Source organism: Hypanus sabinus, chromosome 17 (assembly GCF_030144855.1).
Source record: "Hypanus sabinus isolate sHypSab1 chromosome 17, sHypSab1.hap1, whole genome shotgun sequence".
Taxonomy (NCBI): Eukaryota; Metazoa; Chordata; class Chondrichthyes; order Myliobatiformes; family Dasyatidae; genus Hypanus; species Hypanus sabinus.
In genome coordinates this window covers 71,928,218-72,072,396 of record NC_082722.1, presented here as the reverse complement: position 1 = coordinate 72,072,396, position 144,179 = coordinate 71,928,218, and positions in this window count along the sequence as shown.

Below are 144,179 nucleotides of genomic sequence, written 5' to 3'. Positions count from 1 at the left end.
AATGAGCCAAGTGGCCTAATTTTCCTTGAATTCTCATGGTCTTATGGTCTAAATACTGTGCAAGATCCACAGTGAGGAATATTGGGAAATTAGAGTTCAAAGGTTCATATTTCAGAGTATGAGAGATATGCTCAAAAATCTGAGAAGAACTGGACAGAAGCAGTCCTTGGGGTTGGTGGTTCATGGTCTCAAGCTTCTCTATCTTCAAACTAATGGGAAATCAGAAAAGAGAAAATGCCGGGGTTGAAAGTGTATGTAATGTTCTCCTTGTGTGTGAAATAGGAAGTACACAATTCAGCAGTTAGCATCCCAGCTCTTGGTGATTTGTTTGGATAACACACACACATACAATTGTATAAGAGTAAAACTGTGAATGAACCAGAAGAACACCTCAAGAACTTAACACAGCAAACAGATGATGATTATGTCACACATTCATAAGAAACTAGGAAAATATGAAGCTAGGCTTAAACGTAAAATATTCAAAATTACACACAACTTGAGTATCAAAGTTTATTACAAGAATATTAACAACAGTTATTAAATTAGCAAGGCTGATCAAACACTATACCGATAATCGAGAATAAACGTTGACATAATATTAACACAAACTATTGTTCAGAGAGCATTCTCCCATATGAACGGGGTCAAGAATTACTGATGATTATTTATGATGGCACAAAAAAAGGAAAGACAACACAGGATCGTGTAAGTCTGCTGCAGTCTGACAGAAAACCCTTCACTGAAATGACATGGCTTCTCTCCTCATGTAGTCTTTTCTTCTTCTGAGCTTTTATGGCGGTTGCCATACAGCTTTATAGTGCATTACAACCACCTAAACCTCATAGGTTACAACTGATTTTAAAACTTAAAGGCAGCAGTGTGTTAGAATAAAAGCTGGCATGGTTATATATCAAAATAAAAGCCTGAACAGGGTTCATTGATAAGGTTGGTTAATAGTGTAGGGGGAAGATAGCCTGTATAGTAAAAGAGAGGTTGGCATGAGGTTGGGGCTGGGAGTAGCCTGTAATATAGTGTCTCATTGTTGGTTATACCTACACCACTAATACTTCATATGGACTATCTTGGCTTCAAAGTCCTTCAGAATTTGCCCAAGAATTACCTAAGAATTGTAAGGCTTTTCAACTTCAAACAGAAAATGCTAACAAGTATTTCTTTACAGAGTTTGAAAATAAAAATGCTATTGTTTATAGACTACAGCTACATCTTCAATAGACAATAGACAATAGGTGGAGGAGTAGGCCATTTGGCCCTTCTAGCCAGCACTGCCATTCACTGTGATCATGGCTGATCATCCACAATCAGTACCCCGTTCCTGCCTTCTCCCCATATCCCTTGACTCCGCTATCTTTAAGAGCTCTATCTAACTCTTTCTTGAAAGCATCCAAAGAATTGGCTTCCATTGCCTTCTGAGGCAGAGCTATAATTCAGTACTATAATTCAAAATAAACTCATCCCCTAACTTCTAGACATAGAACTCAACACATCCCTTTACAGCTCAGTCCATACCAGGCACAATCATCCCTACCATTGAGGACATCTTCAAGAGGTGATGCATTGAGAAGGTGGCATCCATCAATAAGGATCTTCACCATCCAGGACATGCCCCATTCTCATTACTGCCATTAGGGAGGAGGGACAGGAACCTGAAGACCCACATGTAACATTTCAGAAACAGCTTCTTCCTCCCCACGATCTGATTTTTGAATTGTCAATGAAACAACTTACATTATCTTGCCACAATTTATTTTTGTGATTTAGGGTAATATTATGCCTGCACAATACTGTTGCAGCAAAACAAGTTTTCATGCTACATAAGTCAGAAATAATAATTGCAATTCTGATCTAAACTACCGACTGACTCCACAAATTTTAATTTTTATTTCAGTTTTTCTTTATTTTCATGCTGCGTTTGCTACAAGATTGATTTGATAGAAAGAAATGCATTAGTACAGAACCTTTAAAATGTGCAGGAAATCCCAAACACTTTATGGGCACAGAAATATCTTTAAAATCACAAATAGAAAATCCGCTGGCCAATTTGCACCCAGCTGGACTCCACAACAGCAATATGATGATAAAGAGATCAGTCTATGTTCTGCTCTTGTACCGCGATGAGGCCACCTTCAGATTGGAGGAGCAACATCTTATATTCCGTCTGTCGCCTGATGACATGAAGATCGATTTCTCCTTCTGGTAAAATGATTTCCTGCCCTTCTCCTCTTCTCCTATTTCCACTCTGACCTTCTAGCTCTTCTCACCTGCCTATGGGTCCCCTCCTCCTTTCCTTTGCCTATGGTCCACTCTCCTCTCCTATCAGATTCCTTCCTCCAGTCCTTGACCTTCCCCACCCACCTGGCTTCAACTATCACCTTCCAGCTTGCCTCCTCTCCCTAACCTGACACCTTTTTATTCTGGTGTCTTTCTCCTTCCTCCTGCTGACGGGGGGGTCTCTGCCTGAAATATCGACTGTTTATTAATTTCCACAGATGCTGCCTGACCTGCTGAGCACCTCAAGCATTCTGTGTGTGTTGCAATGAAGAGATCACCTGCTCTTGTGATGTTAGCTGTGTGATAAATATCAGCTGGGACCACAGTACTGCAAGCATTTTCAGAATTCAATCAAGGCAGAAGAGCTGGTCATAGACTTTAGGATGTGCAGAGTAGTGGTGGTGGAAGGAATGCACATGCTCTTGTCTACACCAACAGTTTTGACACTAGGAAGGTAGAGAGTTTTAAGTTCCTGGATATGATCATCGCCGATAGCTTGTGCTGACATCCAAGGTGGCAACACGCTAAACTGGAGTGGCTTTTCCAGATCCAACAAATGGTGCAAATGTGTGTCTCACGTGACTTTCTTGTGATCGCAAGACCCTAGTGTTCCGTTATTCATTAGCAAGACCGAAGGTGGGTGAACTGCGTGGCCTTCGTTGTTATGCAGATCGAGCCCTCGTGCTGTGGCGTTGCCTGTTACAGCCACCCGGGGAGGAGACACCAGAGGCAATGTGGGAGAAAACAGAGGCATGACAGGGACAGCGGAATCGGTTTTGGGTTGGGGCTGGTCCCTCTCCAACGTGCTTTAATTTCTTTAATTTCTGTTCTTCAACTGTTCTTTAATTTCACCCCCTGGAAGGCAAATTGAATTGCCTGTGGCTGACCCAGCATGAGACAAGCTGATTTGCATTTGTCACCTGAACCAGCCTGTGATAAAAACATAAGATATAGAAGCAGAATTAGGCCATTTGGCCCATCGAGTCTTCTCTGCCGTTCCATCGTGGCTGATCTCGAATCCCACTCAACCCCATACACCTGACTTCTCACCACATCGTTTAATGCTCTGACCAATCAGGAAATGATCAACTTCCACCTCAAATATAACCACAGTCTTGGCCTGCTTCACAGTCTGTGGCAGAGTGTTCCACAGATTCACTACTCTCTGGCTAAAGAAATCCTCGTCACCTCTGTTCTAAAAGGTCATTCCTCAATTCAGAGGCTGTACCCTCTAGTTCTGGATACCTCCTCCATAAGAAACATCCTCTTCACATCCACCTAATCTAGTCCTTTCAACATTCAGTAGGTTTCAATGAGAACCCCGTGATTTCTTCTAAATTTCTGTCAGTACAGACCCAAAGCTGCCAAATGTTCCCCGTACATTAACTTTCATTCCTGGAATCATCCCTGTGAACCTCCTTTGGACTCTCTCCAATGAGATTTTCTGAGATATGTGGACAAAAACTGTGAACAATACTCCAAATGTGGCCTGACTAATGTCTTATAAAGACTCAGTGTTGTCTCCTTGTTCTTATATTCTATTCCCTTTGAAATAAATGCCGGCATTACACTTGCCTTCTTTACCACAGACTCAACTTGTAAGTTAACCTTCTGGGAGTTTTGCAAGAGTACTCCTAAGTCCCTCTGATGTTTGAAGTTTCTAGCCATTATATAATAGTCCACACTATTACTCCTTTTACCAAAATGCATTATCATACATTTCCCAACACTGTATTCAATCTGCCTTTTTTGCCCATTTTTCCAATTTGTCTAAGTCTTGCTGCAATCACTTTGCTTCCTCAACACTACCTACCCCTCCACAAAACTCCTGGCAGGATTCCAGTGTGCATGCTGTATCTCTGCTCTGTCCCACACTATTTTGCTGTACATTCTCCCCTGGGTGATCTATCTAAACAAATGGTTTTGTTGCTTACATCAACTTGCACTTGATTCATAAAGGACATTGGCCCTTTATTCCAACAAGATCGGGATAATTTTTTAAATGCCAACTCACAAACTGCACTAGAGGTCAAGATCAAACCTGGGTTATGCAACAATGAGGCTGCAGCTTAACCAACTCCTTCTCTCCATCCTTCTCTAAATGCTATCAATGAAAATAATTAAAGAGTCACAGGGTGTCAAAAGATTTCAGTGAGTATCTAAACAGGTTTTACCTCCTGTACATTGTTCTAATTTCCCTTCAGAGCAGGAGCTCCTGATTTTCCTTGCTTCACATCTCTCTTGATTAAGGTGAAGGCATTACTGTCTCCAGATTATACACTTGAAGAACAAGGTCCTTGAAATTTTGACGGCTAAGGTCACCTATGTGGACGTACACTGGAGGAAGCTAGTCTTTAGTGCTGAGAAAGCTTCTTGTCAGAGACCTATCAACTGCAAAGGTACAAGTTTGATGCAGCAGAGTTTCAGCCTCATCAGAAAGTTTAGAACCAAGGATCAGAGATAAACTACTTCCAATGTGTTCCTCAGGTTAGTCAGAGTGGGTAGAAACTGTAAGTTCAGATGAGGGGAAACATCAGCCGACCATTTCCCTCCACAGATGTTGCCTGACCTGCTGAGTCTCTCCAGCTGATAGCCTTTCTTGCTTCATGTTCCTCTATCTGCAGACTTACATAACGCTCAGAGCAATTCTGCACGGAAAGAGGTCCTTTGCCCCGCAGTGTTGTACGGAAATAAGTAAACAGTAATGCTTAACTAAAAAATCCCTCTGCCTTCACAATATTCCCGTCCCTCCATTCTCTGCATATTCATGTGCCTGTCTAAGAGCCTCTGAAGTGCATCCCAGAATCAGAATCAGTTTTAATATCACTGATATATGCTGTATCATCTCCACCTACTTCCCTTTTCCCCATAACCCTTAATTCCCCTACTATGCAAAAATCTATCCAACCTTGCCTTAAGTATAACTACTGAGGTAGCCTCCCTGCTTTAGTGGGCAGAGAGTTCGACAGATTCATCATTCTCTGGGAAAAACAGTTCCACCTCGTCACAAACTTAAAATCAACTCCCCCAAATCTTGAGGCTATGTCCCCTAGTTCTCATTATACTGAACAGCTAAATTAAAAAAGAAGTGCAAAAACAGTCATAGAAAAGTAGTGAGATAGTGTTCACGAGTTCAATGTCCCTTCAGAAATCAGATGGCAGAGGGGAAGAAGCTGTTCCTGAATCGCTGAGTGTGTGTCTTCAGGCTTCTGTACCTCCAACCTGATGGTAACATTGAGAAAAGGACATGTCCTGAGTGGTGGGGTTCTTTAATGATGGACACTGTCTTTTTGATGTCCTAGATACTAGAGAGGCTAATATCCATGATGGAGCTGACAAATTTTATAACTCTCTGCAGCTTATTGTGACCCTGTGAAGTAGCCCCACCCCCCCCCCTCCCTTATACCAGACAATGATGCAGACAGTTAGATTGCTCTTCACGGTTAATTTGTAAAAATTTGCAAGTGTTTTAGGTGAAATATCTGTCATTTTTCCTCCACTACCACACCTGACAGAGCATTCAAAGCATCCACTATTCCACATAAAAAAACTGCCAAAAGATATCCTTTGAACTTTCCATAAAAGCCTGCCATCTAGTATTAGATATTTCAACCCAAGGAGAAAGATACAGGCTGTCTTGTCTCCCTAATATTTTTCCACCTTTGGTCTTTCTCTGTCTATCATCTACCTGCCTCTGTCTTCCTACCCCACCCACCCTATCTGGCTCAGCCTGGCTATCATCCTTCACACCACTTCCGTTCAACATTTCCTTTATACATTTCCCCTCTCTATCTTTCATCTGGATGCAGGGTTTCTACCTGAAATGTCAACAATTATTTTCTCTCCACAGATGCTGCTCGACCCGCTAAGTTCCTTCTGCAGATTGTCCATTGCTCCTGTTTCCAGCATCTGCAGACTTTTGTGTTTTGTGTCATATTACTTCAAATTTCAAACTAAATTTAATATCAAAGTAGGGCAGTCTTTAGGGCAGCTCTGTAGTATAGTGGTTAGCACGCACTTTACAGTACCAGTGACCTGGGTACAATTTCCCTTGCTTCATATCTCTCCTGATTAAGGTGAAGGCGTTATTGTCTCTAGATTATACAGGTGCAGAATAAGGTTCTTGATAATATGATGGCTAAGGACACATATGTACACTGCTATCTGTAAGAATGTATATGTTTTCTCTGTGACTGCGTGGTTTTCCTCTAGTTGTTCCAGTTTCCAAAGATGTACTGGTTGGTAGGTTAGTTGTTCATTGTAAGTTGTCCCTAAGGCCTGAGATAATTCTGGGATTGCTGGGTGGTGTGGCTTGTAGAGCAGGAAGGGCCTTTTCTATTTCATTAGATAAATAAATGAAAACATTGACACAAAACACAATGTATAAACTAGAGGCATATGCCTTAATCTGAAGAGATATGAAGCAATGAAAATTGAACCCGGGTCACTGGTACTGTAAAGCCTGTGTTAACCACTAAGCTACCATGCTACCTAATGTGATGGCATGAGAAAGTATGATGATGTATCTGGAAAGTTTTTGGAGGAGATCTTGGCCAAGTGTGTTTGCATCCCAAATTTCACAAATCACAACAAAGTCAGAAATTGATTATAAAATGAAGCAGATCTTTTCTAAGCATGGTGGAATCCTTCCTTCCACACACGTGCTCAGAGTTAAGCCCCACAGGTTCACAACCAAGCATTCTACTGTCATCATTTATAAATGGATCTTAGATGGAGAGTTCTACAAATGAACATCTTGATCCAATTTCTGCCATTTTTCAACTCATTATCCAATTCCACTAAACTCCAAAAGCCAGCCTACTTCTCTAAAAGATCCTGCAACTATTATAAAAGAGCCACAAAGCCCTCTACAGATGATCCATTAAGAAATAATACTATCAAACAGTAAGCAATAAGCAGCAACTCCAGTGGAGAAAATCAGAAAATGCTGGCAAAGTATCTTTGACCTAAATCATTATAACATAGAACATAGATTAGTGCAGCACAAAACAGGCCCTATGGTCTATTATATTGTACCAATCATTTAACCTACTCCAAGGTTAATCAAACACTTCCTGCCATATAGCCCTCCATTTTTCTTTCATCCATGTGCTTATTAGTGAGCTTCTTAAATGGTCCTAATGTACCTCCGTCTACCATTCACCCCCAACAGCACCAACAACTCTTTGTGTTAAAAAGCTCCCTCTGTTCTTCTTCTATACTTTAAAGCTATGCACCGTTATATAATCCATTTCTGCCTTGCGAAAAAGTTTCTGGTTACCTACTCTATCTCTGCCTCTTTTCACTTTGTATTCCTCTAACAAGTCACCTTTCACCCTGCTCACCAGAAAGAAAAGCTCTGGTAGCTTTCCAGTAAATCTCCTCTGAATCCTCTGTAAAGCTTCCTATCATGAAGGTACCAGAACCAGACACAGTAAGTGTGGTCTAACTAGAGTTTTAGAGAGTTGCAGCATTAACTTGTGGCTTTTGAATTCATTCCTTGATTAATGAAGCCAACACACCATACAGCTTCTTAACTAGCCAATCAACTCATGCTACAGTTTTGTGAGCTCAATGGGTGTGAACACCAAGATCCCTGTTTCTCCACACTGCTAAGAATTCTGCCATTATCCCTTTATTCTGCCTTTAAGTTTGACCTTTCTGAGTGACTCACCTCTCACTTTTCTGGATTGTACTCTATCTGCTACTTCTCAGCCCAGCTCTGCATCCTCTCAATATTCCATTGTAATCTATGACAATCTTCTACACTATCCGCAACATCACAAAACTTTATGTCATCTGCAAATTTACTAACCCACCTTTCCACGTATTTTCAAAGTTTGAGGTTCAAAGTAAATTTATTATCAAAGTGCATATAATACTGTGCTAAAATCTCACGAAAATACATATCGCTAGGGTACCTAAGGCTTTTGCACAGTATTGTAGTAATTTTATGTATTGAATTTTCACTGTCGCAAAAACAAACGAAATTTCATGACATATGTGAGCGATAATAAACTCGATTCTGATATGGGTCTCTGTTGTGGGTTCAGAGTGGGAAAGGGGTAGGGAGAGTGGAATCATGGTTAGGAGAAGTGGAAGGGAGAGGAGAGGAAGCAGGAAACACCAGAAAGACATTCTGTAGTAATCAATAAACCAATTGTTTGGAATCAAAAGAGCTTTCCTGGTATCTCAGGCTGGATGTATCTGCATCCATGCCACCTCCTGCTCCTGATACTCCTCTGCCACCTGTCCCACACCACTCCTGTAGCACTCCACCACTCCCAGCACGCGTTGCTCCCGCCAGATTAACAAACTCACTCTCCACTCTACGTTGACAAATACAGTACTATACAAAAGTTTTATGCACCCTAGCTATTTTTTAACTGAGTTACAGCACAGAAAAGACCCTTCTGTCTTCAAGCCATGCCACCCAGCTGCCCCCAATTTAATACTAGCTTAATCACAGAACAATTTACAAAGATCAATTAACCTACCAACCAGTTGGTCTTTGGACTGTGGGAAGAAACTGGATCACCCGGAGGAAAACCATGCAGTCACGGGAAGAACATAGAAACTTACAAAACCCATGCAGTCATGAAGACAACCTTCTAACAGGAATAGCAAGAATTGAACCTGGATTACCTATGCTGTGAAGTGCTTTGCTAACCACTATGCTATGTGCCTAGGACATTCGCAGAGTATTGTAAATCTCACCATATACAACAAATTTATTTTCTTGCAGATGTATACATTAAATCCATAATAGGAATATTGATGTTAGTTGGCCTGCTGAACACTTCTAACTTTTTCTGTTTTTATATCACTATCAAATTGTCTTTAAGAAATTTCATGTCATATAAAATAGTGATACTGAACCTGATTGTGATTCTGGTTCATTATAAGTGAGCAAAGAGCTTTTGAATATTCTGAGGCCATGCCATATAGAGGCAATTGCTTTCCTCTATTCTACACTAGGCTCCTGTTATCCCTTTGTGTGAATTGACCATAATGGGGATTATTGATGGGCCGAGGAAGTAACATTGAACACACAGATCTCTCACAATCCGCTCTAAACAAGCCTCCTTAGACGGTCATTAAGCCAATGAGAATCATTACTGCAGATTGAGTACTGGAAGGAAATGAATTTAATTCTGAAAGATCACTGCATTCATGGAAATGAGCCTGATGAGCATTGCCTCTTGTTTATCTTTTCAACAATTCAGCACAGACGGTTTGTAACCATTAGTGGCATTGACCCAGGCAGCTAGAGGAGGGAAATTGAACCGTATCGTCAGTCGGCCCAGGAACAGTGCTGTCTTCAGCCCCTGAGCTGGAGGACCCCATGGATTCGAGACGATCTCAGCTTCACCCTGAGTTTATGATGGAGACCAAGAGACCCAGAGTTTAATTGGAACAAAGAAGGCAAAGAGGAGGAGGGGAGGGAGTGAGAGAGAGACTGTGAGGGAGGGAGAAAGAGAGAGAGAGAGAGAGAGAGAGAGAGAGAGGGGCAGAGAGCGAGTGGGGAAAGAGAGAGGGAGGGAGAAAGAGGAAGGGAGAGAGACAGAGAGAGAGAGGCAGAGAGAGAGGGGGAGCGAGAGAGTGAGACAGAGAGAGAGAAAGAGAAAGAGACAGAGAGAAAGAGAAGGATGTGGGAAATATGCTACAAATGAAAGCCACGTGGCTGTGGTAGTGAATTGTAAAAGATATCAGTAGACAGACTGTCTCCAGGGATGGAGACAGAGAGATTGAGAAAGGGGAGAAAGGTTTCAGTAAAAGGCCAAGTGAATTTAAGATCAGGGTGAAAGTTGGAAGCAAAATTGATGAACTCAACATGGGTGTATGAAACAACACCAATGCAGTCGTCAAGATAGTGCAGAAAGAGCTGGGGAGCACCACCAGTGAAGGCTTGGAACGTAGTCTGATCTGTGTAGCACATGAATGTCTCCAATAAATAAACCGAAGAAGTTACTAAACTAGAAAGATATCATCTGGACTTGGGGTCTTGAGTTGAAAGGAGAGATTGCGAAGTCTAGAAGCTTATACGCAGGAGCGCAAGAGATTGAAGAGACAGACGAGAGATAACGCCTGATGGCTCTGGGCCTGTACTCACTGGAGTTCAAAATAATGTGGAGGGGAGGGGATCTCATTGAAATCTATCAAATATTGAAAGGCTTTTATAGAGTAGATATGGAGAAGATGCTTCCTATAATGGGGAAATCTATAATGGGGAGTACAAGTCCAAGGAAATCCTTTTGCATTTGTACAGGGCCCTGGTATACAGGCCCTTGTACTCCTGGTACCACACCTGGAGTATTGTGTACAGTTTTGGTCTCCAGGGTTAAGGAAGGACATCCTGGCACTAGAGGAAGTGCAGCGTAGATTCACGAGGTTAATTCCTGGGATGTCCAGACTGTCTTACGCAGAAAGGTTAGAGAGACTGGGCTTGTACACGCTGGAATTAAGGAGATTGAGAGGGGATCTGATTGCAACATATAAGATTATTAAGGGATTGGACAAGATAGGGGCAGGAAATATTTTCCAGATGCTGGGAGAGTCCAGTACCAGAGGGCATGGTTTGAGAATAAGGGGTAGGTCATTTAGGACAAACTTCTTCTCCCAGAGAGTTGTGGGGGTGTGGAATGCACTGCCTCAGAAGGCAGTGGAGGCCAATTCTCTGGATGCTTTCAAGAAGGAGCTAGATAGGTATCTTATGGACAGGGGAATCAAGGGATATGGGGGCAAGGCAGGAACCGGGTATTGATAGTAGATGATCAGCCATGATCTCAGAATGGCAGTGCAGGCTCGAAGGACTGAATGGTCTACTTCTGCACCTATTGTCTGTTGTCTATTATCTAGGACCAGAGGGACAGCCTCAGAATAGAAGGATGTCCCTTCAGAACAGAGATGAGGAAGTTGTTTAGCCAAAGGGTAGTGAATCTGTGGAATCACTGGCCACAGATGACTGTGAAGGCCAAGTTATTGAGTATATTTAGCGGAGGTTGATAGATTCTTGATTAGTAAGGACATTAAAGGCTACACAGAAGAAGGCAGGAAAATAGGGTTGAGAGGGATAATAAATCAGTCATGATGTAATGGTGGAGCAGACTCGATGGACTGAATGGCCTAATTCTGCTCCTGTGTCTTATGGTCTAAAATCCTGGTGAATTTCTTTTGCACCCTTTGTGAAAAGGAACATACCTTGCTAACGATGAAGTCAGCACACAATCCAGATACAAGTAGTAATCAAGGGTCTTTCACTCTCCAAGTAAAATTTTCAGTGTAGATTGCAATGCAATTGATTTAAACTTCTCTTGCAAAGTATTAGTTTCAGGTAATGGTATTTTTGTACAATCCAGCCCTCAATTATTCACGAGAAGCCTACTGGAATGAAATTATTGAGACTAGCTGTCTGTGTAGGGTTGTGTTTAGACAGAGCCTTAAATTAATTTTCCAGTTACACACTCTTTGATGCTGTTTAATCTGCAATTGCCTGCAATTAATAAGACACCATGTTTTAAAAGCAAATCCAATCTTCATCTGCTATTTTCATTTTATTGTAAGAGCAGAAATGCTGCTTGAAGATTTTGAAAGGGCGGAACTCAATGTAGCTGTGATGGTTTATTTTCCCTGTCTAATGCCGCTGAATGGGTGGGACAGCAAGAAACTAGTTCAGTCTGTGATGTACAGTATATGACTGCCTTAGAGATGAGAGGAGGCCAGAAGCAAGGAAGACCATTACACATGCCTACCCACCAACCTCTTGAAACAGGCCAGTGTTCATTTAGATCAGAGACAATTTAGATCATTCTGTAAAATAATTTCTCCACATGCAGAGTATTGGTCAGCCTATTTATAAAGCTCCATCTCATACACAATTTGACCAATTAGCAAATTATTAAATTCTTCTCCTTCTTTGGTTGTCCATCGAAATCCGATGACAACGTCCACTCCTTTAACAGTGAGGTCTTTGATGACTATACAGTCCTATCCTGGACCCACAAGCTCTATTGCAGGTGGGACGTGTATATGTGGTAGTGGTGGTAGTGATGGCAACCATGTCTGCATTTCTCCCGGCTCTCTTCTGCTGTCTTCTGGTCGTTCTTTCCATCTCCAGAATACGAAACCCCATCCCTACACAGCTGTTGCCAAGTGACATGGTCAGCAGCAACATCCTTCAGGTCTTCAGGTCAGATCTTGCACTTCCTTAAAGCATTCTTCATCTGATCCTTATACAGACAGACAGACATACTTTATTGATCCCGATGGAAATTGGGTTTTGTTACAGCCGCATCAACCAAGAATAGTAAAGAAATATAGCAATATAAAACCATAAATAATTAAATAATAATAAGTTAATCATGCCAAATAAGTCCAGGACCAGCCTATTGACTCAGAGTGTCTGACACTCTGAGGGAGGAGTTGTTAAGTTTGATGGCCACAGTCAGGAATGATTTCCTATGACACTCAGTGTTACATCTTGGTGGAATGAGTCTCTGGCTGATTGTATTCCTGTATCTAACCTGTGCATTATGGAGCGGATGGGAGTCATTGTCCAAGATGGCATGCAACTTGGACAGCATCCTCTTTTCAGACATCATCGTCACAGAGTCCAGTTTCACCCCCACAACATCACTGGCCTTACAAATGAGTTTGTTGATTCTGTTGGTGTCTGCTACCCTCAGCCTGCTGCCCCAGCACACAACAGCAAACATGATAGCATTGGCCACGACAGACTCATAGAACATCCTCAGCATCGTCTGGCAGATGTTAAAGGACCTCAGTCTCCTCAGGAAATAGAGATGGAAATACCATTCTTGTAAACAGCCTCAGTGTTCTTTGACCAGTCCAGTTTTTGTCCATTCATATCCCCAGGTATTTGTAATCCTTCACTATGTCCACACTGACCCCTTGGATGGAAACAGGGGTCACCAGTGCCTTAGCCCTCCTCAGGTCCACCACCAGCTCCTTAGTCTTTTTCACATTAAGCTGCAGATGATTCTGCTCGCACCATGTGACAAAGTTTCCCACCGTAGCCCTGTACACAGCTTCATTTCCCTTGCTGATGCATCCAACTATGGCAGAGTCATCAGAAAACTTCTGAAGATGGCACAACTCTGTGTTCTTCAGCCCTCCAGCTGAGTGTCGACCGTGATGTAGCTGGCCGTATAACACTCTGCGGGGTAGCCGACATGGGGACATCCTTATTACGTGCCCCAGCCACTGCAGCTGACGCTGGGTGATCATTGACTCAATACTTCTACAGTTGGTCTTTACAAGTATTTCAGTGTGAGGCACCCGCTCACGCCAAGTTAAATTAGTTTATTATTGTCACATGTACTGAGGTAGAGTGATAAACTTATTTTGCATGCGAGGCAGATCGTTTCATTATATCAGGGCATGAAGGTAGTACAGGGTAAAGCAACAACAAAAACTGAAATACAGTGTTTCAGACAAAGTGCAATGTAGGCAGGTAAATGTATATAGGTAGTTGCTCTGGGTGTGACAACAGTGCCTTAAAAGAACCAGACATCTATAAAATGACAGAACGCTCAGTTTGAAATAGCCATCACATGTTCAGAGTTCAAAGGTTCAAAGTTAATTAATCATCCATGTATGTATACACACAGTGACCACTTTATTAAGTACCCCCTGTTCCTAATAAAGTGGCCACTGAGTGTATGTCCATGAAGTTTTGCTACTGCAGTCCATCCACTTCAAGGTTCGACATGTTGTGTGCTCAAGGTGATCCTCTGCACACCACTGTTGTAATGTATTGCTATTTGAGTTACTTTCACCTTGCTGACAGCTTGAACCAGTCTGGCCATTCTCCTCTGACCAGTTTCACTTACAAGGCATTTTCACCTACAGAACAGCCACCCACTGGATGTATTTGGTTTTTTGCCCCATTTTCTGTAAGCTGTAGACATTGTTGTGTTTGAAAATTCTAGGACACCAGGAAATTCTAAAACACTCAAAACTTCCCATCCGGCACCAACGATCGTTCTGCAGTCAAAGTCACTTAGGTCACAATGGAACCTCTTGACCATGTCTGCATGCTTTTATGCATTGAGTTGCTGCCACTTTATTGGTGGAACAGATATTTGCATTAATGAGCAGCTGTATCCAATAAAGTGGCCACTAAGAGCATATCACCATATACTATCCTGAGATTCATTTTCTTGCAGGCATTTAGAGCAGAACGATGACATACAATAGAATCAATGAAAAACTACACATAAAGACTGACAAACAACCAATTTGCAGAAGAAGACATGCAATACAAATACAAAAATAAGTAATAAATAAAACTGAGAACATGAGTTATGGAGTCTTTAAAAGTTAGTCCATAGGTTGTGTTTAGTGATCAGTTCAGTTTTGAGGTGAGTTAAGTTGTCTACACTGGTGCAGAAGCCTGATAGCAGAAGGGTAGTCACGAGGAAATCTGCAGATGCTGGAAATTCAAACAACACACTCAAAATGCTGGTGGAACACAGCAGGCCAGGCAGCATCTATAAGGAGAAGCACTGTCGACCTTTCGGGCCAAGACCCTTTGTCAGGGGAAGGGTAATAACTGTTCTTGAACATGGTGGTGTGGGACCTGAGGCTCCTGCACTTCCTTCCCGCAGGCAGCAGCAAGAAGTGAGCATGGCCTGGATGGTGAGGGCCCTTTATTGTGGCAATAATTATTTTTCTCAGTGGTCAGGAGAGCTTTTCCTATGAAGGGTTGGGCTGCATCCATCACTTTTTCCTACAAGAAGGAATTTTTCTTAACTACAAGGAGACCATAATGGTGAATTGAATTAAGACATTCTAAACACACCCCTACACAGAGAGCTAAGTCTCATCGATTTCAGCAGTAACTATACGAACAGGTTAGACATTTTTTTTTGTGTGGAGCAACAAAGTCTGAAGGGAGACCTGGTGGAAATTTATAGGATATGAAAGGCATAGAAAGAGTAGACAGCCTTGATCTTTTTTGTTGGGTTGAAATACCAAATACCAGAGGGCATACATTGAAGACGTATGCTGTCTAAATTAAGTTCAAAGGAGATGCACAGGGCAATATTTTTACAAAGAAAGTGGTGGATGCTTGAAATGTGGTGCCAGGGGAAGGAGTAGAGGCAAAAGAACAGTGTTTTTAAGCTGCTGTTAGGCATGTAAATGTATAGAGAATGCTGGATAGGCAGTAGAGATTAGTTAGGCATTTAATTACTCTTTTAATGCATTCAGTACATCTTTTATGGACCAAAGAAACAGAATCAGGGTTACTATGACCGACACACAGTATGTCACGCAATTTGTTGTTTCATTGAAGCAGTGCAGTGCAAAATAACTGTATGTTTCAAAAGATAAATAGTGGAAAAGAGGAATAGCAAAGTGTTCATGGCCTGATCAGAAATCTGATGAAAAAGAAGGGAAGAAGCTGTTTCTGAAATGTTCAGTGTGGGTCTTTGGGCTCCTGCACCTCCTACCTAATGGCAGCAATGAGAAGAGGGTATGAGTCGATTGGTGAGGGTCTAATGATGGTACCACCTTCTTGACGCACTGTCTTTTGAAGATGTCCTCGATGGTAGAGAGGATTGTGCGCATGATGGAGCTGGCTGAGCCTACAGCTACCTGCAGCCTCTTTTGGTCCTACACGTTGGAACCTCCATACCAGGCAGTGATGCAACCAGTCATAAAACTCACCACCATACATTTCCGTTCATCTTTGTTATCAACAAAGACAGATGTGTGTTCTCCTGACTTCCCTCTTCTGAAGTCCTCAATCAATTCCTTGGTCTTGCTGATGAGGGAGCCTGCTCCCATGCTGTACTTGTCTATGTTCTCTGTTATATTCTGAAAAGGATTAACATTGATCTCTCAGGTTCAAAATCAAAGTATAGGTGATGCTGGAAATCTAAAATAGTCCAAAGTTCAAAGTAAATTTTATTACCAGAATATATCCTGAGATTCATTTTCGTGTGGGCATACTCTGCAAATCAATAGAATGGTAACCATAACAGGATTAATGAAAGAACAACCAGAGTGTAGAGGACAATGAACAGGAACTGGCGAGCATAAATTGGGAGTAGATGATCTCAGGGAATTGCACAACAGAAATGTGGCAAATGTTCAGGGAACATCTGCATGGCATTCTGCATAGGAATGTTGTTTGTAATGTTGTTTGTAATATACATAAATGATCTGGATGATGGGGTGGTAAATTGGATTAGTAAGTATGCCGATGATACTAAGGTAGGAGGTGTTGTGGATAATGAGGTGGATTTTCAAAGCTTGCAGGGAGATTTATGCCGGTTAGAAGAATGGGCTGAACGTTGGCAGATGGAGTTTAATGCTGAGAAGTGTGAGGTTCTACATTTTGGCAGGAATAATCCAAATAGAACATACAGAGTAAATGGTAGGGCTTTGAGGAATGCAGAGGAACAGAGAGATCTAGGAATAACTGTGCATAGTTCCCTGAAAGTGGAGTCTCATGTAGATAGGGTGGTGAAGAGGGCTTTTGGAACGCTGGCCTTTATAAATCAAAGCATTGAGTACAGAAGTTGGGATGTAATGCTAAAGTTGTACAAGGCATTGGTAAGGCCAAATTTGGAATATTGTGTGCAGTTCTGGTCACCGAATTATAGGAACGATATCAATAAATTAGAGAGAGTGCAGAGAAGATTTACTAGGATGTTACCTGGGTTTCAGCAATTAAGTTACAGAGAAAGGTTGAACAAGTTAGGTCTCTATTCATTGGAGCGTAGAAGATTGAGGGGGGATTTGATCGAGGTATTTAAAATTTTGAGAGGGATAGATAGAGTTGACGTGAACAGGCTGTTTCCATTGAGAGTAGGGGAGATTCAAACTAGAGGACATGATTTGAGAGTTAGGGGGCAGAAGTTTAAGGGAAACACGAGGGGGTATTTCTTTACTCAAAGAGTGATAGCTGTGTGGAATGAGCTTCCTGTAGAAGTAGTAGAGGCCAGTTCAGTTGTGTCATTTAAGGTAAAATTGGATAGGTATATGGACAGGAAAGGAGTGGAGGGTTATGGGCTGAGTGCGGGTAGGTGGGACTAGGTGAGATTAAGGGTTCGGCATGGACTAGGAGGGCCAAGATGGCCTGTTTCCGTGCTGTGATTGTTATATGGTTATATGGTTATATGGAATGTTCAATTGAGGCAGGGAAAGGATGGTAGAGTAAAGGAACCAGTCTGTACAAAGGATGTTGAAGATCTAGTTAACAGGAAAGAAAAACAAACAAAAGGTTTAAGAAATTAGGTACTGTTAGAGTTCCAGAAAATTATAAGGTTGACAGGAAGGAGCTTAAGAATAAAGTTAGGAGAGCTAGAAGGGGCGAATAGCATTAAGGAAGACCTCCAAAACATTCTACAATTATGTGAAGAACAAGAGGATGGGCCGTGTGAGAATAGGACCAATCAGGTGCGGTAGTGGAAACACATGCATGGTGTCGGAGGAAGTAGCAGAGGTACTTAATGAATACTTTGCTTCAGTATTCACCAGGGAAGAGGACCTTTGCAATTGTAGGGTTGACTTAAAGTAGACTAAAGGGCTTGAGCATATAGACATGAGGAAAGAGAACGTGCTGGAGCTTTTGAAAAACATTAAATAAGTCACTAGGACTGGATGAGATATATCACAGTTACTGTGGGAAGCGAGAGGGTAAAGATCTGCAGACTCCTCAGGCAATGCCATGCTTTCTTAACAATTGCATTTAGATGCTCAGGTCAGGACAGGTCCTCTGAAATAGTAACACCCATGATAATAGGTAAGCTCTTTTCTTCTGTGTACAGATGCTGCCTGTTTTGTTGATAATCTCCATCATTTTCTGATTAGATTTTTCAGTTCTTTTGTACTTTGGCTAACACATCCTTTAGTCAATATCACTTTAACATGACCCAGTCTTATCCCATTACTTGCTGTGGTCTATGGCTCTGTGTGTGTTGCAGAATGTTGTCCCAAGTTTACAATACCAAGTTTATTTCAGAAGTACTTCACTGAAGAATATTATGAGGCTGTGACAATTTATAAGTACAAGATATTCCTTTAGTGATAACTTATTTCTTATAAGGATAAATTTGTTCTTTTCACACCTTGGGCAGCATCTTTTGCAATCTCCTTAGTGTTTGGCTGTTTTTTATGAGCCCGAGTTGCTAGCTCAATGATCAACCCAGTGCAGGTGAAAAGCAAGGGGACATCTGCATTCAAACCTGGGACAATTTACCTCAAAGTCAAGTGCTGATGCCACTACACCACCAGCCAATAAGGATCAATGAATGTAATTGATTAAATCAGAGTGACACAGCCCTTCAAGCCTTTCTGTTATTCAGTGGGATCAAGGATTCTCTTCAGTTCCATTTCCTTGTCTGTTTCCGTAATCCTCGAGACTCGAAGTTTCTCAAGCAGATTGCTTGTTGCTCCATTTGCAGCATCTGCAGCTTCTAGTGTTGCTCCCATTCTGTCTTGGTCTTGGCTATTTTCAGTGATCTATCTACACAGCTCTTGATAGTCAAAGATTTCCAAAGATGTGAGAAGAAATTATTCCTAAGAGCACAGGAGAGTGAGACAAGTTTTGATAGAGGTGTTGTTATGATCCAGCAACAATGAATATATAATTGAGACAGGTTTTTTTATAACAAATAAAACATTTATAAAATACTGCTGGAAAAAAAACCCAAAAGTAAACAAATGACTAACTTAAATGGAAGTCAGCTGCGATACGGCAGCCCGAACAGTTCTTAAAGCGAAAAATGCGAACGCAGTTCTTTAAAGTAGTATTGCAAAAAGTCCAAAATGATTTACACAGTCAGTTAGGGGAGTCTTTCCTTGAAATAATAAAATCCTCTTTCGTGACGTTACTGCTGATCCCAGCCGAAGTATGGTTTGTCGAGGGATTTACAATTGAAGGAAGTAAAATGTCTTAAAGGCACTGACCTTTCCTTGGTGAAACTCTGCATCCAACTTTTTCTGCTCTTTTGGCAAAGCAGGAGTTATCTCAGACTAATTCCATGTACAAAGGTTAAATAAAGGTTGAACCTGCTTTACAGCCGACAACATCAAAATTCCTCCAGCTTCCTGATCTTCGATAAATCTTCACTCTCCGACTGTACTGAACTGGCAGTATTGTAGCAAAACTGCCGGCAATAACCTTTGAGACTTAAGGCAGAAAGTAAAACTCCACTTTAAAAGAAAACTGCATCATAACATCGAATACACAGCAAAACTGAGTCACTGGTGAATTCAACCATGAACTGCCCTGCGTCACAGGGAGGGTTTCTCCTTTTATACCCTGTTGAAAACAACTATCGCATGACCTCTCACTGGCAGGAAAATTACGTCACTCCACCATCACAAGACCATTACATAATGCCCAGCATAGCCCCAATTACGTCATGGTCACGTGACAGGCAGAAGATACCCATAGGTATGTAACAGTGTCCAAAATTATGAGGGGTATATATAGGGAAGATGATAGTAGGCTTTTCTCACTGAGGCTGGGTGAGACTAGAGCTAGTAGTCATAGGTTAAGGGATAACATTGAAATATTTAAGGAGAACATGAGGGGGAACTTCTTCACTCAGAGAATGAGGAGAGGGTGGAATGAGCTGCCAGCGGAAATGATTGATGCAGGTTCTATTTCAACATTTAGGAGAAATTTTGATAGGTAAATGATGGGAGGTGTATGGAAGCCAATGGTCTGGGCGCAGGTCAATGGGACTAGGCAGATTAATAGTTTGCCATGGACTAGATGGATCATAGGGCCTGTTTCTGTCGGAGTGCTCCAGGACTCTATGAATCTAAGAAATTCCTCTCATCTAACAAGGACCCCCAATTCTATTGCTCAGATAATCATGGACTCCGTTTACATTTCTTGTTGCCGTGGTAAAGCAGCCAGCATAATCAAAGGCTCCTCCTGTCCTGGACATGCACTCTTCTTCCCCATTCCCATCCATTGGGCAGAAGATTCAACAGCCTGAAGCATGTGCTGCCAGGGTCAAGGACAGCTTCCAATTCACTGCTATCAGGCTTGTGAACAAACCTCTTGTACAATAAGATGAACTCTTTCCCTCACAAGCTGCCTCATTCTGGCCTTGTACATTGACCAGCTACACTGCACTTTCTCTGTTAACTGTAAATCTACATATATTCTGCATTTTATTGTCACTTTTCCCTGATTCTACCTTGATCTACTGATGTGATGAAATGATCTGTATAGATGGCAAGCGAAGCAAAGTTTTTTTGCATGTGACAATGATAAACCAATTTACCAATTATGTTTCCCTTAAAGGAAGCATCATCATTGTAACCACCTTGACAATACTACAAACCTTGCTTATGTATTTTATTTATTTAAGGATAGCTTCTTGATTAGTTAGGGCATGAAAGGTTATGGGGAGAAGAGAGGAGAATGGTGTTGAAAGAGAAATGAATCAGCCATGATGAAATAGCAGAGCATAACCGATGGGCCAAATGGTCTTAATCAGCTCCTTTGTTTTATGGTCTAAGGATACAGCATGGTAACAAACTCTTCTGACCCAATAAGCCCACATTGTCCAATTGCACCCATGTGAGCAATTAACCTACTAATTAACCTAACCATTTCCTTCCATCCTTGAAATGTGGAGAAAATTGGAGCATATGGAAGAAATTCATGAGGTCTTGGGAGAATGTGCAAATTGAACCCGGGTTGCTGGTGCTGTAATAACATTACACCAGCCAGTACGCTAACATGCCACCCAATGCCTTATAAAGAACACAGGACATTGCAGCCCAGTGCGGCCCTTTGGCCCACAATGTTGTGCTTTTAACCCACTGTAAGACCAATCTAATCCTTCCCTCCTACATAGCGCCCATTTTTCTATCATATTGTATTTAATATTTGCCTTCATAAAATCTCCTCTCATACCTCAAAAATTCCAAGAGTAAAGGCTCAACCTCCATTAAACTTTTAAATATACACTCAGTGAACTCTTTATTAGGTACATCTGTACGTTCATTCATTCATTCTGTGCCATATCGCATGACGTGGGCAATCATGGTCTTTCCACACCCATGATTGTTCTTGGCAAAATTTTATACAGAAATGGTTTGCCATTGCCTTCTTCTGGGCAGTGACTTTACAAGACAGGTGACCCCCCCCCCCCCCAGCCATTATCAATATTCTTCAGAGATTGTCTGCCTGGCATCAGTGGTCGCATAACCAGGACCTGTGATATGCACCAGCTGCTCATACAACCATCCACCGCCTGCACCCATGGCTTCACATGACCCATATCAGGGGGGCCAAGCATGTACTACACTTTGCCCAAGGGTGACCTGCAGGCTAGCGGAGGGAAGGAGTGCCTTACAACTTGTTCAGTATCTGCACCCTGCCACCACTACACCTGTATATCTGCTCATATTCCAAATATCTAATCAGCCAATCATGTGGCAATAACTCAGTGCATAAAAGCAAGCAGACATAGTCAAGAGGTTCAGTTGTTGCTCAGACCAAATATCAGAATGAGCATAGAATGATTGTTGGTGCCAGGTGGGGTTGTTTGAGTATATCAGAAACTGCTGATCTCCTGGATTTTCATACATAAGTCTTTAGATTTTACAGTAAATGGTGCAAGAAACAAAACAAATCCAGTATGTTGCAGATCTGTGGGTAAAAATCCCTTGTTAATGAGAGAGACCAGAAGAAAATAGTCAGGCTGGTTCAAGCTGACAGGAAGGTGTGTGTTAGTCTCCGTTAGTCTCGTGAGACCATGGATTTGCACCTTGAAAAGTTTCCAATGCTGCAAGTCTCCCCTCTCCACGCCACCGATGTTGTCTAAGGGAAGGGCATTAGGACCCATACAGCTTGGCACTGGTGTCGTCACAGAGCAATGTGTGATTAAGTGCCTTGCTCAAGGACATACACGCAGCCTCAGCCAAGGCTCGAACTAGTGACCTTCAGATCACTAGACGAATGCCTTAACCACTTGGCCATGTGCTAACACCATAGGAAGGTGATAGTAATTCAAATAACTGTGTATTACAGCAGTAGTGTGCAGAAGAGCATCTCTGAATGTACAACACATCAAACCTTTAAGTAGATAGACTACAGCAGCAGAAAACCATGAACATACACTGAATGGTTAATTTATTAGGTACCGGAGATTCCTAATAAACTGCCCGCTGAATGTAAGATCTGTGAAAATCACACAGTCGAGGGCAGACTAGGTTTCTGTCCAAATATGGTGAAGGCTCTGAAGTGTGAGGAGAACACAGTGATTTTCTGGCTGAGGTGTCAGACAGTTCCAAATGAGCAATGGTTAAAACCCAAACTTCTGCTGACAGGCAAGCTCTCATTGTGGTTATTAGCTGCTTTGAGACTGCCCAGATTAAATCCATACTGAAATGCTTGAGTCCCCGTTTTTAAGTTGAAAGGTTACCACCCTCATTTCAGTTGAACTACTTTGTCCTGAATCTTTTCAACCACTGATGAAATGGAGAAATCAATTCTCTATGCACAGAATTTGACTGCATTAGGAAGGGGCCTGGGCATGTATCATAAAACGCTCTTAACATGAAGTAGTAAACCTTTTTTATTATTCACTTACAAAAGGTGAAGTAGCCATTGAGTACATAATGTGATTTGGCAGGAGATTATTCTGTGACTCTGAAGTTAGATTCCGCACAGAAGTGTGCTGCAGGTTCAGGCTGTTAAACATGACCCATTTGACAGGTGTGCAATTGGAATTTCACTCTGCCTGCTCTAATTAAAAGATGTCATACATTGCATTCTGCCTGATCATTTACAGTGAATGGAAAAAAGATTGTTTTTTTGTTAACTCATGAGAGTTACACTCCTAAATTCTCTGTTCCAGGGACTGATTGCATTGACCCATCCTTGATTCCCAACAGAGAAGCTGCCTCAATCAATCAAATGCAAGGGGCACTCACATCACGATACTCAGAATGCCTGCAGGTAATAACGATGGCTGTCTTTTCTGAGGACAAAGCAGGAGGAGGGTAATCTGTATGACTTGCCACCTCCATCGCTCAGTGCTTCAGGATCATAACAGTCAACTTCTAATTGCACTAATGACCTGGCTTCGGCCTCTCCCACGTCAATCATCAGAAGATTAGAATCAGGAGATGGCATAAATTTTAGAGCATAAGATGCGGGTGTTGGGGAACAGAAACCTCTTCATGCAGTGAGTGACATTGATCTGAAATCATTGCTGTTGGAAATGGAACTGAGAGGACAGAATTGGAAAGAAATTACTGGAACAAAGGATGCTATCCAGCCCATTTAGAACGAAGTACTGTACATCAAACAGTATAGCACAGTACAGGTTCTTCAGAATACAATGTTTTGCCATCATTTATAAACTTACTCCATGATAAATCTAACCCATCCCTCCATTTCTCTCCATAAAAGATGCTGCCTGTCCTCTCTGCCTATGCCTTTCATAATATTGTACACTTCAGTTAAATTACCTCTCATTCTCCAGCATTCAAAAGAGAAAAGCCCTAGTTCGCTCAACTTTTATTCGTAAGACATGTTCTCTATATTTCATTTGGAATTTGAGAATATTTGGTTTGTCAACGAAATCACTCAAAAACTTCTACAAATGTACTGTGAAAAGCAATCCGACGGGAAGTATCAGCACCTGGTTTGGGGGTGGGGTAGAGGGCTACTGTACAAGATCATAACAGACAGACAGACAGACAGACGGACATACTTTATTGATCCCGAGGGAAATTGGGTTTCGTTACATTCGCACCAACCAAGAATAGTGTAGAAATATAGCAATATAAAACCATAAATAATTAAATAATAATAGGTAAATTATGCCAAGTGGAAATGTCCAGGATCAGCCTATTGGCTCAGGGTGTCTGACACTCCGAGGGAGGAGTTGTAAAGTTTGATGTCCACAGGCAGGAATGACTTCCTATGACGCTCAGTGTTGCATCTTGGTGGAATGAGTCTCTGGCTGAATGTGCTCCCGTGCCTAACCAGTACATTATGGAGTGGATGGGAGACATTGTCAAGATGGCATGCAACTTGGACAGCATCCTCTTTTCAGACACCACCGTCAGAGAGTTGCAGAAACTAATAAAACTAGTCAGCTCCATCGTGAGTACCAGCCTCCATAGCATCCAAGACATGTTTAAGGAGCAGTGTCTTAGGAAGGCAGCGTTCATCATTAAGGATCACCCTCCCCACCCACAAAATGTTCTTTTCTCATTGTTACCATCAGGAGGGAGGTACAGAAGCCTGAAGGCACACACTCAGTGATTCAGAAGCAGCTTTTTCCCCTCTGCCATCCGATTTCTAAATGGACATTGAACCCATTAGCACTAGCTCACTACTTTTTCTATTTTTTTTTTTGCACAATTTATTTTAACTTAACCATTTAATCAACATAATTATACTTAATGTACTTCTTTTTTTTCTCTATATTTGTTTATCATGTATTTCCTTGTACTGCTGCCATAAAGTTTTCAAACTTCCTGACATATGCCGGTGTTATTAAACCTGATTCTGATTCTAATCCAGGCAGCATCCTGCTAAATCTCCTTTGCATCCTCCCTAATGCTTCCAAATCCTTCTTATAGTGAGCTGACCAGAACCAAACACAGTAGTCTAAATGCCAGCAGAGCCACACCACCTGGCCCAAACCTCATCTCCTTTTTTCCCAAGTAATCTTGCAACATATTCTCTTTTTACTCCCATAAAGTCCAGGACTGCTCATCCCATTACAGGAAGGACAAGGGGGCTTTGAAAAGGGTGCAGAAGAGTTTCACCAAGATGTTGCCTGGATAGTGTCAACTAACCAACCAAGCTGTCTTTGAGAGGTGGAAGTTTCTTGACAGAGACCTCACATGGTCCAAAGTTAAAAAAAAAGTTAAAAGTAGATTTATTATCAAAGTATGTACATGTCACCATATATAACCCTGAGATTCATCATCTTGTGTGCATTCATAGTAAATATAAGAAACACAATAGAACCAATGAAATACCACACCCAACAGGCCAAAGGATGTACAAAAGACAACAAACCATGCAAATACAAAAGGAAAGAGAGAAAAAGAAACAAAAATAAATAGATAGATAGATAGATAGATAAGCCATAATTATTGAGGATATTGGGTGAAGAGTCCTTGAAAGTGAGTTCATAGATTGAGGGAACACTTCAGTGAAGGGGTGAGTGAAATGTAGTGCAGTTAACCACTCTGGTTCAGGAACCTGATGGTTGAGCTATAATTACTGTTTCTGAACCCAGTGGTGTGCATCCTGAGGCTCATATATCTCTTTCATGATGGCACCAGGAAAAAAAGAGCATGGCCTGGGTGATGGGGGTCCTTGATGATGGATGCTGCTTTCCTGCACCAGTGCTCCATGCAGATGTACTCATTGTTGGGCAGAGCTTTACCCATGATGGAATGGGCCATATCCATACATTTTGTAGACTTTTCTGTACAAGGGCATTGGTGTTTCCATAACAGGTTAGAAGAAGGCCATGCATATTCAGCCCTAAAAGGTTAGGACAGTCCCTGTAAATGTGATGTACTGCTGTGCCACCCAAGTGACTGTTAGTTACCTAAAATGCAGAATATCATGACCTATATCCCTCATCGTATCTCAACTCAACCATAACCTAACCCAGTCACATAAATATGTTGGCCATGAAGGAATTAAAGTATAGAAGGAAACATCAAACTCAAATGGATCAAGATCAATGGATGTATTCAAACCAGGTGTTTGTTCTTGCCATGTGTTTGAAGGAATGGAGACTGACATTTTGTGAAGCTCTTTTGTAACCTCAGTTTTGTAAACAGTTTGATGAACTGATTCTTGCTGTGGAAGAACTTAATCAGAGCAGTTGAACATGGACACAGAGAGATTCTGCTATTGATCTGCTAAACCTGAGATCATTCTCAGATAAGTGTTTCTTGTGTACAGTGGAAGATTTGCAAAAGTTATCTCGTTATCTCAGCCCAGTAACTGTGTGACCCAGTTTAACTGGTTCGAGCTGGAGTCAAATAAAAAAAAGAAGTTACCACCGGCACAAAGTTTGTAGATCTTGGCTACATCAAATGGAAATATGACACAGGTCAGTCAGATGACTCTGAGCCAACGAGATTGAAATGTAACATTTGAACTGATGTCGAAAGAATATAAGAATAAAGGGCTTCCAATGCAAAGGGATGAGAACTCTGTAGATTATCTATTGCAACAATGAAACTCCATGCCAGAGGTTGAGAGAAGAAGAATCAATTGTCCAGCCAACAGGAGATCCCCTATAATGGTATTATATATTGGTGAAGTGGTCAGAGTGTGTACTGATACAGAGGGAACAGTAGAATTCATGTTTTATGTTATTGACCTGGGGTCGACAAAGTTATGTTGTTTGTGCAGAGACAATAAAGTACAAATTTTGATTAATTAGAAGTTGCATAGTGAATTACCTAAACTAGGTTAGTTGATGATTGGTCGGTGAAAACATAACACATGGAGGTGTAAACACAGTCAGATTGATTAGACATCAAAGCCCATACTTATCACAATAGTTATGCCCCAAAATCAGTCCAAACCAAAGTAGAGTCAAGCACAGTCTGATTTTATGAACTCTAAACCATATATGTAAATTATTAACAGAGATGTAACCTAGTCAACATAAAAGATATCCTGCTGTTAATTCAATGATTCCTGTAATTCAACCATTGGGAATCTGCATCAAAGATTGACTGAACATTGATAGATGAACACAGCGATGGGTCTGTACATTTTTCATGATCTTGCCACAGCATTTCATAATCGCTTTGGCTCATGACAGTCACTAGCTGTTCACAGGCGTTGGTAATTGAGCGTTTGGGAATTTGCATTTTCTGGAACCATGCCATCCTCACTACTGTTGGTCATGAATGTCAATGAACTGAGAGGTGGAGCTTGTATGTTCAAGGGTATTATAAAGCGCACGTCTTAACTTTGATAGATGTTTGTTGAGAAGGAGCGGAGAAGCTTGCAAATTCCTTAAAAACTGCTCATAATTATTTCAGCAAGGTCAGATTCCTTGACAGATAGCACATTAATATCTATTATGAATATTTATAATAATTTTATTCCTTGGGGTTATAGAGATATGAGAATGAATCCCAGATTACCAGTTGTTGGATGGCTGTTTCGCTTACAGCAGGAACCATGCCACGTGTTTCAATTGTGTCTCTTTAACACCTCCCCTTGTCACTACCCACCATTCCTTTACCCCAATGCCTCCTCCAAAGGCTGAAGCCTGAGGTGCTCCCTGGAGCCTCAATTAGTGGCCACTTCTTAGCTGTGGCTTGGGAACTGAATCAGGAGAGACCAGTTCAGCAGCTGAGTCCATAAGACAAGAAGACATAATAGTAATAATAGGCATCTGTTAGTCTCGAGAGAACATGGATTGGCACCTTGGAAAGTTTCCAGGGCGCAGGCCTGGGCAGGATTGTATGGGAGACCAGCAGCTGCCCATGCTGCAAGTCTCCCCTCTCCACGCTACCAATGTTGTCCAAGGGAAGGGCAAAGGCCCATACAGCTTGGCACTAGTGTCGTCGCAGAGCAATGCATGGTTAAGTGCCTTGCTAAAGGATACAACACGCTGCCTTAGCTGAGGCTCGAACTAGCGACCTTCAGATCATTAGACCAGTGCCTTAACAACTTGGCCATGTGCTAACATAGAAGCAGAAATAGGCCATTCATATCATTGAGTTACTCCAGCATTTATCTGTGACAACCCAATTTTCCTACTTTCTCCTCATAACTTTCGACACCTTTACAAAATAAGAACCTATCAACCTCTGTTTTAAGTATATCCACCTACCTTGGCCTTTACAGCTGCATGTAACAATGATTCACCACCCTCTGATTGAAGAAATTCCTCCTCATCTCCGTTTTCAAGAGATGTCCTTGTCCTTGCCCGTACCTTATAACACAATTAATCGGTAATTTACTCTCCTCTATGGACTTTGTTTACGCTTCTCACTGTTTCAGCAAAACACCCAGCATTATCAAAGACCCCACCTGCCCCAGACATTGTCTATTCTCTTCTCTTCCATTGGGCAGAAGATGCAAAAGCTTGAAAGTACGTATGAACGGGGTCAAGATGAACTTGCAGTCTCACTCATCATGATTTTGAACTTTATTATTTATCTGCACTGCACATTTACGGTAGCTTTAACACCTTATTCTGCATTGTTATTGTTTTAACTTTTTCTCTCTCAATGCACCGTGTAGTAAGTTAATCTATGGAAATGAGGGAATGTCCTGCAAATCATTCCAGAATAGGCGTGGATCCGATTCCGCCTCTAACCATGATTGAAATTGTTCCTTTGCTCTTGAGATATCCCTCCACAGGTCATAACTGGCCTTCTTCTATAATCACCAGACTTGAATGCCACAGGTCAAGCACTCAGCAGCCTATGAATCTCCTGAACCTCCAACTTTGGCATTAGTCTCTCTTTGGGGACCTTGCTGTTGCTGGCATGGTGGGCGGTGAGAATGCTGAAGCTTTATGCTAGAATAAGTGGGGGCGAGGGGAGAGGGGAGGGTTGATATTGCTTGTGCATGGGGGTCAGGTGGCTTTGGGATTCTTAAGTTTTTCTTTCTGTCATTTAGCCCTGTATTCAGGGATTCATCTCCAAACCTGGATGAGTATGCTGCAGTTGTTACTGACTTCATCAAAACCTGTGTGGATGAGAGTGTATCCACAAAGACTTATTGTACATTCCCAAACCAAAAACTGTGCATGAACCAGGAGTTACGTCATCTGCTGAAGGCTAGATCTGTGGCATTCAGGTCTGTCGATCCAGGCCTGTACCAAAAAACCAGGTAAGATTTGTGGAGGGCTATTTCAAGGGTGAAGAGATAATTTCGAACAAGGTGGAGGTGACATCAGATGCACGGCAACTTTGTCAGGATCTGCAAGACATTATTTCCGATAAAGAAAAACTCAATAGCATGAATGGCAGCAATGCTTCACTACCAGGTGAACTCAATCCTTTCTAAACCCACGCTGAAAGGGAGAACACAACTACAGCTGTGAAGGTCTCTGCTGCACCTGATGAACCTATGATCTCCGTCTCAGAGGTCAACGTTAGGCTGTCTTTAAACAGAGTGAACCCTCTCAAGGCGGATGGTCCCGATGGAGTACCTGGTCAGGCTCTGAAAACCTGTGCCAACCAACTCGTGGGAGTATTTGAGGACATTTTCAACCTTTCACTGCCACGGTTGGAAGTTCCCAGTCGCTACAAAAAGGCAACAATTATACCAGTGCCTAAGAAGAATACTGTGGGCTGCCTTAATGACCATCGCCCGGTAGCACTCTACATCTACAGTGATGAAATGCTTTGAGAGGTTGGTCATGACTAGACTGAATTCCTGCCTCAGCAAGGACCTGGACCCATTGCAAGTCACCTATCGCCACAATAGGTCAATGGCAGATGCAATCTCAATGGCTTCCCATACAGTTTTAGACCACCTGAACAACACAAACACCTACATCAGGATGCTGTTCATTCAGCATTTATTAGCATCATTCCCACAATCCCGATCAAGAAGTTGCAGAAGCTGGGTCTGTATACCTCCCTCTGCAATTGGATCCTCAACGTCCTAATTGTAAGACCACAATCTGTGCAGATTGGTAAATGGTATCTCCTCCTTGCTGACGATCAGCACTGGCGCTCCTCAAAGATGTGTGCTTAGCCCACTGCTCTACACTCTATATACACATGACCAGGTGGCTAGGCATAGCTCAGATACCATCTATAAATTTGCTGATGATAGAACCATTGTTTGTAGAATCTCAAGTGGTGACGAGAGGGTGGACAGGAGTGAGATTTGCGAACTAGTGGAGTGGTGCCACAACAACAACCTGGTACTCAACATCAGTAAGACGAAAGAGCTGATTGTGGACTTCAGAAAGGGTAAGGTGAAGGAACACATACCAATCCTCATAGAGGGATCAGAAGTGGAGAGAGTGAACAGCTTCAAGTTTCTGGGTGTCAAGATTTCTGAGGATCTAATCTGGTCCCAACTTATCGATGTAGTTGTAAAGAAGGCAAGACACCAGCTATACTTCATTAGGAGTTTGAAGAGATTTGTCATGTCAACAAATATACTCAAAAACTTCTATAGACGCAGCATGGACAGTATTCTAAAAGGCTACATCACAGTCTGGTATGGAGGGGCTACTGCACAAGACCAAAAGAAGCTGCAGATGGTTGTAAATCTAGAAAGCTTAATCTTAGGTACTAGCCTAAGTGCCTAAGTACTAGTACCCAGGCCATCTTTAGGGAGCAGTGTCTCAGAAAGGCAGCGTCCATTAATAAGGACCTCCACCACCCATGGTGTGCCCTTTTCTCACTGTTACCATCAGGTAGGAGGTACAGAAGACTGAAGGCACACACTTAGTGATTCAGGAGCAGCTTCTTCCCCTCTGCCATCTGATTCCTAAATGGACATTGAATCTTTGGACAATATCTCACATTTTCTAATATACAGTATTTCTGTTTTTGCATGTTTTTTAAAACCTATTCAATACACGTAATTGACTTATTGTTTATTTATTTATTTTTTCTCTCTGCTGGATAATGTATTGCATTGAACTGCTGCTGCTAAGTTAACAAATTTCACATCACATGCCGGTGATAATAAACTTGGTTCTGATTCTGATTCTTTGGGGTTTTACTTATATTTTGAAGGTGTCTGCAGAGAATAAGAATTTCAGGTTATATACTCCCTGATTTGAGCCATTACAAAGTACTGCTGCCATATAACAACAAATTATTACGACATATGCCAGTGATATTAAACCTGATCCTGATTCTGTATGAACAGTACACAAGACAAGCTTTCCAGTGCCTCTCAGTACATGTCACAATAATAAACCAAAACCAATAACTGCACGAGAGCATGTCTCATCCATGAATCATTTCAGGTGCTCCCCTACAACCACCCAGCCTGCCCCCAGTGCCATGGTTGTCAAGGAAAGTGTTGGGAAAGGATTCAGAAATGAAGTAAGTTTCCCATGAATGACTGACCTTACCTGCCATCCTCTCTTGATTAAGCCTGCCCAAAGCCATACAGATTTTAAGTAAGGTATGTGTAATTGGTTTATTATTGTGACTCATTCCAAAGTACAGTGTGAAACCTGTTTTTTCATACCACCCATATAGATCATCCCAGAACATAACACAGTTTTCAAAAAATCTGTTTCGAATCCAATCTCACCATCTTTCTTGGCAATTCTGGGCATGGAGGGGATTGGGGGATTGGACATGGGGGTTGGTGGGTAGACCTGAAATGATCTGTTGAGATGAGACAGTTACTCTCTCATGCACAGTTATTTGGTTTTAAGAATGGTTTATTATTGTCACTCGCCTCAGTACTGTACCGGCTCCATGTCAGTGAACTCCCTTTCAGGGACTCTGTGATTTATGTCCTGGGTACTACTTGTTCACTTGTTTTATTGTTCACACAATTTCTTCTTTTTTTCGCACAGTAGATGCTTGGCAGTCTTTAGTGAGGTTTTTAGTGGATTCTCTTCGGTTTCTTTGCTTGTAAGAAGATGAATCTCATTGTATATGGTATACATACTTTAATAATAAACTTACTTTGAACTTTGTGCATTTCCCCTCATAGGTGCCTCCTGATCCACTGAGTTCCTCTAACATAAGACCATAAGATATAAGAGCAGAAATTGGCCATTTGCTCCGTCAGATCTTTCAGGCTCCATCCCCTGCCTTCTCCCCATAACCCTTCATACCCGGACCAATAAAGAATCAATCAAACTCTGCCTTAAATGAGTTGACCTCCACAGCCACCTGTGGCAATGTATTCCACTGATTCAGCATTCTCTGGCTAAAGAAATTCCTCCTTATCTCCATTCTGAATGGATGTCCCTCTACTCTGAGGCTGTGTTCTCTGGTCCTAGAGTCCCCTACCATTGGAAATATCTACTCTGTCAAGGCCTTTCAGCATTTGATAGGTTTCAATGAGATCCCCCTCATTCTTCGGAATTCTAGTGAATTCAGGCCCAGAGCCATCGATTTGTCCTCCTATGGTAACCCTTTCATTCATGGAATCATTCTCATGAACTTTCTCTGAACCCTCTCCAATGTCAGCACATTCTTTCTTTGATAAAAGGCCTAGTATTCCAGCCTCTGCAGGCTCTGCTGTCTCCATTATCCCGGATGATGTTAGAGCAACAGTTAAACAGAATTAGAGATCATTCCATCATAGTCCTGACCTGTAAGAACTGATTTGAGCAATAATTGAGTATTCATGCATTAATACAGTGATGGATACTGATTCAATAATAACTTTGAGAAGGGTATTGGATAAGTGCTTGAGATAGTGAAAAATGGCTGCTGGTAAGGGACAGCAAGGCGAAGAATGTTCAAAGTGAAAGAGGCTGGAGATGCAAGTGAAGTCAGGGTTCAAAATAATTTTCTGAAAATTGCAGCTATTGATGGGTCTGCAAGGACTTCGATAAATTCAAACCCATTTTGCTGCATTGAAGGAAGGGGAACATACTTGAATGAAATCCTGATGATTTGTCTTGGCCCAAAACATTTATTGTTTATTCCCCTACATAGATGCTGCCTGACTTGCTGAATTCCTCCAGCACTTCGTGTGTATTGCTCAAGATTTCCAGCATCGGCAGAATCTCTTGTGTTTTTGAATAAGTGTATCAGCATTTGACTGTGCTGTTTAAAATTAAGATCCAATGAAAGGTAAAAATCTGTCACACAAGATTCATCTTCACGTGCTCAAGATCAAAAGGCAGAAACTATTGACCAAAGTAACTTCATTTCTCACAACAGGCCAGAAAAATAAATAAATTGTACTTTTGGAATAGAACAAATAGGAGTGTCCTATCAGGGTGAGAAGCAAGAAAATCCCAGACAGGTATTATTACAGGAAAACAGCCATGAACTTACAAAATGATGATAGTCTCTCACAAACCACTGGATCTCTAAACACACCCATTATATGTCAGGGGAACAACACAAAGAAACAGAGGACTCCAGAATGTCAACTCTCATTTTGACGCAACACCTCTGACTGAAATTTTTTTTCTAATATGCTTTGAAACGTTATGAGCAGCAGTTGCCTCAACAGTCATTCAACAAAGAGTACAACATGACATGTCAAAGCCACAACACATTTGAAGTATATGTAACCAAGTGACCATCAAATCTTATTCAGTATCGTTAAAAGTGTACTTAGGCATTCATCCGGATAATGCTAGAATAGTTGTCTGTGCCCTTAAGTGAAGATGATGACATCATTACGCATGCGTGGGATAGCAGGGAGACCATTTTGCTTTCTGTTGCCGAAGCTGGTAGGGCGTTGGAATCAAGATCCCCCAGAGGTACTGGGCTGGGTGAGGAAAGGTGAGCATTAATTTACAATATCCATGTAAATTCGTTTATGCTTATTGGCAACTCAAGAATATCGGTAATTTGACATCTTTTACATGTGGATGCTTTAGATTTTCACGAGTAAAGTACTCGATGCTGGATAGTGTGGCTTACAAAGTTCCTTACTAGCCAAGTAGGGCAGTCTTCCTGTAATTTAACTACCAGGCAATATCTTGTAAAATTTGTCCCAAAATGTACCTTTTGTCTAACTTTATTGTATAATGACTGATTGTGCATGTAACCATGTAACGTGAATGTTTAGTCTCTGTTCGGGGGTTCAGCATGTGTGCACTAAAAAGTAGTAGACTTCTTAGATGAGATGTATTTGCTTACAGTTTTCGCTGCTATGTATAAGGTACAGGATTGGGGGGATGCTAATGTTGTTTGTATTGTGTTTCTTCAGAATTGCCATGACCGTATGAGTACTGTATTAGTTTTGTGCAATTTTCTTTGTATTTTTATTCTGCATACGCAATTGGTCGAGACACAGGTGTGTGGATTGAAGGTTAAATGGAAATTGTAACAGCAGAACCTGACTGTAAAGTCATTCGTTTTGTGTTAAGACCCTCCTCTGGCACTTAAACATCTAAAACAAATAAAGGAATTAAAACCCAAAAAGGTAGTTGTTGTCCTGAGTGTGTACTTTTCCCTGGGCTACAACATATAGACCAGTTTATTTATTTATCATTTTATAGTGGTATAGCACGCAGAAGCATACATTTCCACCTAAAAGTACCCTTGCTCCAACTTCTGAATCTGCTTCCGAGCTCCCTTGAGAATCTTACAGCACTGAAAGAGACTATATTTTTAAGAAATAGCATTACCATCTCTGAATCAAAAGAATATGGATTCATGAGTAAACTCTTTTCGGGCTTCCAGATGGGTATAGGTATCGATTATAACTGAAGTTTCGATGACAAACTCTGCCATCAGGGATCCCTGATGAAGATGACATAGTTTTTCATCGAAATGTTGTTTATAATCGATACCTGAGGAGGGGTGTCGGGCTGACATGATGACTGCTTATTCTCTTCCATAGATGTTACCTGACCTGTAGAGTTCCTTCAACATTTTATGTGTGTTGCTGAGGAATGAATTCTAGTTCTTCTTTCTGTAACCCCATCTTTTTGTAGTCCTTGTCATTCCTGCCAATCCCCAAACTGTGATGACATGTTCTACCAAATGACAATGCCATGTTATTCAGGTACTATTACTGGGACGAAGTAACTCACACAAATGGTCGTAAAAGCTTCTGGCGACAGAGATCCTAAACATTCACAATCAATCCTGTGAGGGCTGATCCTCAGAGTATATGAACATCTCAACTTGTAAACATGTTGGATATGCTGAGTGACGTAATGTGCTTGGCTAATGTAGGCCCTTAGCAGGTGGCCACCTGCTCTGGTCTAACAGCCTGTATTCTGGAACACTGACTGCAAAGCTGAGCCTCCAATGTCAAATTGATTGCAATTTATGTTAAGAAATAGAGACTAATTCTTATTTACAATGAAATGCTGAACAAAGAATATTTGTTAAAAGTTTAACTTTATCACTAACATCTCTGACCCTTTGGAAAAGTCATGCAGCTCTGCTATACAGCTGAGATTAGCAATAAGCCTCTCAGGCTCCGGAAAATGACTATCCATCATAAGTCCTGCATTTGTGAAGCAGATTAATTGACCATTAGCAAATATGTCAAATTTTAGAAAATGCTATGTACAATCAAACGTGCTTTGATTAACACTACCAAGGGCAGAAGGAAGTAGAGGAATAACAGAAAAAATATTACACAACAGTCAGATAAAAGTTCTAAGATATATTTTCAACAACAAAAACAGAACTCAACACACCATGTGAGCATATGCAGTTCTGTTAGCTAATACACACCACTAAACTTAAATGAAAGCACAACACAGAAAAAAATGAAGAAATTATCACAGTAGAGTAAAAGTTAACCAATGGAAGAGCATGACCCTCCATGGAATACATCCACATGATCTGAGCAGACTAGATGTCGACAAGGAAGCATTGAACGCCCGGCTTAGAGTTGAAGACCGCTTCCCAGAAACAGAGTGGTTCCTTGTGGCAATTCAGGTCCATGAGGTTAACACAAAAATTATCCAAAAAAAAATAAAAGACCAACAGGTTCAAGACAATAAATGCAGAAAATGCCAAGAGAAACCAGAAACAATCCAACTCATTACAGGATCCTGCAGCTGTTCAGTCTAATTACTTATAAAGGTTATGTGGATTTTCTGGTGTAGTCTGTTTTGTCATGTGCTTTTGTGATATCATTCTGGAGGAACACTGTCTCATTTTTTAACTGCATTGCATTTATGGTTTCTAAATGACAATAAACTGAAACTGAACTGAACTGAAATCGAGTGAGAAACATCATTCACCAAAATCTTGCTTTAAAATACAAACTCAGAAAAGACACCATATTTACTACAAATACAAGACTGATCCAGTTTTAGAGATAGAGTCACACAAATTGTATTACAACTGATCCATTATTACAGATAGGACAGGTCATAATAATTGTTCTGATATAATCATACAGATAAACAAGCAAGAAATACTTTCTTCATAGATATAGCCATTTCGAATACACATGTAACTCCCTGGTAAAGGTTATATTCCTAATGTGGTAGGGTGTTTCGTGTAACGGTCTTTCTGTAATCAAGGTGTTTAGTTTACTGTTAGAAATATAGAATGCTTAGGAATGTGGGCCATCCAATCAGGAAAGTGGAATGGGGAGAATGTTCTAGAGAAGGTTGGGGGAGCGGTTTTGGGTTTTGTTTAGCAGAAGATGAAGAGAGAAGATGCTGGAAAGAACTAGTCATAGTGATCAATCCAGCGGGGAAACGTAATTTGATGGAGCCAAGGCATGGAGATCTACCAAGGGTCGGTGAATATAGCTTATGGAACTTTTGAGCTCCGGCCTATGCACATTTGACTGATTAATTATAATGAGCCCTTCTGGGTTTTTTACTTTCTTTTCTTTATTAACTCTTTGATTAAGTTGATGCTCACAAATACACTTCTTTATAATTGTATGCAGTGTGTGATCTGTTATCTTATGCTGATGGGCTATTGCAGGATAGTAAATCACACAGCATTCACACAAACTGGGGTCTGGGTGGACGAGGCATCCCAATCTCATGGATTTGGTAGGACCGAACTCGTATACATCCTAGGCATACAAAGCTGGAGATAGGTGGGCTTTCTCAGTGCTGAGTCTGGTGACTGTCAGTAGGGGGCTAACGTGCCATTTCTACAGACGCCCAGTGAAAAGGGGCTTCATGCATAACACAGAGAAATAAGTAAGTGAAAAGCACCAAAAGTATGAGGAATTAAAAGAGGAAATTGAAAGACTGTTGACCATATCCCAAAAGAGGTATCTACAACTGGTATTATCCCAAAGTCACTTCACAATAGCTTTAAACAATTAGGATTACACAACAATACTTAAGTAAATCTCAAGAAAGCCACCACTAGAATAGTCCGAAAGTTCCTAGCAATTGAAAAATGAGTGTGCTTGGCTGTACCTGTACCTCAGGTTTTACCAGTTGCAGCTGGAAAAAAAACCTAAGTGATAAAATAATAAATAATACATAAAATAATAAATAATAAATAAACAGAAGGCACTCACATAAGTGAAGACTTGGAAACACCTGAAGTTACAATGCAAATGTAAAAAGCAGAGATAAAAATACCCACAACTAGAAAAGTACCTTCACTGATAATATGCATAATTATTAGTAAAAAGACATTTACTTGTCTTCACCCGTACTTATTAATACATACAATTTTCTTAAAAATCCTGAAAAAGTGCTTTAATTTTTGACAGAAGGCAAAATATCTTTTACCTAAAGGAGAAAATACAAATAACCCATCAAAATATTGTCCTCTTACCTGTTCACAAACTACTGTATATATAAAAGTGTAACATCATGCATTTCACAACTAATCACCAATCACCTAGATAACTACAAAATGCTTACAGAAGAGCAGAAAGTTTGCCACAAGGATATGAAAGGATGTAAAGAACAACTGATAATAGATTCTGTAATGCTAAAGCCGAGATGAAAAGCAGAAATCTTTCATGTTCTTATACTGATTACCAAAAAGCATTTGCTGCTGTTCCACACACAGGTTTAATAGAAGTTTTTAATATATATAAACTACACCCGATGCTTGTGAAATGCCTACAACATCTGATAAAGCATTGGTGTACAATAATCACACATTCTATTAACAATCAAAGAAAAACAACCACCGTTTACAAAATAAATGGAGGCATTTTTCAGGGCGACCCTCTGAGTGCACTATGATTTTGTCCAGCTTTAAACTTGCTCTATAATTTACTGAATCAGACGAAAATAGGTTATCAAATCAGAAACAACCACACAAATTATACCTTGTCAGCCTTCCAATGCTGTGGTTAGAAACACCTGCAACAATGGGGTCCAAGCCTTCAAGAGCCGAGTGCACAAACACCGATCATCTCTGGGAAGGAAGTCACATGCTCCTTCATAAGTTATCACGAAGGGGACCAGGATGGCAATGCTTGGTTGTTGGTAGGTTGGGCTAATACCTGACCTTCAAGAGAACCTATGAGTTATGTTCCGGCTGGACTTTGCCCTTAAATTGCTGAAGAACAGTGCAGAAAGATCAGGTGCTGTTTTATCCCGGGAGGGATTAGTTCTTTGTTCCAAGTGCTCCTGTCACGTTTTGTCACCCCATAACCTTATCCTTCACTCTCTCTGAATTATGGAGGACAGCATGTGTATAAACGTCTCTCTCCAGCAGACTTCATCATGATCATCATGATTCCAGTATTTCTACTATCTTTTAATGTTTCTTAATTGTACATATGATTTTTTAATGTTCTATCGCTGAGCAGCAGTGAACCATCTAATTAGCCTTTCAGAGTTCTCTTTGGGAACTAGCTGACTTGATCAGCATTTCTGATCTGGCTATTGTTCACGATTGCACTTAATACTAAAAAACACACTGTGGTGAACTACATATACCTGTCTGGACATGCCCACCCCCCTAGCTAACTGCTCCTGTGGCTCCTCCCACAGACCCCGGTATAAAGGCGATTGGAGGCACAGACCCTTCCTCAGTCTCCAGGATGCAGTGTGATGGTCACTTGCTGCTTGTGCTTTCTTCCAGCCAATAAAAGCCTACCTTAACCCACATCTCAGAGTTATTGCTGGTGCATCACACACCTTTTAAACTTGAACGATCTGAAATTATATGCTCCTACATCAGTAAAACTAAAGCAATTTATTCAAATAGTAGAACTATTTTCTAAAGATATAAATAAGAACTTCGGACTAGGATAGTGCAGAAGATTAAACATAAATAATAAGTGCAATCGAGCCATTTGATTATAAAACAGAGCAGAAGGATACAATACAACTGAGAGATGAATATGAAACATGCAAGTACTTGGGATATCAACAAGCAAAGAAAATAGATGATAGTGTGATAAAGGGAAAACTTTCGACAGAATTTACTTCAAGGCTTGAGAAAATCTGCCAAATAGAACTCAACAGTAAAAATATAACAAAGGCAATATATACTATAGAAATGTATTATTTAGCATCGTATCTTGGTCCAAAACTGATCTGGAAAATTTACAAAGAAAAATAAGAACGGAAATGACAAGTTTTAGAAAACACTACGTACACTCAAATGTACCTACCTTGGACAGAAGATGGAAGAGAAACAAAAGACATTAAAACATTCACACAACAGTCAGATAAAACTTCTAAGGATATATTTTCATCAATGAAAACAGGATTCAACACTCCATGTGAGCTTTTGCAGTTCTGACAAGAAGTACACACCAATAAACTTAAATGAGAGCACAGCCCAGAATAATGAAGAACTTATCACTATTGAAGAAAAAGTTAACCAATAGAAGGCATTCCCATGATCTGAGTAGACTTGTTGTCGACATGGAAGTGTGGAATGCCTGGCTCAGAGTTGGAGACCTCTTCCCAGAAACAGAAGCGTTCCTTGTGGCAATACCATACCAGGTGGTTAACACAGAAAATTATCAAAAATACATAATGAAAGACCAACAAATTTAAGATGATCAATTTTAGAAAATGTCAAGGAAAACCAGGAATAATCCAACACATTACAGGATCCTATAGCAGTTTACCAGGAGACTTACCAGGATGCTGCCTGGCTTGGAGAGTATGGATTATGATCAGAGATTAAGGGAGCTAGGGCTTTACTCTTTGGAGAGAAGGAGGGTGAGAGGAGACATGATAGAGGTGTACAAGATATTAAGAGGAATAGACAGAGTGGACAGCCAGTGCCTTTTCCCCAGGGCACCACTGCTCAGTACAAGAGTACATGGCTTTAAGGTAAGGGGTGGAAAGTTCAAGGGGGATATTAGAGGAAGGTTTTTCACTCAGAGAGTGGTTGGTGCGTGGAATGCACTGCCTGAGTCAGTGATGGAGGCAGATACACTAGTGAAGCTTAAGAGACTACTAGACAGGTATATGGAGGAATTTAAGGTGGTGGGTTAAATGGGAGGCAGGGTTTGAGGGTTTGTGGGCTGAAGGACCTGTAATGTGGTGTACTATTCTATGTTCTATGTTCTATATATTCTAACAGACTCTGATTACTTACACAGGCACAATCAAGCAGTAAACGTCATTCACCAAAACCTTGCTTTAAAACTTTGTGCGTCGCAGGGCCTGTATTGTGCTGTAGGTTTTATACGCTCTATGTTCTATTGCAAACTCAGAAAAGAAATCATGTCTTTTTATAAATACCTGGCTGATCCAGTTTTAGAGTCAGAATCTCACAAGTTATATTATGACCGATCTGTTATTACAGATAGGACAATCCATTAACAATTGTCCGGATATACAGCAACACAGGATGAACAAGCAAGAACAATAATAATATCTATGTAAATGTACAGAAAGGTGCAACACTAAAACACCACTGGAATAGTCAGAAAGTTCCTAACAATTGACAAATGAGTGTGCTTGGCTATGTCCGTACATCAGGTATGATGAGCCTGAGCCGGGAGAAATAAAATAAGCAATAAATATCGATAACATGAGATGAAAAGTCCTTGAAAGTGAGTCCATAGGTTGTGGTAACAGTTTGGAGATGGGTTGAGTGAACCCCTCTGGTTCTAGAGCTGGATGGTTGTGGGGTAAAAACTGTTCCTGACTCTGGTTCAGGATTTTCAGCATCTGAAGAAGTTAATTTATATCTTGATAATAATTAAAGCAATGTCCTTCGCCTATTAAGAATATAATTAAATAGTTCCATCTTATTCTTGTGTCCAGTCATTGCAGATATTAAAAATGATTTAAAATTCTTATCTTTTTCTGTTTTCTCTCTCAGTCTTGTCAAATGAAGTTGGGTTTATTATCTTACAGACAACTAGGGCAAAGAATTGTATTATCCATTTCATTTTCTACTTCTTCAGTGGCCGAAGTGTCTCTAATCCAATCTATTTTCTCAGTCTCATGGCTGAGAGAGATACCTACCGTTGTAATGTGAGTATTATTAAAAGTAATTTAATACTAATTGGGAAGCTGTGGTACCAAGAGGCGGGATCCAGAGTTGGCGGGGTCTTTACTTCCACTCTTTTTACTCCCAGTGTGCATTGTATGTAGTTCCTCCACCCAGGCCACACGAGGTACCTGGAAGCCTCTGTATTGTAAATATCATTTGCCATCCCGGATGAAGATGCTCTTTTGGCCGTCAAGTTGTCGAGTGGTCTTTTTGTAAAGTGGAAGTTACCACATATTTTTGGCGATGAGGTAAACTGGTTTTGTGGACGGGTCAGCCCGATTTTCGATCAGGAGCTGTGAGTGGGTGAGGAGCCTTGTGTTCGGAATGGTTGGTGTGTTCAATGGGGGGTGGGGGCAGTGGCTGGAGTACGAGGAAAGGTTGGGCCACTTTTTCTGTGCTAATGGAATTACTGAGGTGGCTAACAAGCGCTCCATTCTCCTAAGTGTGTCTGGGGCAAGGACGTACAAGCTGATACGGAACTTAGCTATGCCGCAGAAACCCGGAGAAATTCCATATGACAAACTGGTCAAGCTCGTGGGGAACCACCACAATCCGAAGCCTTCGGTGATAGTCCAACGGTTCAAGTTTCACAGCCATGTCCGGAAGCCAGGTCAGTCTGTGGGTGATTTTGTGGCCGAGCTTCGGCAGTTATTGGAGCATTGCGATTTCGGAGCTGTTTTGGATGACGTGCTGCATGACAGATTAGTATGCGGCATTAATAATGCCACCGTACAATGCCGCTTGTTGAGGGAAACCCCACAGTTGACTTTCCGGCAGTGGGTTGAAGAGCAGGAGGAAACTTTCGAGGAAATGAAAGAACTCCTCCACTCAGCGAAGCTGCTTGTTAACTTTAAACCAGACAAGGAGATCACCCTTTCATGTGTCGCTTCACTCTATGGAGTTGGGGCAGGTCACTCACATGTAATGGAGGACCGTTCAGAGAAGCCTATTGGTTTTGCTTCACGTACCCTGACAGCTGCTGAAAAGGGATATTCACAGCTAGACAAAGAAGGTCTGGCCATTGTTTTTGTGGTCAAACGTTTTCATCAGTACCTCTATGGACGTGCATTCACAATTTATATGGACCATAAACCACTGATGAGCCTTTTTAGGAAGACCAGATGCATCCCACCGCTAGCCTCAGCCAGGATACAGCATTGGGCTCTCACATTGTCAGCCTACCAGTATACTACCGTGTACAGAGCGAGTGGGGATAATGCAAATGGCGATGTGCTGAGTCGACTCTCTTTACCTGAGACGTCTGTTACTACATGTGTGCCTCCAGAGACTGTGTTTTCATTGGAGAGGCTGTCAGAGACACCTGTAAAGGTGAACCAGATCAAGCAATGGACAGGGAGGGACCCAGTCCTGTCTCAAGTCAAGACTTTCCTTTTACAAGGTTGGCCCAGAGTCGTGGAAGGAGAGGGACTGAGACCTTATGCCAAACACAAGACCGAACTGAGTCTGCAGGATGGCTGCATTTTCTGGGGGGCGAGGGTCATCGTGCCTCCCCCTGGCCATTCACAGACTGTGGAGGAAATTCATGAGACTCACCCAGGGGTGTCTCAAATGAAAAGCCTTGCAAGATCCTACGTCTGGTGGCCAAGAATGGATCAGGATCTGGAGAACAAGGTAAAATCATGCACGCAATGTCAGACCAGTCAGAACATGCCACCACCAGCTCCTTTGCACCCATGGGAGTGGCCAGTCTACCCCTGGTCTAGGCTACATTTGGACTTTGCTGGTCCCTTTATGGGTCAGATGTTTCTTGTAATGGCTGTGCATTCCAAATGGATCAAAGCTCACATCATGAGCAACATCACAGCCCCCTCCACCATAGACAAACTCAGGAAAGTGTTTGCAGTCCATGGGTTGCCTGACACTCTGGTCACTGATAATGGCCCGACGTTCACCAGTGAGCTGTTCAGTGAGTTCATGCGGCAGAATGGCATTCGTCACATTCGGACGGCCCCTTTCCACACAGTCTCAAATGGTTTGGCTGAGCGAGCTGTTCAGACAGTGAAGGAAGGCCTGAAGTGGATGACAGGGGATTATCTTAGTACCCGGCTTTCACGTTTCCTGTTTAAATACTGCCTCACTCCACAGACTACGACCGCACGCACTCCAGCCGAGATGCTGATGGGGCGTAGGCCTAAGTCAAGATTGGACCTGCTGTGCCTGGACATGAAGGCAAAAGTGGAAAGAAAGCAGGAAAAGCAGAAGGAGGGACATGATCAACATGCGCGAGACAGACAGTTAGAACCGGATGACAATGTCTGTGTGAGAAACAATCAGCAATGGCTACCTGGGGTTATTCTTAAGCAGAGCGATCCAGTCTCCTATGTTTTTAAGCTGACTGATGGGCGTGTTTTCTGTAAACATCAGGACCATGTGCGCCTGCGTCATGATTCCGGCTCAGAGGTAGACAGTTCCATGGAATTCCCCATGGTGAAACAGACTACTGGGGAAGCATGTCCACCAGTGACTTTGCTAGAGGGAGGCACACTGACAGAGGGGGCAGAGTCCCCTGAAGAGGATGGACATTCTCACGTGGACACACAGACCCCTCTCATGTCCCCAGCACTAGATCCACCCAAAACACCCTCACCAGCGGTGCCTGGTGGGTCACCGGGGGTAGTGCGTAGATCGCAGCACTCTCACAAACCTCCTGACAGACTGAATCGTTGATCGGATAGTTTCTTTTGCTGTTAGATTGAATGTTGAATTTGCCACGTTTTGTAGGTGTTTTTGTATTGGTAACCTGTTGCTAATGATACCACTGTTCTTATTTCCCAATTCTTCTATATTTGGAGACTGTTGGATTTTAAAGGGGGAGAAGTGTTGTAATGTGAGTATTATTAAAAGTAAGTTAATACTAATCGGGAAGCTGTTGGTAGCAAGAGACGGAATCCGGGGTTGGTGGAGACTTTACTTCCGCTCTTTTTACACCCAGTATGCATTGTACATGGTTCCTCCACCCATGCTGCACGAGATACTGTATTGTATTGTAAATTTCATTTGTCGTCCCAGATGAAGATGCTCTTTTGGCCATCAAGCTGTTGAGTGGTCTTTTTGTAAAGTAGAAGTTACCACACCTACAAATACTGTTGCTACTTCTTCAGGTTAGATCCTGAGTTTTCTGTGGTAAGTAATTCATCTGCTAATCCTAACTACAAAACATTCGTCGCCAGTTCTCACCAAGGGGTAAGGATTGGAAAGGGTAAGCAGTTTCAAGTTCCTAGGGGTCAACATCCCTGAAGATCTACCCTGGGTGCAGCATATTAACACAATACAAAGAAGGCAGGAGTAGGAATCTGAGGAGACTTATTTTGTCACCAAAGATACTCGCAAGTTTCTACAGATGTAACATGGAGAGCGTGCTAACTGGTTGATCCACTGTCTGGTGTATAGGGCCATCCACACATGGTCAGAAAAAGCTGTAGTAAGTTGTAAATTCAGCCAGCTGCATCATGGATGCTAATCACCCCTGCATCAAGGACGCCTTCAAAAGACAATGCTTCACAAAGGCAGCATCCATCATTAAGAATATGCCCTCTTCTCATTGCTACCATCAAGGAGGAGGTATAGGAGCATGAAGACACAAACTCAATAGTTCAAGAACAGCTTCTTCCCGATCACCATCAGATTTCTGAATGGAAAATTAACCCAAGAACATTACCTTACTATTTTTTATTTGCTCCCGTTTCACAAATTTTGGAAGTCAGAATTGTGATGGAATATTCTCTACTTGCAACCTCAACTTTTCTCAAAAAAATTAGTACCATAAACAGTAAGGCCATTTGTTGGATTAATAACCCATCAAAAACGGTAAACATTTATTTCCACCACCACAGGTACAGTATGTGTACTAGCCACAAAATGCACTGCAGTTACTCACCCAGGCATCTTCAATCACACCTCATAAAGCTTATCTCACTTCTTCTACTAAGTGAAGCAGAGGAAACAGAATCATAGAGACTCTTCACCCGCAAGTTCCACCTGAATCTGCGTACCATCCTGATCTGAAGATCCATCATTGTTGCAGAGTCTGAATCCTGGAGTTGTCCCCATCCAGACCATTTTCTCTTTTTGCTTCTGCCATCAGGAAGGATGTACATGATCCTTAGGTCCCACAACACCAAGTCAGGAACAGTTGTCACCCCTCAATCATTAGCTATTACCCTTCAATCGCTCTTGAATCAGCATGGAAAACTTCACTCACCTCAACGCTGAACAGACTCCATAATTTATAGACAAACTTTCAAGATCTCTATAACTTATGTTCAGGCCAGCCGATGGGGTAGTGGCACCTGCACCAGACTTCAAGGTGAGTGGCCCTGGGTTCAAATCTGACCAGGTCCTTGCATGCTTTCCATCTATGCTGGGTTGAGCATTGAGCTAGCAACTTGGCCTCATAAAAAAACAAACAAATGCTAATAAAATGGCAAGATTGCTGCCTGATGTGCTACAAGGATCGAAGAGGAAGATGATATCATATTCTCAGTATTATTTATTTACTGTTTATTTGCCCTTTTTATTTGCTAATTTTGTACTTGCGCAGTTTGTGTTATTTTGCACATTATCAGTGCTTGTGTGCAATTTTTCATTGATTCTGTTGTACTACTTTGTTCTACAGTGAATACCTTCAAGAAAATGAATCTCAGGTTTCTATATGGTGACATGCTGTATATGTACATGATAATAAATATTTTTACTTGACTTTACTTTGGGAAGAAGTTTGAGCAGAGTGACACCAAGAAACCACGGATGCTGGGATTTGGAGCAAGAAGCAAACCGCTGGAGGGACACAGTCAGGTAACATCTTTGGATGGAAAAAGACAATCAAAAATTTGGGTTGAGAGTCCTCGAGTTGTAAAGAATACAGTGCAGAAACAGGCACTTTGGCCAATATAACCATAACAAAATGTTATTCTGTCTAGTCCCATTAACCCGCATATAGACCATCATCCTCCATACCACTCCCATTCATGTTCTTATGCAAACCTCTCTTAAATGTTGCAATTGAACCCAAATGTACCACTTTCTCTGGCAGCTGGTTCTACACTCACATCATCCTCTGAGTGAAGAAGTTTCTCTTCAGGTTTCCCTTAAATATTTTACCTTTCGCCCTTAACACATAACCTCGAGTTGTAGTCTCATTCTACCTCAGTGGAAAAGGCCTTGCATTTACCCTATCTATACCCCTCATAATTTTGTGTACCTCTAACAAATCTTCCCTCATTCTCCAATGATTAAGGAAATAATGTCCTTTCCATCTAACTCATATACTCAAGTCCCAACAACATCTTTGTAAATTTTCTCTGTACTCCTTCAAAATTTTTGATACCTTTTCCTGTAGGTAGGTGACCATAATTCCACACAATATTTCAGATATGTCCACACCAACATCTTATACAATTTCAACATAACATCTCAAATCTTATATTCAATGCCCTGATTTATAAAGGCCAAAGCTTTCTTTATGATCCTACCTACTTATGACTACATTTTCAAGTAATTATGGATCTGTAATTCCAAGTCTTTCTGTTCTACCATGGACTTCAGTGCTCTACCATCCACTGTGTATGTCTACTGTGGTTTCTCCTCTCTAAGTGCAACACGTCACACTTTTCTGCATTAAATTCCATCTACTATCTTTCAGCCAATTTTTTTCTGCTAGTCTAGCTCCCACTGCAAACTTTGAAAGCCTTCCATACTCTCCACTATGCTCCCAATCTTGGTTAAATCCACAAATTTACTCTTTACCACATTATAAGCTGAATTATTAATATAGATGTTGAACAACAATCAGAATCAAAATCAGCTTTAATATCACTGACATATGTAAAATTTGTTGTTTTTGCGCCAGCAGTACAATGAAATACGTAATAATACAGAAAAAAGTGAATTACAGTAAGAATACATTTATATTAAATAGTTAACATAAATAAATATTGCAAAAATAGATATGAAAATAGTAGTGAGGTAGTGTTCATGGGCTCAATGTCCATTCAGAATTTGGGTGGCAGAGGGGGAGAAGCTGTTCCTGAATTGTTGAGTGAGAGCCTTCAGGCATCCCTCTTTTTGAGGACCCAGATCTGATCCGTGTGGTACACCACCAGTCAAAATAAAAATAAAATACTTATCAAAGGATATATATGTCTCTCTGTACTTCCTTGAGATTCATTTTCTTATAGGCATTCACAGTAAAACAAAGAAATACAATAAAATCAATGAAAAAACTACACATAGACTGATAAATGTTACATGAACAAAAAGAAGCTGTTGAAATTTTAAAAAATAAGTAGGTTCAAAGGTCTTATTGTTGTAGAGTACCCCCTTCCTAATGTCAGCATTGAGAAGACAGCATGGCCTAGCAGGGTCCCTTAATGATGGATATTGCTTTCCTGAGGCAGATTCCTTGTGGATGTGCTCAGTGGAGGGGATAGCTTTGCCTTTGATGGACTGGGATGTGTTAATCACTTTCTGTAGGCTTTTCTGTTAATGTTTTCATACCAGACCATGATGCAACCAATCAGGATAGTCTCCACTGTTCTTCGTTATAAGCTTGTCAAAATTTTGCATGGCATGCTGAACATGTGAGGTGGACAGGCAACAGCTGTTGGCTTCGCCGGTGATACCTAGGTGCTAAGGAGTGAAGAGATAACAAAATCATGAACATGACGAAGTCTGGAGATACTGGAAATCCAGAACAACCCGCACAAAATGCCCAGGCAGCATCTATGAAAGTGAATAGACAGTTGACGTTTCAGGCTGAGACCCTTCCTGAGAGGTGAGCTGAAGGGTCTCGGCCCAAAACGTCGACTGTTTATTCATTTTAGTAGATGCTCTCTGACCTGCTGAGTTCCTCCAGCATTGTGTGTTGCAAGAGATAACGAAAAAAAATCACCATTGTCCCAGTTGTCTTCACTATATTGTTACAACACTGCGTTTCAAACATGTTTAGTATTACATTCAGTCAAGTGGCACATTAACTAATGGAAACACCATTTAACACATGGACATGCTGCAGAATGCCCAGCTCTGGTGAGATCACGCAGAAAATCTTCCAGAGAACTTAAAATATAATTTTAAAAAAAGCTGCTCAGCTATTCTAGACACTGACAGAAAATGGAACTCGTAAGGTTAAGGCTGACAACTGAGCTTTATGGCTGGGCTGCAAGAAAGGTCAGTGTCATTTTTTTATTACAGTTTTGCGATGGTAAGTCCATTAATAATTGTTCCTAAATTATCCCCTCTAAGCTCTCTTTCCTGTTATCAGACTTCTACGCTTAAGGAGAATTGTATTATGTTGGCAGTACTATAAATTCTCCTGTGTAGTTTTATCGATTTCAGCCCTGGAATAAGATTGTTCTAAACTCAAATGTCATCCTCAAGCTGGACAGGTCATGTTTCCCATCCATTCCTGCACCATCTGTCATTTATTTTTGGCAAAGGCAAGGAGATCTGGGGAACCTTTGATAATAAAGCTGTTATTAGATCCAATCAGACAATGCATAGCATTTAATTGAAGGAGTACAAATATCAGGAATGATTAAAGCTTGACATATTATGACAATGGTGACGTTACACTTGGACCATTGTGTACAGTTTTGATTGCCCTGTTATAGGAATGCTGTCATTAACTAGAAAGAGTGCAGAAAAGATTTGCCAGAACCAGGTGCCTAGACCTGGAGGCCTGAGTTGCATAGGAGATGTAGGGATGACCTGATAGAGGTATGTAAGATCACAGACAGAGTAAAAGCATTTTCCCAAGGGTTGTTCTTCATTATGTGTTTGTCATATAACATATGTGATCATGGTCTTTCTGTAACCAAGATTGTTCTTGGCAATTTTTTCTACATTGCCTTCTTCTGGGCAGTGTCTTTACAATTCAGGTGATCCCAGCCATTATCAATACTCTTCAGAGATTGTCTGCCTGGTATCAGTGGTCACATAACCAGAACTTGTGATATGCAAGTCTCATGACTTCATGTGATCATGACTGGGGAAGAGGGAGTGCTAAGCAAATGCTACGCCTTGCCCAAGGGTGACTTTCAGGCTAGCAGTGGGAAGGAGCACCTTCACCACCTTTGTTAGTGCAATATCTCTACCCCACTACCTAAAGAAGCGTTTTCTAGAAGCAAGAGAGCATAGATCTAAGTCCAGAAGGGAGAAACACCAGGGTAGCTTTTTCATCCAAATGGTGGTGTGTACTTGAGAAGTTCTTTCAGATATAGTGATTGAGGTGGACACATTGGCAACATTTAGAAGACCAGCTGGTGGCTGTCTGGTCAGTAGCCACCCAGATCAGTGGGTTTCTGGATCAAAAGTCCATGTAGAAAAGAGGCGAATCTGGAGTTCTAGGCATGGACTTTGGAGTCCTGTCAACGGGAAGTCCAGAGTTCAATCAAAGCTGAAGGAAGTTCAGAAGGTGAGCTCTGATGGTCAAAGTCCTGGGTATGCTGATATGCGAGTCTACTGGGGAAGCCAAAGGCCTCATTATCTGTGAGTCTACAAGGCTCAGAGGCGACCCATCCTGGTGTTGGAGGAAGTGTGTGTGTACGCGCTCACATGCGCATGTGGGGGGGGGGAGGGGTTGTGGGAGGAAAGGAGAATGTTTTGCTGTTACTGGGTTGTTGTGGTTGCCTTATTGATCTGCTCCGGACATGCTCAATTGGCAATTGGCACTGGAGTATGAGACGACACTGTGGGCTACACCCCCTCCACAGCACATCCTTAATACAAACAATACATTTCCCTGTATGTTTCAATGTACACATGATAAATAATTCTGAATCTGAGCACACATCTTTGAAGATTTTCATCACGTTCAAGACTTTTGCTAGACAATTTTTCAGATACTTCCAGCGGGCATGTGGTTAACAGTATAGCAAACTGTTAAGAGCCTGTGAACAATAAACTCTTCTCAGGTTTCAGGCTTCAAGCAGGTACAGATATCAATTATATCCAACATTTCAATGACCATATAACCATATAACAACTACAGCATGGAAACAGGCCATCTCGGCCCTGCTAGTCTGTGCCAAACGCTTACTCTCATCTAGTCCCACCGACCTGCACTCAGCCCATAACCCTCCATTCCCTTCCTGTCCATATACCTATCCAATTTTTTTTTATGACAATATCGGACCTACCTCTACTCCTTCTACTTGAAGCTCATTCCACACAGCTACCACTCTCTGAATAAAGAAATTCCCCCTCGTGTTACCCTTAAACTTTTGCCCCCTAACTCTCAAATCATGTCCTCTTGTTTGAATCTCCCCTACTCTCAATGGAAAAAGCCTATCCACGTCAACCGTATCTATCCCCCTCATAATTTTAAGTACCTCTATTAAGTTCCCCTTCAACCTTCTACACTCCAAAGAATAAAGACCTAACTTGTTCAACCTTTCTCTGTAACTTAGATACTGAAACCCAGGTAACATTCTAGTAAATCTCCTCTGTACTCTCTCTCTATACTCTGTGACAAACTCTGCCATCTTCTTCAGGGATGATGCTTGGGCAAGTCTAGTCCGGTGGAATTTATACCCCTGAATTCCATCCCTCCTGATTAGTTAGTCCTCATCCAATCAGATTTCCACTCTCCCACCCTGTTTACAATTGAATTCCAGTTCTTACTTTTAGTCTTTGTTAAAATTCTTTTCCTCTAATTTTATTTCAATGAATACACCTCCTGTGCTCCTTGATGTAGATTTCACCATTCATCGCATCTGGCTGATATATGCTCCCCTGCATTCAAAGGGAATCCTGCAAACGCCAGCTGACCTGAGTCCTAGGTCATATTTGACCCTCAAACGCTGTGATTTGACTTCCTTATGGGTTTGTGGATGGTATTAATCCAGTACTTTACAGGATCCCTTGTGAATGTGGAGCAGCATATATTATGCACATTGGAAACCCATATAAGTGAGCACAGGTCTATCAGTCTGGGTTACCTGGAGAAATCGGTGATAGCAGAACATTGCATTCACAATGGCCATAGGATTGACTTTGACAGCACAAAGCTACTGTGCCATGTCAATAGCTTTTCGGACTGCCTGGTAAAGGAAGCCATTGAAATCAAACTAAACTAGGGAAAAAGAATTTTAACACAGACTAAGGTCTTGCTCCAAGTAAGAACTGGAACATGATTGTAAACAAAGTGGGAGAGCCGAAATCTGATTGGATAAGAACTAACCAATCAGTAGGGACAGAATATAGGGGTATAAGTGCAACTGGACTAGACATGCCCAGGCATCATCCCTGAAAACGATGGCAGAGCATGTCATTGAAACATGGGTTATAATCAATACCTGTATCCAGCATAAAGCCCGAGAGGAATTTATTCGTCATATACACTGGGAAAGCACTAGATCCCTTTTCAGTCTGTGCAGAACTCTGCAGTATTGAAAGAAACACCTCAATCCATACAGTTGAAGTTTAATCTATCACTTTTTCAAGACAATGCTATTTTAAGAAACAGAGACATAGACAACCTACAGCACAATACAGGCCCTTTGGTGGTGGGTACTGAAACCTGATCTGTGATTGCTGGCACTGCTACAGCAATACTTTAACCTATATAGTACCATGCTGCTCTTAGATCCTAAAGAAAGGGATGGCCAGCAACTTTCTACTAGGACAGCAATGGCTAAAATCAGATGACATTCCATTCAAGTTGAGTGGAGAAAGGTTTAGGGGACGATGTCAGAAATAGGGTTTTTTAGACGGAGTGAGAGGGTGTGTGGAACACATTGCTCCACAATGTGGAACACAAGGGTTTGTGCTTGATACCTTAGGGACATTTATGAGGCTTTTAGATAGGCAATGGATGGAAGATAAATGGAGGGTTGCGGACTATGTTGGAGGGAAGGTTTGGATTGATCTTGGAGTAAGTTAATATGTCGGTGTAACATCATGGGCCAATGGGCCTGTACTGTTCTATGTTCAGGTGCTGACTCTATAACGTGTTATGCTAACTGCTAGGCTTCTGTGCTGTGCTGTGCAAGTACTAGGTGAAATGGATTTAAGTTGAGAGGGGACCATTTTAAATGAGATGTGTGCGGCAAGTTTCTTTTTTTAAACAGAGCAATAGCTGCATGGACTGGGATGCAGCTGTAGCAGTGGAAGCAGGTATGATGGTGACATTTAAGATGCTATTAGGTAAACATGTGGGGACTGCAAGGAAGTGGACTGTTTACAGGGAGAAATCAATTAATTTAATTCAGTACACAAAGACTCCAACACCTTAGCCTCCCAACTTCTATTCTACCCTCAAATTTATCTGTTCCGATTCTGACATCTCCCTCCTTTCCTTGATCCCTCTGTCTCTATCTCTGGAGACAGTTTATCGATTGATACCTTTTTAAAAGCCACTGACTCTCACAGCTACTTAGACTGTACCAAGATCCGCCCTGTCACTTGTAAAAATGCCATACCCTTCTCTCAGTTCCTCCGTCTCGGCCGCATCTGCTGTCAGGATGAGGCTTTTCATTCCAGAATGAATGAGGTGTCCTCCTTCTTCAAAGAAAGGGCCTTCCCTCCTCCACCATCAATGTTGCCCTCACATGCATCTCTTCCATTTCACGCACGTCTACCCTCACCCCATCCTACCACCATCCCACTAGGGATAGGGTTCCTCTTGTCCTCACCTACCACCCCAGTAGCCTCTGTGTCCAACATATAATTCTCCATAACTTCCCGCATTTCCAACAGAATCCCACCAAGCACATCTTTCCCTCCCCCCACACCTCACTTCTCACTTTCCACTTTCCACAGGGAGCACTCCCTACCGGTCTCCCTTGTCCATTCATCCCTCCCGCTGATCTCCCTCCTGGTACTTATCCTTGGAAGCGGAACAAGTGCTATTCCTGGCCCTACAATACCTCCCTCACTACCATTCAGGGCTAGAAACAGTCCTTCCAGGGAAGGTGACACTTCACTTGTGAGTTTTGTGGGGTCATCTACTCTATCCAGTGCTCCTGGTGTGATCTCATTTATACTGACCACATGTATCATCATGTATATTGATAAGACCCGATGTAGATTGGGAGACCACTTCGCTGAGCACCTATGCTCTGTCCGCTAGAAAAAGTGGGATCTCCAGCTGGTCACTCACTTCAATTCCACTTATCAGTTCCATTTCGACATGTCAGTCCATGACCTCCACTTCTGTCACAATGAGACCATACTCAGGTTGGAGGAGCAACACCTTATTCCATCTGATGGCATGAACATCGATTTCTTGAACTTCCACCCATCTTCACCATTCCCATTCCTGTTTCCCTCTCTCAGCTCATCTCCTTACCTGTCCATCACCTCCCTCTGGTCATCCTTCCCCTTTCTTCCATGGTCTTCTGCCCTCTTGTATCAGACTCCCCTTTCCGCAACCCTTTATCTCTTTCACCAATCAACTTCCCAGCTCTTTACATCATACCTCCCCCTCTCCTGGTTTCACCCATCACCTCCTTCCCTCCTCCCACCTTCTTGCTGTAATATCTCACCGTTTTTACTAGCCCTGATGAAAGGCCTCGTCCAGAAACATTGACTGGTTTCTCTTTTCCATAGATGCTGCCTGGCCTGCTGAGTTCCTCCAGCATTTTGTGTATGCTAATTTAACTTAGCATTATGCTTGGAGCAGACACTGGGTTGAAGACCCTGCTCCTGGGATGTATGATTGTTCTATATCCTACAGGACTGGCAAATGTCTTAAGCACATATATATATATATAGCTAGGATGACTAACACTTTTACACAGTACTATACTCTCGGCACAGTGGAGCAGAAAGCACGTTGGTAACTCTGGCAGAAGTGAAGGAGGTTGCGAATGGCGAGGGTGGAGCACTGTGGGAAGGGTGTGGGACAGGTGGCAGAGAAGGAGCTCCAGAGGCAGTGGGCGGTACAAGTGCAGAATCAACCAACCATGTGACACTAGGCACATTTGATTCCAAACAATTGGTTTATTGATCATTACGGAATGTCTCTCTGGTGCTTCCCACTTTCTCCCCTCTCCCTTCCTCTTTTCCCAACAATGATCCCCTCTCTATGCCCCCTTCCCACTCTCAGTACACAATAGGCACCCATATCAGAATCAGGTTTATCATCACTCACAACAATCCCTAGAGCTTACAGAGAATGGTGTAAAATACAAAAAAAAATTCTAGTGAGTAGCAGTTCTGTGGGTGAAAATGCCTTTTTACTGAGAGAGGTCAGAGGGAAATGGCTACACTGGTTCAAGCTGACAGGAAGGGAATAATAACTCAAATAACCATGCATTACAACAGTGGCTTACAGAAGAACATCTCTGTACACACAGCACGTTGAACCTTGAAGTGAATGCACTACTTTAGAAGATCATGAATATTTTCTCTGTGGCCACTTCATTAGGTACAGAAGTTCAATAATAAAGGGGCCACTGAGTGTACATTAAATTGCTAAGTTTGTGTTATCCCCAGGAATTATCATCAAATGTAAAAGACGGAACCACCATCAGAAGAGGACCTGCAGATAATGTTTTTTTAGAAGGACCACGGCTGTCAGTACAATTACACAGCCTCATCACAATGGTATAATGAACAGAGACACTGAGTGTGAAACGATCGGCATAATTCATCAGACAAGGCTTCTCTTTTATTAGAGTTAAACTTATTACAGGTAAGATATTGCAGCGTAGCAACTGAGGGCCAGCCATGAATAATGTCACATTACTGAAATGTTTTAGAAGCAACATTAGTCTTCGCAATTTTACACATTCCTTTTTCTTAATTTGCAGAATTATTTGTTTTTCTCAAAATAAAATTATCTCTTCATAATTATGGTGGAAACATTACTTAGAATCTATCAAAACACTCTTAATATATAAAGGCAAGTAGACTCGTTACTCAGGTTAGAAAGAGAGGTAAAAATCCACTCCTGGTCACTTGCACTGAATGCTCTAATCTATATCGAATGCACTATATATTTTGCTTCATAGATATGTGTTTAGAATGTGCACAGTCTCTGCATATTCCTTTGGAGCTTGTAGGCATCACAGAGAAGTGTAGCTTTTATTGCCCCAACCTAAGAAACTTGAACCTGCTGGTGTTTAGAAAAGTGAGGGAGTGACTGATTGAATCATTTGAAGACCAATGAGCTATCTGCTTGGAGGGATTCAGTGGGTCGAGCAGTATCTGTGGGAAGAAAGTGTTCATGTTTCAGATTGAAGCTCTGCATCCGAACTCAGAGTGGAGAGGCGGGAATCTCAGTATATAGAGGACAAGGGGAGTGGTGTAAAAGGAATTGAAGGCATCTGTGTCCCCATGAAGCGTCTCCGCCTGAAACGTCAACTGTTTACTCTTTTCCATAGACGCTGCCTGACCTGCTGAGTTCCTCCAGCATTTTGTGTGTGTTGCTTTGGATTTCCAGCATCTGCAGATTTTCTCTTGTTTGTGAGCTGAGATTATTGGTGAACTGAGGAGGGTTATGAGATGACAGCTAGGGGAGGAGAATTTAAGTGGGGGGGGAAATTGAGTGACAGCAGTAGGTGAATGATAGATGAAGGCAGACAGAGAAAGAAAAAATTGAGGTGCAGATGGAGTGAGATAAGAGGAGATAAGAGATGGAGTCAGCTTCTGGAGGAGGATAAGCAGGAACACAGTGTTGAAATCTGAGATACTAGGAAGTGAGAATGGGAATAATTAGGTGAGAGATGTATGGCAGATGGAATGACAACATGGCAGGGGTCAAACATGAGAAAGTCTGCAAATGCTGAAAATTTCAGAGCAACGCAGACCAATGCTGGAGGAATTCAGCAGGTCAGGCAGCATCTATAGAAATGAATAAACAGTCAACACTTCAGGCTGAGCCCCTTCTTCAGTAATGAGAAGAAAGAGGGAAGATGCCAGAATAAAAAGATGAGGGGAGGGAAAGGAAGTTAGCTGGAAGGTGATAGGTGAAGCCAGGTGGATGGGGAAGGTCAAGGGCTGGAGAAGAAGGAATCTGATAGGAGTGGAGAGTGGAGCACAGAAGAATGGATAGGAGGAGGGGACCCAGGGTAGTCGAGGTAATAGGTAGTTGAGAAGAAGTAAAAGGACAGAGTGGGGAATAGAGGAAGGTGGGATCTTGACAGGATGGATATGGAGAGGATGTTTCCTCCTGTGGGAGAGTCTAGATATGAGGTTTTTTTTAAAAATAAGGAGCTACCTGCTTAAGTCACAAAATGAATTAAGAACTGTCTTAGAGGATTGTGAGGGATCTCCTCCTTAGAGGGCAGTGGAAACAGAATTTTGAATATTTCTGATGCAGAGGTGGATAAATTCTTGGTGGGCAAGTGAGAGACAGATGACCATTGATGTTCAGGTTATAATGAAATCAGCCTTTTTATTAAATTTGTATGCCTGGGGAGTGTAATGATTAGCATGGTGCTATCACAGTTCAGGGCATCAGTGTTTAGATTTCAGTTCCAGTGTCCTGTGTAAGAAAGTTTTGCATGTTCTTCCTGTGAGCACATGTGTTTCCTCTGGGTGTTCTGTTTTCCTTCCCACTCTTCAGTTACAATTGGTCCTAGTAAATTGTTCTGTGATTAGGCTTGGGTTAAATAGGTGGTGCAGCGACTACCTGTAAACAAACTAAAAGCAAGAGACAGGCTAAGTGAGAGAGTATCACTCTGTATGCTATGCTTCCAACTAACTGAATTCCAAGTTGAAAAAGTACATTTAATCCTTTGTTACAAACCAACAAAAGAATTACTCGACCCTTCTGTAATTCATGTAAAAGTCATTGGATGAAATTTGAACAAGGACAAACGGTCAACAAAAAGTACGTGCTCCCTACTCTCCCCACCTTTGCTGCCAATCAGGCGAATAGGTGACTGGATCAGTTTATTTTAACCACCACTTAGCGCTGCGTGCTGCCCAAATCCCCATCACAAATTACTGAAACCCAGAGTGAGGATGCGCAACACAATTACAATACAGACATAAATAGACACACGGCTCCTTCAGGTGCTATGCTGGGCAGGACAGCTCATTGGGCCAGAAGGGCCTGTTAAACGCTGTATCTTTAAACAAATAAATAAATAAACAAGCCAAAAATTGAATGCCATAGTGAATTTACCTCCTTCTCCTGCTCAACCAACACACACAAAATGCTGGTGGAACACAGCAGGCCAGGCAGCATCTATAGGGAGAAACACTGCCGACGTTTCGGGCTGGGACCCTTCATCCGGTCCTTCTCCTGCTCCTAGTCTGGACCTCAAATGTCAGAACACAGTTAAGATTCAGCCATTTCGTTGTGTGTATGAAGCCACATGGGAGTCTAAGAATGACATGTTTTCAGTCCTGAAGTGAAACATTATTGATACCATTGAGTCATCATCATTGGGAATGACGTTGCCTTCCTAGTTTAATCAATTATTAGATGGGAGTTAACCATCTTTGCTGATGGCTTTAGTTTCAGCTAAGGAGGCTTTGAGGATAAAAGGATGGGAAATTAAATAGGTTGGGAGGATATGGTTGTGTTGTAGCAGGATTGCAGGGTTTCAAAGCGATGAAGTGCTGGAAGCGACTGTATGGTATGATGGTGTTAGTGACTGCAGTGGTGTAGGAGCTGTCAGCACAATTAGAAGTATGTAAGGGACTTCCCTTTCAGAGATCTCAGTCCCCTGCTTCATAGGGAGGTTGCATTCGTCCCAGGAGTAGCCAATGACAGGAAGGTTCCATCTGTGTGGAAATGTTTGTGGGTTTACATCCAGGCCATGCTCTCTTCTCCCTGCTGTAATCAGGATGGCGGTACAGGATCAGCCGTTCCCAACACCACCAGGTATAGGGACAGTTATTACCCTTCAACCATCAAGCTCCTGAACCCGTGTGGATAATTTCACTTACCTCAACTTTGAACTGATTCTACAACCTACAACTCACTTTCAAAGACAATTCATGACCTCAGTTTTGTTTTCTTTTTTAATTTTTTTTGCTTGTTTATTTACCTTTTATTATTTTTTTAACTTTGCACAACTTGTTTTCTTTTGCACTGTGGTTGTTTGTCAGCCTTTGAGTAGTTGTTTTTAATTTATTCTACTGTATCACTGTGTTCTACTGTGTATACCTGAAAGAAAATGAATCTCAGGGTTGTATAGTAGGCAGCCATTGATCCCAGGAGATCATGGGTTTGCGCCTCTGGTGGACTGTGACCTCTCCAGAGAGCAGCCCTGGGTGGGAAGGTTTGAAGAACTGGCTGTTGCCCATGCAGCAGGCTCCCCCTCTCCACGATTATGGGGTTATGGGGTAGTGTGGGTTTAGTACTTTTCTTAAGGATTATATAGGTTGGCACAACATGGAGGGCTGAAGGGCCTGTACTGTGCTGTAGTGTTCTATGGTTCTATGGTCACTGATGTAGTCCAAGGGAAGGGCAAGTGCCGACATAGCTTGGCACCAATGATGTTGCAGAGGCTGCCAGAGTGAAGTTGGAATCAACATCAAACTGCCCCAGAGACCTCAACTCCAGATTTCTTCCTCGGGATTTACTCCTGAAGTCTTTTTTATGGCCCCTCAGAGTTGTTCCACATTAGTAACACCCCAATCCTTTCTCTTTCCCTTCAATAATAATATCCACATCACCACCTTTTATCTCCTGACTATCTTTTAACACACCTTCGAACATAAACAACTGGGAATTCTCACTTCCCACTAGTACCAAGGTTAACCCTTTCTTCACTGAACCAAGTCCATCTGACCCACAAGGACTGCATTCCTTTTTAACTGAATCAAATACCTCAGACTTTTCCATTACTAGGTTCAGTACCACATGCATCCGCATCTTGAACGCACTCAAACGGGACATCTGCCTCTTCCAGGCTTTCAATACCCGTTCCCTTTTCAAATTCTAAGTTCCCCTGATCCTCCCAGGTACTCTCTGGGCAACTCCCTTCCAGAGTAAACTCAACCCCACGGGCTGAAACAACCTCATCTGCCAACCCAGCAGACTCCTTCAAGGTAATGGCATCCTTTTCATCTAGGACTGCTCTCATTTCATTATCGGGAACACCTTTAAAAATTTCAACTTCTTCAAACAGTTCTGTCAAGCCAGACAGATCATCCATGTCCAACCCTGAACCTTCTAACAGCCTTATCTGTTTCTCATTTTTACTCCGTGTCTCTATAAATTTCCTCCTGGCTAAGGTTAGGTCTACCTCCTCTCCTTTACTCTCTTTCACCTCCCTATTCTCCGTTTTACCACCCTCTAACCCCTCATGGTACAGGGTCGGTAAGAACATCTCAGCCAAATCGAAACTGGCCTGATTTAAACTGGTCTCTTTTTCAGCTGTCTTTCTCGACATGCTACGAGTGGTCACGCATGCGGGATAGATCTTGGAACCTAGGGGTGGGTCCTCAACACTTACAGGCTGGCTCGTCAGCTTCATTGCTGACCAAACCTCACCCCCAGCTAAATCGTTACCCAGAAGGACGTCCACGTCAGTTCTCGGAAATTCTGATCGCACCCCTATTTCAACTGGTCCAGATACTAGCTCACAATTTATAATGATCCTATGCAAAGGCACAGCTTCTGTCCCTTTTCCTATACCTCTCAAAGCTACCTCTCCCATCTCAGGACCAAAATCTATTACCTTACTGAGAATCAATGACTGCTCAGCTCCAGTTTCTCTCCAGATCCGCACTGGAACTGGTGTTTCTCCCTCTTTCACAGACACGGTCCCTTCTGAAATAAATTTCTCAGGCCCCTCTCATATTCTGTCTACCTGGGGCTTTCTCGTCGATTTACTGATCAATACAATACACCCTGTAGGGACTGCTGCTTTCCCTTTTCCTGTCTCCTTCCTCAGAGCAAAGCACTTAGATGCAATATGACCCACCTTTCCACAATTAAAACAGGTCAAGCCAGGACCCCTCCTGCCATATTGCCTTTCTTCCTCCTTATTTTTACCACTAGCTCCCGGCTGAATCTCTGCCTCAGCCGACAGGCTTTCTCTACCGTTCCCATGGTCTTTCTGGTAACTCTTATTCGTGGAAAACTTTGTCTTGTGGGTTAGGGCATATTCATCTGCAAACTTGGCAAATTCGGATATGGACTTATTCAAGTACATCCGGATATCATCCGAAACACAACCTTTAAATTCCTCAATCAGAATTAACTCCCTTAAACGCCGAAAATCTTCTTCCACCATTTCTGCTGCACACCAACGATCCAAAATCACACCATTCTCATAGGCAAACTCTACATAGGTCTGATTCCACACTTTCTTTAAATTTCTGAACTTTTGTCTATAGGCCTCAGGTACCAATTCGTAGGCCCAAAGAATGGCCTGCTTTACTTCCTCGTAATTCTCATACTCCTCCTCTCCACGGACAACGCCGCATATGCTCGTTGTGCCTTCCTTTTTAACACACTTTGTAACAACGCCACCTTCTGATCTCTGGCACACTTCTGTCTCACTGCCACCTTTTCAAAATGCAAGAAATAAATATCAACATCCGTCTCCTCAAACGGAGGTACTAACCTAAACTCCCTACTAACATTAAACCTCTCCTCTCGGTCTGGCCCTTGAGCTCTTCACTCTTTCCTTAACGTCTCCATGTCCTTCACATGTTGCCTCTGTTCCTCCTTCTCCTCATACTCCCTCTCTTTTTCAGCTGCTTCCAGCTGTTTTAACCTAATTTCATGCTCCCTTTTCACCTCTAATTCCTTTAGCTGGAGCTCATGCTCCCTCTGCTTTTCAGCTCTTTCCTTTTCCTTTTCAGCTCTTTCCTTTTCCTTTTTGGCTCTTTCCTTCTCCTTTTCAGCTGCTTCCAGCTGTTTTAACTTAATTTCATGCTCCAACCTTAATTTTTCCAACTCTAACTGAACCTTCCAACTAGCTGGTACCTTTTCAGGGATCTGTTCCACTACCTCAGCCAAAAACACATTCTTCTCAATATAATGCTGAGTTACGACCTTCCGCATCTCTCACTTTTTCATTGACAACCTCACCTCTGCAAGATTTAGTCCTTTCGCAATATTTATCAAGTCCGACTTTGTGGCAGCCTCTAGCGCCTCCGGAGTCGGGTTTTTTATAAATTCATCTACGTCCATCTTTGCTGGTTTCCTGTCTGGTTACCTGTACAACCAGATCCAAGTTTGGACTTAAAAGCCCGATTTACTGGCCCTCCAATTTGGTATCAAATCCCGGACGAGCCCCCAAGTTGTTATGAACCCTGTAACTGGGTCACTTACCAGCAAAGATAGAAACGTCCGTTGGAGTCTGATGATACTATTTTTAACAGTATTTATTAGTAAAAATACACAAAAATAATATCAATGCAAATATACAGATAATATACGTTGTCAATACTAAACCTAATAGTGCGGTATAATAATAATCAATAAGAAATAAGCCCTATCATTGTCTAGGGGATAATGAATTGTCCGATGGAAATCTAAAGTTCATTTCAGTTCATACAGGCTGCCGTCGTTTGTCGCTGTGTTTCAATTGTTGGAGAGAGAGAGAGATAGGAGAATGGGAACAGTTACCGCTAAGTGTTTTTCCAACCTTCCTTCATGATTTTGATCCATCGGTATCTCGTTGTTGTGGCCAATCAAGTATGACCTCTCCATTAGCTAAACCGTTCTTCCGTGATGAGCCCGCCACCCAGGCAAGGGAGGACACACATGAGCTCTCACCGGCTTCGCTATAAAATGCTGTCACTGGATTTCTAGTGTTTCTCCTGGTGTGCCTAAAGGGGTTGTTCCCCAGACCCGTCTTTTATCCTTACTCACGGGGTCTCAGATGTCAATCAGGTTGGGATGATGCAATCCCTCAACCAGACCACTCTGGTTGTCCCTTGAGGGGTTACAATGAATAGTACAGTACTCAATACACAATTTCTTTCCAAGAGACAATAACAGTAATCAGTGGTTCCATTCCACTTATGTCAGGAGACATTCCGCCTTGTTGTGTATTCTGCGTCTCTCTCTCTCTCTCATTTCCTGACATGCTGTTTATCTCTCTCATTTCCTGGGTCTCAGACCTGAAATAATAGAGATCTTGCGCTTCTCAAAAAGGAGGGGGTGACTTTTCACCCTTTGGCCCCTCAGAGTTGCTCCACGTTTGTAACTCTTCCATGATTTTTACCCATTCAGTCATCCTTTCTACATCTTTTTGGAGTCCCAAAAGATTCTGCAGATGCTAGAAATCTTGAGCTACACACACAAAATGCAGGATGAACTCAATAGTTCAGGCAGTATCTATGCAGGGGAATAAACGGTTGTTGTCTCAGGCCGAGAACTTTCATTGAGACCTGATGAAGGATTTCAGCCCAAAACATTAATTGTTTATTTCCCTCTGTAGACCAGTTGAATTCCTCCAACATTTTGTGTGTGTTACATCTTCTTGTACCTCCAAGAGTTTCGTGAGAGTGTGGAATGAGCTGCCAGCACAAGTGGTACACGTGAGCTTGATTTCTACATTTAAGAGAAGTTTGGATATAGAAACATGGAAGGTAAGCTATGAAGGGCTGTTGTCCTGATGCATGTTGATGAGAGTAGACTGATTAAATCACTCAACATGCACTAGATGGGCCAAAGGGCCTGCTTATGTGCTGTACTTTTCTATGACTCTGTAACAGGGACCACAAATTTGTCATGGGTTGGAGGCTTGCATGCCCTGATGATCTGGACATCCATGTTGGCTGGTGTCAGGGCTTTATACTTTAGCTGTAGGACCACCCATGCTAAACTGGTTGAAGGGTAGAAGACAGACTAAGAGTGGTCCACTGGTCCTCCAGGTTCTGGGGTTCAGCTCAGGCCTAACAACCCTGACTGTTCATAAAATTGTTATGGAGACAGCAAGGAAGAATCCTTCTACATCTGAGTGGCCAAGGACAGACAGAGATAGAGGACCTTCATTGCTGTCCTAAATGCCATTATTGTCGATAATGGATAATAATTAAGTAAACAACATCTCTAGTAATTTACTCATATTCTTCTTAATGTTATCACTCTGTGTCATATACAAGTTTGCAATTTTTATATTAATATGCACATAAAAACACAGTAGTGCCAGAACCTTACTGGGAAATAATCGCTAGCTGTCATTCCCCACTCTGTCTGCGGCCATTTTTAGACAGGAGATATGAGAAAGCACATCTGATGGAACCTGAAGCAACACTAAAGTGGCTGAAGGAACTCTAAGGATCAAGCAGCATCTGTGCAGGGAAAAGGTTAGTCAACATTTTGGTTTGGGATGCTTCTATACTGGTCTGGGCAAAATCATGGAGGTGGCATCCTAGCTTTCTACATTGTCGATACACAAGTCAGTATGCAAACCAGGGCAGTATGATATGGAGAGCTAACTGGTGCCCATGCGGAAGATTCCCCCTTTCCATGCAGGTGATGAATCCAAGGAATACCGTTTGGCACCAGTGGCATTACAGGAGTTGCCAGTCAGCATTGAATTGAACACAGGACTGCCTTAAGAACTGCACTTCCAGATTTTTCCTCAGGGTTAACTCCTAATCCTTCCCCATGAGTGGGTATAGCTGCAAGGCAGCGGTTGTTTTAGATTAGAGTTTTCCTTCTCATAGATGAGCTGCCAACCACGGCTAAAGAGACTAGAAATGGTTCTGCTGGGCTTAGTAGCTAAGCCACACATGAAGGTCAGGAGCTGGACTTGGTTGTCAGAGGCTATTTGAGATGGAGTATTTAATAGGCAGTGGGAGCTTTCCCCCAATACCACACCACCACCCCTCCTGGCTATGACCACCTTAAGGAACCACATTTCAGGTTCTCTTCATCAGGACTGCTTGGCATTTTCCATCAAACAGCTTTCTGCCTCGGAGCCATCTCTCTATCCACACTGATTCATTAATTCCACGCCTTTTGGTTTTGCTGACCAGCTTTCTGTGTGAGATTTATATCAAATCTCTTCTGATGCTTCGAGTGGATGACAACATCCTAATTTCCTTAACAGCCCTGTCACTGAAGACATCAGTGCACAGACAATCCCATCTGCATTCAGAGCTGTTAGTAAGGAGGTTTTTAGTATCAACAACAGAGAGAGGTATATGCAAGATCATTCATTGCTTTCAGTATGACATTCCTGTTCCATTGCGAGATAGCAGCAAAAGTTGTAGATCATGACACTTTAATCCAATCGGTGATGGCAAGTAATTACTTGGTATGTCACTGATGATGTTACTTTGAGTCCTAGAGCTTCACAGTTGCACAGCACAGAAAAAAGATGCTTCCACCTATATCTCTCTGTGCCAACCGGTAGGTACACTCAGAGGCCACTTTATGCACCTGTTTGTTAATGCAAACATCTAATCAGCCAATCAGGTGGCAGCAACTTAATGTATAAAAGCTTGCAGACAGTGTCAAGAGTTGCAATTGTTGTTCACACCAAGCATCGCAATGAGGAATGTAACCCTCTCACTGGGCTCCTATGAAATCTTGACACGATAGCTAAAAACACAAAATGTTGGCAGAACTCAGCAGGCCAGACAGCATCTATGGGCGGAGGTAGTGACGACATTTCGGGCTGAAACCCTTCATCAGGAGTGAAGTAACATGGGATGGTCGAGGGGGGATAAGAAGTGGGGGAAGGGATGAAGTAAAGAGTTGGAAAGTGATAGGCTGGAGGAAAATGGGCTAGGGGAAGGCGAAGAATTATGGGAAATAAAAGAGAAAGAAAGGTAGGGCTGGGGGGAGATTATAGTGAGGGGGGGGAGAAAGAGAACCAGATTAAAATTATAGATAAGGATGGGGGAAGGGGGGAGGGCAGGGGTATCAACAGAGGTCTGTGAGTTGAATGTTCATGCCGGCAGGTAGGAGGCTACCTAGGCGGGAGATAAGGTATTGCTCCATTGACCTGCATGTGGCCTCATCTTGATGGTAGAGGAGGCCATGGACAGACATGTCGGAGTGGGAGTGCTCTGTGGAATTGAAGTGTGTGGCTACAGGGAGATCCCGCCACTGCTGGAGGACTGAGCGCCGGTGTTTGGTGAAACGGTCTCCCAGTCTGCGGCGGGTCTCCCCAGTGTATAAATGGCCACATCGGGAGCACCGGATACAGTATATCACCCCAGATGACTCGCAGGTGAAGTGGTGCCTCACCTGAAAGGACTGACTGGGGCCTAGGTTGGTGGTGAGGGAAGAAGTGTGGGGGCAGGTGTAGCACTTCTTACGTTTGCAGGGATGAGTGTCCGGAGGGAGGTCGGTGGGGAGGGATGGGGGGATGAATGGACAAGGGAGTCACGTAGGGAGCGATCCCTGCGGAAAGCCGAGAGTGGGGGGGGAGGGGAAGATGTGGCTGGTGGTGGAATCACGTAGGAGGTGGGGGAAGTTACGGAGGATTATACGTTGGATTTGTAGGCTGGTAGGGTGATAGGTGAGGACCAGGGGGACTCTATCCCTGGAGGATAGAGGGGGATGGGGTGAGGGCAGAGGTGCGTGAAATACGGGAGACGCGATGGAAGGCAGAGTTGATAGTGGACGAAGGAAAGCCCCTTTCTTTAAAAAAGGAAGACATCTCCTTTGTCCTAGAATGAAAGGCCTCATCCTGAGAGCAGATGCGGCGGAGGCGGAGGAATTGAGAGAAAGAGATAGCATTATTGCAGGAGACAGGGTGGGAGGAGGAATAGTCTAGGTAGCTGTGGGAGTTAGTAGGTTTGTAGTAGACATCGGTGGATAGGCTGTCTGCAGAGATGGAAACAGAACGATCTAGAAAGGGGAGGGAGGTGTCGGAAATAGACCAGGTGAATTTGAGGGCGGGGTAAAAGTTGGAGGCAAAGTTAATGAAGTCGACGAGCTCAGCATGTGTGCAGGAAGCAGCGCCAATGCAGTCGTTGATATAACGTAAGATAGCTAACTTGGCTAACAGCCATAGAACTCAGCGGAGAGAAGGCCACCTTTATAAATAATATACGTCTCGGGTGGGAATGATTTGGGGTACAATCAAACTGCAAAGTTGGGATGTTGATATTAATGGAACCTTGATTTGAACGAATGCTGTGTAAATACTGCCCACACACAATTATCGGTCGGCAAGAAATAACAGATCGTACACCTCATTAAAATTATAAAGAAACTAGATTTGCCAATTTCAGCTTTATCAAACAGTTAATAAGAAAACAAAAAGGAAAGAAAAAGGTCCCATTACAGTTAAAACAGTCCAATGTGCACTTTACTGTTGAGGCTCATACTGGAGAATTCGGGGGTTTATCCCTTTACTCACTCGCTGGTCTCATGGTCTGTGTGAAAGCACTTGCTACATTTTCGAACTCCCCTTGAAATCCGTCTCAAGCAAATGGGCCCCTCCTCTCTCTCTCTCTCTCTCTCTCTCTCTCTCAGGAGCATTGCCAATCCTCCTTGGAGCCATTCATTTACACAATGCGCTCCTTGCAATGGCAATCTGCTGCATCTTCCCTTCTGACCTGCTCCGCAGCTCCCGCCAGAAGACCCAAAACTGTCCTACCTCCCTTCAAAAAACTCTTCCCCACAGCTACCCGGAACCTTCTCTCACATCCACGATCCTGATTGGCTGACTCACATTCCAAAGTTGGTCCTCCTGAAGGGTCTCGGCCCGAAACGTCGACTGTGCTCTTTTCCATTGATGCTGCCCGGCCTACTGAGTTCCTCCAGCAATTTGTGTGTGTTGTTCGGATTTCCAGCATCTGCAGATTTTCTCTTGCTTGTGATTTACCTTGATATGACTGCTGGTGCCAAACCAGATGGTTTGGGTATCTCGGAAATTGCTGTTCCCGGAATTGTCATGCACAACAGTCTCTGGAGTTTACAAATAATGGTGCAAAAAGTTAAAAAAAAACATCCAGTGGGTGGCAGTTCTGTAGGAGAAAACACCTTGATGATGAGAAAGGTCAGATGAGAATGGCCAGATGGGTTCAAGCTGACAGGAAGGCGACAGTAACTCAAATGACCCCACATTACAACAGTGGTGTGCAGAAGAGCATCTCTGAATGCACAACATGTTGAACCTTGAAGTGGATGGGCGACAGCAGCAGAAGACCATGAGCATATAGAAGTACACTCAGTGACCACTCTATTAGGTGCCTCTGCTCCTGAATAAAGTGGCCTCTGACTGTATATTCAAGTTAATCCCACTTCCCATCACTTGGCCCATATCTCTCTAAACACTTCTCATCCATACATCTGCCCAAACATTGCTTAAATGTTTCTAATATTCCTCCCAAACACTCCTCAACCACAGCAGTGGCTGATGGCTCTGGGCCTGTACTCACTGGAGTTTAGAAATATGAGGAGGGTTCTCACTGAAACCTATCAAATCTTGAAAAGCCTAGATAGAGTGGATGTGGAGAAAATGTTTATTTTGCTGGGGGTTCTGGGACTAGTGGGCACAGCCTCAGAATAGAAGGATGTCCCTTTCTAGCAGAGATAACGAGCAATTTATTTAGCTAGAGGGTAATGAATCATTACTACAGATGCCTGTGGAGGCCAAGCCATTGGGTATATTTAAAGCAGAGGTTGATAGGTTCTTCATTAGTAGGGTGCCAAAGATTACAGGAATAAGGCAAGAGAATAAAGTTCATAAGGAAAATGAAACAGCCACAATGGAATGACAGAACACACTCGATGGGCTGAATAGCCTAATTCTATTTCTATGTCTTTTGGTCTTATTTAATTTGGCAGCTAGTTCCATATAGTATCTACCACCTGCTGGGTAAAATGTTGACCTTCATGTTTTTATTAAACTTTTCACCCCTTAAAACTACGTCTTCTAGTTTCCATTCCCTAACGCTGGAAAAAAAGTCCACTATCTATGACTTTCATGATTTTATATTTCTCTGTGAGATCACCACTCAGTCTCCTTTGCTTCAAGGTGTAAAGGCCCAGCCTGCTTAACCTCACCCCATAACTCAGGCCCAGTAATCCTGGCAACATGCTTGTAAAGCTTTTAAACAAACTTTCCAATTTCATCATATGCTCGTATAACAGTCTGACCTAAAGTGAACGCGATCCAAGCGCAACAGGAAGTGACACGGTGAATTGCAACAGGAAGTGCAACATCCAACTTCCCAGTGGGTGTGGCTTCAACGTGCTAGAATGCTTTAGTTGCATTACCCTGTGTAAACATACTTGGACGCAAGTGTTTCTTGGCTCCGTTGTGCTGCCAATGATTAGAGAGCATCACTGAAGCAACAACTCAATTATAAAAATGGTCCAAAAATACCTGAAGAAAGCATAGAAATACGGAAGACGCAAACAAATTTGAAGTAAGCCACTTTATGTTCAACTTGTAACCCAACCTCCGCTGAATACTATGCTCATTTTCAATTTTATGCATGCATCACAGCAAGAGATAGACGAGTTTATTTATAAATGTCTGGTTTCTGTGAGCAATATAATTATACCCGAGTGTTGATGTAATAAGGTTCCTCTGATTAATGTAATTGATATCATTTGAATTATATAATTTTAATTTGAACAGATCTTGCATTGTAATTTAAAATGCATCCACCTGTTTATCATTTATTCCTGATTGGTAATTTATCCAAAGGTTTCGTAGATATTTGCATCCATTTTACACACAATGATTTTTGTTGAAACATTGTCTGTTGAGCATGCGTGTCGTTTAACAAGTGGTTCATCTTGTGAAGACAGTCAGTGAGGGAAGAATGAAATACCGGGGCTTTGGCAACAACAGAACCAAGTCAAATTCTCTCCTTCCTCTTATTTTATCTCCTCAGTCTGTCATGGAGAGCACGGCAGCATAGTGGTTAGCAGAATGATTTGCAGTACCAGCGACCTGGGGTTATGTGTCACTGATTCCTGTGAGGAGTTTGTATGTTCTCCCTGTGACTGCCTGGGTTTCCTCCCATAGTCTATAGATGTAGTGATTGGTAGGTTAACTGGTCATTATAAGTTGTACTGTGATTAGGCTAGGGTTAAGTAGGAGGTTGTTGGATGGCACGTCAGGAAGGGCCTATTCCACGCTGTATCTCAATAAAAAATGAAATAAATAAGTAACATTGTATTCTTCAGGACTCGCTGGATAATGATCGATGGAACTCGATCGATCTCTCCCCTTCCCAACCCACAGGAAAGATAATAAATGTGGCTTAACAGCAGGCACAGATTCTGTATTCACTGTGGCCACTCTACTGGTAGGTGCACTAGAGACAAAGTGGATGTGTAGTGTAGTATCTCCATTATCCTACTCCAGTAATCTATGGTATCTCAGCTGATCAGTGAACAAGCTGCATATATGTGTTTTACCCATACAGGTCATCCGTGTTAGAAATAATCCACTTAAGGACACCATATATACAGGCACGCCTCCAGAACATAATTGAATTCACAAGTCTGATGTGTGCACGTGGATCAGAATCAGAATTCTCTTAACCTTCTCTTCTCCTCAGCTGCCCGTCCCCTCCCTCAGGTGCTCCATCTCACCCCCCCCCACCTTTCATTCATGGTCTACTGTCCTCTCCTGTCAGATTCCTTCTTCAGCATCTTCATGACATCTAAGTCAGTGACAATAAATGTAATTCTCGTTCTGATTACCTCCACACCTCTTTCCTTCCTCTCCACTGACTTTGTGACCTGTCCATCACCTCCCCTCCTCCATCCATTTCTTCCTTGGTCCACTGTCCTGTCTTATCAGATTTTTTCTTCTTCAGCCTTTTACGTCTTCCACTTTTTTCCCTTCCAGCTTCTCACATTATCCCTCCTTCCCCCTTCATCTGCTTTCATCTATCATCTGCCAGTTTATATTTCTTCTCCTCCTTCCACTTTCTTATTCTGTCTTCTTCCCCCTTTCCTTTTCAGTCCTGATGAAGACCTCAGCCTGAAACATCAACTATTTATTCCTCTTCATAGATGCTGCCCAGTCTGCTGAGTTCCTCCAGCATTTTGTGTATTTTTCAAAAACTCCAGCCTCTGCAGAATCTTGTGTTTAAAGCTTAATTGTCATTTACTAGAGCTATTGGGAGTGGTTTAAGCTAATATGGCAGGGGAATTGGAGCTAGTATGATAGAGCTGAAAGTGAGACAGTAGGTTTACAAAGTAGATAGTAGATGATCAGTGAATGCATGGAAGGACAAGCCAAAAATTTAGACACCACAAAGAGTTAAACTGTACCACAGAGGCAAAATACAAAAAGGGGAAAGAATAAAGGACTGAAGGTGCTGTGTTTAAATGTGCATAGCATTCAGAATAAGGTGGACAAACTCATGGTGCAATTAGAGATTGGGCGGTATGACGTTGTGGGCATCACTGAGTCGTGGCTGAAAGAAGGCCATAGCTGGGAGCCTAACACCAAAGGATATACTATGTATTGAAAGGACAGGCAGGAAGGCATAAGCAGTGGTGTGACTCTGTCGGTAGCAGATGGAATTACACCTTTAGAAGGAGGTGACATAGGATCAGAAAACTGAAACTTTGTGAGTGGAGTTAAGAAACTGAAAGTGTAAATAAAGAATTATGGGATCATATATAGGCCTCCAAATAGTAGCCAAGATGTGGGTTTGAGGTTGCAAAGGGAGCAATTTTAATGGGGGACTTCAATATGCAAGGGGATTGGGAAAATCAGGTTGTTGTTGGATCGTAAGTGAGAGAATTTGTTGAATGCCAATGAGATGGCTTTTTAGAGCAGCTTGTGCTTGAGCCTACTGGGGAAAAGGCTGTCTTAGATTAAGTGTTGTGTAATAATTCTGATCTTAATAGGGATTTTAATGTAAAGGAACCCTTGAGAGGCAGTGATCATAATATGATTGAATTCATGCTGCAATTTGAGAGGGAGGAGCATAACTCACATGTATCAGTATAGCAATGGAATGAAGGGAATTACAGAGGCATGAGAGAAGAGTTTGCCCAGGTGGATTACAGGATACTGGCAGGGATGACGGTAGAGCAGAGGCAGCTAAAGATTCTGGCAATAGTTCACAAGCGGCACGATAAATATGTCCAACAGAAGAAGTAGTTATCAAATGGCATGGCAGGGCTGGGCAACTGTGGCTGACAAGGAAAGTTAAGGACTGCATAAAAGCCTAGAAAAGTGCATATAAGGTGACAAAAGTTAATGGGAAATTGGATGATAAAGAAGCTTTTAAAATCCAACAAAAAGACAACTATAAAGCTATAAGAATGGAAGAGATGAAAAATGAGAGCCGACCAGCTAACACTGTAAATCAGGATACCAAAAGTTAAGCAAGGAAATAATGCTGAGCCTTTATAAGACAGTAGTCAGGCTGCACTTGGAGCATTGTCAACAGTTCTGGGCCCCGTATCCCAGAAAGAATGTATTATCATTGTAGAGTATCCAGAGAAGATTCACAAGGATGATACCGGGAATGAAGTTAACATATGAGGAGCGTTTGGCAGCTTTGTGCCTTTACTCACTGGAATTGAGAATAATATTTGAAACCTATCGAATGTTGAAAGGACTAGATAGGATGGATGTGGAGAATATGTTTCCTATGGTGGGGGTATCCAGAACTGCAGAACACAGCCTCAGAATTGAGGAGTGACCCTTTTTTAGTCAGCAAGTTGAAAAATGGGGAATGCTCCACCACAATGTAGTAGAGGTCAAGTCTGTGTGTATATTTAAGGTGGAAATTTACCATTTCATGATTGGTCAGGGCATCAAAGATATGGCAAGAAGGCAATATCCTTTGATACGAGATTGAGTGAGATTCAGAATCAGTCATGATGGAATGGCAGAGCAGACTCGATGGGCTGAATGGCCAAATTCTGCTCCTTAATGTCTTAATGTCTTTTGGTCTAAGCATACATGAACACAGCCAAATGAAACAGCATCACTCCAGGGCCAAGGTGCAAACCTGTATCAGCAATCACACACATCAGGTATAAAATACCTGTAAAATGCAGTCAGTAAAAATGCATCTTTTAGAATATAGGTATATAGGCCGATTAATAATTAGGCATGGACTTGATGGGCCAAATAGCCTATTTCCATGCTATGATCTTCCTTGACTCTATGATTCAATGACTCTTTTACAGAGGATGACAACTCACCACTGAATAAAGAATGAAGCATTGTATCAGCATTGCTTTGTAATCTATCCCAGCAAAGCTTTGCTAACATAAGTGAAAATAACTAACGTTTTCCACGAGGTCTGTGTAAAGGTTTTGAATCTATCTGGTCACTCTTATTTCAGGACAACGCCAAAAGCAGGTCTCAGATTTAACTCTCCCTATCTTTTGCATAATCTATATTTTGCATGTATAATCTATATTTTCATCTATATTTATCATTATTATTGTTATGAGCAGAGAGACAACATCTGCCGGAAGTAAATTCCTTGTATGTGCACAGGTACTTGGCGATTAAAGTCTGATTCTGATTCTGATTTTCTCATTGCTACAATCCTTTAAAGTTGCAATGACCCTCTAATACTGAACCCTTTCCCCCCCCCCCCATAATTTAATTGCCACATTTATGTCAGCCTTGCTTTCGGAAACTTAATCCCTGTGCTCTAAAATTCTCTTTGACCACTGCCTCTCGCCCCCTCTCTCTTCCTCCAAAACTTTCCTTAAAGTGAACATTTCTGACCAAGCTTTTGATCATCTTCTTTAATAATCCCTTCAGATAACTGGTGTCTACGTTTGCTAATATTTGACAGCACTCATGTGAAAAGACTCGTAGTACCTCTGCCACTTCTGCTGCCACAGTCAATGTTTCAAGAACAGCTTCCTCCCCTCTGCTGTCAGAATTCTGATTGGACAATGAACTCATGATCACAGCTCACTATTTTCCCCTCTCTTTTTGCACTACTTATTTAATATAATTTTCTTTTTTTTAATAAGTGATATGCAACAGCAGCTCATATGATCATCCACCACCTGCTCGCATGGCTTCACGTGACCCTGGTCAGGGGGGCTAAGCCAGTGCCGCACCTTGCCAAAGAGTGACCTGCATGCTAGCAGAGAGAAAGAGTGCCTTATACATCCTTTGGTAGAGACGTACCTCCACCCCTTCACCCACACTGCAAATTACCCTTAACTATTTAGGTGAGTGATAGAGTCCCGGGGATTTGATGAGTATGTAGGGAGAGCAGAAGAAATGGAAGTAGTGTCGAGTTCATGTGAATTAATGGGTGTTGGTGGTCAAACAGGATTCATAGAGTCAGAGAGAACTACAGATCAGAAACAGGCCCTTTGAACCATCTAGTCCATGTCAAACTGGAATTCTGTTTTGTCCCATCAAGCCGCACCTGGATCATACTCCTCCCATCCATATTCCTAACAAACCTTCTCTTAAATATTACAATTGAACCTGCATCCAACATTTCCGCCTTCAGCACGTTCCACGCTCGAGCCAACCTCTGACTACAAAAAAGTTACTGCTTAAAATGTTCAGCTTTCACCCTTAAAGTATGACCTCGGGTTCTTATCTCACCAATACTCAGTGGAAAACACCTGCTTGCATTAACCCAATCTACACCCCCTCAGTAGGCCACAGAACCTGTTTCTGTGTTGTAGCTTTCTTTATCTCAGTGACTAGCATTGATGCTTAAGATATACCTAGAGGATTTATAACTCCACAAACTCTCTCTGTGGGGAAAGAGAATAAAGATTGAAGAACAGCTGGCAGCACAGGCTGTGGGAAAGGTACCCCTCAAAATCAACTCAGGTCTTTGGTTGTAGATATGCTAACAAGGCAGCCATTTATCTTCCTTCTGTTACCTCATTCCCGGCTGACTTCCAAGCCACCAACCCATTTTAAGCATCATTTCCCAATCAAAAGCACCCATTTAGTCTCATTTACAGTGAGATTGTAAAACATTCCTCAGCTCGTTTATTTAAACAATATGACAGAGGAAAACAGCTGCATCCACATCTTCTGAGCAATTACTTATTCCCTCTGTAATCAGTCACTCTCTGAAAAACGGATAAATAATGAGCAGGAGGAGCACAAAGAAATCCTCATGAGGTTAACATTACTTTTTCTAATTAATCCTGCCTTATGTTGCAACACATAACTTTCCATTAGATTGTAATGAGAGCCTGCACTTAAATCCTTCAACGACTAAACAGGACAGTTTTTACAGGATAGTTAACGATATCGCAGTCACAATGCGAATTAATGTTCAGCAGCTAATTAAGGGGGAGAGAAAGGGGAGTTCAGTTCAGCATCATGTTTCATTTTCCAAAACTATTTGTGAGGTTTTGACAGAGCAAGGAAATAGAATGTTCTTGCAGTCTAGGGTATACGACAAAAACTCAACCCATCTTCCTCTACCCAATAAGTTGCTAAATTGTTAAAATATCTCCTTCATTATGGAAAGAGAAATGAGTACAGATCAATCGCATTTTATAACATTGATTGTACATGCACAACTCTATTGAACCAACTGGTCCATGTGAATATCGCCACATTCCTCTGTATACCCATCTATATACACGCACGAGGAAATCTGCAGATGCTGGAAATTCAAACAACACACACAAAATGCTGGTAGAACACAGCAGGCCAGGCAGCATCTATAGGGAGAAGCACTGTCAACGTTTCGGGCCGAGACCCTTCGTCAGGACTAACATTAGGAAACGTCGACTGCTCTTCTCCCTGTAGATGTTGCCTGGCCTGCTGTGTTCTACCAGCATTTTGTGTGTGTTGTTTATATACAGCCACACCCTGTGGTCACTTTATTAGCTCCTTCTGTAGTGGCCACTGCTGTTTGTCTTCTGCTACTGTGGCCCAACCACTTCAAGGTTCACCATGTGCATTCAGAGATGCTTTTCTGCACAACACTGTTGTAACACATGGTTATTTGAGTTATTGTTGCCTTCCTGTCAGCTTGAGTCGGTTTGCCCATTCTCCTTTGACCTCTCTCATTAAAAGGGCATTTTCATCCACAGAACTGCCACTCGTTGGATGTTTACTTGTTTGAGCACAATTCACTGTAAACTCCAGATTGTGTTGTGTGTGAAAATCCCAGGATATCAGCAACTTCTTACTCAATTTACCCTGTCTGGCATCAACAATCATTCCACGATCAAAGAACTTAGATCACATTTCTTCCCTGTTTTGATATTTGGTCTGAAGAACAACTGAACATCTTGACCATGTCTACATGCTTTTTTTGCATTGAGTTGCTGCCACATGATTAGCTGATTAGATATTTGTATTAACATGCAGGTGTACAAGTGTACCTAATAATGTGGCCACTGAGTGTGTATTACAATTTCCTTTCTTGTTGGAGACATACTGTAGCTTCTTGTTGAGTAGTAATGACAATCCCCTCAGTTTCGACTCTTCACAACCACTTTCCTAGAGCCCCAGTTCATTCACATTTTCCTCAGTTTTATAATCTCTTAGATCAGTAACTCCCTGGTAAATCTCTCTGGCCAAACAATTACAGATGAACACAATGCTCTGTAAATATTTCTGCTTTTAAATTGTATCTGTGGTAAAACTAACTCTCATACTCGCTTGATGAATATGGCTTTATTAACTTAATAAGTTGAAAAAAAACAACCCTAATGCTCCTTTGATAACTATAGCTTTATTAACTTGTTGTAATATATGATCTCTGTTATTCCCTTTTGCATTGTAGCACTTAAATGTTTTTTTTAAACTAGCTACAAGCTTGATGCTCAACCCAGCACAAATGGAAAGCATGAAAGGAGATGTCCGCATTCAAACCCAGGACCCTTCACCACACCACCTTTGAGGTGGTAATTATTGACAAGGTCAGCCTTAATTGACTCAGAATCAGTATCAGATTTATTACTACTCTTTTACATGATGTGAAATTTGCTGCATAGTTCAAAGGTGTACAATTAAATCAAATTGCAAAATGAATATATAATGCAAAAAAAGGAATAATGAGATAGTATGCATGGGTCCATCGACTGTTCAGCAATCTTTTGATAGACGGGAAGAAACTCTTTCTGAATCATTGAGTGTGGGTCTTTAATCTCCTGTACTTCCTTCCTAATAGTAGTAAAAGAAGGCGGCATATCCTGGATGGTGAGGATCCTTACTGATGGATGCCGCCTTCTTGAGTAACCACCACTTGAAGATGTCCTTGATGGTTGGGAAAGTTGTGCTCATTATAGAACTTGCTGAGTGTGTACATTCCTCTTTAACCTCTTGCTACCCTGTGCATGGAAGCCTCCATACCAGGCTGTGATGTGACCACCCCGCTGTAGATCTGTAGAAATTTTCAAGAGGCTTTGTTGGCAAACCAAACCACCTCAACATCCTAATAAAATGCAGCTACCTGCATGCCTTCATCATGATTGCACCGATCTGTTGAGCCCAGGGACAGTTAATGGAAGATCTTGACACCTAGGATCTTAAACCTGTTCATCCTCACGCGTTCAGGACTGCTGTTAGTTCTCCTGACTTCCCCCTCCTGAAATCCACAATCAGATCCTTGGACTTGCTGTCAGTGAGAGTGAGGTTGTTGTAACAAAACTCAGCCAGCCAACCTATCTCACTCCTGTACGTCTCCACACTGCCATCTGAGATTTTATCAACAGTGGTGTCGTCTGTGAATCTATAAATGTGTTTGAGCTGTGCTCACCCACACAGTCATGTGTGTAGAGAGAGCAGAGGAGGGGCGAAGCACACATGCTTGAGGTTGTGATTAGTATTAGCTGTTGTGGAGGCATTTAGTATTGATCTTTCAAGAATCATTAGATTCTGGAATGGTTCTCAAGGACAGGAAAATCACAAATGTCCCTCTGCTCTTTAAGTATGAAGGGATGCAAAAGCGAGGAAATTATAGGTCAGTTATCCTGACTTCAGTGTTTGAGAAGACATTGGTGTCCATGATTAAGAATGAGGTGTTGGGGTACTTGGAAGCACATGATAAAACAGACCAAAGTAACTATGGTTTCCTTTAGGTGAAAACTTGCCTATCAAATCTGTTGGAATTATTTCAAAAAGTATCAGACAGGATAGATAAAGGAGAGTTGGTGGATGTTTTTGCTTGGATTTTCATAAGGACTTTGCTAAGGTACCACACATGAGGTTGCTAAACAAGATAGGAGCCAAAGGTATTACAGAAAAGAAACTAGCATGGGCAGAAGATTGGCTCTCTGGCAGAAGGCAGCGAATGGGAATAAAAGGGCATTTTCTGGTAGGATATTGGTGATTAGTGGTTTTCCACAGGGGTCAGTGTTGGGATAGTTTCTTGTCATGTTATGAGTTAATGATCTGGATGATGGAATTGATAGCATTGTGGCCATTTTTGTTGATGTTCCAAAGATAGGTGGAGAGACAAGCACTGTTGAGGAATCAGAGAGTCTTTAGCACAAATGGATTTGGAGAATGGACAAAGAAAAATAGCAGATGGAATACAGCATGGGGAAGTGTATGAGCATACATCTTAGTAGAAGGAATAAAGGCATAGATGATTTTGTAAATGGGGAGTGAATTCGGAAATTGAAGGTGCAAAGGGACCTGGGAGTCCTAGTCCTAAAGGCTAACATGCAGGTTGAGATGGTAGGAAGGAAGACAAGTCCAATGTTCACATTCATTTTGAGAGGACTACAATATAAGAGCAAGGCTTATAAGAGATGGGTCAGACCACAGTTGGAGTATTGTGAGAACTCTTACATTTCGTATTTAAGATGTACTGGGTATTGCAAGGGTCCAAAGGATATTTACAAGAATCATCTCAAGATTGAAAGAGTTAATATAAGAGGAGTGTTTAATGGAGTTTAGAAGAATGAGGGGGAATCTCAATGAAATCTACCAAATATTGAAAGGTAGAGTGGACATGGAAATGATGTTTCCAATAATAGGAGTGTCTTGAACCAAAGGACACAGCCTCAGAATAGAAGGAGATCCCTTTAGAAGAGATGAAGAGAAATTTATTTTGCCAGGGGTGGTGAATCTGTTGGATTAATTGTGGAGAGAAATCATTGAGTATACTTAAAGCGGAGGTGGATAAGTTATGGGGAGGCAGGAGAATAAAATTGAAATGGAAAATAAATCAGCCATGATGGAATGACAGAGCAGACTCAATGGGCTGAATGGCCTAATTCTGCTCCTATACCTTATTGATCTTTTGGTCTTATGATGGCTTTAGCAGAATTATGAATAGTCACAGAATTGATCTTAAAGCAATTCTGAAACAACTTTAGGGAATTATCAGCACAGAAACATGCATTAAAAGAGTTCCTGACAACACAGTACTGAAATCTTCACAGCTAACAACAACACATACAGAACACATCAATACTTAACTACACACAAACCATTTCAGACAACCAAAAACATCACATCATCTGGCTGTTAAGGAAGCGAGGGAGATTGCAGGGGACAGAAAGGGAACTCAGAAATTTTCTAAGGGGATTGAACATCCTAATCAATGAAATACAAGGAGAAATGCATTGCAGTTAGAGATTTCAGTTGAGATAAATAAATTCTCAATTCAGTTGGATGAATTTGTTGTCACATACACCAGGGTGCAATGAAATGCCTTGCTCAAGTGTGGATCACAAAGTAAACATTGTACATGGTAATAATAAATACAAAAATGAATGTAGAATCAGGTTTAATATCTCTGGCATATGTTGTGAAATTTGTTATGTGGCAGCAGTACATTACAGTGCATGATAAGTATAGAGAAAAAATAAATAAATAAACCAATTACAGTCAGTACATATATATTAGTTAAAAATAGTGAAAAAGCAGAAAATAATAAAAATAAATGCAGCATTGTTTGCAAAACTATGCAATAGTATAGAGTATAACAACATAAACTGAGGTAGTGCAAAATCAAATAGAAATGGTTTATTATCAAAACGTATCAAGATATAGAGAAAAGCTTGGCTTGCTACTGTTCATACAAACTCCTCTCTACAAAAATAAATGCCAGTGACAATAATTTGCAATGCTATTGCTTCTGCAAAAAGCTCATTTTCATGGTATTTATTACTTTCAAGGTGACAGGGTGGAGAATCATCTCTACCAAAGGAGGTGTAAGGCACTCCTTACCTTTGCTTGCCTGCAGGTCACCCTTGGGCGAGGTGTAGCACCTGCATCGCACCCGATCAGGGTCACGTGAAGCCACGGGAGTGGGTGGTGGATGGTCGTGTGAGCAGCGGGTGCAGATTACAAGTCCTGGTTATACAACTACTGATACCAGGCAGATAATCTCTGAAGAGTATTGATAATGGCTGGGGTCACCAGCCTTCTAAATACACTGCCCAGCAGAAGGCAATGGCAAACCACTTCTGTAGAGAAATTTGCCAAGATCAATGATTGCCCATGCCTGACAACATGGCACAGAATGAATGAATTCATCCATTCCTTGCGGACAGCCTCAGAATACAAGAACATCCTTTTTAAACAAGAATGGGGAGGATTTTCTTTAGGTAAAGGTTGAAGAATCTGTGGAATTCCTTGCCACAAACAGCTGTGCAGGCCAGGTCACTGGGTGTACGTAAAGCAGAGGTTCTTGCAAAGTAAGGGACTCGGAGGTTATGGGAAGACAGGAGAATGGGGTTGAGAGGTATAATAAATCAGCCATTATTGAATGGAGGAGAAGATTTGATGATACCTTTGATGTTTGTGTGGGCATGAAGGTGCAGAAAACCCAGGGCTTGATGGGAAGTATTGCAGCATGTTTTGACAGTAAGGGAGGAGATCGTTAAAGCCCTGAAAGAGATAAACTTAATGCTCAGTTTGCATTAATTTTTCAGAGCACTAGAATATAAAAATCAGAGGACGTATAATGTATTTGTCAGACTACAGTTGTATCCCTACTATCTGAGAAAAGATGTGCATAAAAAAGGAGAAAGTCCTGATGAGGTTCACAATAATGATTCCAGAAATGAAAGGGTTAATGAACTGTATGGATAGAGTAGATGTGGAAAGGATGTTTCCTTTTAGTGGGGGAGTCTAAGACCGGAGGGCACAGCCTCAGAATACAAAGATGTCCCTTTAGAAAAAAGATAAGGAGTAATTTCTTTAGCCAGAGGATGATAAGCTGTAGAATTCATTGCCGACAGCTGTAGAGGCAAAGTCATTGGCTATGTTAACATGGGGATTGATGGGATTTTGCATAGCGAGGATGTCAAATGTTCTGAGGAGAAGGCAGGACAATGGTGTTGAGTCATGAAGGAATGGTGGAGAGAATGGCCTAATATTGCTCTCTGCCTTCTGCTCCTATAGCTTCATGTTCACTTTATTAAGTATGCTTGTACACTGGCTCATTAATGCACATATTTAATCATAGTCAGTCATGTGACAACAGCTCAATGGATAAAAGCATGCAGACATGATCGAGAGGCCCAGTTGTTATTCAGACCAACATTGGAATGGGGAAGAAATGTCACCTATGTCACTTTGGCGGTAGAATGATTGTTGGTGCTAGATGGGTGGTTTAAGTATCTCAGGAACTGCTGATCTCCTAGGATTTTCACATCTGGAGAAGACGGATGCTTATGTGAGAATACTGTTCTTGGACTACAGTTCAACATTCAACCATCCAGACTAGACAAGAAGCTCAGAGACCTTGGCCTTGACTCTGCCTTGTACAACTGGATCCTGGTCTTCCTGTCAGATTGCCAGCAGGTGGTAAAAGTGGGCTCCCTCACCTCCAACTCTCTGACTCTCAATACAGGAGCCACTCAGGACTGTGTACTATGTACCCTGCTTTACTCCCTGAAAACCCAAGACTGTATCACCACCCACAGCTCTAATCTGCTAATTAAATTTGCCAACAACACTACATTAATTGGCCTTATCTCAAACAATAACAAGTTGGCCTACAGGGAAGAAGTCATCTCTCTGACACAGTGGTGTCAAGAAAACAACCTTTCCCTCAATGTCACAAAAACAAAGGAGCTGGTTGTGGATTACAGGAGGAATGGAAATGGGCTTACCCCTATTGACGTCAATGGATCTGGAGTTGAAAGGGTAAACAGCTTTAAGTTCTGCAGCATTCACATCACCGAGGACCTCATGCAGTCTGTGCATTCCAGCTGTGTGGTGAAAAAGGCACAACAGCGCCACTTTCACCTCAGGTGGTTGAGAAAGGTTGGTATGGGCCCCCAAATCCTAAGAACTTTCTACAGGGGCACAATTGAGAGCATCCTGACTGGCTGCATCACTGCCTGGTACGGGAACTGTACTTCCCTCAATCACAGGACACTGCAGAGAGTGGTGCAGACAATCCAACACATCTGTAGATGTGAACTTCCCATGATTCTAGACATTTACAAAAACAGGTGTGTAAAGAGGACCCGTAGGATCATTGAGAATTGAGTCACCCCAACCACAATCTATTCCAGCTGCTGACATCCGGGAAGTGGTATTGCAGCATAAAGGCCAGAACCAACAGGCTCCAGGATAGCTTCTTCTACCAGGCCATTAGACTGATTAACTCAGACTGATTTGAGTGTATTTTATGTTACATTGACTGTTCTATTTATTATAAATTATTATAAGTTACACATTTAGATGGGGACATAATGTAAAAATTTTTACTCCTCATGTATGTGAAGGATGTAAGAAATAAAGTTGTAACACTTACCCAACAGGCTGGTATATGTCTAGGGGAAAAGGAGATCCAGCCACTCACCAACCCCACCTCCCGTACACGCAGGTGCTGTGAGAATCAAGTTTATGTCGCGCGACGCACACCATATCAAACTCACACCAGATACTGTTATGGAATGCACTTTAAAGATTTTACTAAAACTAAAAAGAGTACTATGCAATACAGTATATATGAAGGAAAAGAAAATAAAGTAAAAGGCGCCAACTTATCAAATTTCAGTCAGTTTAGTGCACATCGTCGGAGCTCAACCATCGAACCATTTGACCCCTCGTCACTTTCCTCCGACCTCCACGTCCTCGCACCTGGGACCACCCGGATGGTCTACCAAGCAGTGCAGCGCACGTCCACCTTCCTCGGCGTCTCCTTCCTGACTCCCCTGAAAAAAACGCGAAAACCCCCAAGCTCTCAACCTCACAAGACAAAATAACATTCCCCATTGGTCAACAAATGAATACAATCCTGATATCAGCAAGTCTAAAGCTAAACAACTGCGAGAGAAAGCACTTATCATACAAAGAAGCATTCCTACTCTTAATAGAACAAAGAAGCCATTTTGATTAACATACACAGTACATTGTACAAAGTCAATTCAATTGAACAATCTCTAGAGTTCACAGGCAATGGTGTAAAAAACAAAAAATATGCTGTTCTTTTCAGGAAAACACATTGTTAATGAGAGAGGTCCAGAGGAGAATGCCAGATCTGTTTGAGCTGACCGGACAGCAACAGTAACTCAAATAACCACATTACAAAATTGGTGTGCAGTAGAGCATCTCTGAATGCACAACATATTGGACCTTAAAGTGGCTAGGCTACGGCAGCAGAAGACTGCACTGGGTTCCTTCCCTGAAACTAACAACGTGGCCCCTGAAAGTATTTAACACTTTGCTGGCCACAGATAATGTGACCAAAAAAAAGATTTAAAAAGTCAGCTGATTTAATTTTTTACTAGAGCTACAGTGCAGAACAGACCCTTCTTGGCCAACAAGTTGCACCACTGATCAACTCACTAAGTTAAATCCAGGCTAATCACCTGTCATTTCCAATGAACACTTAACCTACTAACCAGTACATCTTTGGATTGTGGGAGGAAACAGAATACCCAGATGAAACCCAACTGTAAATGATGTACAAGCCTCTTATAACAACATCAGAATTGAAATTCAACCTCCAGCTCCTCGAGTGGTAACAATGTTGTACTAACCACTAAGCCATCATACCTTTACTCAAAGAAGGTAGCAGGGATAACTGAAGTAGTTACACGTCAGAGGCAGGAAAAAGTATTGGAAAGAAATTCCTTGAAGCAGGATTCATCTACCCAAGGAAAGGCAGAGACTAAATAGGGACAGGCAGCACAGACTTCTTGTAGTTTTTGAGCTTCCTCATCACATTCTACAGGGGTTGTATTGAGAGCATCCTGAGCAGCTGCATCACTGCCTAGTTCGGAAATTGCACCATCTCGGATCACAAGACCCTGCAGCGGATAGTGAGGTCAGCTGAGAAGATCATCGGGGTCTCTCTTCACGCCATCACTACACGCTGCATCTGCAAAGCAAACAGCGTTATGAAGAACCCCATGCACCCCTCATACAAACTCTTCTTCCTCCTGCCATCTGGGAAAAGACACTGAAGCATTCGCATTCTCACAACCAGGCAATGTAACAGTTTCTTCCCCAAAGCTATCAGACTCCTCAATACCTAGAGCCTGGACTGATACCTTAGTGTCCTATTGGCTTGTTTATTATTTATTGTAATGCCTGCACTGTTTTGTGCACTTTATACAGTCCTGGGTAGGACTGTAGTCTAGTGTAGTTTTATTCTGTGTTGTTTTTTACGTAGCTCAGTCTAGTTTTTGTACTGTGTCATGTAACACAATGGTCCTGTAAAAATGTTGTCTCATTTTTACTATGTACTGTACCAGCAGTTATGGTTGAAATGTCAATAAAAAGTGACTTGACTTGGCTTGTTGTCATCATAACACTATCTGCTCTTATGTATCACAGATACATGAAGAATTTCACCCCCCCCCCCCATCCATTCACCTGCTCTTCCTTGCACTTGATAGTTCAAATTGTTATTCATGTGTATATAGACCAGTTCAGCTTCTGTTGCAATACTCCAGCTGGCCAGATCCATTACCAAGTGTAGTCTTTGATGTTTGATTAATGCCCAAGAATGAAGTTTTGGCCTCAATTTACAGGAACATTAATTCTTAAGGCTGTCATTAATTATGGAGCCTGCAAATGATGAAAATTCCAGGTGACATCTTTGATATATTTTCACTTCCATTGAAAGCACGGGTGGCAGGATGGAGATGTGTCCCTACAAGAGGAGGTGTGAGGTGCTCCTTCCCTCTGCTAACCTTCAGAAAAACTTTGGCCAGGGGTTAGCACCTGCTTCACCAAGGTCATGTGAAGCCACAGGAGCAGGTGATAGATGTTCATTTGAGCAGTTGGTGCATATCACAAGTCCTGGTTATGCGACCACTGATGCCAGATGGAAAAACTCTGAAGAACGTTGATAATTTTTGGTGTCATCCATCTTGTAAAGATCCTGCCCAGAAAAAAGCAATTGCAAACCACTTTGATAGAAAAATTCACCAAGAACAATCATGGTCATGGAGAGACCAGGCAGTATCTATGGAAAAGAGTGAACAGTCATTATTTAGGGCCAAGATCCATATCAAGTCTGGAAAAAGAGATGAGAAGTTAGATTAAGAACGTGGGGGGATGGAAGAAGGTCGTTGGTGATAGTTGGATGCATCAGCAAGGGAGATGAGACTGAGTACAGGGCTACAGTGGGAAACTTTGTCACATGGTGCGAGCAGAATCATCTGCAGCTTAATGTAAAAAAGACTAAGGAGCTGGTGGTGGCCCTGAGGAGGGCTAAGGCACTGGTGACCCCTGTTTCCATCCAAGGGGTCAGTGTGGACATAGTGGAGGATTACAAATACCTGGGTATACGAATAGACAATAAACTGGACTGGTCAAAGAACACTGAGGCTGTCTACAAGAAGGGTCAGGGCTAACTCTATTTCCTGAGGAGACTGAGGTGCTTTAACATTTACTGGACGATGCTGAGGATGTTCTACGAGTCTGTGGTGGCCAGTGCTATCATGTTTGCTGTTGTGTGCTGGAGCAGCAGGCAGAGGATAGCAGACACCAACAGAATCAACAAACTCATTCGTAAGGCCAGTGATGTTGTGGGGGTGGAACTGGACTCTCTGATGGTGGTGTCTGAAAAGAAGATGCTGTCCAACTTACATGCCATCTTCAGACTCAGAGTCAGTTTATTGTCATTTAGAAACCACAAATGCAATGCAGTTAAAAAATGAGACAATGTTCCCCCAGAATGATATCACAAAAGCATATGACAAAACAGACTACACCAGAAAATCCACATAATATTTGGCAATCCCCAATCCAGAGTCCAGAGAGGCTGCTGCGTATTAATATCGCACTACCATCTTAGTGCATTCCCCAGAAAGGAGCTTCAAACCACCAGACAAAAACAAGACCAAAAACTAAAGCTACAAGACTTGCACAAAACCACATAATTACAACATATAGTTAGTTACAACAGTGCAAACAATAGCATAATTGATTAAAAAAAGACTATGAGCACAGTAAAATTAGTCCAAGATGTTAAAGGACAGTAAGTTCAAAAGAAGTCACCACAGTTTCCACAAGTCCCCAGGGTCCCGACAGGCTCGCCATCCCATGCCGGTGGCAGAAGGGAGTTCTCCCGCTATGGACTTCCAAGGCGCTGCCCGACTCAGCCTCGCAGACGCAGCATACAATGGAAGCTCTGTCAAAACCAGCCTCGCAGACACAGTACACACCAACAGTGACCTGAGTCCATCGAAAGGACTCCGAGTTCGTCGAACCCCCGAGCCAACAGCCATCCCCTCCGACACAGCTTCTCCGAGCACCATCCTCTGCCGAGCATATTAAGACGGCCCAGCCAACAGCCATCGGCAACGTGACCCCGAGGACTGGGGGCCTGTTCTTCCCAGAAGAGTCCCGGACCATTACAGCAGCAGCAGCAATGAAGATGTTTCCTGATGTTTCTCCGTGCTTCCACATCTGTTTCCAATCGATAACGATTACGCACAGCACCCCCCTTCACAAATAACAGATAATCAGTTCCGGAGTGGCCGCTGCAAGCTGCGTCACACCGCCATCTTGGACAATGACTCCCATCCACTCCATATTGTACTGGTTAGGCACAGGACTACATTCAGCCAGAGACTCATTCCACCGAGATGTAACACTGAGCAACATAGGAGGTCATTCCTGCCTGTGGCCATCAAACTTTACAACTCCTCCCTCAGATTGTCAGACACCCTGAGCCAATAGGCTGGTCCTGGACTTATTTCCACTTGGCATGATTAACTTATTATTATTTAATTATTTATGGTTTTATATTGCTATATTTCTACATTATTCTTGGTTAGTGCGGCTGTAACAAAACCCAATTTCCCTTGGGATCAGTAAAGTATTTCTGTCTGTCTGTCTGGGAAACCAGGAGAGGGAGAGGGGTGAAATAAAGAGCTGGGAAGTCGATTGGTGAAAGACATCAAGGGCTGGAAAAGGGGGATCTGATAGGAGAGGACAGAAAGCCATGGGAAAAAAAGGGAAGGGGTAGGAGCACCAGAGGGAGGTGATAGGCAGGTAAAGACATAAGGTGAGAGAGGGAAATTGAGATGGGGAATAGAGAAGGAGGTGTGGAGGGGCATTACTAGAAATTAAAGAAATCAATGTTCATGTCATCGGGTTAGAGACTACAAAGACATAATATAAGGTTTTGCTTCACTAACCTGAGTGTGTCCTCATTGCAACAGTAGAGGAGGCCATGGACCAACATGCTGGTATGGGAATGGGAAGGAGAATTGAAGTGATTGGCCACTGGGAGATCCTGCTTTCTCTGGCAGGCAGAATGTAGGTGCTTGGTGAAGCAGTCTACAAGTCTATGTTGGGTTTGACCAATATAAAGGAGGCCACACCAACGGCACCAATGCAGCTGTTGATCCCATCAGATGCACAGGTGAAGTATCACCTCATCCGAAAGGACTTTCTTCGGACCCTGAATGGTGGTGAGGGGCAGGTGTGGCACTTGTTCTGCTTACAAGGATAAGTACCAGGAGGGAGAAGGTTGGGAGGGACGAATGGACAAGGGAATCGCATAGGGAGTGATTCCTGTAGAAAGCAGAAAGTGGGTGGAGGGAAAGATGTGCCTGGTGGTGGGCACATGATGATGATAATCAAGGTTGAAAGCTCATAAAATGTATCGTTGGTTGGATGTCTGTCAAATTCGATGATGATGATTGTGTTTGTGCGTCTCATCTGATGTATGTTTGGAGGCGACTGTAGAGGCCAATTCTTTAATGGCACAGACATTCACAATGGGTCAAAGGAGTTGGCCTGATTCCATAGACAAGGCTGACACTGCTGCTTTCCTCTTCATGGGTGATCTCCAGATCTGTGTGATGCCTTTATTTTGAGTTGCAGTGAGAAGTATACTATAACCAAGGTGTGCCAACCAGTTTTTTCTTATGTCCTATGTTCCTGATGTCAGTGACCATGCCAACTATAAACAATCACAAACAAGAGAAAATCAGCAGATGCTGGAACTCCAAAGAAGCACACACAGAAAATGCTGGAGGAACTCAGCAGACCAGACAGCGTCTATTCAATAAAGCACAGTCGATGTTTTGGGGCAAAACCTTTCAGCAGGACTGGAGATAAAAAGCTGAGGAGCAAATTTGAAAGGTTGTGGGAGGGGAGAGAGAAACACAGGTGATAGGTGAAACTTGGAGGGGGAGGGATGAAACAAAGAGCTGGGAAAATGATATGTGAAAGAAGGCCATGGAAGAAAGAAAAAAGGGAGTGGAGGCACAACACTGAGGGTAGCCAAGGAATTTAAATACTTTGCCAGTATCATTTCCAGTAATGATTCCTTGGATGAAGAAATCAATGCCAGGATTTGCAAGGCCAGTCAGAGCCTGGGCTGCCTGCAATCACCTTTGATAAGCCAGCACAATATCCAGATGTCCTCTAAGGTCAACTTATACAAGACTGTTGTCCTCACTAACCTCCTGTGTGGTTGCGAAATGTTGCCTGCATATGAAAGACAACTCAAGCTGCCGGAGAACTTCCACACGTGCAGCCTGAGATCCTTTATGGGTGTCCGCTGGCATGACTTTATCACAAACCCAGAAGTCCTCAACAGGCCAAAGACTGCCAGAATTGAAGCCATGATCCTGAAAGCCAACTTCATTGGATTGTTCATTTTATACACATGAAGGATTCCAGACTCCCTAGGCAGATGCTCTATGGCCAGTTATCACAAGGAATCAGAAACTGTGGTAGAACTGTAGGATGTATAAAGACTGTGTGAGAGCCAGCATTGCTTATAAGGATACACTCAGGTTGGAAGAACAACACCGTCGATTTTGCTTGGGTACCCTCCAACCTGATGGCATGAGCATCAATTTCTCAAACACCTGATGGCTCCCACTCCAAATTTAGGCAGGGAGCCAACAGAGACAGTGGGGTTATTGCATTTTTTCAGAGATCTTGAGGACATCCTTAGAGTCATTGAATCATCAAGGACTACAGCACAGTACCAGGCCCTTCAGCCCATCTAGTCCATGCCGAGCTGTTATTCTAGCTACTGCCATTGACCTGCACCCAGGTCAGAGCACTCTATGTTCCTCCTATCCAGTTATTTACCTAAACTTCACTTAAATGTTAAAATCGAACCCATATCTATGAATTCTACTGGTAGATCATTCCACACTCGCACAACCTACTGAGTAAGGATGTTATCATGTTCTTTTAAGACATTTCATCTTTTACCTTTAACCTATGACCTCTCATTCTGGTCTCAACAGCCTCAGTGGAAAAAAGCCTAACTGACTTTTTTCTATACTCCTCATAATATTGTATACTTCTGTGAAGTCTTCCCTCATTCTCCAGTGCTCCAGGGAATAAAGTCCGAAGCTATTCAGCCTTTCCCTATAACTCTGATGCTTAAGTTCTCACAGAACTTTTGTAAATCTTCTCTGAACACTTTCCTGAATCTTTTTGTTCTGAATGCACAATTATATCTTTCTGAGGCAGAATTCAAAATAGTCTGTTTCGACAGTAAGGGAGTAAACATAAAGCAGAAGTGACAAGAAGAATGACATTTGTCTTGTGTTTGTCGTTATTTATTGATGCAATTCTTCTCAAGGGTTTGGAATTGAAAGCATTTGGTTGTTACCACACTGTTGTTGGTGAGTAGACAAGCTTCACACGGCAGCTGTTATTTGAGTTCAATAGGATAAGACTTCTGAGTTCAACTAAAACTACTTATTCTAAGCAACAACCAACAGTTTTTGCTCCTTCCATTCAGAGATGCATATTTAGCCAAACATAGATCATAAAACCATAAGACAAGGAGCGGATTTAGGCCATTTGGCCCATCAAGTATGTTCTGCATAAATCGTTGCTTATTTATTTTTCCACTCAACCCCATTCTCTTACCTTTTCCCATAACCTTTCACTCGCTTACTGAACAAGAATCTGTCAACCTCCAATTTAATTATACCCAAAGACTTGGCCTCTACAGTCATATTTGACAATTATTTCTACTAGTTTACCATCCTCTGGCTATAAAAAAAACCTCCTCTTCTTTGTTACAAAAGTCATCCTTCTATTCTAAGGCTCATCCTTTGGCCCAGACATTCCCATTATTAGAAGCATCCTCTGCATGCCCATTCTATCTAGGCCTTTCAATGTTTGATAGATTTCAATGAGATTCCCTCCCACCCCCGCTTATTCTTCTAAACCAGGGGTTCCCAACTTTCTTATGCCCTGGACCAATAGCATTAAGTAAAGGGTCCTTGGATCCCAGGTTGAGAACCCCATTCTAATCTCTAGTGAGAAACAACCCAGAGCCATCAAACACTCTTCATATATCAACTTTCATTCCCAAGATCCTCTTCAATTCCAGCCAAGTTTAAGTTCAAATTTAATTACCATTTAACCATACACTTGTACACATTTAAATGCAACTATATTCCTCTGAGGTCAAGGAGAAAATCAAAGTACGCATGCTTACAAAAAAATCATATTAGCCCAGGCCCCTAAGTTTTATGGCCTGGAGATTGATGGTGCATGGGATGTTGTCCTGGAGCCATGTTTCTGCAAAAAAAAAGTATGCAGCATTTCAGATCACACGTTAGTGCAGCTGCTGATGAATGGATTCCAGTTTTCCTTCCACCAACTGAACAATAGAGAGCAGCACCAATGGGAGGGACCAGTTCCCAACCCAATGCCTGCGCCCGCTACACCTCTGCTCTCTCCCACACCGCCTCCATCACCTCCTCCCATACATGGCTGCAATTGACTACAACACTGCATGAGGGTCTGGTCAATGCAACAACTGAACCATGCAGCTCCCCTGCCATTAGTCTTGTCAATGAACCATGGTATTCTGCATTACCAACGTCCAACTGTGTCTTGCAATCTCAAGAAACTTATCCAATATAATCATTTGCATCCTTTTTAATTTTTTAAAAAATTTAGAGGTACAGCACTGCAACAAGCCCCACTAGCCCAACTTGCACATGCCAATCAATGTGCCCATGAGAACAATTAATTTATTAACCTGTCCATCTTTGGAACGTGGGAGGAAACCAAAGCTCCTGGAGGAAACCCAAGTGGTCATATGAAGAATGTACAATCTCCTTACAGATGGTGGCAGAATTGAACCCTGCTCATGGGTGTTGTAAAGCGATGCACTAACCACTCTGCAACTTGACCATCCAAAGTGTTGATACCAATAATTATCTCTGATTGGCTAAAATCGACACCAGACTGTCAATATTTAATGTATTTTTTCCTGTTTCTTTAATGTATGAATTGAAGTAAACAAGGTTCCCATCTTAATGTCCAGTTAAAACTAGGAAAGAACATACAAATTTCCATCGGCATCAATATATGTCTGAGGACTGTTAGATTTACATTGTGGCAGAAGTTAGCAGAAGAACAACAATGCTAAGTTCAAAGGAAACAGTAGAGCAGTTCAGTGAAACACACTCAAGATGCTGGAAGAACTCAGTAGGACAGGCAGCTCCGTGGTGGGGAATTTACAGTTTGATGTTTTGGGCCAAGACACTATCAGGACTGGAAGGGAAGGGGGCAGAAGCCAGAATAAAAATCTTGAGGGAGGGGAAGTAGTACAAGTGCACTGGAGATAGGTGAGAGCACGTGAGGGGGGATGTATGTGGGTGGGGGAACACAGGATGAGGTATAAGGCTGAAGAAGAAGTAATCTAATAGGAGAGGACAGTGGACCATGAAAGAAAGGAAAGGAGGAGGGGACTTAGAACGAGGTGATGGGCAGGTGATGAGAAGAGAATGGGTGAGATATTTACAAACATGAGAAAATCTATAGATGGTGGAAATCAGGTAAAACACACAAAATTCTGGAGGAACTCAGCAGGCCAGGCAGCATCTATGGAAAAGAGTAAACAGACATTTTGGGCTGAGACTCTTCATCGGGACTGGAGAAAAAAGATGAGAAGTCAGAGTAGGGAAAGGGAGAAAGATGTACAAGGTGGTTTGTATAGGTGGAACTGGAAGAGGGGGAGGGCTTGAAATAAATCGCTAAGAGGTGAGTTGGTGAAAGAGATAAAATGCTGTAGAGGGGGAAATATGATAGAAGAGGACAGAGAGGAAGAAAAGAAAGGGGGAGGATCACCAGATGGAGGTGATGGGGAGGTAAGGAGATAAGATGGAAGAGGGAAATGGGAATGGGGAATGGTGAAGGAGGGTAACTACCAGAAGTTTGAGAAATTGGTGTTCATGCCATCAGGTTAGAGTCTATGCAGACAAAGTATCAGGTGCTGCTCCTCCATCCTGATTATGGTCTCATCACAGCAGTAGAGGAGGCCATGAGGTGAGATATATGTATATATAGAAACACTGACGTCAGATGCTCATCAGCATAATCCTCCTTCTTCAGCCCATTACCTTTTCCACCTGTCACTCCCCCCCCCAACTTCTCATTATATCCCCCTGCCCCAACCATCTTCCCACACACGTGGCTTCACCTGCCAGCTTGTACTCTTCCCCTTTCCTTTCCTGTCCTGGTGAATGATCTCAGCTCTAAATGTTGACAGTTTATTCCCTTCTCAACTTGCTGAGTTCTCTCTGCATTTTGTTTTGATAGAGTCCTGGGGTCCATCTTTTTAGGTGTAGTGTAGTCTCTGATCTGGGAAGCACAGGTCAGGTGAGTCACCCCTTTCTACCTACAAGTTAGAGCAAGTGGCAATTGGCACGAATTGGTCAAATAGGAATAGAAACTGAATTTAATTATTGTAAACTGGGATCGTAACTAAGCCATTTTTGCAAATCTTAACTTCTGCAGCCTCAGCATTTCAATGAAACTATAAGAAGACTTGCATATTCTCATCACTGATCTGTTTGATGAAAATTGATTTAAGCCTGTCTTCTCAGACCTTCTGTTTATATTGCCAGCAACTATAGCCACGGAGAGGATTGGTCCATCCCCTGCACCGAGCAATGATGTTTGCATTTTATTATTAAAAGACAAGAAATGAACACACTGTAATGCTTCATGGGACTTTGTATCAATAAAGAACTGATTAAAAAGATATCATAAGAACCAGTTTATGATGGAAGGTACTTATGAGATCATTAACTTCAGCATAAGGAGAGCATGCATTACGCTACCAGATGATAATGTGACATTTAATTTCATTGCCCTCTTCCCCACCAAGTCAGAGATGGTAATTGCATTCCCCGAGGAATACATCAATATCCATTATTGAAGATGTAGATTCTACTCTGAAGTCAACTTACATGAAATTCCCTATATACATCACACATGTATATATATATATATATATATATATATATATATCCCTTACATTTCCTGAAATAGACCTTAATGTTTTCCAATTTCAGTTATATTATCCATCCTCACCAACAGGATTCAATTTCTGAGTATCTCCTTGTCAATATATCAATAAATGTTGTTCTTTGACGGTGTGGTGTAATTATTCTCAGGCTGTGTCTGCTCATGGAGGAGAACTTGCTTCTTCAAAAGCTCTGTGGCATTTAAAAATCTCAGATGAGAGGCCCCAGGATCATTATCCTTTGACCCTAGAGCAGGGGTTCCCAACCTGGAGTCCTCTGACACCCCCCACCCCCCACCCCCCACTTGCTTAATAATATTGGACCATGGCATAGCCAAAGTTGAAACTCCTGCCGTAGAGTGTCAGGAGATGGATGATAGAGTTGCTGAGAGGTTGCTTAGAAGGATTCCCGTTTCCCTGGTCCTTGAGTGCTACTGATAAAGAGACTGGAGATGTTCAGTACCTCCTTGGATGTCCTTCCTTAGCGATTCCCACAAATCAACATGGGCATTACATGCATGCAGCAAAAGGTTCCTCTTATAACATTATCACAGATAGATAAGATCGGAAAGAGAGATTTTGGCTCATTGGCCTTCATAAATCATAGTACTGAGTATAGGGGTTGGGATGTTATGTTGAAGTTGTATATGATGTCAGTGAGGCCAAATTTAGAGTATTGGGTATAGTTCTGACCATCTACCTACAGGAAAGATATCAAAAAGACTGAAAGACACACAGAGAAAAAAAAAAATCACAGAAAAAATTTACAAGGAGGTTGCTGGGACCCGAGGACCTGAGTTATAAGGTAAAGCTGAAAAAGTTAGGACTTCTGATTCCCTGGAGGGTAAGAAAATGAGAGGAGATTTGATAAAGGTATACAAATCATGAGGAGTATAGATAGAATAAGCACAAGCTGTCTTTTCCTTTTCCAACATACTGGTCTATGGCCTCCTCTTGTGCCACAAAGAGGCTACTCTCAAGTTGGAGGAACAAAACCTCATATAACAACTGGGTAGTCTCCAACCTGATGGCATGAATATCCATTTCTCCTTCTGCTAACTCTTCTTCCCTTCACCTTCTCTCTTCTTCTAATCCCCACGCTGGCATCTTACCTCTTCTCACCTGCCCTTGGTGCTCCTTCTTTTTCCCTTTCTCCCATGCTCCACTCCCCTCTCCTGTCAGATTCCTTCTTCTCCAGCCACCTTCCTCACCCATTGGCTGCATCTAGTTAGTCCTCCTTCCCCAGCCCCCAACTTTTTATTCTTGTGTCTTCCTCCTTTCTTTCCAGTCCTGAAGAAATATCTCAGTCTGACACATCAACTGTTTATTCATTTCAATAGATGCTGCCTGACCTGCTGAGTTCCTCCAGCTTTGTGTGTGTGTGTGTGTGTGTGTGTGTGTGTGTGTGTGTGTGTGTGTGTGTGTGTGTGTGTGTGTGTGCGTGTGCGCGCGCGTTCATGTTGCTCTGGATTTCCAGCATCTGCCAAATCTCTTGTACTTCCATTGAGATTTGGTGAGACCAGAGTGAGAAATCAGAGGTTAGGGAGAAAAGGTGAAAAATTTAAGAAACACCTAAAGGGGATCTTCTTTACTCAGGGCTGGGTCGACTGTAGAGCGAGCTGCCAGTGAAAGTGGTTGATGTGGGCTTGATTGCTACATTTAAAAGAAGTTTGAATTGGTACACGGATGGGAGGAGCGTGGAGAGTATTGGGCTAGGTGTGGGTCAATGGAACTAGGCTGAATAACAGTTCAGCATGGACTAAAATGCACTGCTTCTCTGTTGTAAAGTTCTATGACTCCATTACACCTTTATCCAATGCTCCTTTGGTCAATATCTTCTGTATAGATCATGAAACCATATATTTCACTTTTTTAATGTCTTTCACATTTGTTTTTCATCTTGAATGTGATTCTGGAATGGTTGGAGCCTGTAGTTTGCAGTTTGGAGATCATTTGAGTGCTTCAGCGCCCTGCAGTCTCGGAGAGGATTCTGGGAAGCAGATGCAGTGTGAGCAAACCTTGTGGCGAGAAGGCTGCAGGATGGTTGTGGGCTGTGAGCTAGCGTTTGACTGATTAAAGCTTCCATACTGCTCCAATTAAAGTGACAAGGGAGATTGAAGCATCCAGGTGAACATAAAAGGTGAGCTCTGGCTGCCTGTCTTCTGATTGCTGGGGGATTATTCTGCTACAAAGAGGGGAGATTGCCTTTTGATCGCTGGTGAGATCGCTCTGCTACGGAGAGGGAAAGGCCTTTCGCTGGTCCCGTAGAATGTTACCCACATTTTCTGCCTTTTGGATATGAACTTGGACTCCAGACTTCTTCCAGTCTCTTGGTTTTTTTGCATTCTGTGTTTTTCACCCAATCTTTCTCATTTTCTTGTATACGTGGGAGAGAAATTTGGGGGTTGACGCACCTGTTCTGTTTTTTGTTCGATTTTATGTGGGAAGGAGGTATTTAGGAGTTGATGATTGTGCTGCCATTCTTTTCTTTCTTGGCTTCTCAGCTATTTGGGGAGGAAGAATTTCAGAGTTGTATACTTCGATAAAAAATTGAACCTTTGAACCCTACAGAAGGGATTCCCAACCTGGTGTCCAAGAACCCCTTGCTTATGCCAATAGTCCAGGGCATAAAAAAAGGTTGGGTACCTCTGCTCTACAGTACAGTATATGCTCTTGTAACCTCCTGGGTCGCCTCAGGCTCGCTCAGCTCGTTCTCGTCTAGGGGGAGCAGCCTTCGGCCCCGCCAAACTGGGTAATCAGCTGGTGTGGATGCTGTGTGATGTCCCCGCCTCGCCCAAAAACAGACAGTACACCATATGTGATTAAATGAGTACAATTTATAAAGGTTACTATAACTAAGTGATTAATAACAATACAGCATATATGAAGAAAAAAATAAAGAAAAGGCGCCAAACTTATCAAAGTCCAAAGCACTTCGTGCACAACCATTGGAGCTCTCCTCGGAGTACCTCCTGGCCTCGGACCCCTGCTTGGGGTCCATTCCTCGCCCAGTTTACAGCATCGCGTCCTCTCTCTTTCACCCCCTCGTGCTGATCTGCCCAAAAGCCCGCCAACAATAGCTTACAGACTCAGAAGAAAGAACAACATTAATCCCAATTGGTTTACAAAGGAATACAATCCTTATTATCAGTAAATTTTAACCCAAACCTTCCAGCACTCTCTCGCAACAAAGAAGCATTCCTACTTTTAACAAAACAAAGAAACCATTTTGATTACATGCACAGTAACAAAGAAAAAAGAAACCCCCTTTACACTCTTATAGTAGCTTTCAAAACATCCTTGAAAATTTTTCACTGTCCTTGTGAAAATTAATTGCCACAACAGACTGACTGTCAGATATGAAGTCAACATAATCTATCCTTCAGAGATGGCTGAGTGTATTTGCTGGGAGTGTTGGCGAAGGAGCACTTGCTAACACAGGCCCACTTATCTTGTCAATGTATTTGGCAAATTTTGTAGAGGCAACTGATGATATCTCTCCTTTTCTTTGATGGGTTTGCTTTAGGTGATCTATACTTCCGAAGAATGCAAAAGAGTTACAACATTTCACCCTTTTACAAACATCCTTTGTTCTACACATTGTCCTCACCCACTTTCATGTCACTCTTTCTCAATTCAAATGATTCATGCGACCAGTGGAACAGTCTGACTGGCTGAATTTGTCCTCTTTCTCTTTTTGCTTCAAATTCCAGCATCTGTAGTTTCATTTTTTTCAAAAGCTAAGGGTGTTGTAATAACAGATCATCAGTTTGAAATGTTAATCCTATTTCTATTTGCATTGAGCAATAGATTCCAGTTGAAGATCTGCAGTGCTTTCTCTTAGACTCCAAATCAAAGTTACTTTGATATCAAGAACATGACAGAAGTCTGGAATATCTCTGCAGTGTGGTTAAGTACAACTGTACATTTAGCTGGAGTTTATGGTTACCTTTTATTTGGTCCTGCCAGTGTAGGATCTGAGGGCCCAACTCAGGTAGGGGAATGGTGGTGGGTGGAGGGATAGAGGTTAGATTTGTTCATACAAAGCTGAATACGGATACATGCTTTGATAATAAATGAACCTTTGGCCATGACTGTTCTTGGCAAATCTTTCTACAGAAATGAAATGGTTTACCATTCACTGCCTTCTTCTTGGCAGTGCCTTTACAAGACAGGTGACCCCAGCTATTATCCATACCCTTCAGAGATTGTTTGCCTGGTCAGTGGTCGCATAACCAGGACTTGTGATATGCACCGGCTGCTAATACGACCATCCACCACCTGATCCTATGGCCTCACGTGACCCTGATTGGTAAGCAGGTGCTACTAGTCCAAGGGGTTCCTGCATAGTAGCGGAGGGAAGGAGTGCCTCACAGCTCCTTTAGCAGACACCAGCTCAACCCCCGCTCCCCCCAAGGAAGTTTGACTAGATTTTCTTTTCTTGTCATATGCATGTTAAAACATTGAAACATTGCTTGCCTCTGTGCCCAACACAGTCAGAGGATATGCTGGGGGGTGGCGGGGGGGGGGGGGGGGGGGGGTGGGGTGGTCACCTGTACGTATTGCCATGCTTCTAGTGCAAACATAACTTAATATCCCTAATTTGTACTTCTTTGGACTGTGGGAGGAAACGGGATCAATATCCTCCCGACAGAGGAGGCCCTCCCTGGTTGGGGATGACCATGGATGTTGCACCCTAGCTGTCTACGTGATGCGGAAGCCAGGGCAGTACGATGTGGAGATCAAACTGTTGCCCATGCAGCAGGCCCACACAGCTGATGAATCGAAAAGAACGACAGAGACTGATACAGTTTGGCACCAGTGCCATCCCGGGATTTGTCAGTCAAGAATAAACTCAACGTAGGACTGCCTTAGGAACTCCAACTCTGGATTTTCTCCCAAAGCGTTGCCCATAAGTGGGCATTAGAAACATAGAAAATAGGTGCAGGAGTAGGCCATTCAGCTCTTCGAGCCTGCACCACCATTCAGTATGATCATGGCTGATCATGCAACTCAGGACCATGTACCTGCTTTCTCTCCATACCCCCTGATCCCTTTAGCCACAAGGGCCATATCTAACTTCCTCTTAAATATAGCCAATGAACCGGCCTCAATTGTTTCCTGTGGCAGAGAATTCCACAGATTCACCACTCTCTGTGTGAAGAAGTTTTTCCTCATCTCGGTCCTAAAAGGCTTCCCCTTTATCCTTAAACTGTGACCCCGCGTTCTGGACTTCCCCAAAATCGGAAACAATCTTCCTGCATCTAGCCTGTCCAATCCCTTTAGAATTTTATACGTTTCAATAAGATCCCTCCTCAATCTTCTAAATTCCAGTGAGTATAAGCCTAGTCGATCCAGTCTTTCTTCATATGAAAGTCCTGCCATCCCAGGAATCAATCTGGTGAACCTTCTCTGTACTCCCTCTATGGCAAGTGCTGCAAGGCAGAGGAGGTTTGAGATCAGAGTTTTCTTTCTCCTAGTCGAGTCTGCTAAACACATCTAACGAGCCCTATCTGCCCAAAGCAACAGGTTTTAAGGCACCAGTAACCTGCCTTTGTCCCTTTACCTGTCAGCAGAAACAGTTCCACCAGGCTTAGTAGTTAAGCCACACATGAAGACCAGAAGCTGAATTCTCCAACTTCTGCTAATTCCCTCCTTCTCCCTTCCCCCATCTCAGTTTCACTGTGCCTCCTCCTCCATCTGCCTATCACCTCTCTCATGATTCTGCCTTCTACTACACAGTGCTTTTCCCTTACATTCTTTCTTCACCTTTCATGCCTTTCCCCTCCCCCACCCCTTGATCTTTCCTCTCACTGGTTTTTCACCTGGCACCTACCGGCCTTCTCCTTCCCACCCTCCCCCACCTTCTTTATAGGGCCCCTGCCCCTCCATCTTCAGTCCTGACGAAGGGTCTCGGCCCGAAACATTGACTGCTCGTTTCAATGGATGCTGCCCAATCTGCTGAGTTCCTCCAGTTTGTTGTACGTGTTGCTTTGACCACAGCGTCTGCAGTCTACTTTGTGTTTTTTGGAGGTGTTGTGCGAAAAGATGGGTACATGGATATCATATGTCAGGAGCTTTGAGAAGTACTTTGTACAGTCTCATCCAGAAGGTTGTTGCAGATAGTAAAGGTTTATGAGGCTGGAGATAATAAGGACTCATAAAGTCAAAGCAAGTATGTAATGCCAAGACTTTATAGGCACTGGTCAGACTTCACTTGAAGTACTGTGAGCAGTTTTGGGCCTTTTCTCTAAGAAAATACATGCTAGCATAGGAGATGCCCCCAAGGAGGTTCATGAGACCTGTTCTGAGAATGTTTTACACACGAGGAAGGGTTGGTGGCTCTGGGCTTGTAAGCACTGGAGTGAAGATCTCCTTGAAACCTAGTAAATATTGAAAGGCTAAGATTGAGTGCGATGTGGAGAAGTTGTTCCCTATGGCAGGGGAGTCTAGGACCAAAGGGCACAGCCTCAGAATAGAGGGACTTCATTTAGGACAGAGATGAGGATGAAGTTCTTTAGCCAGAGGGTAGCGAATCTGTGGAATTCTTTGCCACAGGCAGATGTGGAGGCCAAGTCAATGGGTATATGTAAAGCAGAGATTGATAGGTTCTTGATTAATAAAGGTGTCAAAGGTCTGAGGGAAGGCATGAGAATGGGGTTGAGAGGGATAATATATGAGCCATGATGGAAGCAGACCTGATGGGCCAAATGGCCTAATTCTTTTCCTACGTCTTATGGTCTTAAGGCCTAATAGATAGATTGGATAAAGGACAAAGTAAAGGAAAGGAAAGAATAAGTGCTTCATCTAGGCAGGTTGTTGTTAGGATCAGCGTTGAAACATCAGTTATTTATAACATATATTAATGCCTTGTAGGAAAGTAACATCTCCAGGTTAGTTGATGATACAGAGCCAGGTGGGAAAATAAGCTGTGAGAAGGAAGCAAAGAGTTTGTAAAGGGATACAGGCGGATTAAAATGAGGGGGCAGGATGGTAGCAGATGGAACATGCAGTAGCGAAAGATGGTGTGATTCACTTTGGTAGGAATAATAGAAAAACAGAAACTTTAAATGTTGAGAAGATTCAAAATGTTGAATGAACAGAGGGAGTTGCATATCTTTGGATTTAAAAAAAACAATGTAAAAGCAGCAAGTGCTGGAAGCTATAGATACGGCAAATAAAAGCTAATTTGGCTTATTCACGTTTACGAGGAAATCTGCTATTGTTACCTGATCTGGATGACCTCTGACTCTAGTCAATGTTCAAAGTTTGAAGTTAATTTATTATCAATGTCAGCATACAACACCTTAAGATTCATTTATTTTCTTGCAGGCATTTACAGCAAAATAAAGAAATACAAGAGAATTTTTGAAAAACTATACATAACAAAGACTGACAACCATTTAATATGCAAATGAGGACAAATTATACAAATAATAAATAAAAAGTAAATAAATAGTACTGAGAACATGAGTTGTAAAGTCCTTGAAAGTAAATATATTTGTTGTGGAGTTAACGATGAAGTGAGTGAAGTTATCCATGCTGGTTCAGAATTCAGGACCCTGATGGTTTTGGCTAATAATGGTTCCTGAACCTGCAGGTATGGAACTTAAGGCTCCTGTACCTCCTGCCGAGAAGAGAGCATGGACTGGTAGAAGAGTTCTTTGATAAGAACTTTTCTTTGATTCTACTTTCCCAATGCTGACTTGGATTGCCTTAGAGCAAAAGACTTAGATAAAGTGGAATTTGTTCTATGCACTGTATAATGATTTGATATGTATGAATAAAATGCAGTTCAGGCTTTTCACTGCCACTTGATAAGTGTGACATTAACAAACCAAAACACATGCAATACATTACAAGTCCTTCCCCTCTTACCTCAGAATCAGAATTAATATCACCAGCAAATGTCATGAAATTTGTTCTTTCTTTCTTTTTCAATCTTTTTATTAATTTAAAAAAAACATAACATAATATTATATTACATATGTTATGAATACAATAGATTTAAAATTGAATTGATAACAAGATAACAATATCTTATTAACTATCAGCGAAAAAGGATCATACAATATCAATCTAATCTATATTGATTATACATGAAAAGAGTAAAAATAATCATCGAAAGAAAAAGAAAAAAATGTGAAATATAAGAAAAAATGTATATTTAAAGAAGTAATAAAAAAAAAACTAAACCTAAACTAACATGGGCAACAATAATATTTTATAAGTATATGATAGTGTCAAAAAACTCCGGAACTCCATACCTGAACAAGAATAATAAGAGTAAAGGTCTGGAAGAAGTCAAATTAATTCATATGATAGTGTCGAATGAACGGTCCCCAAGTTTCTTCAAATTTAATTGATGAATCAAAAATAGTACTTCTAATTTTTTCTAAACTTAAGCAAGAAATAGTTTGAGAAAACCATTGAAATGTGGTAGGAGGATTTACTTCTTTCCAATTTTGTAATATAGATCTCCTGGCCATTAATGTTACAAAGGCAATCATTCGTCTAATTGGAGGAGAGAATCGACTATCATCTTCATTTGGAATACCAAAATGAGGTTGTAAATCAATATTCCAAATTGAGGAAATGGTAGCAAATATGTCCTTCCAAAAATTATGTAAATTAGGACATCACCAAAACATGTGGGTCAATGAAGCCACATCTAAATGACATCTGTCACATTGAGGATTAACATGAGAATAAAACCGAGCAAGCTTATCTTTAGACATATGAGCTCCATGCACAACCTTAAATTGTATTAAAGCATGTTTAGCACATATAGAAGACGAATTAACCATTTGTAAAAATTTTTCCCATTTTTCCGTTGAAATATTGTATTGAAGTTCTTTTTCCCATTCCTGTTTAATTCTACCTGATATCTCTGGTTGTATCTTCATAATCATATTATAAATAAGAGCCACTAATCTCTTCTGACAGGGATTTAAAGTAAAAATCATATCTGAAAAATCTATCAAAGTTGAATTAGGGAAGGATGGTAAAACTTTATATAAAAAGTTTCTAATTTGTAAGTATCTAAAAAAATTAGATTTAGGTAATTCAAATTTGTTAGAAAGTTGATCAAAAGACATCAAACTACCTTCAGAAAAAAGATCGCGAAAACATATTATACCTTTCCTTTTCCATATACTAAAAGCTTGATCTGTTAAAGAAGGTTTAAAGAAAAAATTAAGATAGGGCTATCAAGAACAAAGTTTTTTAGAGTAAAGAATTTACGAAATTGAAACCAAATTCGTAATGTATGTTTGACAATAGGGTTAGATATCTGTTTATTAAGTTTAGCTAAGTCAACAGGGAGAGAAGAGCCAAGAACAGAAAATAAAGAATATCCTTGTGTAGCATTACATTCTAAATTTACCCACTGTGGGCACAATGGTAAATCTAAATCTAATTTCCAGTATAATAAATTCCGAATATTATTCGCCCAATAGTAAAATCTAAAATTGGGTAAAGCTAAACCACCATCTTTTTTAGATTTCTGTAACTGTCTTTTACTTAATCTGGGGTTTTTATTTTGCCACACAAATGAGGAAATTTTTGAATCAATGTTATCAAAAAAAGACTTAGGAATAAAAATTGGTAAAGCTTGAAATAAGTATAAAAATTTCGGTAAAATCATCATTTTAACAACATTGATCCGACCAACCAATGATAAGGATAAAGGAGACCATCTAGTAGTAAGTTGTTGAATTTGATGAAGCATAGGTAAAAAATTCAATCTGAATAAATCTTTATATTTCTTGGTAATTTTTATACCTAAATAAATAAAATTATCAGTAACAATTTTAAATGGTATCCTGTCATTCAGTAAAGTTTGTGCATTTAGAGGGAAAAGTTCACTCTTATCCAAATTTAATTTGTAACCAGAAAAACTACCAAATTGAGCCAACAAGGATAGAATAGCGGGAATAGAATTATCAGGATCAGAAATATATAACAACAAGTCATCAGCATAGAGTGATAACTTGTATAATTTCTCATTACGGGTAATACCAGAAATATTAGGGGATTCACGAATAGCAATGGCTAAAGGTTCTAATGCAATATTAAATAATAAAGGACTTAAAGGACAACCTTGTCTTGTACCACGAGATAATTGAAAAAAAGAGGATCTATAATTATTCGTAAGAACAGAAGCAACAGGTTTATAATATATTAATTTAATCCATGATATAAAATTAGAACTAAAATTAAAATTCTTCAAGGCATTAAATAAGTATGTCCATTCAACTCTATCAAAAGCTGTTTCAGCATCTAATGAAATAACACATTCTGGGGTTGTGGGTGAGGAAGTGTAAATTATATTAATTAATTTTCTAACATTAAAAAAGGAGTATCAGTTCCTAATGAAACCAGTTTGATCTCCTGAAATAATCTGTGATAGTACCTTTTCTAACCTAATAGCTAAAATTTTTGTAAGAATCTTAGAGTCTACATTTAATAACGATATAGGGCGATAAGATGCACATAAAGTAGGATCTTTATCTTTTTTAAGAATTAAAGAGATAGTAGCTTCATAAAAGGACTGGGGTAGTCTCTTCTTAATAAATGCATCATTAAAGATTTCACATAACCAAGGGGAAAGCAAAGAAGAAAAAGTTTTTAAAAATTCTATAATATAACCATCAGGGCCAGGAGCTTTTCCTGAATTCATCGATGAAATAGCCTCTCCTACCTCAGCCATAGAAATAGGAGCATCAAATAAACTTGGATCTTCATCTGTCAATTTAGGAATATTCAAATTGTTAAAAAAAATTATACATCATAGACAGATCACCATCAAATTCTGATTGATATAAAGATTTATAAAAATCTTGGAAGGTATCGAAATTTGTTGAATTTGTTGTCTTTGTGGCAGCAGTACAATGCAATACATAATAATAGAGAAAAGACAGTGAATTACAGTCAGTGTGTGTATGTATATATATAATTACTTAATTTAACTAATATATACAGGATTTCCCATATATATTATATATATATATATACACACACACACACACACACACACACACAGGTGTCCCCCATTTTTCGAACGTTTGCTTTATGACAGCTCGCTGTAACGAAAGACCTACATTAGTACCTGTTTTCGTTAACCAGAGGATTTTCGCTTTTACGAAGAAAAGACGCCTGCTTTATACATGTGTTTGCCCCGAGAAAGACTACAATGACCGTGAAACCTTGCGCAGGCAGTTGTTTGCGCATGTGTGTACGTGCGTATGCGTGTACGTGTGTACGTATGTGTGTCTGCGCCGATTTCTTTTTCTCCAAATCAACTTTGGTTCGCTGTCTTCACGATTTTGATAAGTGAAACAACACCGTACATACAATATTTCTACTTTATATAGGGTGTATATTTATCTTATCTTTCCTGCTTTTACCATATGTTAGTGTTATTTTAGGTTTTGTGTTATTTGGTATGATTTTGTTGGTTATTTTTTGGATCTGGGTACGCTCAAAAAATTTTCCCATATAAATTAATGGTAATTGCTTCTTCGCTTTACGACATTTCGGCTTACAAACGGTTTCATAGGAACGCTCTAGCTTGGGATTGCGGGAAAACCTGTATATATGAGTTAAATTAGGTCATGCAGAAATAAGAAGTGGTGAGGGAGTGTTTAAGGGTTCAATGTCCATTCAGATATCAGACGGCAGAGGGGAAGAAGCTATTTCTGAATTGTTAAGTGCGTACCTTTGACTTCTGTACCTCCTTCCTGATGGCAGCAATGAGAACGGGGATGTCATTAATGATGAGCACTGCTTTTTTTTGAGGCATCATTCCTTGAAGAGTCTAAACCTATGCCATCTAGATTTGGACATATTCTGTGAAATAGACTGTGACCATCCATCTAACTATGTCCCTCATGATTTTAGAAAGCTCACTAAGATCACCACTGAAACCTCTCCTTCAGCATTTTGTTTCCTGGAACTGCTTAATTGTGATTCCTACATTATGTTCTTGATTATCGGTATCGGGTTATCCACCACTCCTTGGGTTCTAAATCCTTTGCAGGCTACTTATCAAAAAATGTGCTGTATTGTCTTCAATAACTTTTCCTTCATTACTTTTAATATGTGTGCGTGTGCCCCTATTGGATCATTCTTTCTGTGTTTAATTAGGCTATTTAATAAATTTCTGTTTCATTACTAATTTCTTCAGCCAATGTTAAGTCCAGCATTCTAACTCTCTGGAAAATGATGCTTTAACTCTGTCCTAACCTGTTTCATTATCACTATCCTTTAATAAGCCTTCATCCTTTTGAAAACCTCCTTTCTTTTTGACTTATCTGTCAAGAACTTTTTTTGATTTTGTCCCAACCTCCTAGAAAATACATTTCAAAGTTCCTTATTGTCTTAAAAAATCTTTCTTACTAATTCTGTCCTAGTCTTACATATCATGCACTCGCCTCTGTGCAATGTAAAAGATGTCTCTTGATCTGTCTCTCACACTTCTAAAGTGGAAGCAACTCTTGCCAGACCCTAGGGACTCCCTAATAAGATGAACCTCTTTATTTATCCTTACATGTTTACTCATCCACAAAGTCTCAATCTGAACTGTGAAAAACCTCTGTCATTTTTTTCCGAATGAAATCCCAAAGTTGTCAGTGATGGAAAGTTCACATCAGTGATGATACATTTTATATACAAGTCCTTAACTCCAAGTGGAGTCATCGGGACACCGTTTTTTTTAGCAGGCTTTCTTGTTTTTATGAGGCCAAGTTGCTCAACCCAGCAGGGATGGAAAGCATGCAAGGGAGCCGGCTGGATTCGAACTCGGGAGCCTTTGCTCCGAAGTCCGGTGCTGATGCTGCTAAGCCACCAGTCAACAGATAATACATTGGATGACATGAAAATATTCACAACTTCTGCTTGTGGAATTATATCTTAGCAGGGGTTCTCCAGAGGAGAAGAGGTAACAAAATTGAAGATGAAATGAAATTTAAACTTTCTAATTCATAGGTTATACTAGTTTATTAATTTTCTGGAAGAAATCACAGGCACGCATGAGCCATATAAATTAGAAGCAGCTGATAGCCACTCTAGCTATTTAGCCTGCCTCATCATTCCATAATGTCATGGTCAGCTTGTCTAAAGCTCACTCTCACACCCCTACCTTGCTCCAGTAACATTTTCACAAACAAGAGAAAATCTGCAGATACTGGAAATCCAAGCAATGCTGTAAGAACTCAGCAGGCCAGGCAGTATCTATGGAAAGAAAGCACAGTCAACATTTCAGGCTGAGACTGTTCAGTAGGACTGCAACCTTTTGTTGGATTGGGAGGTAGAATTTTTACTGTTCTTACAGTTAAACTCTCTTATGCTTGGTTGTGTTTTTAAAATAATCACCTAACATGCAATTGTTCAGTAGTTTTTCCCAGTAATTGTGGTATAGTTGCTTCTGTATTTTTCTAGAAACTTCTGAGTTTTCAAAACCAGTTATCATATTACTTGAATCAGGTTATTATATAGAGTAATTGTTATCATTGGAAATCATAACACATGTCTATAAATGAGAAGATCACAACTACTTTTTAGTCTGGTCTTTTCTTTGTCCTCTTGACGGGTTTTAAGACCATTAGGTATAGGATGAGAATTAGGCCATTCAGCCCATTGTATCTGCTCCACCATTCCATCAAGGCCAACATATCATCTCTCTCAACCCTACTCGCCTTCATTTTCCTCATAACCTTTCACACCCTTACTAATCAAGAACCTATCAACCTTTAAATATATGCAATGACATGGCCTCCATATCTATCTGCGGCAATGAATTCCACAGATTCACCACCCACTGGCTGAAGAAATTCCTCCTCATCTCTGTTCTAAAGTGATGTCCTTGTTCTTCTTGTTCTTCTTTGCTCTTTTAATACTTAATAAAATGACAGTAAGGAACAAATTTTAGGCCTCATTCTTGACTTCTGAAGAACTTTTGGGTTTCAGAAGAATCAGGATCTAACACTTTCAATCATTTGTTTGTTTACCAGTACCTTCAATCTGTGCAAAAGTCCTGATTTCATTACCCTTTATAGTAGAGAGTTTATGTCAGATACCAAGAAACAAATGTCAATCTTAAATGGGTATTTTCTTATTTATAGACATTGATCCTTTATTTCTAGACTCTCCCATAAGAAGAGACATGCTCTCCATCCTGTCAAAACATTTCATTTTTCTGAACTTCAGCCTGTCCAATATTTCCTTGTTAAGACACCCAGCCCATTCCATCTGTCAGTCTGACAAACTTTCTCTGAACTGTTTTTGTTGTGCAAACATCTACCCCTAAAATCAGTGCCGATATTCAGAATTAGAATCAGATTTCATATCACTGGCATATGTTGTGAAATTAGTTATATTTGGGCAACATAATAGAAAGAAAATGTGAATTAAATTAGAAATAAAGTTATGTATTATATAGTTAAATTAAACAAGTAGAGCAAATACAAAAAAGTAATGAGGTAGTGTTCATTCAGAAATCAGATGGTAGAGGGGAAGAAGCTGTTCCTGAATCTTTGAGAGTGTGTCTTCACACTTCTGTAACTTCTCACAATGAGAACAAGGTATGACCTAGTCCAGATGCAGTCTTATCAAATCACCACATGGACACAGCATAACCACCTGAGTTTTGGTTCATCAGAGTCACAGAGCTGGAAATCACAGTAACTGGCCATTTGGCCCAACGTGTCTGTGCTAATTAAATTGCCTAATTGAACTAATCCCATTTTCCTGTGCTTAACCCATGTCTCTCCAGCCTTCCCTATCCACATAACAGTCCAAATGACTTTGAAATTACATAATTCTACCCATCTCTACCATTCTTCTGGTTCAATTACTCACACAATAACCTGCTGTAGCTAATTAAGTTCTGTACCTAATATGTTTCTTACCAAGAGTATAATTTTCCAAAGGATTTCCCTTTTTCACACACTGTTAGCCACTTTATTAGGAACCTCCTGTACCTAATAAACTGGCAACTGAGTGTATGTTCATGGTCTTCTGCTGCTGAAGCCCATCTACTTCAAGGCTTGACATGTGTGTTCAGAGACACCCCTCTGCACACCACTGTTGTAACATATAGTTATTTGAGTTACTGTATCCTTTCTGTCAGCTTAAATCAGTCTGGCCATTCGCCTCTCTCATTAAAAAGGCATTTTCACCCACAGAATAGCTGCTGGCTGATTATTCTTTTGATTCTCGCACCATTCTCTGCAAACTCTAGAGACTTGTGTGTGAAGTTCTGGTGATCAGCTGTTCTGAGACACTCAAACCACCCTGTCTGGCACCAGCAATCATTCCACACTCACTTAGATATCATTTCTTCCCCATTCGGATGTTTGGTCTGACAGTAACTAAACCTCTTCACTGTGTGTGCATGATTCAATGCATTGAGTTGCTGCCACATGATAAGCTAACTACATATTTGCATTAATGAGCAGCTGCACAGGGGTACCTAATAAAGTGGCCACTCAATATAGATAACCTCCCCAATTACTTTGACCTACCTGCATATTTCTTTTGGAGCACCCATAAAGTTGACTGTTTAGTTCACTGCAGTGATGCTGCATGACCGGTTGAATTCCTGTGGAAGTCTGTGTGTGTTGCTCAAGATTTCCAGCAGCTATAAGGTCTATTGAGTCTCCAAGTCATCCAGCTTCCCTTATTAGCTCATACTCCAGGCAGCACCCTGATAAATCTCTTCTGACCCTTCTCGTTAAACACCCAGTAAAGCCTGAATAGTTCACATGCTGGCCCTTAATCACCAATGCAAGTTAATTAATTAATTAAGGGAACAATTATTTTCTTTCTTTTTTTCCAGGAAAAGTATTTGCCTCCATATATAGATTTCCAAATCTTATTATTCATATTTGCAACAGGACTTGTCTTGAGCAAGTTTAATTGACGTGGTTTGTGGACTGGACTCTCTAGTTCATGGCCTCCTCTACCGTCAACATAAAGCCACACTCAGGTTGGAGGAACAACACCTTATATTCAGTCTGGGTAGCCTCCAACCTGATGGCATGAACATTGATTTCTCTAACTTCCGTTAATGCCCCTCCTCCCCTTCCTACCCCACCCCTTATTTATTTGTTTGTTTGTTCATTTATATATCCGTCTATTAATTAATTAATTCCTCTCCCCTCTTTTTTCTCCCTCTGTCCCTCTCACAATCACTTTTTACCTGTTCTCCATCTCCCTCTGGTGCTTCCCTCCCCCTTTCTTTCTCCTAAGGCTTCCTGTCCCTTTTGCCAATCAACTTTCCAGATCTTAGCTTCACCCTTCCCCTTCCTGTCATCTCCTATCATTTTGGATCTCCCCCCTCCCCCTCTGTGGTGAACCTGTCTGGACACGCCCCTCTGCTGACTGCTCCTGTGGCTCCTCCCACAGACCCCTGAATAAAGGCAATTGGAGGCACTGCTCCCCCCCCCCCCCTCAGTCTCTGAGATCCTGTGCTCCCTTTTGCTGTTAATAAAAGCTTATTGTTCACCTCCTGTCTCCCAGAGTTATTGATGATGCATCACCCTCCCACTTTCAAATCTCTTACTATCTCTTCTTTCAGTTAGTCCTGACGAAGGGTCTCGGCCCAAAATGTTGACTGTACTTCTTCCGATAGATGCTGCCTGGCCTGCTGCGTTCCACCAGCATTTTGTGTGTGTTCACATTATGATGTGTTTCTGCTTCCTGCTTGCTCCTTTTCTCGTAGCTATTCTGGGTGACTTTGAATTGAGGCAGTCTGCAGATAACGAACACTGAACTGAACTGAATATGCCTAGACTCTTTTGATTCTGTGTTTTATATTCTAGGATTTTATTCTTTTTTGTTGCCATTTGGCAATTTGTTTTTGTTTTGTTTATGGGTAGTGTTGATTTTTTTTTGAAGGGGTTCCATGGTTTTCTTTGTTTTGTGGCTATTTGTGGGTAAGACAAATGTCAGGGCTGTATACTGCATAGATAATAAATATATCTTGAGAACTTATCCCTACTTGGTACCATAACAAGACCTGTAGGTATTTATTTATCACCTTGTCTGTTGCTTGGTAATGCATCCACGAGTTGATTCACTGGTGCAGGATCAATGGTTACTGGTTCTGAGCCACAGATGGAGAAACAATGTCTAGCGAACAATGTATTGCTCAAATAGATACACTTTAAGAAAGCCATATATATGTGGGTAAATGCAAAACCTGGTTCCTAATCCCCTACTGCTTATATTTGTAATCTAGGTTAAAACAGGGTTTTGACTGTTTTTCCTAAGTTATGCCCTTCCCAAGCCTGTGCTTACTGTCAAAGGAACACAGCATGTTCTACAAACATTTAAGGGTCACTTAGAGGAGCAATGGGTTGCTGGTCATCTGCACCTATGTCAGATTTTTACTTTAGACACACACTCGGACATTATTCTGCAGACAGAATATAAAGATACCATAAGATATTGGAGCAGAAATGTGGCTATTCGGCCTGTTGATTTTGCACTGCCATTCAATCATGATCGTTTTTTAATGTCTCAACCCCATTCTTCCACTTTCTCCAGTAAAACCCTTAACTATTTGTCAATCTAGAACAATGAACTTTTGCCTTAAATACACCAATGTCTTAACCTCCAGAGCCCTCTGTGGCAACACAGTTCAGCGAAAGAGTATAGTATCAAGAAGAACTAGTCTTGTGGTTATCAATTTTATTAGTTTCTATCTTCTGAAGCAAAATTATATTAAGTACACAAATATTCCAGTATCTCATTCAATATTTAATGGTAGGACAGATGGATAACTCATGGACAGTCCCAAGCTGACTACGAATGGAACAAGGCTGGGTAGGGGGCTAACAACCCCATCCCATAAAAATGCAGAGCTACAGAAAAACCAACAGAAATGCTGCAGTCCTCATTACAAGGAGAGGAAGGATCCCCGAAAACAGGCTACACCTGGGGATAACTTGAAATACAGCCCAGTATAGCAGAATCTTGTGAGCAGCTGTCAATGGCCTATGCACCTAGAGGGGTGATAAAAATAGTGGTAAACTATCACTGTAAACAACAAAGAGGCAAACAAAGGTGCAGCTGACTTGAGAGTGGAAGCATGTGGGTGCAATGCAAAGTCGGGGCCTAGCATGTTGGAGAAGTGGTTAGAGCGAGGTTGAGCCATGTTTGCAATGAAGTCAGAGTCCGAGTTGGAGCAAGCGAAGCAGAGGAGATTTGGAGCCCTTCCACCTAAACCGAAAGCAAAGTTGTATCGATCTAAGCACTGGGCCAACTTGGAAAGGTTGGGTACAGGACAGAACATATCGCTGAGGTGGTTCCAGGTTCTGGTTCAGGGAACGACACGGTGTTTGGACAATCTAAACACCTGCCCAGAAGGACTGAAAAGGTCGAGGGTTGGGCCAATTCTGCTCGGTGGTCCACGATGTTTGCTCCACTCTTCATGGCACCAAGGCTGTAAGACTGCTCCTACTGTTCTGGGTTTGTGTCGAGGTTATTTGCCCTGCTGTATGATGAACTGAGGCTAAGGCTACAGGTCTGCTTGGCTGCTCCAGGCTTTGTGTCTGTGGACTCAATTAAATTCTGAATGCTGTTGCTTGCTTTTATTGTTTGCATAACTAGTGTTTTTTTCTCTCTCTCTCTGCATTGGTGTTGGTCCTTTTATTAAAAATGGGTTGTCTCGGGTTTCTCGTCTTGCGGCTGCCTGTAAGCAGATGAATCTCAAGGCTGTATAATTTATACATACTTTGATAATAAATGTACTTTGAACTTAGAAGAAGAAGATGAACAGATGGATCAGTTGTCAGAAAGTGAAAAGAGTAACAAATTGTGTTTGAGCTGAACAATGAAAAATTGATTAGCAAAGTCTGCCAAACTGTAGAACATTTCAACAGTTTATATTCCCACTGACATATCAAGATTCAGAATAGCGCTAGAAAAGGCATCAATTCAGTCAAAGCTTAATGGGGAAGTGGGAAAGAGGCAGATGAGTAAAAAGAATGGCTATGACTCAAGTCAGGATGAGAGATATTTTTAAAATTTAGAAATTAAGTGTTTACAGCACCTACTATTACTAATCTTCATAAAACAGGACATAAAAACATGTAATGGAAGTAGATGTGAAGATGGAAAGAGAGAATTAACAAATACACCTACATTCAGTGGCCACTTTATTTGGTACCTCCTGCTTCTAATAAAGTTTCCACTGAGTGTATGTCTGTTGTCCACGGCTACTGTAACCCATCCACTTCAAGGTTCGATGTGTTGTACATTCAAAATGCTCTTCAGCACACCACTGAGTTACTGTCGCCTTCCTGTCAGCTGGAACTCATCTCCTCTGATCTCGCTCATCAATATGGGGTTTTCACCCACAGATCTGCCACTCGCTGGAATTTCTTTTTCTTTCTCGCTCCATTATCTGTAAATTCCAGAGCTGGTTGTGTGTGCGGAAAATCCCAGGAGATCAGCAGTTTCTGAGATACTAAAGTTCAAGTTTAATTGTCATTCAAGCATGCACATAAATACAGCCAAATGAAACAGTGTTCCTCTGGGGCTATGGTGTAAAACAGTACCAACAGTCACACACAGCACATATGGTACATATAATTATGGTAGTAGAAAAACATACAGTTGTAAAATAATATTATAGCCCAAGTCCCTGATTGTTCATGGCCTGTGAATTGATGGTGCATGGATGTCGGCCTGGAGCCACGTTTCCACTCAAACAGCCCGCAGCAGCTCCTTGAATGGACATGGCATCAAAGGTCACGGGTAGAAGGCCGGGAACTGGGTTTGAGGAGGAGATAAAAAAAAGGATCAGCCATGATTGAATGGCGGAGCAGACTCGATGGGCCAGTTGGCCTAATTCTGCTCCTATGTCTTATGGGCTCATTTTGTGCACATGCATCCTCAGATGAACAAAATCCATCTTGTCTTTGCGGTACTGAATGCTAGAGGGCAACACCAACAGAAGGGGCCAGTCCTCTATCCAATACACAATCCAACAGCACACAGCCAGCTCTGGTGTTTCCTTCCCCAGCAGCCACAACAGGTAAACCTGAGGCTTGAGGGCCTGGTCCATGCCACAACCAAAACTGCACAGCTCCCCTACTGTTGGTCTCGCCAATGAAACAGTGAACCGGACTTGCAGTTTTCTGCATTACCAATCTCTAGTGGGGTCTTGCGATCACAATAAAAAATATTCATTTCAATCATTTCCACTATTTGTTGGATCATCACCACACCTTCTTCACTGGGTGCCTGAAGCAGGTTGCAACAAGTTCAACTCCATCACTATCAAGGATCTTAATGGTGGGGTAGAACTGCTGTACATGATATTCTCAAAATCCAGCAGTCTCTTGTGATTGTAATGATTGGTGTAAAGGACAAATAATTGCACCCAGAGTGGTCACTACATCCTCACATGCCACTATCTACCAGAAGGATTCAAACCACCCCATCTGCCATCAACAATCATTTCACGGTCAAAGTCACTTAGATCAAATCTTTTCCCCTTTCTGATGTTTGGTGTGAACAACAACTGAACCTCCTCACCATATCTGCATGATTTTATGCATTGAGTTGCTGCCACATGATTGGCTGACTAGAAATTTGCATTAATGATCAGCTGCATGGGTGTACCTAATAAACTGGCCACTGAGTGTACATCTCTTAATTTCTGCAAGAGATACAGATGAGAATATCAAATATCACAGGTGCATTTGAGAAGTTGATCAAGTGAACACAGGAAGCAAATTTAATTTTTTATTTTAACTTCCCAGGAAGCGACACCTTCCCAAACCGAGAAGTAAGTACAAAATCAAATGGTAAGTCATGTTGAGAAGATCAAAGGGACTCTGAAAACCTGGAGGTTAAATCAGTAAATAATGTGAATGTGTGAGTCATTTTATGTTCACAAGAAAGAGGAAAGTAGAGCATTGCATGTGTAATGCATATGTATGACATCTACGCGTGCAGAGTAGCTGGCGAGATTGGAGTAAACCGGATGCTCATGTTTTAGTAGTTTTCTATGCCACGTAGTATTACATTATATTCTTGGAACTATTTTCTGTTAGAGTAGGAACCCACACAAGCACACAATTATCTGGTTTATTGTTAGTCAGTTCCATCATGGGCACTGGTTTCTCCAGCATCCAGGCCATCTTCAAGAAGTGATGCCTCAAGAAGGCAGCATCCATTATTAAGGACCCCCTTCACCCAGGCCATGCCCTCTGCTCATTGGAGGAGTACAGGAGTCTGAGGGCACACACTCAATGATTCTGGAACAGCTTCTTCCCCCCTGCCATCAGGTTTCTGAATTGACATTGAACCCATGGACACAAGTTTGCTGCTCTCTTCTTTTTTAGCACTTCACTCCCATGAACATCAATTTCTCTAACTTCTGGTAATTTCTACCCCTCCACTTCCCTCTTTTTCCATTTCCTGTTCTGTTCACTCTCTTGTCCCCTCTCTTCTCCTCACCAGCCCATCACCTCCTCTGATGCTCTTCCTCCTTCTCTTTCTCCCATGGTCCATAGACCTCTATCACATTCCTTCTTCAGCCCTTCACCTCTTCCACCTATCACATCGCTCTTATCTTACGTTTCACCTATCACCAGCAGGCTTGTCATCGAGGCACACAAGCCTCCCAACCACAACAAGGTTGTGGTTTTCTTGCAGGATTTTGTGTTTGTTCCTCTGGATTTCCAGCATCTGCAGAATCTTGTATCTATGATTTCCTCCTTTTCTGTTTTGTTCTTCAAACCAGGCTTTAAGAGTCAACTGCGTGAAATTAGCAACTCTAATTGTACACAAAATGCTGGTTGAACACAGCAGGTCAGGCAGCATCTATAGGGCGAAACGCTGTTGAAGTTTCAGGTCAAGACCCTTCGTCAGGACTAACTGAAAGAACAGATAGTAAGAGATTTGAAATCTTTTTCCTTTCCTTTCAGTTTGTCCTGATGAAGGGTCTCGGCCCGAAACATCGACAGCGCTTCTCCCTTTAGATTCTGCCTGACCTGCTGCGTTCCACCAGCACTTTGTGTGTGTTGCTTGAATTTCCAGCATCTGCAGATCTCCTCGTGTTTGAACTCTAATTGTAAACAGGTTGCGTATTAAGCTTTTATAATTTTATTTTTAGCATGATACTGTTTATTTTTGTCTACTTATAAATGTAAGACATTGGCTAGAAAATGTCCATAATGTTTAACGTATTCAATCACAAAATGAGCCTTCCTAAGGCTACATTCATAAACTTTCCCTTGATGTCAATTCTCAATTGTCCTAGAATATCAAATGTCCCCATGACCATTAGCCTTTCATTTTATGATGGCACAATTAGATAGAAGAAAATGAGGCAGCTATCAGAAGATAAGATGAATGATGAATTCTCCGTTTAATCCAAAAGCAATTTAACTTCAAGCAGCCATATATAAATTAAATGAGGCATTGAATTTGCTGTAAAACTGAGCATAAATCTCATCAAGCAATGAATAGTTGAACCTCTACATCACAAAATGACCCAATAACTTCAAAGTCCTGCAATGGGTTATTTAATGGTTGTATCCGAGTATATTAAAATGCTTCATTCTCACTGACTGTAATTTGCTCAAAATGTGCATTGAAAATCATGGTAGCTTGCTTATGACTTGCATTCTCAAGGAACAATCTGGTAATCTGGTGCGCAGACTGAAGAATGCTGGCTCTTCATAAATTAAAGAAGCAACAATTTGCCCATTATTCGGAGTAACCGAGTTTTATGATGATCTGTTTGCAAGGAGCTTAAATTGATTAAAAGTGTTATTTGCTATCAGCTATGTCAACCTCTTTCTGACTAACAGGTCTATGGGATTTAAACAATTTATCTTGGATGTAAAGCACATCAGACTCCTGTAGCTATAATAATTTGTCTCCCAACCAGAAAGCAGATGCCTGTAAATGACTGAAACACCCAGTCACTGGGTGTTTCACTGGGATTGGGTCTGCATTAAAGGGGAAAGAACATTAATTTGTTTGTAATGGGAAGATAGTTGAATTTTGGCAAATCAAACCAGGGCAATATTTACACAGTAAATATAGGACTCTGGAGAGTGTTGTTATATTTGGAGAGGATGTGAGAGAGATTCACAAGGATGTCACACACACACACACACACTATATATATCAATAAATATAAACCTGATTCTGATTCCATAATCCACAGTCAAAATCATGTATAATATCACTAGCACTCAGGTCTAGAAAGATTTTCATTGCTGTTTCCATAATAATTTTGTTTTACCAGTCAGTGTTGTTGACCCTGAGGTGAACCCCCAAACCTGGAGGAAAATTGGACAACTTTTAGTCTGGCCTCCATCCTTTGACCTGTTTGACATTGGTGACCCTACCAAGAGCTAAAGCAAAGAGCCCTGACTCCAGCCAACATTGCTCTCCAGATAACTGAGGCACACAAGCTTCCAAACCACAACAAGGTTGTGATCCTCATCGAGGAGGGTGGTATATGCTGACATTTAAATACTTTGATAATACACTTACTTTGAAATATGAAGTTCGGATGTCATATTGCATGGTCCGGCTCTTACTGATTAATCACTAACAAGAGAAAATCTGCAGATGCTGTAAATCCAAGCAACACACACAAAATGTCAGAGGAACTCAGCAGGCCAGGCAGCATCTGTGGAAAAGAGTACAGTGGATGTATTGGGAGAGACCCTTGAGGTCTTATTGGTTAACTGTATTTTTGTTATCAGTGGTCTGGTATGAGAAGTACGCACTGCTTTTAGTCTCCCCCTTTTCTTTATCTCTCTCCATGCTTCTTCTTGTACTTCTTTGCTCTTGTAACACTTAATAAGACAATAAGACCACAAGATACAAGAGGAAAATTAGTCCATTTGGCCCACAGATTGCTCCACCATTCCATCATGGCTGATCCAATCTTCTTCTCAGACCAATCTCCTGTCTTTTCCCCCTGTCCTTTCATGTCCTGACCAATCAAGAATCCATCAGCATCTGCTTTAAATGTACATAAACACCTGCCTGTGGCAAAGAATCCCACAGATTCACCACTCTGTGGCTAAACAAATTCCTCCTCATCTCTATATTAAAAGGACGCCCCTCTATTCTGAAACTCTGTCCTCTGTGTAAATTGTAAAGAACAAGTTTATGCCTCATTCTTCAATTCCAAAGAACCTTTAGAACTCAAAAGAATCAAGATCCAACACTGTTCACTTGTTGGGCACCGCCTTACTTTTATTGCAACCAATTTGGATAAAATTAATTGAATGCAGAACATTTTGATGCCATATGTAACTTTCTTAACATAATTCCTCTAGAGCGCTGAATTAAATTCTAGTTTTATCAGTTGTGGATTGTAGTGGATGGACTGAATCAATGTTGCTGTTTGGATTCAGATTTAATCTGATTGTCAAAATTATTAGAAGCAATGTGAGCAGAATCCTTCTAACCCAGCATGTCGTTATGACCTGGATATCACTGTCACAGGGGCTGACGGAAGTGGAATTTACAATGATGTTCTAAATAAAAATTGGATAAATATTTGAAGGGAAAATATTTACAAGGCTACACAGCAGACACTTGGGGGTTTTTTCAGCCAGCAACCTAATCAGCATGAAGATATGGTCTAGATTTATTTTAAGAATTAATGCAGTTTTACATAGCTTGCAAGTTGAAAAGTGCAAGGTAGACAGTTGACAGTGTAGAAATGAGAGGTATTGCACCACATTGATTTATACTGCATTACTGTCAGATAACAGACATTGCTGCTTAAACTGATACACATGAATTAGGTTGTGTGAGTGCAGCTCATATTACTTGCTGAGAGTTGCAAGTGTAGTTTACTGTCGCAAGTGGTTTGAAAACCTCTAGGCTAATTTAGTAGTTCCATTAAAAAGTGAAGGCAGGCACAATGTGGATGTCCCTTGATTGGAGTCCACCTCAGGAGAGGTCCTGGATAAATTACTGAAATAAACAGAGAGGTTTATTAAAAAAATGGTTAACTAAATATTTTTTTCATTTTAAAACTAAACCTTATTTTAATAATATTTAATGTATTTAATAAAATACACTCATTGGCCACTTTATTAGGTACCCCCTGTGTCTAATAAGGTGGCCACTGAGAGTTAATTCGGGATCTTCTGCTGCTATAGTCCACCCCCTTCAAGTTTCAACATGTTGTGATTTGGAGTTCATTCCTATCGGCCCGAACCAGTTTGGACATTCTCCTCTGACCTCTCTCATTAACAAGACACTTTCACCATCAGAATGGACACTCATTGGATGTACTTTTTTTTTTAATTTGTTTTTCACACCACCCTCTGTAAACTCTAGAGACTGTTGTGATGAAAATCCCAGAAGATCAGCAGTTTCTGAGATACTCAGATCACCATTTCTAGCACCAACAATCTGATTAGATAATTGTGTTAACTTCAATTAAGTGAAGTTTCTCATAGGACATTTCTCTTCCATTTCTGAACATTCCCTTTATCATCTAATACACTTGCAGAATGCAGTGGGGTCCAGTCCTGTCTACAAAGAAGGTATATTTACCAAACAGAAAGCCACTGCCCTGCACTGCAGTACGGAGAGGCCCATGAGATCCCTTCCCTAACACAGGAGATACATCTGTTCTCTCCTTTGTGCCAGTTAGAAAGGATCATTAAATACCAACATTGTCGTTGGCAAGCACATGTATACAATATATATTTTGCAGTATCATTTTTACCATAGCACCATTACCATTATCACCGGTCAGAAAGCTCCCCATCTGTACATCTGGTGACAGAAGTGCCATCTTTTATTCCTTTGTCGCATACATTTTAGCATTAATTACCCTCTCAGCATCGTTCCTCGGGTCTTTATTTAGGTTGCTTGGTACTTCTGTTTGTTTGTACTCTATAATAAACTAAAATCTTGGATTTAAGACTTATTTTGGACTCCTGGAAGAACCTTAGGGATCAGAAATTAAACACAGATCCAACAATTACCAGTACAGTCTAAGGATGTGTTGGGGGCAACCAGTAAGTGTTGCCCTGTTTCTGCTGCCAAAACAGCATGCCCACAACTCAGTAACGTTAACCTGTATGTACATCTTTGGAACGTGGGAAGAAACCACAGCACCATACAATACTTCACACACTAGGCTGAAGGGATTCCTTCTGCACTTCAGCCTTCTGTGTTTCTATGAGCAGTGCGTTGCGAAAAACACAAGTTTCTGGGCTCATCATGCACCTGATCACAAGGGCAGGGATTATGCTCTCTGGAAAGAGCAATAGCAGCAAGGAGTGCTGAATGTAAAGTCCCAGTGCAAATTGTTCTGTAAATGAGCCCTTATCAGCAGTCACCTGCAACGTGTGCAGGTCTTCCAGGTCAGGGCTTAGATCTGCTTGTCACTTCAATGAGTTTGTATCTGCATCATTTAGAGGTATCAATTCAGGAATTCCACTTTGTGAATCATTACAATAAAGAGGGACTCATAAATAGCAGAGATCAGACCACAAGGATATGTGCAGCAGGCTAATATGGGTTTTGAGTGCTGTGGGAGCTATTCTCTATGGGCACTGCACTAGTTCAAGAAACTGGATCACCACCATCTCCTCTGAGCCAATTAGGAAAGGCCATTAAATACTCACCTTGCCACTGACAACTACATCCCATGAATACATTTTCATTTCTTTATATAAATTCATGTAGCATAGAAAGTAAGGTTGGCAATTTGCAGGCAGGAGTGGGAAGAATAGTAAGTGGGATTTGCATTTAAGTAACACCTTTCATGACCTCAGAATATCCCTAAGTATTTGGGAGCCATTGAAATATTTCTGAAGCACAATCACTGTCATAATTTATGAAACAAAGTGGCCAAAACATACACAGCAAGATTCCACAATCAGTGATGAGATGCATGTCATGCAGTCAAAGGAGACTGTAGTCGCTGGACCTTGAATACATTGCTGGTAGAACTCAATGCTTCAGGAGATCAAGAGTCACAGGGTTATGTTTGCAGCACTGGCTAGATCACACTGGGAGTATTGTGTTCAGTACTAGTTGTCTCATTATAGGAAGGATGGGAAGCTTTGCAAAGGTGCAGAGGAGATTTACCAGGATGCTGCCTGGATTGGAGAGCGTGTCTTACGAGAACACGTTGAGTAAACCAAGGCTTTTCTCTTTAGAGTGAAGGAAGATGAGAGGTTTGGAAATCGGATACATATTTAAGTATAGACTCTTGGAAGGAAGAAATGTATGGCTGTATTCCATTAGAAAAAAATACTTATAATTTAAGAAATAAATATGAAACATTTCTGAAAATTTGGAGCCCTTATTTACAAAAGACAGGACTAAATATATAGATGCTACCAACATCTACCAACAACCAGGCACTCTTTCTTTCTTTCTTTCTTTCTTTTTCTCTTTCTTTCTATAGGGTAGTCAGGGGGGAGGGGTTAAGGGGAAGGGGGAAGGGTTATATACATTTTTTTCATATTTTACTCTGTAATTACTTAAAAATGTAATAAAAAAGTTTTCCAAAAAAAAAAGATGAGAGGTGACTTGACAGAGGTGTAGAAGATAATAAAAGAGATATGTTGAGTGGATAGCCAGAGACATTTTCTCAGGGCAGAAATGGCTAATAAAAGGGGGCATAATTTTAAGGTGATTGGAGGAAAGTATTGGGAGGATGACAGAATTAAGTTCTTTACACAGAGGGTGGTAGGTGTAAGGAGGCGTGGTGAAGCTAGATACATTAAGTAAATTTCCAAACACCTAGGTATGCATATTGATGACAGAAAAATGGAGTGCTATGTAGGAGGGGAGTGTTAGATTGATCTTGGAGTAGGTTAGCACAGCATTTTGTCTGAAGGGCCTGTACTGTGCTGTAATGTTCTATGTTCAAAGGTCAAGCAGCATTTGTGCAGGCAAAAGTAAATGTTGTGTATCAAGACCCTGCATCAGGAGAAGGGGTGATGGACAGATGGGACTGGGTGGGATAGAGGCTGGAAGATGACAGTTGTCTAGATAATATTCTTAAAGTAATGTTCTCCAAGGAATGTTCTCCAGGGAACGTTCACACCTTAATTACAGCCAATGCTGCGGCACTTGTGCTTCTCCTTCGCTCTCTGGGGTCATCGTTCTGCGCTCCTCCTCTTCTCATCAGGACCACAGTTCCCCATGCTACCTTAAAAGTTCCCTGATTCATTTGTAAAATTGTGATAATGGTGTAACACTTGGGGGGGGGGGGAAAGCACAGGGTGTGGCAGCTACATAACACGATAAGGGCACCAACGACCTGGGTTCAGTTCCACTGCTGTCTGTAAGGGGTTTTTACGTTCTTCCTGTAACCACATATGTGTCCTCCTGGTGCTCTGGATTTCTCCCATATTCCAAAGATATATGGAGTGGTAAGAGTTATTTAGTTGTGGATGTTTATTTTGTTTATCTCAATAGGCCCTTCCGGCCCTTCAAACCTGGCCACCCAGCCATCCCCCAATGTAATCCTAGCCTAATCATGGGACAATTTACAATGGCCAATTAACCTACCAATCAGTAGGTCTTTGAACTGTGGGAGAAAACCAGAGCACTTGGAGGAAGCCCACGTGGTTACAGGGAGAACATACAAAACCCCTTGCCTTAGTGGGAATTGAACCCAGACTACTGGTACTATGAGGCATTGTGCTAACCACTACACTACTGTGCCACTGCAGACTTATGTCATCGCTCGAAGCATGCTGACACTTGCAGACTGCACCCAACATATCCTTGGACTGATTTGGCCATTGATGCAGTCAACATATTTCATTGTATGTTTTGATGTCTCAATGTACTGTATATGTGACAAATAGCTGATCTTTAAACCCTTAAATATATTGGATATTAATAGTCAATAGATGTAAAAATCTGATAATCCAGCACACTGAAGGCCTGTGTGCACCAGACTTTCACGGTTTCACTGTATTCCTGGCTAACAAAATACTTCTGGCATTGTTACTTATTATTGTTACACATACAAAAACAGTGACAAACTTTGTTTTGGGTGGTACCTAGAGAGACTTTGCCATCCATAATTATATTGAAGTTGCAATAAGAAATCAGAATGCAGCATATAATGTTGTAGTTTCAGAGAAAGTGCAGAGCAGCTGAAAAAAAATAAAGAACAAAAGCAGATTGGGAGATCAAGTGTTCAAGGGTTCATTTTTTTGTATGTTTCCTTTAGGAAAAGAAGGATGAAAAGCAAAAAAGCTACTGAATAAAGATAATGTTGTAGAATGAGAAAGATGATGAATTTGAGGACGCAAAGAGAACCTTTTTCACATAATTAATGAACACAGAACGTCTACTGTACATTAATAACTAAAACTAGTAAGAATTTTTAAGATTACGTTTAGAGATGCAAGAACTTTCAATTAATTATAAGGAGAGACTTTAATTATATAAAAGTATACTAGAAAAGTAACAGTAGATAGGCCAAAGAGCCGGTAATTCTTGAATGTTATAAGACACAGGAGCAGAATTCGGCCATTGAGTCCTCTCTTCCATCATGGCTGATTTATTATCACTCACAACCTCATTCTCCTGCCTCCTCTCTGTAACTTTGATACTCTGACTAACCAACAAGCTATCAACATCCGCTTTAAAATATACGCAGTGATTTGGCCTCCGTAGTTGTCTGTGGCAATGAATTCTACAAATTCACTATTCTCTAGCTAAAGAAATTCCTCCTCAGCTCCGTTCTAAAGGAACATTCTTGTATTCTGAGGTTGTGCCTCTGGTTCTAATCTCCCTCATTATAGGAAACGTCTTCTGCATTTTTAATCTATTTGGTCTTTCAATATTCAATAGGTTTCAATGAGATCTGCCTTCACTCTTCCAAATTCCAGCAAGTGCAGGTCATAAAATGCTCCTCATACATTAACCGTTTAGTTCCTGGGACATTCTCATGAACTTTCTCTGGGTCCTCTAGAATCGCAGAGACCTTTCTTGAGTAGCATACCTATCACGGTGTACACTGACCAGACTATTGTACTCAGGTGCAGCAGAATGAATGACCCCCATGTAGAAGAAGAAACAAGAGTTTATTCATGGAAACTCCTACAGTGCATCAGTGGCTTAACCGAGCGCCACCACAAGACAAATCATTGTCGAAATGCACAAGGACCCTGCCTAATTGGGAATCTACTTTAGATAATCACTATGTGCTGAAAACCTGTGTCAATCAAAATAAACTTGAGAAGAATAAGCAGAAAGAATAGGGTTTAAAAACGCTAGCTAAGACGACAGTTAACAAATACAGGTGCACAGGCCAATAGGGCACATGATAATTCCTTTAAGGATGGACATAAATCTGTATCTATTCTATGGGATGAAGAAATCTCAGGAAACAGTTAACCAAATGGGTATTTTTACACGATTCATAGTTAAACTACAATTGATTTATTTTCCCTCTCTCCCTCATCTCAGACATGAATGAGAGAATATTTTCCCATCTATATACTTCTAGGGTTTTTTAAGAGCCTCATAGATAGGTACATGGAGCTTAGAAGAATAGAGGGCTATGCACTAGGGAAACTCTAGGTAGTATCTAAAGTAGATTACATGGTCCGCACAACATTGTGGGTCAAAGGGCTTGTAATGTGCTGTAAATTTCTATGTTCTATCAGGTTACTCCTCAGCATCTGACACTCATGTAAAAAAAATCTAAGTTTGTCCAAAAGCTTCTTACAGCCAGCACTGTTAGCATCAGCAGCTGTTAGTAAACCTCTCCTACACCCTTTCTGAAGTTCCCACTTCCTACTGTACCTGTAATGACTAAAAGAGATCACTCTGAGGGATGAAATTGGATTAGATTATTAAAAGAGCCAGGGTGGCCGGAAAAGTCTCCATTGAATAATCCAACCAGGGTACTGACATGGGATTATATCTCAAAGTTCAAACCAAAATTTATTATCAAAGTACCTTTATGTCACCATATATAACCTGAATATTCATTTTCTTTTTTTTTGTGTGGTCAATCACAGTAAATACGAATAACACAATAGAATCAATGAAAGACTGCACCCAACAGGTCAGACAACAACAAAAAAAACAACAAACTGTGCAAATACTAAAAGAAAGACAGGAAAAGTATTGATAATAATAAGAAATAAATATTGAGAACATGAGATGATGAGTGTTTGAAAGTGAGTCCAAATGTTGTGAGAACAATTCAGTATTGGAGTGAGTGAAAATGAGTGAAGTTATCCCCTCTAGTTCAACAGCCTGATGGTTGAGGCATAATAACTGCTTATGAACCTGGTGGTGTGGCTTCTGTACCCTCTCCCTGATCACAGTAGCGAGAAAAGAACATAGTCTAGATCATGGAGGTCCCTGAGGATGGATGCTGATTTTTTGCGACAACACTCCAGACAGATGTGCTCAAAGGTAGGGGGGGCTTATCCATAATGGTCTGAACCATATCCACTACCTTTGGTTGACTTTTCCATTCAAGGGCATTGGTGCTTCCATACAAGGCTTTGATGCAACTGGTCAATATACTCTCCAATACACATTTATAAATGTTTGTCAAAGATTTATATGACATGCTGAATCTTTGCAAAATTCTAAGATATTATGACATGACTGTGCTTTCTTCATAATGTGATTTACGTGTTAGACCCAGGACAGATCCTCTGAAATAACACTGATGAATTTAAAGTTGGTGATCCTATTCATCTCTGATCTCCTGATGAAGACTGGCTCATAGACCTCTGGTTACCTCCTCCTGAAGTCAATAATCAGCTCCTTGGTCTTGCTGACATTGAGTAGGAGGTTGTTGTTACTGTACCACTCAGCCAGATTTTCAATCTCCCTTCTATATGCTGACTCGTTAACACCTTTGACTCAGCCAACAACAGTGGTGCTGTCAACAAATTTAAATATAGCATTGGAGTTGTGCTTAGTCTCACAGTCATAATTCTAAAGTGATCAGAGCAGGGTATTAAACACATAGTCCTGTGGTGCACCTGTGCTGATGAAGACTGCGGAGGACATATTGTTGCCTATGTGATCTGACTGTGGTCTGCAAGTGAGGATCCAGTTGCAGAAGAAGGTATTGAAGCCTAGGCCTGAAGCTCATTGTTTTGTTTAGAGGCGATGATGGTATTGAATGCTGAACTAAAGTCAATAAAGAGTGTTCTGATGTATGTATCTTCACTACCCAGATGTCCCAGGGTTGAGTGAAGAGCCAATGAAACTGCACCTGCTTTTGTATCACTTACAAATTTAATTGGATCCAAGTCATTTCTCAGGCAATAGTTGATATGTTTCATCACCAACCTCTCAAAGCATTTCTTCATAGTAGCTGTAAGTGCTATTGGATGATAACCATTGAGGCAGATACCTTAGGCACTGGTATAATTGAAGCCTGCTTGAAGCAAATGGATACCTCGTATTGCCAAACCGAAAAGTTACAGATCTCAGTGAACATCCAACCAGTCGATTGGCATGGTTCTTTCATGCTTGACCAGGTAACTTGTCCGGGCTGGATGCTTTCTGTAAGTTCACCCTCATGAAGGATGCTGTGATGTCAGCCTCAGAGACTGAAATCAGAGGGTCATTGGGGCAGGGAGAGTTTGTGAAGATCCCTCCATGTTTTGTTCGTCACAGTGAGCATAAAAGGCATTGAGCTCATCTGGGAGCGAAGACTAGTTGCTGCCTATGTTTCTTGCTTTCACATTGTTGGAGGTGATAGCACTCAAGCCACAGCTGTAAAACATTCTTCAGTGATTCATTTTTGGTCTGGAATAGCCTATTCCCATGTGAGATGGTTTTCCAGAGGTCATAATTGGACCTCTTGGTAGCCAAACCTGAATGACACTGACCCTCAGCAGACTGCAGATAGCATGGTTCATCCAGAGTCTCTCATTTGCAAAAACTCTGAATGATTTGGATGGTTCAATTTGTCTTCAACTGTTTTTATAAAGTCTGTGTATTCAGTCAGATCCTCTAATGAGTCCTTGAACATGGCCCAGTCTATCGACTGAAAGCAATCCCATTGCCACTCTTCTGCCTCTCTCAACCACCTCTTTGTTGTCCTTATCTCTGGAGCCTTGCTCTTTAGAGTCTGCCTGTATCCAGGTAGTAGGAGAATAGTTAAGTGATCAGATTTCCCAAAGTGCAACTAGCCATGAAGCAGTAGGCATTCCTATTTGTAATGTAACAGTAGTCAAGTGTGTTGGGACCCCTGGTGCTGCAGATGATATGTTGATGATAATTGGGCAGAGATTTCTTCAGACAAGCCTGATCTATCTTGATAGTTCCATACTGGACACAAACTATATATGAAACCAAAGGTAGGGAAGGAGAACATTTCTTACCTTCATTTATGCCCCATTCACAAATGTGCCCAGATGTTGAAAGTTACAGAAGAAAAGGAAAACAATCTCAGTTTAAGCAACACACACAAAATGTTGGAGGAATTCAGCAAGTCCGCAACATCAGTGGAGTGAACAAACAGTCAACATTTCGGGCTGAGAGCCTTCATCAGATCTGCAAAGGAAGGGGGCAGAAGCCAGAATAAAAAGTTTGGGAGGGAGGAAGGAAATCAGTACAAGTTGGCAGGTGATAGGTAAGTCCAGGTGCGGGAGAAGCTGGGTGAATGGGGAAGTGGGTATGAACTAAGAAGCTGAGAGGTGAGAGGTAGAAAAGGTAATGGGGTGAATAAGAAGGAATCTGATTGGAGAGAACAGAGGACCATGAGAGAAAAGGAAGGAGGAAGACAAGCAGTCGGTGTAGGGGGTGGGGGGGGGGGGGTGATGGGTAGGTGAGGAGAAGGCGTGAGCGGGTAATAGAAAAGTAGAAACAGAGAAAAGGGGAGAAGTAGGAAGTAAGTACCAGAAATTAGAGAAATTAATATTCATTGTATCAGGTTGATGTCCATCCAGATGGATTATGAGTTGCTGCTCCTCCAACCTGAGTTTGACCAGTATAAGCAGTGATGTATACTAATGCCAAGCACAAGATCCTCTGTGCCAATTTCAAACTAGCGCAAGCACCAGAGGAAAGAACTGCCTAGGCGTTTAGTAAACATTGGCATGCTATCATACAGCAACACAGTTCATTATTATCTAATGAGCACACATAATTAATAATAAGCTTGCAAGGGATAAGAATTTGTGTGAACGAACCACAAATCAAGCAACACAGTGTCAGGATGCAGCCAGTAAACAAGTTGACTCACAACATAACCTTTCCACAGCACAAAACCCACTTCTCTGCAATTGTAATTAGAGCATGCAACCATTTTTTATGAGGTGGATTCAGTGTATAATCAGGCGTGTTCCTTATCTAAATTACATCATCATGAAAAAAAAAAATCACTCGCACAGTCGTGTTCACTGAAGTCAATGTGATGTTAGTTGGGAATAAAACAATTATAGCGCGACAATATTATTGTTTGGGGAGTCAGAGATCAGATTTCAATTCCATCACCATCTGTAAGTAGCTTGTACATTCTCCATGTGAACCATGTGGGTTTCCTCTGGGTGCTCTGGTTTCCTCCCACAGTCAAACAATGTACCGGCTAATAGGTTAATTGATCTTTGTAAATTGTCCAGTAATTAACTAGTGTTAAAACAGTGGGTTTCTGGGCAATGCTGCTCATTTGGCCGAAAATGCCTATTCCATGCCTTATTTATAAATTTGAAAAAAAAATATATGTAATTCATTACTTCAGCACCTACAAGAATTTGCTATCCTCCACTTCACTTCCCTTTACATCGCTGGTGTTTAGGGCAGCAAAGGAAGTCCTCCATCTCAGTTGCACACAGCTCTAAAAGGTTTCTTCTTTGCTGTTTATTTTACCAGACAGGGTTGTTAGCCCTAAGCTGAATACCCGAACCTTGAGGATACATGGACCACTCTTAGTCTGACCTTTATCCTTTAACCTGCTTGGCATGGTTGATCACACTAACACTCAAAGCACAAGGCCCTGACTCTGGCCAACATACAGTAGACAGCATAAAAATGTAGACTGGTTCTCAACCTTTCCCATCCATGTACTTGTCCAAATGTACTGATATTGAATGGACATTACAAGGGTAGCTGCTACTTGAATTTAGACCTAACATCTAGACAGACATCTCCTCCTTGTCTCATATGTATTAAAATAAAATATTCCACTGTGTATAACAGGTTTTAATTGCAGGGTAAGAGAACAGGCAACATAGAAAACGTGTATTTTTTTTGCTGAATGCACATACTAAGTGCTAAATACTTATTACCTGCCTTTTGGAAATGAGATGAATGAAGAAGTGATTCCAGGGAAACATACGAAGACCCTTGGGACTTGAATGAGTTCCCCAGAGTTTCCAAACCCAATGCATCATCAATGACAGCTCTGAGACTGAATTATGGTCAGTATCACAAGGAGGACATTAATCAAACCCCATGGGTCCCCACTAAAGTAGTGCACAGATACTATGCATTAAAGATTCAATTGATAAAATATTAGCCAAAGTTAATAAGGTGACAAAGGCAGATCCACTGATGCATGCCATCCTTAGTTTTACTTATTTATTTAGAGATACAGTGTGAAACAAGCCCTTCAGGCCCAAAGTGTCCCACCACCCAGCAACCAACCTATTTAAACCTAGCCTGATCCAGGGGTGATAATGCAGACAAGCTCCTATTATCCATTAAATGCTCCCACTGGCATGTGCCTCATATATCCTCTGACTAACAAGTCCAGCTCCTGGCCTTCATGTGTAGCTTAGCTACTAAGTCCGGTGGAACTGTTTCTACTGACAGAAGAATGGGTAAAGATGGGTTACTGGCACCTTAGAAACAGCACTCCAGGCAGATAGTGTTCATCAGCTGTGGTTGGCAGCTCAGCTTGGAGAAGGAAAACACTGATCTCAAATCTCTGCTGCTTTGTGGCTATAACCACTTATAGAGAAGGCTTCAGGAGAAAACTCTACGGGAACTGTCTGGAGCTGGAATCCCCAAGGCAGTCCCACATTGAGTTCTCTACTGGCAACACCGGTGACACTGCTGCTGCCAAATTGTATCAGTCTCCACCATTCCTTTGGGTTTGTCAGATGCGTGAAGAGGGGAAGCCTGCAACATGGGCCTTTCTTTGCATATTGTACTGTTCAGGCTTGCTTATCTAGACAGCTAGGATGCAACATCCATGCTTGACTCCAACCGATGGAGCCCTCAACAATCACAGGATAATTTACAATGACCAATCACTTACTAACTAATAAGCATGTCTTTGGACTGTGGAAGGAAATCCACATGCAACATGAAGAACGTACAAACTTTCTTTACCACCAGAGAATGCTGGAATTGAACTCTGAATTCAGACTCTCAGCAACATTATGTTGGAGTTCTGGGTGGTCTGGTTGGTGCAGGCATCATGGGTTTACTGTATTGACACAGAGTTTCAAATGAAGCTACAGAGTTCTCATTCAGGATTGAATATGATTATCTTGGAAACATGGAATGAAATCATACTTGGAACAGAGGAATTTCTTCTATCAGATTCACATTACCAATGGTGCACACTTAGAGTCGGTTTCTCTGTCACTGTGAAAGGGAAAATCGGGAGAACACATACCAGTCCTCAATGAAGGATAAGCAGCGTAAAAGGTGAACAGCTTTAAATTCATGGGTGCGAACCCCTCCAAGGATCTCTCCTGGCCCCAACACACTAATGCGATCATGAAGAAGGCACAATACAGCTCTAATTTGTTAGGATTTTGAGGAGATTTGGTATGCCACCAAAGAGTCTGGAAGATTTCTGCAGGTGTGCAGAGGAGAGCTACTTAATTGGTTGCATCACAGCCTGGTGTGGAGACTGCAATGCACCGAGTCGCAAAAGGATGCAGAGAGTTTTAGCCTTCGCCAACCCCTTCGTGTGCACAATCATCCCCACCATCAAAGACACCTTCAAGGGGCTCCGTTCATGGAGGCGGCACCCATCACCAAGGACATTCACCATCTACAACATGCCCTCTTCTTATTACTAGCATCAGGGAGGAGGTACAGGAGCCTGAAGACCCACACTCAATGATTCAGGAATAGCCTTTCCCCTCCATCATCAGATTTTTGAATAATGAACCCATGAAATCTATTTCATTATTTTGAACTTTTTATTTTGTAAGTTATAGCAATGGTTAGTGTTTAAGATCATAAGACATAGAGGCAGAATTAAGCCATTCGGCCCAGCAGGTCTGCACCACTATTCCATCATTGCTGATTTAATATCCCTCTCAACCTCATTCTCCTACCTTCTCCCTATAACTTTTGATGCCCTTCACACTCAAGAATCTATCAAACTTTAAATATACCCAATGACACAGCCATCTTTGGCAACAAATACCAGAGATTTACACCCTCTAGCTTAATAAATTCCTCCTGATCTCTTTTCTAAATGGATATTCCTCTATTCTGATTCTGTGCCCACTGGTCCTAGACTCCCCTCTCTATGTCCACTCTATCTAGGCCCTTCAATATTCAATAGGTTTCAGTTAGAACCACCTTAAAATCTAGCGACTACTGGATCAGAGTTATCAAATGCTCTTCATGTATCAACCCTTTAAACCTGCGGGATCATTTTCATGAACATCCTCTGGTTCCCCTGGAATGCCAGCTCATTGTTTGTTAGATAAGGGGCCGAAAACTGCTCATGCTACTCCAAGTAATGTGCAGATTCAGCTCTAAAACTTTGACAAGTATTTATAGATGCACATTGGAGAGTATCCTGGTGGATTGCATCACAATCTGGTAAGTATGCACCAGTGCAAAGATCAGAAAGACTGACACAAAGTAATGAATACAGCCCGGTCCATCGCAGGAAAACCCTTCCTTACTATTGAGCACATTTACAAAGAAAACTGATGCAAGAAAGCAGCATCCACCCTCCAGGCCATGCTCTCTCCTCGCTGCTGCCATCAGGATGGAGGTACAGGAGCCTTAGGTCCCACACCACCATGTTCAGGAACAGTTATTACCCCTCAACCATCAGACTCCAGAACCATTGTGAATAACTTCACTTACCTCAGCACGGATTTGATTCCACAGTTCCACAATGCATGGACTTACTTTCAAAGACTCAACAACTCATGTTCTCAGTATTATTTATTTAGTATTTATTTATTATTATTATTATTATTTGTATTAGGACATAGAACAGTACAGCACGGGAACAGGCCTTTCAGCCCAAAGTGTTATGTTGAACCAGCTAAAATGTAAATTAAAAAGACCCAAAAAACTCAGCCCTCCTACCTACACAATGTCCATATCCCTCCATCTTTCTCATATTCTTGTGCCTATCTCAATGTCTCTTAAAAGTCTGTTATGTATTTGCCTCTACCACCACACCAGGAAGTGCATTCCTGGTATCCACATCTCCCTGAGTAAAAAGGCTAACCCCCTCACATCCCCATTGAACCTACCATTTCTCACCTTCAATGCATGCCGTCTAGTATTAGACATTTCTACCCTCGGAAATTAATACTCTCTGGCAATGTTATCTACGCCTCTCTTAATCTTATAAACCTCTTTCAGATCTCCCTCACCCTTTGACACTACGAAGAGTGTCCACACCCAGCTTTGTCCAACGTCTCATGATAGCACATGCCCTCTAAACTAGACAGAATCCTGGTAAACCTCTCTGCACCCTCTCCAAAGCCCCAACATTCTTCCTATGTTGGGGTGGAGAGATCTGTAAGAATATTCCAGATGCAGCCTAACTAGAGCTCTCTAAAGTTGAAACATAATCTCTTCACTTTTGAATTAATGCCTCCATTCCATTTTGAACTCAACGCCAATGCCTTCTATAAGCATTCCATTATTATTTGTATTTGTACAATTTGATCTTTAGCACATTGATCGTCCATTTTTGTTCATCCGTAGTTCTTTATTGATTGTATTGTGTTTCTATATATTTACTGCAAATGCCTGCAAGAAAATGTATCTCAGGGTAATAAATGGTGACAGATATGTACTTAGATCATAAATTTAATTTGAACTTTGAAGTAAGTTTCATGTTATATTAGACAGTAATAATAAAGATAAATCCAAATAAAAAATCATTGATAGTTCTAGCTGGCTGAATCATTGCTCTGTTACCATTCCAATCACCACAGGGCAACAAGTTACAGAGCTGTGATGTGACATTGAAGAAATTCGATGAAGAAGCAAAGAACAAATGCAAATCCTGCAAACCTGTGGACATAAAGCTTTGGCCAAATGCCTTAACCCAGATGCCAGACCTCAGTTGGCATTCATGGAGAAGACACGAAAGCTCCATAATTCCAAGGCTGCAGAATTGCAGACAAATCCGTCACTTGAATTTGCTTGGACCTGCAAAATTATTTTAGAATTTCTAAAGCAATTTACAGTCAATGAAACACTTTCTGATACAGTTACACACAACAAAGTGCCAATGCTGCAACTCATCTGTTGAAGAAAAGCTGATGGAAGACTCAGAAAACTCCCCTTCCTCTTTGAAACAACGCAATGGGAGCATTCAAAGCTGCTTCAGAAGTCAGAGAGGCTTCTCTGAAGCTTTTGGTATTGGTGATAGTTTACTATTGTCACAGGTACCAAGACACAGTAAAAAAAAACTTGTTTCCCATGCTGTTCATACAGATCATTATTTATTTAGAGATACAGCATGAGACAGGCCGCTCCAGCCCAACAGCCACACCACCCAGCAACCCTCCCATTTAAAGCTAGCCTAATCACATGGCAATTTACAATGATCAATTAACCTACTAACCAGTACGTCTTTGGACTGTGGGATAACACCAGAGCACTTGGAAGAAACCCACTGGGAGAACGTAAAAGCCCCTTACAGATGGCACCAGAACTGAACTTCTGAACTCCAATGCTGCAAACTGTAATGGCTAAATGCCACACTAATGCAGCACAAACAGTGCATTAAGTTAGAGCAAGGTAAAGCAATACCAATGCAGAATGAAGTGTAAAAGCTACAGAGAACGTGCAGTGCATGGAAATAATAAAGTGCAAGATCATCATAAGGTAAATCACAAACACAAGAAATTCTGCAGATGCTAGAAACCCCGAGCAACAATTACAAGATGTTGGAGGAATTCAGCAGATCGGGCAACATCTACAAAAAATAGTAAACAGTCAGCGTTTTGGGCCAAGACATTTCTTCAGCACTGAGAATCAAGGTAAACTGTGAGGTCAAGAATCCATCTTATTTTCCTTTCAAGAGTCTGATGATAGTGGGACAGAAGCTGGTGAGCCTGGTGATATGTGTTTTCAGGCTATTGTATGGGAAATTGTATTGAAATGGGAAAGGGGAGAAGAGAGATTGTCTGGGGTAGGTGTGGTCTTTCTTTATGCTGGCTGTTTTATTGAGGCAGTGAGAAGTATAGACAGAGTCCTTGGAGGGGAGGTTCCCTTCTGTGATGTGCTGATCTGGGTTTATAACACTCTGGATCTAAAAGCTGGCAATTCCAACAGTGTGACGCAACTTTAGAACTGAACTGGGCACGCTGGGTTTTTAGCCGCATTATGAGTCCATAACCTTTCAACTTAGAAACCACAGTTGACATACCAAGATAGAACACTTGATAAGGACATTTATTCTTTTCCAAATAGCACTGCAGGCGGACAGGGCCACTCACTGGATATACAGCAGTTATGACAGCACAAGGTAATGAGCTGTCATCGACTCATCTGTTTATGACTTGACATCCATTTTGTCACATTGTAATTAGATAAACTCAGGAGCATTTGTTCAAATTGTAAACTGGAGCCTGATACTGATGCTTGATCTTAACCACACAGACACCGTGCTATGGGCTTGTACAACACCGAAACTGACCCTTCCGACCCCAATGTTCATGCTAACCAACATATTCTGACCAACCTGCTGGGACGTTTTCTGGAGTTACTGTATGCAGCAAATACTAATTTCAACAGCAGACAGTCTTCTGACTTAATGTGAATTGTAGATTGATTTTAAAATCACAAATGCAAGAAAATCTGCAGATGCTGGAAACCCAGAGCTACAGATACAAAATGCCGGAAGAACTCAGGGGGTCAGGCAGCATAACTAAGCAGTCAACGTTTTAGGCCAAGACCCTTCATCAGGACACAATTTCACTTAAAATACAGCTCTGAACATTTGTCTTCCCGGAGCTGCATTTTGGAGTTGATTGTAAGTAAAGAAAGACTCCATTTGACTGCAGATGCCTGCATATGAATGAATGTCTGCCAGAGTCAGTGGGAATTTTGGATGTCTGGAATGTGGGTGTGAAGAAGGTGTTTGAAAATTATATAATTCCAGGGAAGTATTGCAGCTACATTGTAGTTATAGAAATGTCCTGCTGGTACCTTTGATCTTTAGCATATAAAAATGTCATGTAATATTGCGTCACGGAGACTTCTTCTTCCAAGACCATCTCACATATGATGCTTGCTGCTCATTGTTGCTGAATAAACACTTCTATATCCACTAATTTCAGTGTTTCTCCAGTGACTTTGTTCACAGTCACAGCAACCCTATTTACCAGTCCTTAGTCCATAGTCCTCTATGCTTGGGTGGTCCAAATGCTCCCCTAGATAATTATACAGTCACAGAGTGGTATAGCATAGAAAAAGGCCCTTCAGCCCACCACCTCACTGCTATCATACCTATCCATTCTAATCTTACTTGCCAGCACTATTATTGTGTCCCTCTAGACGTATATGCAGTGGAGTTCAGAGGGCTGAGGGGAGATACCATTGAGCTGTTCCTGGATAGAGTGGGTATGGAAAGGAAGTTTCCTTTAATGAGAGGTGTCTGGTATCCAATAGCATTGCCTCACAGTAAATGGACATCCCTTTAGAATTGAGATGAAGAAGAATTTCTACAGCCAGAGGATGATGAATCCGCAGAGGCCTGTGGAGATCAAGTCATTGGGTGTATTTAAGGCAGAGGTTGATAGGTTCTTGAATAATGACGTTAAGAGATAGGGAGGAGATTGGAGAATGGGTTGTCAAAACAATGACAGCTATGATTGAATGGTGGATCAGCTTTGATGGGCCTAATTGATAACTTAAATTCTGCTTTCTAATGGTCTTATGATTGAAATATTTATCTCCAATAGAAGTATATTTATGCAAGTGTCTTTCCCATGTACATTGGGAACCTGGGGTGCAAGACGTTGTCTAACACAATACAGTGTAACAGATTTTTGAGCAAGTTCATTCCATCTACCTGTCTTTTCTGTGGTTGGAAAGAGTCAGTGTACCATGCTTATATAGAATGTGAGAGGTTGCAGTCCCTGTTTGCGTGTCTGAAGGGACTGCTCCTCAAGTTTTGGTTGTACTTCTGCCCGATGCTACTGATATATGGGTACCCAGTACGGAGGGGAACAGGTTTGCTCTGGGGATCTACTGATGAGCTTGCTTCTGGGTCTGGCCAAGATGGCCATTTGTGGATCTAGACGGTGGGCTCTTCCCAAGCACTGGGGGATTTCCGGGAACAGTGGAACCCCCGGAGAATTGAGGCTTTTGATGCCATATTTTAATTTGAAATTGCTAGCTGTCTTGCAAATCCCTGACGTTCGTATTTTGTGAGTGATCTTCACCTAGAAGGTGTACGAAGTCGTGTGGTGAAAATGGAAAACGCAGGGCCGATCAAGGACAGAGAACTTTGTTGAGCTGCTGTCAGTGGCATATGCCCTGGTAGGGGGGAAGGGAGGAAGTAAGTTTGTTACAATCACCATTTCCATGATATCATGTTGCAGATGAAAGATGCTGGCAAACTTATATGGGTACCTAAACTTCTGAAAAATCTTCCACTGAGCCTCTCAATTTACAGAGTCAACGGCTTCTAGGAAACCAAAAAAGACCACGTGCTGCTCCCTGTATTTCTCTTGAAGCTGGCACTGCTGTGGGAATCCTGTCCTGGTTCCTTGAGACAAACAGAATCTCCACTTTGATTTGGGGAGCCAGGTGAATAATTAGGGATGGAGAGCAGATAGGTGGGACTAGACAGAAGACCTGGTCGGCAGAGACTAATTGGGCTGAGGACGGGTCTTGATGTTGTAATATTCTAGAAACATTTATTTCACATTTAAGATTTCTCATAAAGTTTCTGCAGATACTGGAAATCCAGAGTAACACAAAATGCTGGAGAAACTCAGCAGTTCAGGCAGCTTCTATAGAAAGGAATAAAGTTCAAAGTACATTTATTATCAAAGTGTGTAAACATTACACAATCTTGAGATTTGTCTCCTTACAGGCAAAGAAACCCAAAAGTACCTATTAAAAAAGACCATCAAACACCCAAGGTGCAGAGAAGGAAAAAAATCATGCAAGCAATAAAAGTAAACAAGTAACTTTCAGAACTGAAGTTTATGAAAGTGAGTCCAGCCAGAGACATGAAGCCACAGAACCAAGTAACATGACTGAGCAATGAGCTGTACCAGCGCGTCCTTCTCCTTTGGCCCTGACACCCTAACCTTTTCAACTTGGCCTGGAGCTTAAACCGTCCGAATTTCAGGGTATTCCTCGTGCTTGGAGGCAGGCTCTGTTGCTTCAATACATTCTCGGGTCTGGACCCCACTGCCCCAATTCGGCTTGTACCTGACCTTAAATTGATCGAACCTCGGGTCTTCCCTAGCTGTCACGGTTAGGCCTCGCCTCAGTTCTGCCCCCCTTGAATCACCTCCGAATCCACTCCAGCAAAGGCCATACATTGGCTCATTCCCCGATCTTGGGCCTGCCATGCTGGAACTGCCCTGCACCTTCGAGACTTCAGTTCACACTGAAAAAATGTCTATAGCACAGGTGATTCAAAAGCTCAGTGCAGAAAGGGAAATTACAGGCTATTGTTTGCAGTGATCATTTAGCAGAAAAAATGTTATTAATAAAGTATTTATTTGCTTCCTTAATTTTGTTTGCTGCCAATAAACTGGGCTTTACCAGCATCACTTTAAGCCAGAATAAGTGTCATGATAAAGTATCTTGGCCTGAAGCATCAACTCTTTATTCCTCTACATAGATGCTGCCATACCTGCTGAGCTTTTTATGTGTGTTACTAAGGATTCTTCATTATGCTGTTTTGAATGAACACTGGCAGTTTTTAGTTCCATTCCCATTCCTGGCCATCAGTAGTGTAGACCAGCAGCCCTGAAGAATCATTTATCAGTGAGCTGTTGAACCTCTTACCCTCTTTTCACCCATCTGTACTTCAGCTCACAGGTCTTACGTTTGGATCTCAGCTCTGAGGTACCTGTAGAGCTCTGTCTTCTCCCGTGGTGAAGTTTCCCATCCAGGAACGCCTTGTGTTTCTGGTTAATTAGTTCCTAGATCTCCTGACCATTCTTATCAAACCAGTTCTGTTGCTTTCTGCCAGCAAAGCTGAGAGGCTCTTTACAAGTGTTAATGATGGTGGATGTCAGGCCAGTGCAGGACCCATGGATGCTTGGTGCTTCCTGCTGAATAGGGCTTACAGGTCTGTAAGATGGTGTTAAAGATTGGATTGGTTGGACAGCTTTTAAATTGCCACTTGTAGTGAAGCTACGTAAAAAGCTTTGAGTGCTATCTAGACAGGTACTGATATTATGTGGCTTTGCAAAACATACAGAACATAGTGTGGCAGCTACAGGGAAAGTGCAGTGCTGGCAGATAAGTAAAATGCAAGAGTCACAACGAGGTCGATCAACAAGGTTGTTGAGGTCAAGCAGTATCCATATAGACTCATACTATAGACTCAGTGGATTCTTCATTAGGAACCCTGTACACCCGCTCTTTAATGCAAATATCTAATTAACCAATCATGTAGCAGCAACTCAATGTGTAAAAGCATGCAGACGTACTGAGGAAGTTCCATTCTTGTTCAGACCAAACATCAGAATGAAGAAGAAGTGGGATCTAAGTGACTTTGACTGTGCAATGATTGTTGGTTCCAGTCTCTAGAGTTTACAAAGAATGCTGCGAACGGGCAGCAACTCTGTGACAAAAACTGCTTTGTGAACGAGAGAGGTCAGAGGAGAATGGTCAGCCTGCTTCAAACTAACAGGAAAGTGACAGTAACTGAAAAAAACACATGTTACAACAATGGTGTGCAGAAGAGTACCACTGGAAAAAGATCAACGTAAATTTTATTAGCAGAGTGCATACATGTCACCCACAACTCTGTCATCACAACTCTGATCATCTATTTCTCTCTTCCCGCAATTATGGACATTTACACTCCACACTGCATCCGCAAAGCAAACAGCGTTATGAAGTACCCCACGCACCCCTCATACAAACTCTTCTCCCTCTTACCATCTGGGAAAAGGCACCAAAGTTTTTGGGCTATCACGACCAGACTATGTAACAGTTTCTTCCCCCAGCTATCAGAGACCTCAATACCCAGAGCCTGGACTGACACCTCACTGCCCTATTGTCCTGTTTATTATTTATTGTAATGCCTGCACTGTTTTGTGCACTTTATGCAGTCCTGGGTAGGTCTGTAGTCTAGTGTAGTTTTTTTTTCTGTGTTGTTTTTTATGTAGTTCAGTCTAGTTTTTGTACTGTGTCATGTAACACCATGGTCCTGAAAAAATGTTGTCTCATTTTTACTATGTACTGTACCAACAGTTATGGTCAAAAAGACAATAAAAATGATTTGACTTGACTTGAGAGTCTTTTTCTTGTGGGCATACACAGCAAATCTATAGAATAGTAACTGTAAACAGGATCAATGAACAACAAGTTGTAAGTATATTGCAGATATAAATAAATAACAACAAATACCAAAAGCATGAAATAACAATGTAAGGAATCCTTAAAGCGAGACCAACAGTTGTGGGAACACCAGAAATAGAATGAGTGTAGTTATTCCCTTTGTTCAAGAGCCTGATGGGTGAGGGGCTGTAACTGTTCTTGAATGCAGTGGTCCAAGGCCTGAGGTCTTGTACCTTGTACTTGTTGGCAGCAGCGAGAATAGACCATGGCCTGGGTGTTGGGGATTTTTGATGATGGATGCTACTTTTCTATGCCAACATTTCATGTAGATGTGGTCAGTAGCAGGGAGGGCTTTCCCCATGATGTACTGGGCTGAATCCACTACGCTTTATAAGATTTTCCGTTCAAAGTCACTGGTGTTCCCATACCAGGCTGTAATGCAGCCAGTCAGCACACTTTTCACCACACATCCGGAGAAGTTTGTCAAGGTTTTTGATGACATGCTGAATCTCCACAAACTCCTGAGGAAGTGGAAGCGCTGTCGTCCTTTCCTTGCAATTATGTTTATATGATGGGTCTAGGATAGGTCCTCTGAGATAGTGAAACCGAGGAATTTAAAGTTACTAACCCTCTGCACCTCTGACCCTCCGATGACTACTGGCTCATGGACCTCTGGTTTTCCTCTCCTGAAGTCTACAATCAGTTCCTTGGTCTTACTAACATTGATTGAGAGGTTGTTGTTATTACACCACTCAGCCAAGTTTTCAACCACCCTCCCTATCTGCTGATTCATCCTGATTTTTGATATGGCCCACAGTGGTGTCATCAGCAAACCTGTATATGGTGTTGGAGCTGTACTGAGCCACACTGTCGTAGGTGTAAAGCAAGTAGATCAGGTGGCTAACCACACATCCTGTGGTGCACCTGTGCTGATGAAGATTATGGAGGACACACGAGTGAACCTGCAGATGCTGGAAATAAATAAAAAACACAAAATGCTGGCAGAACTCAGCAGGCCAGACAGCATCTATGGGAGGAGGTAATAACGATGTTTCGGGCCGAAACCCTTCATCAGGAGTGAAGTAACATGAGATGGTCGAGGAGGGATAAGAAGTGGGGGGAGGGATAAAGTAGAGAGTTGGGAAGTGATAGGCTGGAGGGAAATGGGCTAGGAGGAAGGTGGAGAATTATGGGAAATAAAAGAGAAAGAAAGGTAGGGCTGGGGGGACAGATCATAGTGAGGGGGGAAAAAGAGAAAGAAAAAGAACCAGACTAATATAATAAGGGATGGGGGTAAGGGTGGGGGGGCAGGGGTATCAACGGAGGTCAGTGTGTTGGATGTTCATGCCGGCAGGAAGGAGGCTACCTAGGCGGGAGATAAGGTATTGCTCCATCGATGAGGCCACACGCAGGTCGATGGAGCAATACCTTATCTCCCGCCTAGGTAGCCTCTTTCCTGCCGATATGAACATCCATCTCACTGACCAGGTTGATACCCCTGCCCCCCCCACCCTTACCCCTATCCCTATCTATTATTTTAGTCTGGTTCTCTTTCTCTCTCTTTTTCCGCCCTCACTATAATCTCCCCCCCCACCAGCCCTACCTTTCCCCTTTTATTTACCATAATTCTCCACCTTCCCCCCAGCCCATTTCCTTCCAGCCTATCACTTCCCAGCTCTCTACTTTATCCCTCCCCCCACTTCTTATCCCCCCTCAACCATCCCATGTTACTTCACTCCTGATGAAGGGTTTCGGCCCGAAACATCGTCACTACCTCCTCCCATAGATGCTATCTGGCCTGCTGAGTTCTGCCAGCATTTTGTGTTTTTTAAGATTATGGAGGAGATGTTTTTGCCAATCCAAACTGACTGGGATATGCAAGTGAGGAAATCCAGGATCCAATTGTACAACGGGGTATTGAGGCCCAGGCCTTTAAGTTTACTGATTAGTTTTGAGGGGATGACAGCATTAAACGCTGAGCTGTAATCGACAAAGAGCATCCTGATAAATGCTCAACACATTGAACCTTGAAGTTGATAGGCTACAGCCATAGAAGACCATGAACATTTACTCAGTAGCCAATTTATTAGGTACAGTAGACGCTTAATAAAGTGGTCACTCTGTATACAATTGCATGCTCTCAGACTTTTGTATCTTCTAGTCTTGGAAGACAATGATTGGGGTCAGAGGGGTCCTTGATTATGTAAATTAGTAAGTTGGTTTGGTTTTGTCCCACTTACTGAGGTACAGTGATAAACTTTGTTTTGCAGGTTTCTCCATACAGATTATTTCATTACAACTGTGCATTGAGGAAGAACAAGGGAAAACAGTAACAGAATGCAGAATGGAATGTAACTGCCACTGAAAAACTGCAGAACAGACAGACAATCAGGTGCAAAGCTATAATGAGCTGGATTGTGAAATCAAGGTCCCATCTTGTCATACCAGGGACCATTCAGTAGAATTTTAACAATGGGGTTGAAGTTGTCCATGAACTAGATGAACAATTTCAGATTTCCCTGAGGCAGTGGAAGTGTGGGTAGAGTCAATGGCGAGGAGGTGGATTCATGACATTTACTGGGTTGCATTCACATCTCTGCAATTTCTTGTGGTTTTGGGCAGAGCAGTCATTGTACAAGTGGTGATGCATCTCTACAGTGTCACTGAGGCCTGCATACTTGACTTCCTTGAGACAACACTTAGAGTCATAGAGAAGTAATGCACAGAAGCAGGCCCTTTGGCCCACCTAGTCCGTGCCAAACCATTTAAACTGCCTACGTCCATTGAGCGGCACCCAGACTATTGCCCTTCATACTCCTTTTCCCTATCTAAATTTGTCTTATATGTTGAAATCAAAATCACATCCACCACTTGCGTTGGCAGCTCATTCCACTCTCTCACGACCCTTTGAGTGAAGTTTAACCACCTGTTCCCCTTAAACGTTTCACCCTTTACCCTTAAACCATGACCTCTAGTTGTAGCCCCACCAAGCTCAGTGGAAAAAAGCTGGCTTGCACTTCAATCCCTCATAATTGTGAAAACCTCTATCAAATGTTCTCTCAGTCTTCTATGTTCCAATGAATAATCATTGCCTTCATTGTTTGAGACCAGACCGATGGAGATAACAGAGGGAAGTGGACCATGTTCAGTTCTACATTCATCAGTACTTGCAACAGTGCTGGTGATGTGAGCTTCCTTGCTGTCTCTTACTTGAATGATCACACAAAATAACCAGCCCTAGGATGGCCACACAGCAGCACAGGTATTACAGCGACTGCATCATAGGTATAGAGACACAGGTACAATGCTGACCTCAAACACGGTCTGTGTGGAATTTGCACATTCTACCTGTGAACATATGGATTTCCACTGGGTGCTCCAGTTTCTGCAAACATCTCAAAAACATGTTGGTTGGTAGGCTACCGCCCGCTATAAATTACTCCCAGTGTGCAGAGGAATGGCAGGTTCTTAAAGGAAGGAGTGGTAGTTGAGAATGAAGGAAGTACAAAATAGGATTAGTGTAGGCCACATGTAAAATGGTAATTGGATTATTATTGTCACATGTACCAAAATGCAGTGCTAAACTTTGTTTTTCATGTTCTTGCTGTTCCATACAGATCAAGCTAAAACATAAATACATCAAGGTAATGAGGAAGGCTTTCAGCATGCTGGTCTTCATCAGTCTGGGTATTGAATTTAGAAGTTGAGGGATGTCAATGAATTATCTCCCTGCTGCTATTCTGAAGTTTTCTCCTAGGATTGTCACCTTGTTATGATGGAAAGGGTTGTTTGGTTCCTGAGATCCTGAGAGTGATGCCATCTGGGGATTAGCCATCCACCACTTGGCTCCTGGTAGGTCACCCATGGTAGTAATATAAAGGGGGAGTTCCCAGACAAAGAGTCACCCAACCAAGACATCAATGATGGATCTTGTGGGAGATTTCATATCACAATGGCAGTGAAGGCAGAGCAAGGCTGCAGTAGTGAAGGGTCCCCAGTCTTGCATTCCATACCACTGGGCCTTGACCTCGATCTGTCAAGGACTGTACAGTAGCTGGCCTTGCGGCACCTTCCCCACGTTAAACAAAATCATGCACAGGTGTCCTCCACGAAGGGAATCCATCCTAACATCCTGGATCAACCATTTAGGAGAACATCATATTCAACTCAATTGGTCGCACTACTCACACAACTTCTTCCCCTCTCACTATGGAAGGGTGGATCCCTGTCCCTTGTTAGTGAGAGAAAGAGAGCCTTTGGCACCTCAAATTGACAGGTGAACAAAGGTACTTGTTGGATTGCAGATCATGGTCTCTGTTTAGAAGCCTTGCTACTGCTTGCTTGGTGAGTGGTGGGCACTGATGCTTCCTACGGGAACAAGTGAGAAAGTTTTGGTGCTTTGCTGCTGCTTGTGTGTGGGTGTTGGGGGCTTTGGAGTTCTAATGCTTTTCTGCCATTCGTTCTTTGGGGTTTTCTGTTTTGTGAGTGTCTGAGAAGAGTAAGAATGTCAGGTTGGAACTGTACACATTCTCTGATATTAAATTGAACCATTGACCACTATTCTGAAGTGAACGATGACATCACTTGAGGTTACAACTGAGATGCCAAAGAGCATCCAGTTACCTCCCAGACGGGAATAGGAGCAACATAAAAATCATTGTTGTATTTCACCCTGTTCAAAGTATACTTTAAACTATTCTTTGCCTCTATAAGCAGAGTCTAGTCTAATTTCTCTATTTCTTCAAATAACCCTTGTTTGACAAAATGTGCCACATTCAGAGAATGTGGGAAAGAACAATGATAAATCCATGGGTATTAAGGAGCATAAACAATTTAATGGAATCACTGAGCCTGTCAATAGGATTCTCCTCTTCTCAGTAATTTTGTTTCATATTCTACAGTTTGATTGCAAAAATAACAAGTGAAAATCATAAAAAAAAGGAAAATCCACATTGATTTATTTTGCTTGAGTTGGATGCATTTGTTTGGAATGACAAACTATAATTACCTCTCACATCAGGGCACAATTACATTCAAGTGTCAGACTCTATGTAATCTGCTTTTTCTCGAATGAAGAAACGCAGTGTTAGAGGGATCTTTGACTTCAGTCAATGTTTTTTCCCTTTGTAACATCTTGTTTTCTTTGAAGTCCATAATGATTGTGAATAATAGGCCTGATTCCCCATGTGTGTGCACTGGAACAGTGGAGAGATCAAAGACCTGAGAATGAGCTATTGAAACATGCTGGGCTTGGAATTCAGAGAGACAGGACTCGAGCTTTACTGTGCAGTTTCTGAGCATACTGTTGCCATCAGCTCCCAGGGACTGGTTCAGTTTGATATCTGCAGAACATGCTCGTCACCTGTATTCAAGGCTACAATTACTGGTACAGCACAGCTAAGGGAAAGAAGCCAAAATAATTCATAGAACTAGGGGCAGAATTATGCCATTTGGCCTATTGAGGCTGATCAGCTATTCCATCATGGCTAATTTATTATCCCTCTCAACCCCATTCCCCATTCTCCTGACTTCTCCTTGTAACCTTTGACAATGTTACTAATCAAGAATCTATCAGCCTCTGCTTTAGATATGCCCAAAGACTTAACCTTCACAGCTGTTTGTTGCAATCAGTTCTACAGATTTACCAACCTGTGGCTAAAGAAATTACACCTCATCTCTGTTCTAGAAGTCCTTCTATTCTGAGGCTGTGACATCTAGTTCTGGACTCTCCCATGAATGGAAACATACTATAGTTAAATTTAAAGGGAAGA